This window comes from Pavona decussata, unplaced genomic scaffold, assembly GCF_977016875.1.
Source record: "Pavona decussata unplaced genomic scaffold, jaPavDecu1.1 SCAFFOLD_67, whole genome shotgun sequence".
In the NCBI taxonomy this organism is placed as follows: domain Eukaryota; kingdom Metazoa; phylum Cnidaria; class Anthozoa; order Scleractinia; family Agariciidae; genus Pavona; species Pavona decussata.
The window spans coordinates 3,022,161-3,141,349 of NW_028145486.1; the positions used below are offsets into that span (position 1 = coordinate 3,022,161).

Here is a 119,189-nt window from a genome sequence, read left to right on the forward strand (position 1 = left end):
TATTTGAAACGCACGTGCCGAGCGATTGTTTTTGCTCATTAAGCGGTTTGTTTTGTGGCGTTGTCGTCGCCGTCACCGTTGCGTAATAAATTAGTTGATTCAGTGAACACACTGATAAATCTACTAAAGTACAAGTTCTGTAGCCTGTGAATAGGCTCCCAAGTTAAGTGGTGACGATAGGGCGAAGACAAAAATCGAGCACAGTGAGGAGGGGGTGGTAGACTGTTCACAGTCCCCCTATTTTTCCGTGGGATTCTCGAGACGATGGAATCGCCGCCATCTTGGTTTGTAAAAGCGAGCGCGATCTGGGGAGAGTGTCTAAACTACCGAGGGGAGCGGGAGTGGGTGTTAGTATAGTCGGTGAGGGGAAGTGTAGTTTAGACACTCTCCCCAGATCGCGCTCGCTTTTACAAACCAAGATGGCGGCAGCTCCATCGAAGCGTACCGGTCTCGAGAATCCCACGGAAAAATAGGGGGACTGTGAACAGTCTAAGGGGGTGGGGGAGGGGGAAGTTTTGTTAGGCGATGTAACGGTTTGAAAGGTGAATACTCTTTTAAAGTAGGCCAGAAAATTCGAAACTCGAACTTTCGAGGGTAAAACGATTATGGAAATTTCTGAAATTACATCTAGTTGCATGATCGAATTTTGTGTTGTCTATCATATGATGGTATTATATTACTAGCGTTGCTCTATCCATCTATCAACGGTTTGAAAGTTACTAGTTTAAAGATGGCCGTAAATTGGAAAGCTGTAACAGGTCATTAGGCCTCCCTCTTCAAATAAAGCCATTGTATTGCATTTCATTGTAGGCCAGAATGTTCGAAATTCGAACTTTCGAAAGTAAAACGATCATGGAAGTTGTTAAATAAAGTTGTATGTTACATGCATGATCGAATTCTTGTGCAATTTGTCATATCATTGAGGTCTTTAACTTTGTAGGCCAATTAGTACCAGGGCCGTAGCCAGTATGAGGCGAACCGAGGCACTTGCCTCAGTCATTGTTGACAAATTCACAAACAGTTAAGTAAGTAAAAAAAAATGTTAACGTAACATGATATTATGTTGAATGATAACGCGAATCAGGCAGTGCCCTGAATTACAGGTGAGAAAAATTAAGCAAAAATTCATGCCAACCAGGCAGCGGCTTCCCAAAAAAAACTGTCTTGTTTTCATGTGTTTTTCCGCCATTTCTCGAGTCTCCTGTCTTCTCTGTTCTGAGTGAGAAAAATCTATCAAAATGCAGCGTTCTATCAACAGCTTTTTTCAAAAAAAGCGGAAAGTAGTTGCTCTCATAACATGCTTTCAGTTCTTCTCAATAATCGAACCAAAATTTAACCTTGTTTTGGCATTACTAGTATTCAGCGAAGCAACTTTGTCTTTCATTCCATCTAGTAGAGATGGTGGTGTCAGTGAAAAAGCCACGGAGATGGTCGGAAAGAAGTTGTAGAGGCAAAAACCGGACAGGCGGCAGCGCCACTAAGTACAGGAAGCTGTTCGTGCGAGCGCAGGTTAAGCGTTCTCGACAGGTTGAGGACCTGGAATAGTTTTTCAAGAAACATTTTTCCCATACGGTATAACTCAGAAGCACTTGAGATTAAGGTTGTGATTAGTGGAAATGGTCTTCTTTTCGAGAATATAAAAATTAGTCTGGGGCTTTTAACTTCTGCACGAAAAAAAGCACGCTCTATGTCGAGAAAATCAAACTCCACTTGCCAACACAAATAATCGAATTTTTTGCAAGTGAGAAAATTGTCACAAATTATATTAACTGTTTTTTAATAAGCCATTTCCGACTTTCAGTGAACCTCATTATGAAATGGAGGCTAAGTGCAAAGCTTTTTCATATGAAAATTAGTTTTGTTTGCATGTGAATGAAAACTAATTTTCATAATAAAAACTTTGCACTTAGCCTCGCTTTCATAATGAGGTTCAAAGCAACTCGGAAATGGCCTATTCTTATCTGTTTGATTTGCTACAGACATTACTTGTTTTCAATAAGCTTCTAATTAATATTGTGTTTTTGGTTCTCTTTTCAGCGGAAGAAGAAGATGAACGTGTTTAGACGCTGTTTTAGGTGTCTTTGGCCAAACGAATTTAATTGAAAGCTTACTTTTACTTATGTATTTTAAACTTTTGTTATTTTGCGTTTTTTTTTTCTTTTTGTTTATTTGTTGTTGTAATGTAGGTTTCCGTGTGTAATAATACTCTGTTGTTTCTATTCTTTCGCCTTCGAAAAAACAACCACAAAAAAAAAAACACAAAAACAAAAACAGATCATGTGCTGAAAATGACTAGATAATGACGGCAATCTCCTTCTTGATCAATATGAAAAATATGGTATGTTTTTTTTTTTCTTTTCGTAGTCGAATTTTACCCATGCTGATATCTTACAGGATGGACCCTAAATCAGTGGCATTGAAAACAGATCTTTTATTAATCATTCTTCTCTTCTTACTTTTTCAGCGTTTCTTTTTCATGATCATTTTATTTTTCGTTTTCCCATTTCTTGCTAGACCATGTGCACCACTTGTTCCATAGATTCTTTGCTAACAAACAGTTGATGGCGCTCCACGCACGTCCTCTGCAAAACACAGTGGCTATGGGAAAATAGTCTAGGAAGTGGAGCGGTTTGGAACACGGGCGGCTAACTTGTATCAAGGTTTCTTTGTTTACCAAAGTGTAAGCCACAACAGTTTATGGAACAGGTAATTATTATAATTTGTGCAAAAACCAGGAAACGAAAACAAACAAAACAAAACTGCTGAAAAATATAAAGGATTAAAACTACACAAGACAAACAAAACCCTCACAAAAGCCAACGGCGTGCCGCCAACTGATATAATGCAACTGTCAGGACACAAAAACGTTCAAAGTATCACTAGCTACTCTACCGTCTCACAGAAACAACTGTTGAACATGTCTCACACTCTCACTGGACTGATTTCGGGAGAAATAGTTCCCCAGTCTGTCTCTCCTATTCCGGAGAAAAGAAAGCACGAGTTTGACGAACTCACTTACCCATTTCGTCCAACTTTTTCTCAGAAAAGCAAGCAAGCAGTACAACATCCCCTGTCTCTTTTTTCGGGTGCTGTTATAGGCGGAAGACAAACTAGTGTGACAATAAACAATTTAAATCAATCGCCTACTCGATCTTTCAGTGCGAGAGGAAAACCCTAGCAAAACTTATAAAAGAATCAAACCTCTTCATTCGGATTCTGACTAGTACGTGTTTGTCAATTCAAGCAACAAGAAATGAAGTCTCGAGTATTCACTTCTGTATTTCAAATTTTGAACTTCCTCAGAACTATTTCGACATATTTTTAGGATGTCTTATTTTATTCTAACTAGCTCTGCCTTTTAACGGCATTTTTGCTTGATAATTTAGATGTAAAGTATTTTACAAGGAACCCACTTTAGTGCAACTCTCCAACTGTGAGGTGGCTTGACCTCGCGTTGTTTTCCTTTGAAAGAAAATAAAGATATGTTTATCTTTGAGTTCTGTTCGCTTATGAATCTCGGTATGTATATAATAAATAAGTTATTTTACGGTTAGGTTGCTTGAACGATTTTTATTCACTCGTTGTGTAAAACAAACTCACTCGCTGCGCTCGTTCGTCTTTTTTTTTTACACAACTTGTGAATAAAAATCGTTCGCGCTCACGAACCGTGAAATAAGCTATAAACACAAATTTATTAAACCTTGAATTTTTGGAATGGAACACTTGTGCAAAGTCCCGTCGACTCTAATGGTATTTCCTACGATCTTTCGTATATTTCGGGTCAGCTCTTGAATTTGTCTAGGCACGATTACCGGCCGCTGTTCAGAAAAATGCGCCCGCACTCACAGACCGAACCTGGGAGACGGCGGATTTCGAGCCTAGAATTTGTCTTGGGCTTCATAAGCGGCAGATTCGCCCTTGTGGGGCGTGTCCACCTGACTGGAGAAATTTAAAAGCACATAACCAATACTGCTTGAGCTAATGTCATTCATAGGTTAAAAAGGAACCCACCGTTGTCTCACCTGTGGGACATCCTTGTTAGAGACAATGTGGATGCGAAGTCTTTGATGGCCTATCTGGAATATAGTTACATAAGTTTGAAAAATGTTTCAACATAATTGTTTTGGGGATCTTTGTAAACTTCCTCAAGTTTACAAGTATACGTGAATTCTTTGGGAGAACTAGATGTCCATCGGACACCCATCTAAATAGTCATTCAAACTCTTAATGCGCATGCTTATATCTGTTGAGCATGTTACACACTGGGAGCATTAGCTTTAATATCCTCGAACTTGTTATTTTTAAAGATTTCTGTATTTCTGTATTTCGTAGACTCAAGACTTGTTATAATGTCTTATACGTCCCACATGTGAGAGAATGAGTCATTCGAAAAAAAAGACACCCTGATCCAATAAAGTCTGGTCACCTTTGCGGAGTGGCATTACCGTAGCCAGTGAGGTTCATCCGAGGCGCGGTTATTGCTCATTGAAATCTTTTCCCAATACCCCGCAAGACGACTTGAAATACAGTCGGCTTTGCAATTTTTGCCGGCCCGTCGATGGGGCCCTGAAGAAGTTATGAACAAAATCTTACCAGCAAAATAAAAAAAGCAAAGTTGTTTTATTTTTGTCCGTTATGTGAAGTTCCCTAGGCACGCTTTCATAATAAGGTTCGGAAATAGCTATTTTATGGAGGCAGTGCCGTCGGTATCTCGAAGAAGTTGGCGACCTGGCGCCCCTCGATCTGATTATGGTGAACCCAATAACCCAATATAACAGTGATCAAGGAGGCTCTCACACGGAAATCTTGTTAAAAGACCTAATGTTATTTTGTGTGACATAAATGCTAGCGTTATGCGAGCGTGACCGAAGGTCACATTGTTAGGGCTACTTGTTGTAGTAAAGAAATTGATACGTATAGTCAATATTAAAATATTCGGCAACAATGCTTGACAGTGCTTGTTTTTTCAACCCACTTGTCAGTGTTTGGAAAATCGGATGAAATACTCTTCCTCGTGTTTTTCCTATTACCCTAAGCAACTGTATAGCGAAGAAGCGTAATATTTTATACTCAATTAGAGCACGCGATTCACTACTGGTGCCACGTTTTAATACACGTTTTCTGATGAAGGACTCTGTCGTACACAGAGGCTCTGTTCGTTGGAACATGCTGACTTGCAAATATACTGATCTTGTTGATTCAAGCCATTATAATCTTGCCAAAAAGCTCAAAACTTCGGAACTTTTCAAGGCCGTTAAATTCAACGTATTATTACCCTTGACCACTGGCTTCGAACTTGACAGGATTTGACTGATACAGAAGCCGATTAAGATTTTACAACTGGGATGAAGTCGTACCAGTTTGGAAGTCGTAGTAATATCATGAAAACACCTCCTTACCATATCACCTACTTTTATCAAAATTTCAGTGTTTATTCTCAGAGTATGGCTTTGGGTTTATTGCAACAAAAAATACCTTCAGAAATTATTACAATTATAAACACTTTTGTTGTTGTTGTTGTAGTCCATCCAGGTTAGAGTTAAAAAGTGTTGACGGGCCAACGCGACTCCTGCATGCAGTTCGCAAATAGATCTGTGATAAAGCCTTCAACGGTACCTTAGCTCTGCTTAATTATTTTTATCTTGATCATAAAGGGAAAAACTCAAATATACTGAATGGAGGTTTTCTTAATGATCATTCTGAGCCGTTGGAAAAGTTTTTCATATGCCATTTGGTATGCTAGCTCTGTGGCATTTGTTGAGGTTTACCGGCTCGGATTAACTGCAAGATAAATGCTATGAAGCCGGCACGGGATCCGTGGATTTTGTAACTCGTGATTTCATGCTTATCTGCATTGAGATTGCAAGATGTTCGTTTATCACGTATATGAGAGTTCAATAGATCCGCGTCATTAGGAGAAAGCGCTAAATATATGTCATCTATGAAGACATAAGATCCGTGGAATTCGTAACTCGTGATTTCATGCTCATGCTATCTATCTGCATTGAGATTGCAGGGTGTTCGTTTATCACGTATATGAGAGTCTAATAGTTCCACGTCTTTACAAAGTTGATCATTGTTGTCTCTTGCTTTGGAGAGCTTTGGCCTCTTGCAGTTGTTCTTTTCAGCTCCGTTGCCTCATGACTGAAAGACAAGTAAGTGTGTTTTTGTGGGTAAGCCCGCATCCGGTAGATATTAAAAGCTAAGACAGTCGGTAACTGTCATGCGAGTCTCTAGAATGCTTCAGCGATTTCTTCTGACAAGTGTTTAGTGTTGTTTCTTGGGCAAGACGGCAGTTTCGATTCTTAATGAATCTCGTCAGTTGCCACTGAAAGTTCTTAGAGCAGTCAGAGCAGATCATGCTAGGCTCCAGTCCCGGGGGGGATACTCTCATATGAAAGGGGCAGGCATGTTCGTCGTCTCGCTTAGGGGTGTAAATTTCGCATTTTGGTCTCACTTAGGATGTTCTGGGCAAAACGCCATTATATTTAGCCGTGAAGGTCTCGTTTAGAGTTGCACGCGAAGTAATATAAATATATATATTGATTGGTCTGTGTTTTTATGTCTTTTTTGGGATCAAAAAGCCACGCCCAGATCATCCTCGTTCCCAGAGCCTACGATCTTTTGGTCAGCGGTTGGATCGTAGGCTCTGGTGACAGCCGTTTCCGGATGTCGTGAATTTCACGACATCCGGTAGCGCACGCTCAGTCGGTGATAAATTACAATTGTGCTTGCTCAGTATTACGAAACCGGAAACATTTTGTCGAAGGATTGTCAACACAACCGAAGAACGTTCCAGGTTGTGCACGTGAGGCGTTGTGAGAGTGTTTTCATGGCCAATTTAAAAGGGATTTTAACTACCCTTCTCGCCGCTACTCTGAAAAACCACAGCCTACGTCTTCGATTAACGGCTTCCAGGCGTTATTTTTAAGGTTACTTTTAGGGAAGAAAGGTTGAATTTTTCTCAAATAATTTTTTTTTAGATATGGTTGAAACAAGAAAGGGATGCAAAGTTTCGTGAAAACGGCCGTTAGAAATCTCAAAAAGAACGCGAGCTATCTGAAAAACAAAGTTTTGTAGGAAAAGCGGTGAGCGAGTGATGGTGTCATAATCCAATTTATGCGGGATTGTGTTGACATATTACGCGGCAAAATTTACCCGCGATCTCGAATAACCGTCAAATTTGCCTATTTTTGCCACCGTGTTCATCGCATGTCACGGCGTTGTATGTAAAATTTTACTGCGAAACAGCGTTCCATTTTGGATTCAAGCATTGCGTAAAAGGTTGTTATGAAGAAAGCGAAACTAGAAAAGTCGCCTTGGGTGAAAGTCTAGAAAAAAACGGGGCCAAAGAAGGTCAAAAAATCATTTGACGAAGCCTAAAAACTTCAGCTGGCGGAGAGCGACAAGGGTTCTTTGTACAACCAGTCAGATTTTCTTTCAAACCCATCCTCGTCGAAAGACATCAGGGCAAGCCGGATAAAAATAACTGCCTCGGCAGCAGAGAAATTCGAGGACAAGAAATCGGATAGTGGAGAGTCAAACATCAGTTCGGAGTCCGAAATCGAAGATGCCGGCAATAATTCAGCCACTTTCGCCGTTGTTGACCGGCTGAAAATAAGCAGCGAACTTTAGCGCACAGCCTCGTGTACTGATAGCGGTGAGAAGTGCGTGTCTCTTGTCAACTCCGCTGGGGCTGCCAGTTTCATGTTCTGCGTCTATCTGCCGTTTTCTTCTTTGTTTTGGTTTCGCCGGTGGCTTTCTCGCGCCAGACTTAACTTTTCCCATAAAGAAATCGCTTTACAAAATTACAGTAACACTAAATGCTTCCGCGGGGAATTTCGATTGTTTCTTTTTATCTACAGAACTCCCCAGGGAATGCTTCTTTGTGTTTGATTGGCCGGCGGCGTGAGCGCGTTGACAAGTATTTTAATGAGGTGCGAAAACTCTGTAAATGTTTCACGGCCGAAAACACGGCTTTTGTTTTTGCGCGAATTCCCCATCTTCAAATGAATTAATAGGGTATGTAGATTTGCCGGATTTCAACGAAATTTGGCCAAAATGGTCATCAGATATTAATGCATCAAAGAGTGTCAGGCTTTTACGAAATTCAAAATATTTTTCCCGTGACGTGTTAACATCTGACGCGACTACAAAAATTTTCCATTGTCCATCTTTAGGATGGGTTTTCTCACAAACCAATAGGAATAAAGAAAAAGCCTGACACACTTTGTTAGCCTATTATCTCCTGATTGATATTGTGCAGTCTGTTTAGTTGTGCGCCTTTACGTGAGAGTGGGTAATTCAGTTAGGTACACGTCGCTAGTATTGAGTTTGCAGGCCTCTAAGCGCTTATGTATCCAATTAAATAAAAAAAACATTGATATTTTCGCAAACTTCAATTTATGAGCTTTACAGTGATATATAGTTTTCCGTGGTTTTATCAAAAACAGCGCGCGTAAGCTAGATTTTCCTGAAGGCACTCGCGAAACATGGAAGTAACCTTAAATAATTCAACAACTTTTTCGTTGTGGATACAGTCGTGGTTGTATGTTTACACCCGTCCGGCCCGGTTAGTACTTCTTACTTCGGTCTTGATCTGTTACGCCTTGTAATGCGAATGACTTCGGAAAAAAGTCAACCAGATTTCCGAAGAATTAAGGAAAAATTACTCAGAAGTGGAACTCAAAAGCCGAATTAGTTTGTCTCATCTATCGGTTAAATTATTCACTGAATTATTGGAAACGAAACGTGTCAAGAAATGTTTTAGTGGTTTCTTGTAAATGTTGTATAAATTTTATACATTCTGCACCGCTGTTATCTGTAGTTGTTGTGGAATATTGTTATCGGACTTTCACCTTGTGTCATAACTGTAATGTTTAAAGTGCCCATATCGGAAAAATTTTTATTTTCTTATCTGAATCTAAACATCACCCTAAGAACTTCAGTGAAAAAATTTTTCGATTTGCATAAAACGCGAATTTTTTATGAATTTTATAAGACGTTCAAATTTGCCGCCATTTTGGCCCAGGATTCGCATTAGTCTCCTCTCGGTTTAGCAAGAGCTGTGACGTAGATTCAGGAACACGTGACTTCAGCCTTTCTCTGGATCTCACTGAAAACAAGTCGCGGTATTTCTGCACGTTTCTCGAAAATGCCGGAAAGATGTGTTGCAGCGAGATGTGGAAACATCAAAGACGAAGCAAATGGAATAAGCATGCACAGGATTCCTTTCTTTGGCACTACATGCCCGCAAAGACTGAGGAGGCGAAAGAAATGGATCGATTTTATGCTGGAGCGGAGGAAGATGTGGACGCGCGCCTGGAAAGACCTCGTCCTTGTGCTCGATGCACTTCAATGACGAAGATTTCACAAGGCTGATGAATTCAGGTTTAAACTTAAAACGTGAACTGAAGTAGGATGACATCGCGTTTGTGTTTATCCTTTAAAACAGCTAAGCGAAAGGAAGACGAAGACCGAGAGACACCTTCGAAGAGGAGCAGGGAAAAGCGAATGGTAAGCTTTCGATGCTGAATATTCACACCCGCTTGTGACATTCTAAGCGTTGTAACCTTCTGAGGTTTATAGTTTGACCTCACTGTTAACTCAGTCGCAAGTTTTATAAAATATAGCGTAATTGTTTTGGTATATATTCTCATAGATCGTGAGATCCGCGAAGTTTCGTTGAGACCAAGCTCTCAAAAAATACTAGCACAAATGCTACCACTGATGTAAATAGTTCGATGCGAGAACGGTCGCACTCGGCGGACACAGAAAACTGCAGCAAGAATTCAACGAGCTCAAACAAATATTGTACACACATGTGTTGCAGAATTCTGCAAACAATAAAAATGTTGAAAAGTATAACAGCTTTATCTCTGAAAACCTAACCACCACAACGGGGGTTCAAAATAAAAAAGGGCACAAAACAAATAACAAGCGCAAAGAGCGCAGAAAAAAATTGGCAAAAAAATGGATTGAGATACAAAGAGAAAAACACGAGAAATTCATGAAGAATTTTTCAAACAAACAACTTAGCGACAGCCTGTTAGCGTTATTTCTAAAGGGCTCAAATTTGTCCCGACACCGGTGACAGACACGAATTACTGTTCTTTTATCCAAATCGCTAATTCTTTGCGCTAAACAGAAAGTACTTTTCGTCTATCGACAAAATGTTTACATTATTTGTTCCCTTATATAGCACGATTGCAAGCGTCCCACCGGAATTAAAGACCAATGCGCAGAAGCGTAGCATTTTTCACCTTAAAGCGCATCAGGTTTTCGACAGCCAATGAAATAAAAGATATTTTTGGATGGACCCAGAGCCACTCGTTCAACAATTTAAAAGCAAAAACGTTGGGGCTCTGGGGACGAGAATGCGCCCAGATTGGTTTCTTTTAGGGGTTTAATTCCAAATTTCCGACGAGCATCCCCGCTCCTTTCATGAGAGTCAGGCTCCTCTCGGGGCTCCAGTGTTAAAAAGTCGCAGGGGGACTCTCATATGAAAGGAGCGGGGATGCTCGTCGTCTAGCTTAGGGGTGTAAATGTTTGATTTTGGTGTCACTTAGGGTTTTCTGGGCAAAACGCCAAGATATTTCGCCGTAAAGGTCTCGTTTGGGGTTGCCGCGAAAAATTACTGTATTTTTTTTTTTTGCCTGTGTTTTAAAATGGTCTCTGTTAGGGGGTCAGAAAAGTGTGGACCATGCCCGGATTGGTCTCCTTTAGGGGTTTAATTGAAAATTTCCGACGAGCATCCCCGCTCCTTTCATATGAGTTCCCCATTATCCCCCCCCCCCCCCCGGGTAAAAAGTATTGACGGGCCAACGCGACTCCTGCAGTTCGCAAATAGATTTGAAAAAGAACTTTCTGAAGTCAAATTCACAGACAGGAACTGTCTGCACTTAAGCAGAAAAACAAAGCCGCATGTAAGAGAATACACTCTGTTTTTTGTCTTTCTAAGAACGTCTAATTTTGGAGCTGAGGCTGAACGGTCTTATATTTTTTTGCGATTTGAGGCTGAAAACGTTCTTAAGATTTTCTTAAATTACATGGTATACACTACATGTATTGCAGTAAACCGCAATGCAGACGTGACCAGGAAACCTATCAAAGTCTGAGATATGTTATCAAGAACTGCTGATTATGACAAACCGAGATGTGTGTCACCATTGTTAATGTTATACAAAACATGCCCTGAAGTATTTTGGTTAATTTGCATTTGTTACCTTGATTTTATATACCGATTAGCAAAATAAAAACGTTCTTAATCGACTCTCAGCCTGAAGAATGTTCTTAACTGTTCTTAAAATTTTGGTTAATCTCAGCCTCGACGTTCTTATAAAAAAGGTTCTTATAAATAAAACAGAGTGTACTCCCTTTGTAACGCAATACCATCCAGCACTACCTAGTATACCGAGATTAAAAAATATCCTGATGGAGAAATGGCACCTTAAACAAAATCAACCTACTTTCTTAACTGCGTTTGATGAAGCCTATTTTGACCCTTGGTGGGTGGCATGAAGAGAATTGCGTATATCAAAATGTTTCAGTAAGTTTGAAGTGCTTACCGTGAACTGAATTGTTTCTAAATCTTTCCCCTTTACAAATGTTTGTATCCACAAATGTCGTTTTAGTTTCTGAAATTTCAGCCATAAATTTATTGTGGGGTGGTGTTTGTTTGCTTGCTCAACGAACTGCATTATCTCCTCTCTGTTTAAAGTCTATTGGGAAAATATGTCGTCTATATATCGTTTCCAAACGAGCGTTTTTAATGCGCTTCGGCTTAAAATCTCTGTTTCAACCTTAACCATGAAGATATTGTTTAAAGAGTAGAAAAAAAAGTAGATGAGTATGTGATAGTATCCTCCCCGTGCATTAGTTGGGCATTTTTCACAATGTCATCGTCTGTTCCGGGTGCCAGGCATTTGATAGAATCGTGAATTTCACCTCACAACAACGTCGAACGTTTCAATCCCTATTTTTATTCTAGAGGACACATTACCCGTCTAGACGAACTTGAGCAAACATTTGTAGTTCGTATGGTATTAAAAATGCGTCTTAGTATAGTATAAAGACGGGCACAAGACGCGTTATAGAAGTTCGGCCAAAACAATGAGGTAAAGTGCAAAATCTAGTGATACATAAATGCAGAAAATAACTGCAAGTGTCATATGACTGGACGATGATCAAAGAGACTTAAGAAAACCGCGGCGACATTTTCAACCGAATAAAAGTACTATTGATTATCTGTATTTTTTTACAAGATTGATTGGCGTGAACATTTTCCATGCACATACAGTGGAACCCGGCTCTACAATTTCGACGACAAGTTCTAGTTTTCATAGGCTTACACTGAAATTACCACATCTTAATCCGGCCTTGCGGATAGTGACTCTGACAAAGTGGATCAAAACATTATCCACTAGTTAAACAATCAGCCTCAGATCCGCTCGGGCATAAAAGAGCTAGCACAAGACTGCTGTGCTTTTGGGTCTACCATCTTGGACGCAAATGCACAGGATACAAAACAACAGCAAACGAAATCGTAACTTGAATCTTTTAATTTCATTCTTTCTTTCTTTTACAAGCTCCTGTGATTAAACACGCTAACGTGCTTTAAGACTGTTCGATTAAAACTGCGGCGGGAATTTCCATGAAAATTTGTGAAGAAATCATCAATTCTTTAAGGTAACGATAATGCATGTTATGCCATTCAAACTACTAATCCCAACGATAGGTCCCCCTATCTTCGTTAAACAGGGTGTACATGTAGCTGGATAGACACCCTGGTTTGTTCGGCACTTTTATCTTCTCCAGCATCAAAAACGCTGCAGGCAAATCTCCGGAGACTTTAGACACCCTTGATAACGGACCTAAGAAACCGAAAAGAATGAAATAAGACAATGGGTGTGCTAATTTTTGGTTCAACTTTAACGCGTCATTTTTGTTTTAAACGCAATGAAGAAACTCTAATGTTATTCACCTTGAATGGTGAGACAGACTCTCGACACTTTTATTTCTGTTACAGAAAGTTGCGTATGTAAGGACAAGTTCTACGACGATTGAGAGCTTAGGACCACTCAAGTTAAGGCTAATAAGAATGATATTACCATGTATACGTAAATTATGATCATACGGGTGAGTGAAGTCCTGGGAAGGACTGTTTGAGGGGACATTGACTGACATTTCGACAACCCGAGCGGAAGTCATCTTCAGAGTGTGGAACGTCAGTAGATGGTATAAATTTCTCTGGTCAGTTGTTGACTTGATCGGTCAGCGAAGCCGAGATGTTATTGGTCGTTTGTCAGTTAGCCGTGATTTTATTGGCTGTAGAGACTGTAAAAAAAGATTAGTACGTTTTGACCCGTCTTTTGTTAGTCAAAAGTCCGTTGGTCTATTGTTCAGTAAATTTGTCTATCAGGGCCGGTTGTTCGAAAGCCGAGTAACCTACGATTAAAAGTTAATCGAGGTTTTCATCTCGCTTTTTAAAAGTGCTTTTAAAGCCTAATTGCAAGCTAGAGGTAAAGAAAAGTCTAAGTCAAAACTGCGGGGCAGAAATCTCGAAAAATCTTTATTGACTAGTAATTAAACTTGAATCAATGTTCACGTTAACCCAGGATTAGTTTAATCAAGCTTTCAACAACTGGGCCCGGTTTGTCTGTTTTGTTGATGTTGTCAATAAGTCGTTTCTAAGTGCAGGTAGTTCAGAGGGGGGCATTGGGGTTTGCGGTATTGCGATATTGGGCAATTTTTCATGCGGTATTTCGGGAACTCTTATCTAAACTTGCGGTATTGCGGTATTCTCAAAACCTGCGGGATTCGGTTTTTTAACGTTTCGGTCGGTATTAAAAATTATTCTCCAGTGTTTTACGACCCTTTTCGATCCTTTTCCAGTTTCTTCTCGTTTCGGAAACGCTTCCAAACAGCTCTAAGATCCTCTCTAATCCGTCACGCGAGTTTGTAGTAGTCATATTACATGAAACGTGATAACAATTTGATCGTTTTAACAACCAATTAAAAGTCACGGCACTGACGCCATTCGATCCGGAGTCCAGTACCTATCGGTACACCTGGGTGAAGAGAGCCGCACTGTGAGAGTAAAGCGTCTTGCCCAAGAACACAATACAGTATTCGGCCAGTACTCCGGAACCGGGCAATTGTGCGCTAATCGTTAGGCCGCCGCGTCTCCTAATTATAAGTAGGAATTGTCTCTACAATTGTCTCTACAAGCAATTGTATACAATTCAGCTTGTAGTTTCGACAAGATCCTTGTAAAGTACAAAATCACCACATAACAATTGAAGGTTGCAGCTGGAACCACATCGAAATGATATTTTTATATAAGGTCTATAAGGAAATGAATGTGCTACTCACTAGACCTCTGGGCCTTCACAAAATACCCTGTACATGACTGTAAAAAAGAGAGGAAAGACGTAGACGTTGCGCGAGTAAGACCACTAATAGAGAAGACGTTTGTCAAGACTATTTACATCCGCCAGCACGCATTAACGTAAATGAGGCCAGTAACCAAGACACTCGGCTCTCCAGAATATAAATTCCTAATGAACATTTAGCATTGAGTTTAAAAGAGAAAAATTGCAGTCCCTTCTATCACAATCAGAAAGGTGAAACAATAAATAGTTGATTTTTGTTCGCTATTAGCCAACAAGTTACTGGACGTTACTTGTCTTTCTTTAGTGCTGTCGTTACTCTTTTTGCTCAAACGAATTTAACTTGCCTTAACAATCGAAAAACGAAGTCTAAGCGGATATTTGCGCGAAATATAACAAACAGAGTAGAGGTTTCGGTATTCTATCGCCTTTTTTGACAAGGTATTGGATGTATTGCGGTATTTGGTGGTTTGTTTGTTTTGCTTTTTTTTTTTTTTTTTTTTTTTTTTTTTTTTTTTTTTTTGCGGTATTTGTCAATTTTTTTGCGGTATTGCGGTGTTCAGAACCCCCCAATGTCCCCCTCTTGTATGCAAAGGTTGAGTGACGTTTGTTCTAAGTTAGTAAACCAGCTTTTTAGAAGGAGTCATTGATAGTAATTTCTACTGTAGGTAACGCACTTGGCAGAGCCCCAGAGGATTCTGTGGTTCGTTTGTAAATTAAATGTCGATGTGCGGCTACTAGGAATTTTCTTTCTTGACGTTTTCCTTAGCTTTTGAAAACCATTTGCAGTTTACCTTTGGACTTAGTTGTTGTTTTCGATTCCTCTTCCACCGTTTCGGGTGGGATTTCGTCTTGGAGCACAATCTGCACAAACAACAACAAAGAGGAACACGTTATGGAAAAAACCAACTAACATAACTGAAATAAAAGAAAGTCGCTTTGGTAGTTTTCGATTTACAGCCTGTACCTCGCCTTTTGCAGCAGCCATGCTTGCACAATGATATGGTGCGAACTTCTTGCCTGATTGTTTGAAAACTGGATACTGAGAAACGTATCGATGCACGCACTTTCAAGGTTAAAACGCTTCTGGCAACATTAATCCTGTGTTCGACATGGGACTTTTGATCGTTCCTTGTGATAACTGAAAGGTAAAGTTTTTAGTGTTATATTACAAGGGTTGCCCGCCTAGACCGGTTTGTGAGTGATGCAACGGTTTGAAAGGTGAATACCCGTAACGTTTAAAGCAGGCCAGAAAATTCAAAACTCGAATGAAGTAAAGTTATTTTCAAGTGACGTTTTCTTTGGTGTTATTGTCGTCGCTTAAGTTTCCTTATAATAAGGCGGGGAATCTCTTCTCGTTTTTCACGCATGCACAGTATCTAAGTTAATGTTCACACGGGACTGGTTCCAAATGGTTCCGATCTAAAATCGTGACAGATAGGCCTTTTGTTCACACTAAACAACAACAAGAACAAGTTCAGAGTTTCGAAATCCTTGATTCCGCCCCCACTAAATTTCAACTTAAATTTAAGGAGGCTATGTATATAAATTGGGAAAAGCCCAATTTAAATCAACAAGTTCATCATTCAACCTGGCACTTACGCTTTAGGCTTTATTTTCTTTACTTTGTTACTCACTGAAATATGTTCTCTATTTTTGTCACTTATTTATAATTAATTATGCATGTTTCGCGAGTTGTTATATAGTCCTAACCGTTTTTTTTTTTTAATATTCTGTAACTGACGATGACGTTTGTAACAAAGAAACATGACTCTTACAAATTAAAACATGTCGTAATCTTCTTAAAAATCCTAACAATGGGGTAACATTAATTTCTAAAATTGCATGTTTGTTGCATGATCGAATTTTGTGTTGTCTATCATATGATGGTATTATATTACTAGCGTTGCTCTATCCATCTATCAACGGTTTGAAAGTTACTAGTTTAAAGATGGCCGTAAATTGGAAGACTGTAACAGGTTAATAGGCCTCCCTGTTTAAATAAAACCATTGTATTGCATTTTATTGTAGGCCAGAATGTTCAACATTCGAACTTTCCAGAGTAAGACGATTATGGAAGTTCCTAATTAAAATTGTATGTTAATTGCATGATCGAATTTTTGTGCTGTTTGTCATGTCATTGAGGTCTGAAAAGAGTATCTTTATTACTTTAACTTTGTAGGCTGATTAGTACATTATAATTATTCACTTATTGTATTACTGAGGTCCCGAAGCAATTACGAAAAGTTTGATTGCAGAGAACTCCACGCAACGCACAAATAAATTGATCTCGTGCTTATTCTCGGTTTTCACTGTCACGCCATTGAAAAAAAATCGAAACCATTCCATGAATGAAGTCAAGAAATTGACATGGTATAAAGGATAAATAAATAAGGCATCTGTCCAAGTGTCAGGTCTGTGCGGCATTCCGTACTCGAGTTATTTGACAAAATGTTCCACATAAATTTATAGAGCTTAGTATGGAGACGCCATGTTTGTGTCCCTCTGAGGGGCACAAACATGGCGGCCGGAAATAGGAAAAAACATCTGGAGTTCACTTTTGCCAGAAAAGAGGTTTGTTTGCCCTTGTGAATTTTCGAATGTTTAGAGTAATATTTCTCCTCAAACTTAAATTGTTTAGAATGCTGAAAATCACCCGAAGAGTCATTTTTAAGATACGGAAAAGCTTTGTCACGGCCGTCCTCACGACGGAAACTCGGAAATTGAAACTGTTCTATTTTCAAAAGGAAGCACGACATCGAGCTAAGAAATTGTGACCAGACACATTTTTAGGTAATCTTTCCTTGAATGAAGGTAAAAAATTTTGTAGGCCTCCCAGTTTTGAATTCTAAAATCTGGTGACGTCACGCGAAAACCAGGAATTGGAGAGATGCACTTCCGGTCCGCACGTGTCAGACTTCACTGTACTTTACGTCCTTGAACCGGGTAAAGCAATGATTTTTATCAGGCCAATATTTAAACAAGTCTTCCGGAGGGCCCGGGGTTCTAGTTGCGCTAGTTGAATGTTTGTCCTTTGCCGTTCAGCCTTGCAATCAGTTTGGTTCAAGTCCGGCTGAAGGATATATGTACTTTTTAGCTGCGTATATTTTAAGGTTAGGGGTATTTTGGAGCTTCCGCTAGCTGCTTAAGAGGGAATGTCCCCGAAGACTGCGTGATATCAGTAAAAATATGGCACATGCTTCAAAATCTCAAAATCTTCTTATTTCTCTCAGAGGTACCCTATGATGAGCCAACAAACCTGATGTATACTTTTTAGTTCAAAGCTGTTTGTATTTTCCAGAAAATTCTCTAAAACTGTAACGGGCGCCGACCGTCATAAAATGGCGGAAATTAGTGCACCGAGTAACAACACAAGAACTTCGCTCGTGAAAAGCGCAAAAGGAACCACGGTTTTTTCAAATTAGTAGATTTGTGTAAGAGACATTGGCAAATGATTCAAGCCTAAAACCAGGATCGTTTACTTAATTGGGAATGCACGACACGAATTTGAAAATCACAAAAATTTCTTTCTTCCATACGGTATAACTCAGAAGCACTTGTGATTAAGGTTGTGATAAGTGGAAATGGTGTTCTTTTCAAGAATATAAAAATTATTCTGGGGCTTTTAACTTCTGCACGAAAAATGCACGCTCTATGTCGACAAAATCAAACTCCACTTGTGAACAAACACAAATAATCGAATAAGAGTCCCTGTTATCGAAGCCAATATTCCACGCAAATCTTAGTGCTTAGCACCGTATTTGATTAGAAAGTCAACATAACAAGTTTACTTTGCAAAACTTGCGGCTTTGGATTTCTTTTCATCGTCACTCTCTCTTCAAAATTGTTATCTTCCCTTCGACCATGTTTACCAAATCACGCAATCAACAACCACACGTATCAGTGACTCCTGCATGAAACATTACAGTTCCTGACAGATTCAACCATGTTTGAGTCTCCACACAGCTATAGAAAATAAGTTAACTCGATTATACTATTAAGAACAATGATTCAATTATCTATAGTCGCAGATGAAGAAATTTTGCAACCCGAAGACGCAAAAAAGTTGAGACGATCATGTTTGTCACGCAATGAGACCGAGCGCGCAGGACAACCAACAAACATATTTTTATTCCGCGGCAGTTTGTCTGCGTCTACCGACTTCAAGCTTCAAATCCAAATCTCTTACCGGATTTTTATCCTTTAGGATGGGATTTTTTAGTACAAATATTTTTACAAGCAGTCTCTAAGGGACCGGTCATTATTTATGTAGAGGGGGGAGGGGACAGAAAAATATTTTGATAGATAAAAATTTTTGCCAGGCCCTCCCTCCTAACGGCTAGATTTCATTTTTAACTCGTGAATGCGCGCATGCGCAATGAACGACTTGCAGCGATAGTGGACTTTTCCGCTTGGTTGGTTGGTTGGTCGGTTCTGTCGTTAACTTTCGGGCATGCGCAGTGAACGAGTTTTAAATTCAATTAAAGGAAGAAAACACGCGAAAATTTTCTGTTCACGGCGCGTCAGGATATTCTCATTCAATCTGTAGAGAATAATTTGACAATCATTTTCGTGAAAGAATGGAGATTTTTCTGAGCAAATCAAAGCAATCTGAGCAAAGTTATTGGTCTTTTCGTTTTTTCCACAAATTGTGGTGTCTTTTCAGAATGTAAAAATAATTGAATTTAACAATAATTGAATTAAAAAATAATTTAATTTAAAAATTCAATTAGTGGACTTTCGGCAAGCTCTTTGAATAAACAAGAGCATTTACGTGACATGAGAGTTTGCCGCCAAAAAATATTTCCCGCCAGAAAAGTCTGGCTGAAAGAAGCACTCTTAACTGATAAGTTCACTGCTAATCATAACTTTTTGCATACACGAACACCGGAGACCAGTCGACAAACAAACAAACAAACAGTTCCAAACCCACCACAGTTTCAGAACATTTTCTTTCTAACGACCATAAGGCTTCTGACATGCTACTAATTCCTCTCGAACTCATCAAATCTAATCGTGACAGTGTACGCAAAGCTAGAGAGGCATACCTCATCGACAGAGGTCAAACTATTGAACCCTTAGATCTTAATAGGAGAGATGAGACATAAACATTTTTCCCGTCTTTCATCTTTCTAAGTTATGTAATTAACTCATTGTTACGTATTTTGTTTTTCGTCTACCACGTTGTAACGTTAGCTTATACCTATTTGCCAGTTGTATTTTCAAATTTCAAATTGTAACGTTTTTGTTTATGTAACTTTAGCCTTTTTTCAGGTATCTATTGTAACTGTTTAAAATTGTAACGTATCTTGCCACAGGGTCAGTCTCAAACATAGCCTGAAGAAGAAAGGCCGTGCCTTTCGAAATATTGGAAAATATACTTCCCTGACCGTGAAATCAGCCTTGCTCTTTTTTTAGATTATTTGCTTTACAATTTTTTTGCTGATTAGATCCTTCATGCCCACTACAAGATCCGGTACTTTTATTTTGTCACAGTGGTCCTTGCAAACACAGTTTATCACTGGTTTTTTACTGAACACTCTTTTAGGGGGTCAGAAAAGTTTGGGCCATGCCCAGATTGGTCTCCTTTAGGGGTTTAATTGAAAATTTCCGACGAGCATCCCCGCTCCTTTCATATGAGTCTCCTCCCCCCCCCCCCCCCCCTCCCCTTGCCGGGTAAAAAGTATTGACGGGCCCACGCGACCCCTACAGTTCGCAAATAGATTTGAAAAAGAACTCTACGAAGTCAAATTCACAGATAGGAACTCAGTCTGCACTTAAGCAGAAAAACAAAGCCGCATACAAGAGAATACACTCTGCTTTTTTTTTTTTTATAAGAACGTATAATTTTGGAGCTGAGGCTGAACGTTCTTCTTTTGCGATTTGAGGCTGAAAACGTTCGTAAGATGTTCTTAAATTACATGGTATACACTACATGTATTGCAGTAAACGACAATGCAGAACCTATCAAAGTCTGAGATATTTTATCAAGAACTGCTGATTATGACAAACCGAGATGTGTGTCACCATTGTTAAATAAATGTTATACAAAACATGCCGTTCAGTATTTTGGTTAATTTACATTTGTTACCTTGATTTTATATACAGATTAGCAAAATAAAAACGTTCTTAATCGACTCTCAGCCTGAAGAATGTTCTTAATATGTTCTTAAAATTTTGGTTAATCTCAGCCTCGACGTTCCTTTATATCAAAAAGGTTCTTATAAAAAAAAAAGAGAGTGTACTTCCCTTTGTAACGCAATACCACCCAGCACTACCTAGTATGCCGAGATTAAAAAATATCCTGATGGAGAAATAACACCTTAAACAAAATCAACCTACTTTCTTAACTGCGTTTGATGAAGCTTATTTTGACCCTTGGTGGGTGGCATGAAGAGAAGTGCGTATATTGAAATGTTTCAGTAGTCAGTAGATTTGAAGTGCTTACGTACAAATGTTTGTATCCACAAATGTCGTTTCTGTTTCTGAAATTTCAGCCGTAAATTTACTGTGGGGTGGTGTTTGTTTGCTTGCTCAATGAACTGCATTATCTCCTCTCTGTTTAAAGTTTATAGGGAAAATATGTCGTCCATATATCGTTTCCAAACGAGCGGTTTTAATGCGCTTGGGTTTAAAATCTCCGTTTCAACCTTAGCCATGAAGATATTGCTCAAAAAGTAGAAAAAAAAGTAGATAAGTGTGTGATAGTATCCTCCCCGTGCATTAGTTGGGCATTTTTCACAATGTCATTCTTTTAAGGTAACGATAATGTTACGCCATTCAAACTACTAATCCCAACGACCGGTCACCCTATCTTCGTGAATCATGCTGTAGCTGGATAGACACCCTGGGTTGTCCGTTATTTTTATCATCTCCAGCATCAAAAACGCTGCTGGCAAATCTCTGGAGACTTTGGATACCCTTGATAGAGTACCTAAGAAAACGAAAAGAATGAAATAAGACAATGAGTGTGTTATTTTTTAGTTCGACTTTAACACGTCATTTTTATTTTAAACGCAATGAAGCTGACTCAACTGTTATTCACTCTTGACACTTTTATTCACGTTGCAAAAAGTTGCGTATGTAAGGACAAGTTCTACGACAATTGTGAGCTTAGAACCACTCAAGTTAAGGCTATAATAAGAATGATATTACCATGTATACGTAAATTATGATCATACGGGTGAGTGAAGTCCTGAAAAGGACTGTTTTCAAGAGGGGACATTGACATTTCGACAACCCGAGCGGAAGTCACATTCAGAGCCGGCGTGGAACGCCAGTAGATGGTATAAATTTCTCTGGTTGTTGACCTGATTGGTCAGCGAAGCCGAGATGTTACCGGTCGTTTGTCAGTTGGCCGTGATGTTATTGGCTGTAGAGACTGTAAAAAGTGATTAGTACGTTTCGATTCGTCTTTTGTTAGTCAAAAGTCTGTTGGTCTATTGTTCGGTAAATTTGTCTATCAGGGCCGGTTGTTCGAAAGCCGATTAACGCTAACCTACGATTAAAAGTTAATCGAGGTTTTCATCTCGCTTTTTAAAAGTGCTTTTAAAGCCTAATTGCAAGCTAAAGGGAAAGGAAAGTCTCAATCAAAACTGATGGGCAGAAATCTCGAAAAATCTTTATTGATTAGTAATTAAACTTGAATCAAAGTTCACGTTAACCCAGGATTAGTTTAATCGAGCTTTGAACAACTGGGCCCAGTTTGTCTGTTTTGTTGATGTTGTCAATAAGTCGTTTCTAAGTGCAGGTAGTTGGAGGGGGACATCGGGTTTGCGGTTTTGCGGATCAAGGGACAAATAACCGTTATAAGAAGCACAGCATCTTGCAACAAAGGCAAATAGCCGGGACCGGCAATCTGACAAAAGCTGCAAGATAATGTATACTTATTACACGGTTTAAATCCTATGAGTATCCTAATACAACGATAAAAAGAGAGGCTATACTGTCACCAGACGCACTGAAATGAGCCAGTCTAAACTAAATGCCACAAACGGCATAAGAACAACAGTCGCTAAACAGAAACGTAACAACACGAGGTCAAAATGACCTTTGAGATCAATTACAGCACATGCGACAGTTAAACACATGGCTTTGTTCACTGTCTATCGCGCAATCCTCCAAATCATACATGGCATTTAATAAGAAGAAAATCAAGCGCTAAAAGAAAATTTACAGGGAGCACCGCTCTTTTCATAGAGAAAAGGGTGTTCTCTGGAAGACATACCCGTGAGGGCAAAACTCTTATTTAGGCTAAACACGCAAATGAGAGTCGCGCACGGCCTGTCAACCCCATTATGCTATGTTGATTGTTAACAGACAGGCCCCGTTTCATGTCGTGAAAGACACACTGTACATGAACTCCGTAAAAACAAAGACAAAAAACGTACTTCTCGCGGTGTATACAGCTCTATACAGTCTCCATTGTGAGCTATATGCTGCAAATAATATGCACAGTTATACGGAAACACTTATCCGCGAAAAAAGTGGCAGTTCATGTACTTAACGTTTTAGCCATCATAGAAAACACAACGTCAAGCTTAGCCCTACCATGGATCGAACTCGCAGTCACCAGATTGGCTAAAACCAAGGAGCCAATTGAATTGCAGGGTTTTCGATCCGAACCATGGGTTTATAATTTGACAAGAGAGCGCGTTTGTTGAAATGATTCCGAGAACTCATCTTTATCATTTCTGAAGAATCGGCAACTGACTGGAGATCCACAAGATAAGGATCGAAACCGCGGTCTTGCCTGACCATTACCTTAAATGCTACAGAATTTACTAACGGCCGAAGGACTAGAAGCAGCCCCTGGCCAGAGCACGTAACCAAAACAAAGGAGGAAAATGCTAAGCTCCCGCAACACAAACCTCACAGTTACAGAGCTTAGCGGAGCGACAACAAAACACACAGCCGTAACTTAAGCGGCCTTTAGCCCTCAATTTAACGCATTGCATAGCTTTCAAAGAAGCTACAATGCTTAAGAACGGATCAAGGGACAATGTCAAATAACCGTGATAAGAAGCACAGCATCTTGCAACAAAAGCAAATAGCCAGGCCCGGTAATCTGACAAAAGCTGCAAGATAATGTATAGTTATTACACGGTTCAAATCCTATCCTACACATGGCTTTGTTCAGTGTCTATCGCGCAAATCCTCCAAATCATAGATGGCATATATGCATTTAATAAGAAGAAAATCAAGCCCTTAAAGAAAATTTACAGGGAGCACTCTATTATTGCAAATATCCTTTGAAAAGAAACAAAATAAAGGTGATTAAAAAAAAAAGAAGAAGAAAATCAAGCGCTAAAAGAAAATTTACAGGGAGCACCGCTCTTTTCATAGAGAAAAGGGTGTTCTCTGGAAGACATACCCGTGAGAGCAAAACTCTTATTTAGGCTAAACCGACGCACATGAGAGTCGCGCAGGCCTGTCGACCCCATTATGCTATGTATGCAAAGGTTGAGTGACGCTTCATGGTTCTAAGTTACTAAACCAGCTTTTCATTTTCAGAAGGAGTCGTTGATAATAATCAGTTTTACTTTAGGTAACGCACTTGGCAGAGCCCCAGAGGATTCTGTGGTTAGTTTGTAAATTAAATGTCGATGTCTGGCTACTAGGAATTTTCTTTCTTGACGTTTTCCTTAGCTTTTAAAAACTATTTACAGTTTACCTTTGGACTTAGTTGTTGTTTTCGATTCCTCTTCGACCATTTCGGGTGGGATTTCCTCTTGGAGCACAATCTGCACAAACAACAACAAAGAGGAACAAGTAATGGAAAAAACCAACTAAAATAACTGAAATAAAGGAAAGTCGCCTTAGTAGTTTTCGATTTACAGCCTGTACCTCGCCTTTTGCAGCGGACATTCTTGCACAACGATCTGGTGCGAACTTCTTGCCTGATTGTTTGAAAACTGGATACTGAGAAAAGTATCGATGCACGCACTTTCAAGGTTAAAACGCTTTTGGCAACATTAATTTAATCCTGTGTTCGAGTTTTGTGTTGTTTGTCTTGTGATTTGTGACAACATGGGACTTTTTATCGTACCTTGTGATAACTGAAAGGTAAAGTTTTTAGTGTTATATAAGTTATATAAGGGTTGCCCGCCTAGACCGGTTTGTGAGTGATACAACGGTTTGAAAGGTGAATGCCCGTAACGTTTAAAGCAGGCCAGAAAATACGAAACTCGAATGAAGTAAAGTTATTTTCAAGTGACGTTTTCTTTGGTGTTATTGTTAATATAATAAGCGGGGAATCTCTTCTCGTTTTTCACGCATGCACAGTATCTAAGGTAATGTTCACACGGGATCGGTTCCAAATGGTTTCGATCTAAAAATCGTGACAGATAGGCCTTTTGTTCACACTAAACAACTACAAGAACAAGTTCAGAGTTTCGAAATCCTTGATTCCGCCCCAACTAAATTTCAACTTAAACTTAAGGAGGCTATGTATATAAATTGGGAAAAGCCCAATTTAAATCGACAAGTTCATCATTCAACCTGGCACTTACGCTTTAGGCTTTATTTTCTTTACTTTGTTAGGGGCGGACCATTAGAAATCACGGGAGGTGAAGGGGGGGGGGGGGGGGTGACAATTCCCAAAAAAAATTCCTGCAAAGGAAAATTACCTAAACAAAAATTCCTGCCAGCAGTTGACCCTTGAAAAAAAATTCCTGCAGTAAACTGAACCAAAGAACGATATCACAACACAGCGTCAAGTAGTTTTAACGGTACATATCAAGGATACTGCAACCTGTATTAAAATACAGGTTGCACAGAAAACATCACTTACTTGGTTGAGAAAGTTCGGCAATAAAATGGTATGACAAAGGAGAGCATGGTATTGAAACAGACTAGTAAAACATTAACGCCACGATTGTGCAGCTCATTAAAAGATCAATTGCCTGGCACGCTATTTGTTACCATACCATTACACCGCTTACAGGTGTAATAGAGGTGACCGTTTAATACAGGTCAGGATTACAGTCTAGTAAATAAGGGAAGTAATTTTCGGGACTTTGACAACTGACCGCTTAATAGAGGGTAACCTCTTATTATAAATACGGTGCCGCTTAATACAAGTTCGACTGTATAACCTGCTCAACTATCATTTGAACAAATTTTGCATGTATTGATGTTTTTAGAAGTGACAATGCAACAGATTACACCGTCTGATCTCCTGCTCATTTACGGAGAACCATATTTCAAATGTAGAAGAAAAATAAAATAATTTTACTATAACGAACCTTCAACAATATTTCTTTTGAAACCATAACAATATTAAACAAGTTAGGAGCCAAAGTCACTCACAAACCATTTATATCTTGTTTGGATGTTGCAAAAAATTCATTACATCATCCCAACAACCATTTTAAATATTAAAATTCAAGTAATATGATTAATATATATTAAATAACAATTAATCAAATAAAATAATCTTACTATATGTATTCAGCTGTACTTTAAACTTTCAACAACTTGGGTAACAAAAATATTGAAGGACTGGAAAATATTGAAGGACTGGAAAATACTTGCTGTGGTTCAAATTCTAAAAATTTGACTTTTCAATAGCCATATTCGTTCAGATTTGGCTGTGTTTTTCTTTCTTTAATGGCACAATGCATCCCTTAAAAATGTGCTGGAACAGACAACCAAATCAGACAAAAAAGGAGCATTGCTTTAATAACAGCCAAATCCAAGGCTACATACCAGAAAAGGAAAAAAGCCTGTCCAGTCTAAGAACCTGTCCCACTGTGTATACATTGCTGTTTGATGTGGCCTTGCAAGGTGGGATTTATACTTAATGTTGCTTTGTCTGTGTAATAACAAGTACCAGTGGACAATGGCTCTTTCAAGCGCCCCCACCCTGCATTGCACACCGCAGGGAAAAATCCTGTAGGTCAAGCGTTCAACAGTTAAAACATCAAACGGCTCTTGTAGGCATTCCAAGAGAAACACAACCTGTGCTTTTTGGAAGTAAATCTGGCAGTGGACTCTTTGAAGCACGATTGGACAGGACGTTTTTATCTTCGACCGAAAAAACAACACCGAATATACGTACTATATCTAATTGCCTTCGAACTTCTCGCACTTTCGCCTTGCGTTCAACTGTAAACAATAGTATCAACCAACACGACGAAGCCGAGTTTCCTTGACAAGTGAAAAAACGCCCCTTGAGGCATGAGGTGCGACACCGTTTATAGTAGCTCATTTCTTTCCTAATCGCGATACTCGAATTTCGCGAAAATCAAGACTCCAAAGAGACTGTCACCTTGAGCGGTACTGTAATTAATCTATGCGGAGCTATGTATGCCTTTAATATTAAAAGAAGTTCTGTTGAAAAGTTCCACGTTGAAAAAAAAAACGTGCAGACAAATTGGACTAAAAAAAATTCATCCACTGAAAAATTTTGACCCCCCCCCCCCCCGTGATTTCTAATGTTCCGCCCCTTACTCACTGAAATATGTTCTCTATTTTTGTCACTTAATCATAATTAATTATGCATGTTTCGCGAGTTGTTATATAGTCCTAACCGTTTTTTTTTTTTTATTCTGTAACTGACGATGATGTTTGTAACAAAGAAACATGACTCTTACAAATTAAAACATGTCGTAATCTTCTTAAAAATCCTAACAATGTGGCAACATTAATTTCTATAATTGCATGTTAGTTGCATGATCGAATTTTGTGTTGTCTATCATATGATGGTATTATGTTACTAGCGTTGCTCTATCCATCTATCAACGGTGTAAAAGTTACTTAAAGATGGCGGTTACTAGGCCTCCCTGTTTACATAAAGCCATTGTATTGCTTTTAATTGTAGGCCAGAATGTTCGAAATTCGAACTTTCCAGAGTAAAACGATTATGGAAGTTCCTAATTATAATTGTATGTTACTTGCATTCCCGCGGGGGGGAGGGGGGTACTCCCTTATGTGGCCTTAACGGGGACGTGCGGCCCGATAGGGTATGGTTTTCAGGGTGTTTTGTCTTTGTCTTCTGTAATAAACAGGGTATCGCTACATGACCTAATGGCTTAAACAAAGGAACTGATGTTCAGTGCTCGATGCATACCGAGTAAATAGCGTAAACAGCTCAGTGATTCTGATGTCGTAAGTAGATTGTTATCAGCCGATGCATTAAAATACAGTAAGAAACTAGTGTATTCTTATTTCATTCTAGTCTTAAACAGGGTATGAATTTGGGTTAAATGTCTTAGAAAGCGTCTGAAAATTTTGAATTCTGCCTTAAACGGGATGGGGAAATCAGATAATCGTGTCTTAAACAGGGTGAGGGTTTGAACGCCCGGGCCGCACCTCCCTACTCAAGCATCTGTTGAGTACCCCTTGCATGATCGAATGTTTGTGCTGTTTGTCATATCATTGAGGTCTTAAAAGAGTATCTTTATTACTTTAACTTTATTACTTTAACTTTGTAGGCCAATTAGTACATTATAGTTATTCGCTTACTGTATTACTGAGGTCCCGAAACAATTACGAAACGTTTGAATGCAGAGAACTCCACGCAATGCACAAATAAATTGATCTCGTGCTTATTGGAGTGATGCACTTCCGGTCCACACGCGTCAGACGTACTTTACGTCCTTGAACCAGGTATAAAAAAGCATTGATTTTTTTCGGGCCAATATTGAAACAGTCTTCTGGAGGGCCCGGTTGAAGGGCCCTCCAGAAGACTGCTAGTTGAATGTTTGTCCTTTGCCGTTCAGCCTTGCAATCAGTTTGGTTCAAGTCCGGCTGAAGGATGTATGGACTTTTTACCAGGGAATATTTTAAGGTTAGGGGTATTTCGGAGCTTCGGCTACTCCCCGAAGACCGCGTGATATCAGTAAAATGTGGCACATGCTTCAAAAATTTAAAATCTTCTTATTTCTGTCAGAGATACCCTATGATGAGCCAACAAACCTGATGTATATTTTTAGTTAAAAGCTGTTTGTATTTTCCAGAAAATTCTCAAAAACTGTAACGGGCGCCGACCGTCACAAAATGGCGGAAATTAGTGCGCCGAGTAACAACACAAGAACTTCGCTCGTGAAAAGTGCAAAAGGAAGCACGGTTTTTTTTCAAATTGGCATATTTCTGTAAGAGACACTGGCAAATGATTCAAGCCTAAAACCAGGATCGTTTACTTAAATGGGAATGCACGGCACGAGTTTGAAAATCACCTCAAAATTTCTTACTTAAAAAATCTTATTTTCGAGCAGTTTTTCAAGAAACCTTTTTTTCCATACGGTATAACTCAGAAGCACTTGAGATCAAGGTTGTGATTAGTGGAAATGGTCTTCTTTTCGAGAATATAAAAATTAGTCTGGAGCTTTTAACTTCTGCACGAAAAAAGCACGCTCTATGTCGAGAAAATCAAACTCCACTTGTCAACAAACACAAATAATCGAATAAGAATCCCTGTTGTCGAAGCCAATATTCCACGCAAATCTGAGTGCTTAGCACCGTATTTAATTAGAAAGTCAACATAACAAGTTGACCGTGCAAAACTTGTGACTGTAGATTTCTTTTCATCGTCACTCTCTCTTCAAAATTGTTATCTTCCCTTCGACCATGTTTACCAAATCACACAATCAACAACCATACGTATGACTCCTGCATGAAACATTACAGTTCCTGACAGATTCAACCATGTTTGAGTCTCCACACAGCTATAGAAAATAAGGTAACTCGATTATACGATCTAGAACGATGATCCAATTATCTATAGTCGCAGATGAAGAAATTTTGCCGCCCGAAGACGCAAAAAAGTAGAGGCTTCTGCACAATGAGACGATCATGTTTGTCACGCAATGAGACCGAGCGCGCAGGACACCCAACAAAACATATTTTTATTCCGCAGTAATTTGTCTGCGTCTACCGACTTCAAGCTTCAAATCCAAATCTCTTACCAGATTTTTATCCTTTAGGAGAGGATTTTTTAGTACAAATATTTTTACAAGCAGTCTCTAAGGGACCGGTCATTATTTATGTAGATGGGGGAGGGGAGGGAAAAATATTTTGATAGCTAAAAAGTTTTGCCAGGCCCTCCCTCCTCAGGTCTAGACTTCTTTTCGCTTTCATCCGCAGTTCAAAATATATGTTTCATATGTTTACATTGAGGGAAAGTTTCCTTAGCCAAAAACAATTTTGTGACGTCAGGCGAATTCACAAAACATCAAACATATTCCGGACTTCAGTTCTAGACTACAAACAGTTAATTCAATCCACCTTCTATCATTTTAGTTGAATTCTTAGCTTCAAATGAACGAAGCCACTTTTAGTGCGTAAAGCTTGATTAGGGCGTGCCCTGCCGACCTCAGATGGCTGGGTCTGTTGTCGAAATAACGAGAGATGTACTCGGGAGGGAACGAGATAGAAATTATAGCTAATAGCTAGGAACTGAAGCGTGTACCCTCTTGCACATGTACGCCTTAAGTGCCAATTTTTCAGTCTGTCATTGATTTGAATATAGTCTTTTGTAAAATAGTAGAAGCCCATATTTTTGCAAGTGAGAAAATTGTCGCAAATTATATTAACTGTTTAATAAGCCTTTTCCGAGTTGCAGTGAACCTCATTATGAAAGGGAGGCTAAGTGCAAAACTTTTTCATATGAAAATTAGTTTTGTTTGCATGTGAATGAAAACTAATTTTCATAATAAAAACTTTGCACTTAGCCTCGCTTTCATAATGAGGTTCAAAGCAACTCAGAAATGGCCTATTCTTATCTGTTTGATTTGCTACAGACATTACTTGTTTTCAATGAGCTTCTAATTAATATTGTGCTTTTTGTTCTCTTTTCAGCGGAAGAAGAAGATGAACGTGTTTAGACGCTGTTCAGACGCTGAAAGCTTACCTTTACTTATGCATTTTTAACTTTTATTATTTTTCGTAGTCGAATTTTACCCATGCTGATATTTTACAGGATGGACACTAAATCAGTGGCTTTGAAAACAGGTCTTTTATTAATCATTTTTCTCTTCTTACTTTTTCAGCATTTCTTTTTATCATTTTATTTTTCCTTTTCCCATTTCTTGCTAGAGCATGCACACCACTTGTTCCATAGATTCTTCACTAACAAACAGTTGATGGCTTTCCACGCACGTCCTCTGCAAAACACAATGGCACTGGGAAAATAGTCTAAGAAGTGGGGCGGTTTGGACTTTGGAACACTAGCGGCTAGCTTGTATCAAGGTTTTTTTTACCAAAGTGTAAGCCACAACAGTTTATGGAACAGGTAATTATAAGTGGCGCAAAAACCGGGAAACGAAAACAGACAAAAAAAAATGTTGAAAAATATAAAGGATGAAAACTACACAAGGGAAATAAAACACACACAAAAGCCCCCCTACCACCCCCCCCCCCCCCCATAAAAAAACAACAACAACAACAACAAGAAAAAGAGAGAAAGCAAATGATATTTGCTGCGTTCGGTTTTTTTTTTTTTTTTTTCGAACAGCTTTTACCGGCCAAAGTGAAAAAATAGAAATTAAAATGAAATTTAAGTTTTAAAAAATTTAACAAAGGGAAAAATAGATATTGATTAAGGAAAGGATAACACAAGGAGATCGGGCCCGTTTACAAGGAGCACAGAATTAAACTGTGAGGAAAGGTGGTGTATGAACAACCTTCATCCTCGATGAAAACACTGTTTTGTTCTCAGCTGCAGGGATCACATGCAGCAGTAAGTAATAGCCTAAGCAAAGGAACGGCAAAACACTATTTACGCTGATCAAAATTGTTTTTGTTTTATCAAATCCATTGAGGAACAGTATTTGTTGCTGTCATCCTCAGAAGTTTCCTCTCTGATGCGGGATAAGGTCGTTTCGCGCGAGGTGACTTCGTTTTGGCATTTCGGGATGAAATCGCTTATGTAAGCTGTTATATTTAACAATTAAATTATGAGCTCTCGATTCCTATCGCGTGATAGCTGATGAGGGCGCAGCCCGAATCAGCTATCGTGCAAAAAAATCGAGAGCGAATAATCTAATTGTTTTAGTGTAAATCTACTAGTCGTTCAAAACTAAACAAGTAAATTATCTATATCCTCATCGCAGACACTTCGAAAACGCGAGGAAGCAGCCGCCATTTTGTTGAAGACCGCTACTCATAATCTATCACAGAATAGATAGCGAGTAGCGTAGTCAATCAGAGCACAGCATTCGTGATAGAGCACTAGTATATTTATACTAAATCATGTTATAGGGTTCTCTTGAATTTGTCTTGGGCTTCATAAGCGGCAGATTCGCCCTTGTGGGGCGTGTCCACCTGACTGGAGAAATTTAAAAGCACATAACCAATACTGCTTGAGCTAGTGTCATTCATAGGTTAAAAAGGAACCCAGCGTTCTCTCGCTTGTGGGACATCCTTGTTAGAGACAATGTAGATGTAGAAGATTTTGATGGCCTATCTGGAATATAGTTACATAAGTTTGAAAATTGTTGATCTTTGTACCCTTCCTCAAGTTAACAAGTATATGTGAATTCTTTGGGAAAACCTGGATGTTCATCGGGCACCCATCTAAATAGTCATTCAAACTCTCAATGCGCATGCTTATATCTGTTGAGCATGTTACACACTGGGAGCACTAACTTTAATATCCTCAAACTTGTTATTTTTAACGATTTCTGTATTTTTTAGAAAAAACCCAGTAAGTGTCGTCATCGGACTCAGGACTCGTTTTAAAGTCTTATACATCCCACATGTGAGAGAATGTGTCATTCGAAAAAAACCCTGATCCAATAAAGTCTAGTCAGCTTTGCGCAGTGGCATTATCGTAGCCAGTGAGGTTCATCCGAGGCGCGGTTATTGCTGATTGAAAACTTTTCCCAATACCCCGCAAGACGACTTGAAATACAGTCGGCTTTGCAATTTTTGCCGGTCCGTCGACGGGCCTTGTAGAAGTTATGAAAAAAATCTTCCCAGCAAAATAAAAAAGCAAAGTTGTTTATTTTTTGTCCGTTACTTGAGGCTCTCTGTGTTTCGTGATGTTTAGGCTGCCTTTCATAATAAGGTTCAAAGCAACTCGCAAATAGCTACTTTTTGGAGGCGGTGCCGTCGGTAGCCCGGTGAAGTTGGCGAACTGGTGCATGCCCCTCGATCTGATTATGGTGAAACCAATAACCCAATATAACAGTGATCAAGGAGGCTCTCACACGGAAATCTTGTTAAGAGGCCTTATGTTTTTTTGTGTGACATTAAAGCTAGCGTTACGCGAGCGTGACCGAAGGTCACGTTAATAGGGCTACTTGTTGTTGTAAAAGAAATTAATCGATATAGTTAATATTAAAATGTTCGGCAACAGAGTTTTCCAGTATCATCTTCCTTTGGAGATCTCGTAAAAAGCTTGACAGTGCTTATTTATTCAACCCACAAATCGGTGTTTGGAAAATTGGATGAAACACTCTTCCTCGTGTTTGTTATATTACCGGAATTCATTCCTCATTTCCACCCCGCCCCCTTCCTTCTTCGATCCACGCCGCCGCTATTCTAGTATCGATACAAACATCAACAACCATGACAACATATCATCATCATATCCTTTATTTAAATGCGATATCATATCATTAAAAACAAATGGCCTTCCTATAAGCCGTGTGAAAGAAAAAAGCTACTAAATTAATCACAATAATCGGAAACTATACTAATTACTTTAAATAGAAGAAAGATCCCAGCAGTTGTTTACGCAACTTAAGCAGTTGCGAGAAGAAAGCTTGAAATTTTTTTCAGGCTTTCTTTTCGCAACTGCTTAAACCTGACCAGACAACTGCAAGCATCTTTCTTCTATTAAATCTTCCACACGGAGTTCAAATCTATGGTTCATACATTCATAGCCATTTACACACTAAGTAGTTACTATAACAAACCTCTTGGGGCAACAACACTGGCGATGAGGACAATCAACTTGAACAACAATTTACTTACACCTTAATTTATGATATAAAATATTTCATTGAAGACTACAAAATAGTAAACATCCATACGAAATAATTTTGCGAGCTAAATTAGTTGGATGGCCAAACGTTACTTACTCATTAGTTTAAGCAGTTATCATATCTGATAATAGACACCAGTCGACTATTACTAAAAAACTGAACTACAAGAAACAAGAAGTTAATTAATCAATAAGTGTATAATCATATACAAACCAGAACTCGGAAAGTTACTCTAAACACAACTAAGACAGACTATGGTTGTCTTAAATACACATAACAGGATCATCTTTACTCGCGATCGGTTTTAGGTACAAGAGACCTGTTTGACAAACCGCGTCCCGATAACTCGGCTGGCCTGATAACTTTTTTTCAAATTCACTAAGGCTTTCCGATCAATTTGTGCATTTTTTTAAATCGCTCCTTAAATGTTCCATAAAATTATAAAACGTTGAAATTTACCGTTCAAAATCAACAGAAACTGAATTTCGTTTTGAGGCCCAGTAAGGGGGAGTTGCCGTTTCTCGAAAGTGTTTGAAATTCGCTTTTTCTTAACAAACCTCTCTTGGTTTTTACTCAAAGTCGCCAATATGTTGCAGAAAATTTTTATTATTTTAAAATTCAACTTTCAAATTTGAGAAAGAAATGAGAAACATAATATGCACACAAAGTAGTTTCAGGTCCAGGAAGTTATTGAGCCGGCTAAGGTCATTGCTTTCAGGGGCAACTGTTAAGGCTCGTTTATTTTGGGGGAAACTTTCAAGATTTTTCAGTCAGTAGCCATCGAATTCACAAAGCTTCTGTCGGTGAGCTTTTACATTAGGATCCTTGTGCTAATCTTATATAAAGGACGCTGTTTTCCTCTCTGCTAAGCCGCTGCGAATACAGCTGCCTTTCATTGCTCCCAGCCACCCAACGGCCGTGAGCAATAAAAGGCGGCTAAATTCGCACGCAGGCTATTCCTCTGCCCCATCCAGCCGGCGTGACCTTACCGTTCAAACTGTTTTAGTGCCAAGCTTAACTACAGTTTCTTCTTCGCTTGAATTCCGATCACATTCAGTTACCATGGTTTCGCAAGTGTCTTCCTCCTCATCGTCTGACTTAATGCAGTTGTAGCAGGCAAAGGTACACACAGAAAAAATTGTAAATCCCCCAAGAGAAATTCCTGCAATCTTCAAAATATCGCCTTTTGTTGCTGGGGAGAAATAATAATACATCAGGAGAAAATGTGATGTAAGTTGTGTAAGTAATTAGTGTCAGTTTTGCTTGTCATTTAAAATATTAATTATTATTATTAAAAAGAAAATACATCCGGGCCGTGTTGTTTGGAAGCGGATAAACGCTAAATCCAAGATTAAAAGTTAACCGAGGTTTCAACTCGCTCATTAATAATTATTTTAAAGGCTCATTTTAATCTAACTGGTAAAGAAAAGTCTAATTCAAAACTGAGGGACAAAAATCTTTTGGACAAATCCTTACGGATTACTAAAAAGACTCGAACCAAAGCTCTTGTTAATCCAGGATTAGCTTAGTAATCGGGCTTTGAAAAACTCGGCCCAGGAGAAAAATGCGATTACAGGGCAACTTGAGGTAAAGATTACAAAATGAAAAGTAGCCAAGCATGTCCGCATGCAAGGAAATGGTCAAAGTGGCTTGAAAATTCTGACCACCGCAAAAGTTGCGGTTGGCCATGTAGGATTCAACCCCACGACATTAGGTGGGTGACTAGTCACCGATCTACCATCTAACCTACAGAACCACGATGGGAAAAGTAATTCCCTTTGGCAAGTAATTGAATGTAAGTAATTGGCAAAGTAATTCCCTTTGTTTGCGAAGGGGTAATGTTGTTAAAAATGCGAAACGTTAGTTCGGCTAGCATTTTCGTATAGCCAACTACAGCTACTAAATTCGGGGAATAAGATTCCACTTACTAAACCTTTCCGAGACTTCAATTTTAACTAAAGCATCCGAACACATCATACTGCAACCCCCCCCCCCCCCCCCCGCCCGGGGGATGGGGGTTGTTAAAATGGTAGGCATCCACTTAATGAAAACTGCACCTGTATAATTAACAAATTAGGATTTCAGAATGAGTACTCACGTTTTGATGTAGAACTTCTCTTGAATCCAGGGTACCTTGTCTTCCCGTTGAACTTGAAACTAATGCTTATTTCAGAGCCTTCTGGTGCAACAGTTGAAGGTCTATTTGTTCCACAATACCTTGCGCGGTGTATCTTCACATAGTCATAAGCGCAATTCTTGGAATCCGACAGATTGAATGAATCAAACGACAGCTTACATTCAGAGCTTATCTTGAATCGCCAGACACACTTCGTGGGCTCGTCATCAGGCAAAGGAAACATGTAACTGGCCTGGTTTCCTGAGAGTTCGTACAGTATGGAGCGATGGCTATTGGCACTGCAGGAGAACGGAGCTGGTACTGGAAATCAATCATGTGATCAACATTTCAGTTCTCCTTATAATAATCAGAATTACTTAATTATCCTTTTGACGTCAGGGGCTTTTCACGGATAATAAAACAAACGGGCAAAAAAAATAGATCATTGAGAATACCAACTGGCATGAAGCAGACAAGCTGGTTATTCACAAGCGTGACTGATACGTGGAGTTGAACTCGTGGCTACCGAGAAACAACTCCAGATTGTGATTAATGCGGGACCCGAACCCGGGATCTCCAGACGCCCTAAACACTCTGCCATGCTGCCTCCGTATTAATATGCCCTCAAAGCTAGACAACTCATGAGGAAACAGGAATTCAAGATTAATTATGTTGATTGTGAAATACGGGAGGCCAGGAAATTTGCACGTTGATATCAGCCATTGAAACTCTGATGAGCGGTCGGTCTTGAGTTCAAATGAAAGTAAAATAAATCAATTTCTTTTAAAGTGTCAATTGTATTTAGTATTAAACAATAATTGCAGACGCTATCAAAAAACTCACTATCAAAACATTCTCCAATAAAATGGTATTTTAGAATGCTTTGTTATTGATTTCGACATACGACATACAACTTTTTATTACAGGCTTTTAAACTAAAACATGCACCAAACTGTCCCGATGGGCGCGGCGTGCGAGGGCGGCGGTGAATAGCATATTTTTATGTTTTTTTTTTTTTTCACATTAATTTCCCAAGCCAAGACAATAATGAAAGCTATGGTGAGCAGATCTGAATAAAGGATCTATCATTAAGAACTGATTCCAGTGGTTGAAATGAAAAACTGAAGCAAACTGATATTGGAAAACAAATTAAAACGCAAGATTTGTTAATAATTTTGTCGCTTACCTTTCTCCACAGCATCGAGTCCGGGCGCATCGCTCTTGAAAGAGACCTGAACATAAAGGTAGTGACCGCTGGAAAACATCGAGGACTCACCCTTCTGACCACAGAACTTCTTTAGCAAGGAAATAAATGGGTTCTTGCCATCACAGTCACCATCCAGTTCCAGTTCCTTCATTTTCAGTATCACGGAGTGTCGTTCAGGAGCTTTAATCGACCAAGTGCAGATCATGCCGCGAGGTGAATCATTGTGGCCCGGGGAGACACTTCTTTTTTTTCTGCCGTTCACTTCAACAATACCGCCATTTTGCCCTAAGCGAGATTCCACGATAGCCAAACATGAAAGAGCAAGAGAAATTAAAAATGAAAGCAGGAAATAATGAAGCACCAGCTGTTAGAATCTAATTTCTCATCAAAATATATGACCACCTCGAATTAAATATACGCGGTTCATGAGCGTTAAAGAAGTGTTCAACTAAATTCTCCCAACTGATACAACAAGTGACTTGTGAAACACAGTGAGGAGAATTTGTGTATTATAAATATTGGGCTGAAAAAGAAGTGTTTAACTTAATTCTCCCAACTGGTACAACAAGTGACTTGTGAAACACAGTGAGGAGAATTTGTGTGTTATAAATATTGGGCTGAAAAAGAGGTGTTTAACTAAATTCTCCCAACTGATACAACAAGTGACTTGTGAAACACAGTGAGGAGAATTTGTGTTTTGATATTGGGCTGGAAAAGGCTAAAAACAGCAATTGAAAACTTACTGGAAGGCAGGACAGCATCTGAAGCTAAGAGAAGCATATTTTTGCTCGAGAAAGGGAAAGGCTAGAGAAAAATATGCAGCCTTAGACGGACCGATATTCACTGTTTCCCAGTTCATCTCTGACTTCTCTTACTCATATAAATATCTTTTAAACTTCTTTTATACTTTCCTGAATTGAAAGCCCGATGTATTTCTTCATGGTCGAGAAAATTTAACTATCGAGTGACGGTTGTCAATTTACCTTAACTAAGTCGATAGTTTCACCCCATTTCTCCACCAGCACAGCATCACATCTATTGTTGTTGTTGTTGTTGTTATTGTTGTTGTTTATTTAAGCCCTCCCCCCCCCCCCCCACTTCCTCCTCTCCCGTCCACTCCGCTACCAAAATGATTAAGAGTGAAGTCCATTTGGGACTCAATTTTAGCCACTGCTGACATCAAAATTTTCTCGAAAGTTGTCCTTGTTTTTGAGATGTGATTACAGTGGGATAAAAGCGAGTTGGAGGAGGAATTTCACCTCGGTATTGTATCATGATAGTTGTATAAAAGGTACTGTTAAGTTAGCTTTTTGTCTTACTTTCCGCCTCATACCGAGCAAAGAACTCGGCTTGCTCATTCTGGATGGACTGGTACCAAGCCCAAAGATAGCGCCCACTGGAAAGCACCGTTATGTCAGTATCTTCTCTACTGAAAGGTTCCAAAACCTCGCTTGACGAATTCTGTCCATCTCGAATTTGGAGAGTAGAATTCTTTAACTCGTAGGACGATATCATCAACTTCACGACATTTCCCTCTGGAACTGTTATTATCCAAGTACAAGACCTGTTGTTTGAGGGCTTAGACAAGGTGATCGAGCCAGTACTTCCGGTCAGACGAATGATGTTGTCTTTTCCTGGTGTATCGCAGGATCCCTCGGCTGTTAAAATCAAAAGAAAATCTTTTGTTACTTTTTTTGAGTAGAGAAAACGCCGCAAAGAAGGAAACAGATAAGCAAACTGAGCCAGAGAAAAAAATCATTTCCATTTACAATGCCGGTAACATTTTAAAAATTAACGTCTATCTTTCTACAGAGAGCCTTCAAAATTATTGACTTTTCAGGCATGCCCAGCCCCATCTAGCTTGCCTACACATTTTTTCCATTCAGGGCCCCATTTTACTTGAGCCCAGGCCGCTGTCCGGAGAAAAGGGACGTCAGTTGCTCAAGCTCCCCCGAAACGAACTCCTCTTCGCTGGTTCAAGAAAACGGCGGAAATCGAACCTCGTCTGACCGTTGCCGGGTTATTTTGTCAAGGAACACAACAGTGTTTTTGTGTCATTGCATTTTAGTAATGTAAGACAAAACAACGTATGCAAAAACAAAAACAAAACTGAACAAAAAATCTTAATCCGAGCTCTATTGTACTATAAGGAGTGGTGGTCGTATTTAAGCGAATTTTAACAAAGACCATGGTCTGCTAAACGTTTTTTTAACAGAATGCAGCTCGTAACAACGTGGTGGTTGAATTAATGGTCAGGTTCGTCTTAAGATAGGGTTCCAGGATGATTTGGTCGAAAAATGATTACTCAATGCAATTTTTGACAGTCTAGATGGTGTTACAATGTTTTGTCTATTGAACTGGCAACTTCTAACCTACCTTGAATGTTCAATGCTTGAAGCAGCACGGATAGCCCTGGAATAATAAATAAATGTAATTATAAACAATTTTGTGCTATTATAGAGTACGAGATGTCTTTTAGTAGTATAGTAAAGATAAACATTGTTGAATTAGGGGTATACAAATCATCGACTGTTAGCAGGTCTTTATTGATAGCCGAGGGAACGAGCAGGGGGCCCCAACAAGACTAAACTTAAAGCAAAACTGTCAAAATACTGTTTCCTGCATTCCCGCGTCATTTTATCGCCTTTTGAAAGGCAAATTTTTGTAAATGAACCCAGTTAAATCTGTTCGGATTATTTAGCTGAAAATTCAGTTAAGTTGCCGAAAATTTTTAGGGCAAGCAGTGTTGTTCCCCAATTTATGAGATATTGTTGTCTTTCTAAAAATGCTACCTGGCCGTTTTTTGCACTTTTAACAAAGTATCTGTCCCCCCGAAAACAAAAGGGAGGAGTTTTTCAGCGTTGTTAATTAAAAGTTTAAGGTGTCCTTTTTCTAAAGAAAACTCTAGTTTTTCTTCACATTTTAATCCGAATTTCTGTGGCGGGAAAGTCTTTCCGAAATAAAATTACAGCGAAACGAAGCATTGGGGGCTCCTGGAAAAGAAAAGATAAAACAAGCTGAAGTGAACGAATCATCCAAGGTGGAGATTGTTTTGAATGTTTCGCTTGCTCAGGTGATTAACTCGCCCCTCGACTAGACAACCGTCGTTCTCACGGTCTCTTCTCTTTCCGACTCAAGAGACTGCGACAATCAGAGCGGTTTTCAAATGAGTGTCGCAAAACCAAAACTAAAGTAATTACTCTGGCCAATCATGATCATAACAGACGTAAACAACCCTATGGAGCAACCAGAGCTCGAACCAAATACATGTAACCTGCTTCAATAGCGGGAAAACGCATGCGAGCAAGCTACGATTGGTTTTCTTCCTGATTGGTTGAGAAAGTGGTACGAGGTTTGCCAACCAGTCACGAAGCTTGGTAAAGCAAAACCAAAGCAAACGTAAAATTACATCGACACTCAATTGACACACAATTCGAGTGATTGACCGCCATCTTGACGATTGCAATAATTCAAAGAGACTGGGTAACAGAAAACCACCCTCTCTTTGTCCAAACCTGCGGGTTTCCAGCGCTTTTTATATTCCATTCGCCGTTCCTATTACGTGGGAGCTTGTAATTGTTGTCGAGAACATTACGATCTCCACGTCTTACTCACCATCTGGAGATCACACGACTCCAGATTTTTGGATCCCACGAGTCGCTATCTTGAAGAAAAATAACCACTTTTGGCGTCTTATTTTATCTTAAAGAAAAATAACCACTTTTCGCGTCTTCTTTTAGAAACGCAAATGGTCTCTGCTTTGCAATTTTAAACCACATTCTAATTGTCTCATAACAGGAGATTATCATGTCGTTTTGCAAATAAGTTAACTGTCTTTTTTTTCTGTTGCACATGGCAGATGAAGCTGACAGATCGCACGAACACTCCAGATTTTTACACCTGCATCAGCCCGCTTATCAATCGGCACGTTTTAGAAAGCTTTTCAAATGGTTCTTTTATGGTCGAAAAATAATTAAAGCCTTATTAACCAATCTGTTCTGTCGCGAGGAAGCAATATTGTCTCTAGTTTGGCGCCAAAGGAATTATAAATTAAAAGCAAAATGAAAGGTGTCAAAACGCTGTCCATCAAAGGAATACGTGCTAAAGGAAAGTGGGTGGTTTGAGTGCATGTAAAAAAAACCGAGTTCCAGGAGTTTCATAAAAAAACGTCAACTTTTTCTAAATAGTGAGATAATTGTAAATTTGAGCTAGTAATGTATTTTGTATAGAGGCAAACTAGTGACTCAGTAAATTTCTACTGTTTCACTGACAGGCATTCATATTAATGATCATTAAAGAACAGGAAATCGTGCAAAAACCTTTCTTTCTCTTGCTATATCAATTGTGCCACCTGTATAGTTTTACATGCTATGGGTGATACAAGGCTCATATTTACAAAAACAACTCTCTCTCTCTCTCTCTCTCTCTCTCTCTCTCTCTCTCTCTCTCTCTCTCTCTCTCTCTCTCTCTCTCTCTCTCTCTCTCTCTCTCTCTCTCTCTCTCTCTCTCTCTCTCTCTCTCTCTCTCTCTCTGTCTCTCTGTCTCTCTGGTTTGACCAATGCAACACCTTATTGTGTGATCCCTTCAACTCTCTTCTCTCTCGGTAAAAGCCCCGTCCGTACGTACCTTTTTTGACCTTTTTATTGTTTTTTTTTTCTTTGTCTTTTAGCCTTCCGTCTTTGCAGATATGAACAAAAACGACAAAAGCTCTCCATAAAATTATGGAAGTTTTTAAGAACGAAAGAGAGTGGAGTTTTTGAAAATTGACTCAATTTATCGTTTTCCGGCCGTGTGTAACATGGGTAGAATCCGGCGAGTGAATCCGTATGTGCGTGGAAAACATCTTACGTTTTTAAAATCGGCAAAGATCTCCCTTTTCGAGCATTCAGGATTTTACAGCCACCGCGATACGAATGAAATTGGTCAAATAGTTTGATTCTGGTCGACAGAATCCGAATCCTTGGACTTGATGGGAATCGAATTTATTCCAGCAAACTCTACCAGATGCACTCTTGTCAACTCCTATGGCTTCTCAAGAACGTTAGTGGTCCTGTTATCAACTCTCAGCGACTCCTTTTCTCTCTAGATCCGGTATTAAGGATATCAGCCAAGTTTTTGCGTCGTGATTATGAACCTAGCTATGTTTGTCTGAATTAAGAGCCCGCGAGCCACGCAAGAAGACTAGGTCAATACACTAACTTGGTAAATAATCTTGAAAACGATTTAAAACACAACTACTAAGCGTCTACTAAATCGCGTTTCCATATCTAAAACGGAACGGGTAGTATTAAATTCACTATCGAGTGTCCTATATTAACGCTCCATAATTTTTGGTATTATTTTACTCATAGTAGGATTTTAGATCGAATACATGGCTCGATGGAAGAGCATACTTTATTTGTATATATGAATTGATACCGTGTTCAAATGAAGCTATGACTGACTAACTTTCATCGCGAGGTTTCGCTGAAAATTTGTGTCGATGGTGAGGCTTTCGAAGGCTGACGACTAACAACTGCCCGATTAGCTTTTGGAAGACCCTCACTGAAAAACATGTACTATGTTGAACTCTAACGTAAACCTTGAAGGCAGAATTGGTTAAAATTATAAAAACTTTAAAAGAAGGAAATGTTTGCCTTTTTGGCATTTAACAGCAAATTTAATACTCGGGTAGCGTAGAATATTAACCTCTTCTTTCTGAAGATAAATTTCCGCATGCTTACTGTCGATGGAAACGCGACAAAGAAATAAAAAATACTTAAATCTTCGCGAGTGAAAAGGCATCACGGTTTATATACAAGTAAGTGTTCATTTTTATAATTATATCTGTTTCATATTTCAATGACGCTGGACTTACCCAAAAGAAAACTCCGTTGAATCATGACTGGTTAAACGTCTGTAATCAGGTTAGGTACACTGATGCCACTTTCTTTCTGGGCCCAAAATTTATTTTAAGGAAAAACTCGACAATATGTTTCCAGCTTCTTTGCCTCGTTGACGCATTTTGCATAAATTTGATATATGAACTGATTAAATAGAAGAAAGACCCTCGTAGCTATTTACGCAACTTAAGCAGTTGCAAAAGGAAAGCCCTTAAAAAAATTCATTCTTGGACGTGATCCGAACCCAAGACCTCTGTGATGCCGGTGCCGCGCTCTCCAGGAGCGGAGCTATCAAGCCAACTGGGAGCTGGTCATATTGTGAATTCATAACCTGATATACCCGTGAAGGATGTCAATGAATAAATGAATCTTTCTTCGCTTATTTTTGCGAAGAAGGCGAGCTTATCTCACAAAAACGTTTGGTGACAGAAAAGCAAAATACTTGTTCAGTTTTAAACCGTGGGAGGAGGGACAGGGGATAAGAGCCTCCCGTTTTCCGTATAGTTTTCCCCCGACTTCCGCCCTTTCCGTATTCCCTCCTTCGCCGTCTAAATTAGGAGGATTTTTTACTCATACTAGGAAAATAACTTTGACAATTTGCCGAAGATTAACACCATCGCATGCCACATTTTAATGAAGTTTTGAATTGCCTGTTTGTCCAATACTTGTTTGACTGCTTCACCATCATCAGCAAGCCATGGTAAAGTCAGACGTCTTTTTGCTTGCACACGTACAGCTTTGCATCGATAACGCGGTACCTTATCAAAAGTGTCTGCCAGTATTGTATTGATTTGTTCCCCAAAAGATTAGTTATCAAAACACGAATGTTTGATGAGAATGATGTATTATTCTAGAAAGTGACACAGGCATACTCGGAAAAAAGAAATCCGAGTGCTCTCATCCGGAGTCGAACCTAAGACCTTCAGATTACTAGCCGGATGCTCTACCACTGAGCTACAGGAGACTCGTGGGAGCTAAGGCCGTTAAACTAGGTTCATGTGACAAACATGATCCGCCCCTGAATTGGATATGACTTACTTCCATTTAAAAGAACCAGGCAGATTTCTAATATTTTTAATTGTTTTGTAAAAGATGGAGTCAGGTGTTAAAATACATCAGCCATTTATCGGGTTGGCAAATGACTTCTAAAAATAAAACGTTCATGCATATGCGCGAGTAGGCCGCCCTGACCTCCTTCTACTCCAAATGTTTGTTACATGAATGCAATGCAAGTCAAATAACTTTGTTAGGTTTTTAATATTTGACAGTATTCTAGAGCATTTTAAAATAAATGGATGAAGTTAGCATCCCGCATCTTGCCCCATATTGTTCCAGGCCCCCGCCCCCTCCTTCCACCCCCACAAAATTCCTTCACGATAGAGAAAATGAAGAGTCGGTCCTCCCTATAAAACTTCCCTTATCTATTTTGTGAGTGGAATAGACTTTTATCACACGGCGGCCATGTTGAGTCTCAGGAGAATAAAAACCTTGTTTTGGCACGGCAAGCCTCGCACTGAATTCGCGTCTGGCCGAGGCTTGCCGTGCGAAAACAAAGCTTTTTATTCCTCCGAGACTCAACACGGCCACCGAGTGATAAGGGTCTATTCAGGCGATTTGCAGCCCCCGCTCTTGGCGTGATATTGTAGCCCTTTCATCGTTCAGCGGATGCATGAAGTATTGCGCATGAGCATGCGTTTTTTTTTCCTTTCCTTGGAGGGGAAGGATCCAAGAAAGACATCGCTCCAACAACTAGACCACCTCACCTTCGTAATGGCGGAATACAGGATAGGGAATAAAGTCGAGGTGGAACACGAGATCTTAAATTATGAATTGAAACTTTTTTGCCCGATCACATTGGTAGTATAGGCGCTATTTGCGAGCACGCTAATTTTATGGTGGCTTGCTTCACCTGTTAGCTTGCAGATAGTTGTTCTGTTTGCAAGGCATTCATGCGAATGCATTTTGAGGGAAGAGTACTAGGTAGAATGCCATAATGAAGTAAACAGGGTGCATTTTCTGTTGTAGTCGTGAGTAATTGTGATGTAAAAAAGTATCAATCTTCGGGGCGAGCGGGAGAGGGGGTTAAACTACCCACACAGTTCTCTCTTTTGAAGGTGTTTCTCGGGGAAGTATTCAAATCAACCTATAGATCGACCCAGAAGTCCATAACATGGGCTCCTGACAGCACATATGTCATCTTGACCCATGTCAAAGCCGATCTGACCGTTGCGGGATGATGGGACGGGACAGAAAAAAAGCAACGGGACGTACGGGAATCAGAAAAAGTCTGCTTTAAACGTTTATAATAAATCCCTGTAGTGGCCCTTGGATTAAACAAAAATTTTCCACGAAGTTGACGTTATCATCATCCCAGGACTCAATGAACCTCTTATTGGTTTAATGAAGAATTCACTCAGTTCAGGTTTGAAAGTTATTCGTGAAAGAAGCAAGAAATATCCAGCTTGAGATTTTTAAAAGAAACCGTTTTAATTTTTTCTCTTCGTTTCATTTCTGATTTACTTTTTTTCTCCATTTTGCTTTACATGAGATTTTACGCTTCGCTTTAACCGTCGTCTTGTCAAACTCTAGACCTGATGATCCGTGACCGTTCATTTTAAGTGCGTACTCATGCGCGCTAGAGCCAACCCACAACCCTTGAGAAGTTTCAAGATCACTGATCACAGAGATGGATCAACGTAAACTCCACTTTTGTATTCTAGGCTTACCGTTTAATAGAAATTTACTAAATGCAACGATTGTAACTTTTCAACATGACGTGGAAGTTAAATTTTGTTGAGGGCTTTCCACGAGATTTTCTTTCGTTTAGTACGAGGTTGTAGGGTATTATAGGGTGAAGGCACTAATGATTATGTCAGCACACTCTTCAAAGCCAGCGACAGGTCATTATTGGCGATGTTATTCAAGTGCCTTAGGGGCAGTTAAAAAATATTGCCTGTCTTAGTTAGGAGTACAAGAGCTATGTTCTCTTCATCAAGGGTGGTATTTCCTGGTATTGCACAGCTTGCAGCCAATCACAAACTCCTTCGAGGTGTATTTACCAAAATAAAGATGTTAAAAGATCAATCACAACGAACGCGGGCCTTTGTTTATGAAATAAGTTGACAGGTTAAACTATAAGCTTGAACAGATAAATGGAAAATAAAAATTAACCCCGTCGATTTACGGATCCCCTGAGGATAAAATCTTGGAGAAGTATTGAGAAATCTTTTTCTTCGATTTGATCGTTCTTTTGCCTTTTTTCGTGCACAACTACTTAAGATGAAACTGAAAAGCAAACAATGATGAGAAACAATCAAGTGTGAACTTCTTGGTGCAAAAACAAGTGTAAACAGCGGGTGCGATCAGAGATCAAGCCAAGCCTCTTAACTCCTGACTAATTAACAGCACCACCTGTTCTTTTTGTTGATAAAACTAATGGAGCAGAAAATTGAACAGAGCGGTAGCTGTTTAATGCCATGAAGGGTGTACGTTGATTCGCCGTTTTTAATGGGCAAGCTCTTAACAAACAAACAGCCCCGCTTATGTTCTTAGCTCCCGTTAATGTTAAAGACTGAGCAGATTCCTCGGAAACGAAACCGTGAGGTGCGGAGTTTCATCAAATTCAGGTCTGGGGCGAAAAGGTAGTTGAAGAAAATGCCCTGTATAAAATAAAAGATCTTCCAACTTGATGTCTCCTTATTACTGTGAAAGATAAGACATTGCACTGGCTTTGCTCATTCCAACATCACTTCACCAAAACCTCTAGCTCTTTCCAACTACATTAAGACATTAATGATTAAAACCCAGAGTACTGATTAATAATGAATGCTGCCACCGCTATATACAACGAGTGCCGCCAATTTTTTGTCTAATAGAGATACAACAGAGAGACGTCCAAGCGCCGTTGGGTAGGTGAGGGCGGGCTATCCTTCTTAGTAGTGTAGTAAAAACAGGATAGCTGGCCTTGGCGTCTCTGTGAAGCTATTCTCTTCAGACGAATTATAACCGTTTCTGGGTGGTGAAAAACCATTGAGAAATTTTAACGACAACCAAACCAACTTGCTTTCATGCGCCGGACTTTGACAAGATAATCTTTCTCGAGCAGACGACGAAAAAAAAGGCCGTTACGGAAAGCTGTCTTTTTCACGGTGTCGAAGTTATGTCGGGCGAAGCGGAAGGGTTATGGACGGGGGAAATAGAAACGAGTTTTCAAGAGGCGCTCGCAATCTACCCGCCGTGCGGAAGACAAAAGATCATGTTGTCAACAAAAGACAAGATGTACGGTCGTAACGAACTCATAGCACGTTACATCCTTATGAAAACTGGCAAAGTTAGAACTCGAAAGCAAGTGGCCAGTCACATTCAGGTCTTGGCTCGGAAAAAAATCCGTCAGTTCCAGTCAAGAATAAAGGAGAAGACCTATATCAATGACGGCTTACAGGAGATGATGACTATGTCCTCGGCCGAGATTTTGTCCCCCGTTGTTCATCATGGAGGCGATGGCTATGATGCGCCTCCTTGCGCTGATATTCCCCCGGGTCCACCGCCAGCGCTTTTACACTGCTACTCATCCGCTGGGCCCAGCCAACACGGGCAGCTTATGGTTGAAATGCCGCGTCCTCGAACCCCGCCGAAGCTGCAGTTCCCCGTAACAACAGAGCAGCAAGGTATGTCTGAGTTTACCCCTCCGCGTACGCCGCCAAAAATGGAGGTGAATTTCACAGAGAGCGCCCTACAAAGCAGCCTTACCTGGGAAGTACCGGATATTACTCAAGAGCTTAACTACAAGGAACAAACGGAACATTTCTCTCCGCAGTACGACATTAGTGTTAGTAACGCAAGCGCGTGGCGCGCAATCCCTGAAGTTATCCACAACGCCAGATGTAAAGACGAACCCGTGATTTCAACGTGCGCGCTTAGCGTTTCTGCGCCTTCTTTGCCCGAGACGCCAAGCTTTGATGATTATTTGGTTTACGATGCTGACCAAACGTGTCCTTCAATCGATTTCTCAGACATGTGAATTCTACAGCGGTAATTATAAACCATATACTTTTTCTTTATATATCTATTCATGGAGGGCTCAACTGCTTCATGATACACAGTTTGCTTTCGATTAGATTATTAAACAACTTATCTAGAGCTGGAATACTTATAGGGCAGATAAACGTGACTCTAGCGGTTTAACCATCATTCAATTTCTTTGTTTATTTCATTACCTGTCAAATTTATAAGGTTGTTGCCTTAAGTTGGTTATTTCCTAGACTGTTAGACCACATCAGTGAAACAGTTTGCGTATGGGAAGCCCCTCTTTCTTGAGTGGAAAGTATTTTCTACAGTCAACTTGTTTAATTTCACGAACATGTCTTGCTATCAATAACTGTCGAATTTACGACTAGTATCATAGCCTCTTACTCAATTCAAAAATTAGGGGAAAGAACGAAAGAAAGAGACCAGCCGCGTCACCTGCTTATTCTATACATGGCTATGTTCCAAAAATAATTTAATTTCATTTATTTCCGCGAGAGATTTACCTTTAAAGTTACATGTCTATTTCTTATTATTTTCCGTTTGCGTTTTCCACTGTTGATTGCCACCTGTCATTCTGCTACACGCTTGACATGTCACGTGCGTGCGCTTAACGGGCTTCCCTTTCATTCAACTTGCTTATCTATTCTTCCAAACAAACTCGGCTTTCATTGTCCTTCACACCAAGCCCTTTGTCCTCCACGCTTTGATGTTTTCATTTGTCTTAGTTCACACTTTTGTCAGGGTAGCTTCTATCCACCCGTTCTATTCAAGATTCTAGTTTTTTTTCTATAATTTCTCTAGTGGATTACAGAAACAAAAATGTCATTCAGAAATGGACAGAGTCGTTTAGAGTTCAAATGCGTTACTTGAATGGTTTCCCATATTTATAACAAACTTTTAACTCGGCAACTACATTTCCTCAACTGAAAAGTAGAAGAGGGCAATATCTACGCTTTGAAGCCATTTGACCAGAGTTATATATATATTTTTCATTGCGTATGTATTATATTTTTTTTTTTAAAGTTTTTTCCGCTAAGGACTGTTAACACCATAAACAGGATCAAAGTCTTGGAAACACGTATTGGCTTTTAACAAGCAACCTATTCCATTTTTTTTTTCGTAAATTTCATTTACGCAAGTAGTTATCCGCCTAAATTTGTGTCGATACTCACAGACACAAAGTCACTGTTTCTATTCCCGTTAGAGGTGCCACCTTTTGTCTAGAAGCCATGGCGTAGCAAACAGTGAAGACCGCTTGAATGCGTTTCGTTAAGGCTGGTTATTGAACGCTTGCTTGATTAATTTGAAATAGCCTTTTCGACCTTTTCGTGCTGTTGTCACGGTAAAACCCTCTTGTAATCAGGCATGTCAGTTACAGAGCGAACTCATGCATCTTCAAGTCATATAAAACTTAAAAAAATATTATCTAAAATTGAGTCATATAAAACTTCAAAGATCTTATCTAAAATTGAGATTACTACTACTAAACCCTAAACTTGCCTGAAACTGAATTTTCGAAAATGGGCTCGCTTCGGTGAGTGAAATATGATGCTATTTTGGGACAAAGTTTTGTTCTCCTGAATAAGGGCCCAAGGGGCTTAAATGAACCCATGGAGCTAAAAGGAGTCCCAGAGCGGACTGAAACACGTTTACAGTTATAGGGCCGTTTTGCCCCAGATTGTGACGAAAATAGTGCAACAAAGGATTGCATTATATCCCTTGGGACATGGGGGTGAATCGACCCTCCAGGGTTGAAACAGGCAGACCTTTTGAATTCACAGCCTTATGTATTCTGTGTAAAGGGAAAAAGTGAAATTATGAAACTACAAGAAATTTTTTGGTCAGTTGTTATCTAGATTTTCAGGAAACCAGTTTCAAGTGTACGTTCTAGTCATGTCAGGAAATTGTTGCATCATAATTTGCACAAAATACAGCCTATAAATGTTTTATTATCACGATCGTTTAGCATTGGGGGGGGGGGGGGAGTGGGAGTGGGGCTGGGGGGCCAGGAAGCACTTTAAACCCTGTGTGGGTGGAGTAAGTTTAACAAAGCTTTATTAGAACAAAATATTTTGTTTAAGGCATATTTATAACAAGTTAGACAGTTATATTTGTTTTTTCATTTCTTCATTTAAGTCCGTATTTCAATAATCAGATGGTTTATTTAGCGTGTGTTCTTATTCGACAAAACCCTACAATCGAATTCGAAAATAGAGGAGAATAAAAAGGCAATGGAGCGTGAATTGAAAACAAACCTCGACTTTGCTGACATTCAGACAAACATTAGCTCATTTTAAAGTAGACCCGTTCATACCAAAAGGAAGCAAACTTTAACAGAAGTTATCATTAATAACAGTGAATTCTTTTCTCGAAGCTGACACAAATCCTGGAAACTTAATCGCGATTTTGAACAAATGGAATTGAGTTTCTCTTCGGTCCGTTTATAGCCAAACAAGAGAACATGAATTAGATTACCCAAACTTAGGGCCTACACCAGGTGCTCCCCATATAAAGCGGCACAAAGATTCACATAATTATCTCGACTAGCAAAATTTTTCCAACATCATTCATTACCTAAAAGAATCAGTTGGATTACCAAATATTAAAGAAGGAATTATAACCTATGAAACTTTTGCACTTGCCTGCCATTGGACAAAACGCGTCATGCGAAACGACATGCCCTAAAGAAAGATTGCGAAATATCAGACAATATTCGCTGAGTGATTTTCCCTAGTTTTCAAAACTGTAGTGGCTTGCTCTTGTCAAAACTAGCCGGGGGCGAACAATACTAAAAAATGAAAACGTCTTAAGCGTACCGGCTTTCTGGCAATAGACTATACGCGCTCTTTCAGGAAAAATATTTAAAAGCAATAAACAGCTATAACTTCAGTTTATTTGGCTTTAAAAATTTGCACGTAAATTTTCCTGGGACACGATCTTTTCCTCAAACATGACTTACAAGTTCCTCTCGAGCTCCACAATCAGAACACTGTTAGCTTCCGCTCGGAACAGATAATGTCCGTGAACAAACATTTTTGCGCATTTTTGCGCCAAATTAAAGTTGTTGTCCATATAAAGTGGCTGAAGAAACTTCATCAGGCTACGTACATAAATGACATAAAGAAGAAACTCATTCATCTAACAGCACGTTAACTAAGGTTTCCGCTCTCTCGAAGAGAAATCCTTTTCTTCTTGGTAAAGTTACAAAGCAATTTGTTACTGGCCTTTCCATACCATGGTCTATTTGAAATAATTTTCCCTAACGGTAGTGTTTTAATTCTTAAGAACTTCTGCTCTTTCTCAGTTTATTGATGGGATCATGGTTATAATTTCACTGAACTGAATTCATTCATTAAAATGGTACTTTATCTTACGCTGTATAAAAAAATAGTAACAATTTTTAGCTTCAACCTTGTCACTTACTACAAAGACCACTCGAAGAACAACAACTTTGAACTCTAGTGTTAGGAAATGAAGCCTTTTTATTGCGTTTTATATATTTATTTTAATATTATTGTTAGATTGTCATTGTAAGAGTAAAGTAGTCCAAGTAGATGCATTATGCTGGTTTTAGATTAAATGCTGAGTTAACGTCAACGAAATTTCGATACCTTTAAGAACCATAAATGTACTAGAGACAGTATGTCGGCTTCAACCCTAAAATGTTTAGGAGTTTCTCTTAAGTTCGGGATACGAATTGCATCGAAAGCCGCCGTCCGTAGTCGTCGTCGTCGGGTTGGTCACATGACACCCGCAAATGTCTTCCCTCGAACTTGTTATCTGGGAGAAGTGTTTAATGTTTTCCCGCGCTTGACACCAGTGTCAAGCTTTCCCGCGCTTTTCATGTTAGGTCTTTGTTTTGTTTGTGTCTGTTTGTTAGTTTCCTGTACTTCGAGGGTGCTACGATGGTTGAAACAGTAAACTCTCAATGCTTCAGCGTGTAATTGCATTGTGGTTCTTGAAAGTATTGGGTAAACTAGAGGAGTGTTCAGCTTAATCAGTAAACTCAGTAATATCAAAAAAGTAGCATTGATAGCCGTGTTAAGTGTAAAAACTGTACATTATTTATTTTTAAATACAGAGGACTATTTTTGCACAGAAACTTTGCACGTACTCAAGATGGAATTTCGCTATTCCATAGTCAAGTTAATCGTTAAAAATAACATAATGAGTTAGTTCTAGATAATTCTGTAGTTTAACACCATAGCCCGCTTTTCAAGATTCAAACGCAAGGCGCGACAGTCTTGTGTTGATTGAAAAGCTGACATGAACTTCATAACAAAAAAAGGGATCTTGTCTCTGGCATTGAATTAGCACAGTTGTTGATAATCAATTCTGAATTACCGCCCTCGGAAGATTCATGTACATAAACGACCAGTTTTTTGGTCACCTCCCCTAAACGTGTTTTTCCTTAGAGTGGTTTTCAAGTGAGTGTCGAAAGTAATTTCGCGTTTGCTTTGGTTTAGCTTTACTACGCTCAGTGATTGGCCAGAAAAACTCGCGCCAATTTCTCAACCAATGAGAAGCAAAGCTAAAACCAATAGTGTCTCGCTCACACGCGTTTTCCCGCGCTTGGCACTGGTTACCCGTATTTGCTTCGAGTTCTGATTGGTCCATTTTGCTGTTTACGTCTGTTGTGATTGGTCAGAACAATTACATTGGTTTTGGTTTTACGATACTCAATTGAAAACCTCTTTATCACAACAGAAGAAACACTTCTTAAGATTAACTCCTGAGAAGCTGAGAAGGGCGAGCGCAGTGAGCGAAACGCAGCAAACGCGAAATTTCTTTCAATATTCAATTTAAAACAGCTCAAAATGCATTTAATGGCGGCAGTAAGAAAAGGAAAATGAAGAGGTTGTAATTGTATATGTCACTAATGGAATATTCTGTGGAATCGCCTTCTTGGTTTCAAGCAGTGTAAGACCCATTTCTTCAATGCATAGAATCTCGAGTTATAGTTTGAAGTCTTACCGAGAAGGCATGACTTGTTACATAAGCCATGAGTTATCTTTGAATTTAGAGAATATAAAAGGAAGGAAGTTGGATATAGTTTGGTTTTAATGCAATATAGCGCCCTTTTTTCTTTACATTACTTTGCATATGCTTTGCTGGCGATATTTTGTTAATAAAAATAGTAAATGAAAAATTGCTTCTTGTTTTTAGTATTGGTTGATTTTATCCATCTAAAAGGACCGAAGACCTAATATTAACAGAAGCATTTTGGAACCAATGACTTTGTCTCTCTGTATCAAAACGCGGGCACTGAGCAACCAGAAGTGGTTTTATTCTTTGGCTGAGTTTGTTGTTGGTTCTCGTCCTCGCTCCGAGAGCTTTTACTCTGAGTTATCTGTTTGTCCCCTCTCCTCAAAAATCAACGTTTTCTAAATTCTAAAAAAATGAGCAAGGCTGATTTCACGGTCAGGGAAGTATATTTTCCAATATTTCGAAAGGCTCGGCCTTTTTTCTTCAGGGTATGTTAGAGACTGACCCTAAGGCAAGAGATGTTACAATTTAAAACAGTTACAATAGATTATTTGTTAGATTATCTGTTTTACAAATTTTTGGCTGATTAGATCCTTCACTACAGGATCCGGTACTTTTATTTTGTAGCGGTGGCCCTTGCAAACACAGTTAATTACTGGTTTTTACTGAATTTTCAAATTCCAGTTCGATCTGTTAGGCGTCCCGCGCAATTACTGCTCTGCGCTAAACTAGTGACAGTAAAATAGAGTGCAGAAGCAAGATATTGTTTTTTGCTTTTTACCTAGGTTCGCAATGTAGGACAACTACGGACAAAATAGCGCAAGGCGACTAATTAGAAAAAACGTTTTAAACATGTTAAAAAACGAAGAGCTCTCAACCAATGTCACATCATTCTTTATTTTTTGGTCCAGTATTACTTAACTAAAATTTAACTCACAGTTTCGATTCCTTTTGTTGCTATTTACAACGATTTTTTTCCATCGGAGCACCCGTGTAGGTTCACCCCATACGCATAAAATAAGCTTGAGCTCCGCTGGATGAATGTAACCTATCTATATACCAATCTCGTTTCCGCATGCGCAGTAAAACCGGACACCCAAATTCTTTGATGGCGGAACGCTTCATCTTCGTTTCCCGTTCCGTTGGATAAGGGTAACGTGGGCTCTGGAAACGAAATTGGCATGCTTCCTAAAATATAGCCTCCATGCTTGCTACGCATGCGCACAAGGACAGACATATGCGCAATAAAACCGGATACCAAAATTTTTTCATATCGGAACGCTTTATCCCAGAGGTCCTCGTTTCCCTTTCCGCTGGATAAGGGTAACGCGGGCTCTGGGAACGAGCTTGATCTATAACCACGGGTAAAGACTGTGCGCATGCGCGCATGTTCAATCAATCCAGGGAAAATGTGACTTTTTGCATTTACTAATTATATTTACACATGTGCATATATCTTATCTGACTCTTTTTAAATTGATTTCCTTAATACCAAGAGATTGACTGTTCTGATCCCAGACGAAACATTTGCGCGTACTCAGTCTATTTACAAAGATGACTCCACTCCAGTTGCCCTCATTAATTGTTCAGGATGTGGCTGTTCAAAGCAGGATTAAACTCATTTTTAGAAATAACAGATTCGAATTTAATTCTACTGAGTTATTTTTGACCTATGCTTTGGCTTGTACAAGTTTAAACAAATTTAAATAACTGTCCTTTACACAGTTTTACTTGAAATTTACATTTCATGTTATCTAAAAAAAGGCGAAGCTAATTTCACAGTCAGGGAAGTATATTTTCCAATATTTCGAAAGGCACGGCCTTTCTTCTTCAGGGTCAGTCTCAAACATACCCTGAAGAAAAAAGGTCGTGCCTTTCGAAATATTGGAAAATATACTTCCCTGACTGAGAAATCAGCCTTGTTCTGTTTTTAGATTATTTGTTTTACAATTTTTTTGCTGATTAGATCCTTCACTACAGGATCCGGTACTTTTATTTTTGTCGCGGTGGCCCTTGCAAACACAGCTAATTACTGGTTTTTACTGAACATTTCATGTTGCCCAAAATTACGTTATTTTACTGATTATGCCTTGGTTTATTTTTATTTTACTTTACGTTACTTTAGTCTACTTATTCTACTTAAAATTTGCTTTCCTTTATTTTACTTTACTTCACTTTTCTTAACTTGATGTACTTTTCGTTGCTCTATTTTTTTAATTTACTACACTACACTTCTTCATTTCACTTTATTTCATTTTCACTCTACTCTACTCTACTCTACTCTACTCTTCTCTCAGCTCTACTTTATTTTAGTTTTCCTTGCTTTACGGAAAGAGCTTAGGTTCTGAGATATGTCTGATCGGTATATTACAAATTTACATGCACGTACGTATTTCCATTTCTAACTAACCGACGGTGCTCAGCCATGGTCCACCATCACCTTAAAGCTCGAGGTTTCACTGAGAATGTGTTTCATCAGGAGCAGGGGCCACTATTCCGCTTCTCCAGCAAAGCACAGGGCGAAGCAAATGACGGAAAGCTTCCTTGAACGCGGGGAGCCTCAGAGCGTACACGAATGGGTTTACCATAGAGTTCAATGTGATCAAAACAAAGTGCAGATCTCGTAACCAATGGATGACCTCACAGCTACAGACACTGCAAAGATTCATTAGAAAGATCAAGATGCATGCCGGGCCATAACACGCCAGAAATGCCAGAAGCATTATCAGATGTGTCTTGGTCAGCTTCTTCTCCCACAGCATATTCCTCTCCTGAGCTCTATTCCGTTCACTGTCACCCTGGTGCAAACTGTTCAGCTCCTTCACGTTCTTCTTGACGGCCAAAAACACGCGTACGTACGAGAAAACTAAAATGAAAATTGTGCAGAACAGCGTCAAGTTGGCGAAGACGAAGGCGTATGTAACAAAGCCGATTGCGAATAGCAACCCACTGGAAGCAATCGACACCACCCAGATGGCGATTGACCCCAAGAGCACATGCGTGTTAGTCATGTTAACATGGTACCACATTGGTGAGGTAATGGCCAGGTAGCGGTCGATTGTTAATATGACCAGGCTAAGCAATGAGGCGGTGCAGCACATGAAGTACACAAATTGCGACAGCCACGAGTTGTTAATTGACAAGGCATGCGCCTCCCTCCAATGGGTGTTCATAGAGAACGGTTCCACCATGACACCCACAATCAAATCAGTGATGGCCAAATTTAGAATGAGGAGAATGTAAGGAGTGCGGCGAAGATTCTTGTTCGGGTCTAACAGGACTGACAGGATAATCAGCAGGTTACCAGGGACGGTAAAAAGACAAAACAGTGCAGCTGTAGACAAAGTAGTAATGGGCACCTCGATTGGTGGACTGACTCCTTTGCAGTGACTCGCTCCCAGTCCCATCTTAAACTTGTCACGGTCAGGCAGTTGGCGTTCGGCTCTTTAGCACGAGACTTGTTTCGTAAGGTCTAAAGAGGAAGATAGAAGAGTAAATTATGAATAGTAAATTATGTTAGATCATCTCCTTTTTATTTATTTGTTAAGCCCTTTAATTAGTTATAATTTAGCACGATTGAAATTTTGCATTTCTAAACCTTATCGCAATTCAGCTCTTGGCTGCAAGTTTTTAAGGTGAATAAACTATCTATCTATTAATCCATTCTAAAAAGAAAGACGACATTCAATTTAGAGTTAAAATTATGTAAAGAAAATGCCCTCGAAAAGCCCCAGCAATGTTGAATTAAAGGCTAAATTAAAAATACAGCAGGCAGTTGAAAAATGCTCCCCGACCTGACATACAATGAATTTCAATGAATTTCAACATCAAAGTAACGCTCATCACGACAAATGTAAGGCCAACAACGTGAATAACAGAGAATAGGATTTCGTTACGTTCCCTCATTTAAATTCCCACGACTTAAAACTACAGCTAAAGCATCCGAAAAGATCATACTGTATTAGCTTATACAGCTATGCCGTACAGAAGGGCACAAAACGGTTTGGCAACACAGAAGACGATATTTTAAGTGAGAATGAAGTATTATTCAGTAATAACACTGTAAAACTCGGAAAAATAAATTCCGAGTGCTCCTATCAGGAGTCGAACCTAAGACCTTCCGATTACTAGTTCGGATGCTCTACCACTGGGCTACAGAAGACTCGTGGGAGCTAAGGCCGTTAAACTAGGTTCAGGGGACAAACATCCTGCATACTGCTAGGATTTGAATGTCGATGAGTGGCTGAGTGAGTGAGCGAGCGAGCGAGCGAGCGAGTGAGTGAGTGAGTGAGTGAGTGAGTGAGTGAGTGAGTGAGTGAGTGAGTGAGTGAGTGAGTGAGTGAGTGAGTGAGTGAGTGAGTGAGTGAGTGAGTGATTGAGTGAGTGAGTGAGTGAGTGAATACTTTAAGTGTTTTGCTTAAATGTTCTCTTTGGGTGCCCCTTATGGATCTAAAATTAACTCTTAATTTTACCAACTGCAGCTACATAACATTCGCGGTATGGCTTTTCTTGCGATCTCGATTTCCGTTCAAACGTTTCCTTTTGAAAGCAGTCATATGGATAAATTTATAAGGAAGAAGTTCAAGCTGAGATCTATCGGGTGCTTTTAAGCAAGCAGGTGAGACATTTTAAAGATAACATTTTTTATTACTTCGGTAGTTTTCTTTCTTGTTTTGTTTGTTAACGAAATCCTATTTTATTACCTCAGTTTATTATACCATAAAACATGGTTTCTCTACGTAATTAAAGAAGCGTAACCTTTCCTTCTAAGCATTTAAATCAAACTGTTATCTAACGTGCATAAAAAAATTTTTGCCAGGAACGCATGACTGTCTTAAATGGACTACTCATGAAATTTTAAAGCAGTCAGGTCCTTCAGTAAGGGAAAAGATTAATTCATATGCATCCACTTCTTGCCTGAAGGAAACATTAGGCGCAAAAACAAAAGCAAGAACCAAAGATCAAAGAGAAACGAAAAAGAACAGCAGCTTGATTACCAGTTGCCATTTGAATTTGAACAAACTTGAAGACAGAAAAAGCCAGGAACAATTATTCTGTAAACCTTATTTCCTGGTGTTAAAAGATTAAATAACTTGATGCCTACAAACCTTACGTTTTATGGAAACTATCAGTTATAAAGCAAAGTTTTTCACAGCCAAGAAAAGATTTAAAAATGTTGAACGGAGAAAGCAAACGTTCTCTCCCATTTTAATTAGTTTTAAGAAAAAAGCCGCCTTTTAGAAGCAGCTTTTGTTTCCTTATACTCTCTGCTAGACAATTAACTGAGGAAGTTTAGTCTATAAATAGTCAACCTTTTCTTAAAGGGGTACTATCACGTTGGGTTTGCTATGTTTTGGTCAACCTGCTCAAACTGATCACCATAAATCTGTTTTGTAACATGAAATCGCTTTTAAAACAACGGGAAGGAAGTAAAAACTAACAGTTCATTTCGCTGAACCTCTAAATCACCTCAGAAATTTGGATTGCGTTAGGAAGCGTTTTCCGCCATGTTTTGTCACCAAAAGGCTCAGCAACATGGGAAGATTAATTCCATATTTAAGTTCATAGGATGGAAAATGTCGTTACAGTACAGTCGAACCAGATAAAGCATACCCCCTACATTGAAAATTAAACCCGTTAGTACATGATTCAAGAATGCATCCCTCATTCATTCATTCATTCATTCATTCATTCATTCATTCATTCATTCATTCATTCATTCATTTATTCATCTTGAAATTGCGTGGATCAATGTTCAAAAATGTTCAAAATTCGATTTCTGATTCTGAAAAATTCTGACTATATTTGAAACAGGTCAGATTTATCATGAAAATATTATTAATTTTCAGACCGTTCTTGCATGTTGTCGACACATTCATGTAATTTATTTTGCAAATTTGGTCATTTCATTTCAGGTTCAATTAGCCCTTGCAACTGAGTCGGGCTGAAAATTTCACGTTATCTTTCATGCCTAACATTACCCTCCTTATGGCACGAAAAAGCTTTGCGTATTTCAACAGACTGTCATATTATACAGCGAAGAGTACCGTGACACATGAGCCGACCAACGTCTGACGGCAGCGAATACGTAACTAATAAATGAATTCGCGTTTTCTTCAAACGTTGCCGCGATTATTCCAACTCGCTTTTAATGTCAAATGTAGGTGAAATTTCTTGGAACTGAACACTTGGAGACCGCATCCAAGATAAAAAAAGAGAAAGTCGAAAAAATTCCTCCTAGTTTGTATACGTCCTCCATACAACGTCCCATCCGGTAATTTCGCGTCCTAGTCGTGCAGCGGACGGCAAAGAAATGTACCAAAAAGTGTAACTATGCATGTACGTTTTTGGTTCAGTTATGCTATATGCTTTTCTGACGTTCTCGTTGCCTTTCCCGTCGTATTTGCCGAAGATCAACTGAAATGAACAATTTTCAGCCTGAGCTGTCATGGGGAGAAACGCCACATTTGCTGTCTATTAAAAGTAAAAAAAGTGAAATGTGATGTAAAAATATCAGAAACGCACCTTTCCGGAGCAAGACTTCAATCCAGCAGTGCTCTCTAGTTTAGCATGACGAAGCAATAAGTAATCCCTGTGTGGTAGTTTGAAAAGACTTATGTTCCTGTCATTGAATCACTTCTCTAATTAAATAATATTTATAAGACAAATTTAATTACAAACATGCAAGGATGCTTCCTGTTGAAGTTCAGTCAACATCCTCGTTACGGCAGCTTGCGATAAGGATTCTTTACGTGGGAAGCGTAAGGTAACCCAATGTTCGAAATAGTAGGGGTTTTATTAATTTGAGATAACCGGGTTCATTGTCAATTAGGACTGTATTCTGCAGAATCAAACTTTAGATTTTTATCCGGTTTGAGCTCTCGACTGGAACCCTGCTAGTAAAAGATTAAACAATGCCTTCAAGCTTTACGTTCAATGAAAACTATCAATGTTACAAAGCAAAGTTCTAAGCACAGCCAAGAAAGGATTAAACATGTCGAACAGTGAGGAAACAAACGTTTTAAGAAAAGCCGCTTATAGAAGCATCTTTTGTTTCATTATATTCTGTGCTAGACGATCAAAAGGAAGTTTAGTCTATAAATTAAAATATTGCTTACATTTGATAATGGAAATAGAGATATTGCCAAAAGTTGCTATTATATAGAGTGCCCTTGGGTATGAACAGGTAAGCACTCTGATTTGTTCTTTATAAGTACCGTTATAAGCTTATATCATACGTCTGCAGGAAGTCACGCGAAATATATGGCGAAAAGCAAAGTGTTCTTTTTAACAAAAAAAAAGTTCATTTTGGTAAGATAAAATTGTTTCTCAAAATAGCCCTGAGTTGCACATATAATTAAACAATTTATTATTCTTAATCTTTGATGAACTCAACCAACACAGTGCTTGGTGCCTCGCCAGCTATCAGCTTATGCACGACTGGATCGATTTTGTAAATTAACTTCATTAAAATATTTTAATTGGAAACACCGACAAAACAAAAAACTTTTTCTACCGTTAATTATGAAAAGTTCACGACCTCATAGTAAGAATGATGCAAATTGATCACTAGTAAGTAGAATACATGTACAACCACAATGGAACCATGGGCGGAGATTCAAAATGACGGACATGCAAAGAGTTCAAGACTCGATTCCGTAAAGGAGTGTCATTTTGGTGTTGACATCGATGGATACCTTTCTGTCGTTCCACACTCTCTTGGTAAGTCTGGACAGAGTTCTGGCAGCTTTCCTATAATCCTCTGTTGAGCTCTGACCCCGTGGACATGTAGTTAGGTATGGTCAAACCACCCAAGACTTCCTTTCGGTGGACATTGTAAATTACCTAATTAACGCCCATTCTCTAATAAACACCACATATTCAATTAACGCCCCTTGAAATTTAAATTTTGTGAAACGCCCTGTGTCTAATAACCTTCACCCCCTCCCCCCTCCCCCCCCCCCCCCCCCAAAAAAAAAAAAACAAGGCTACCAGCTGCAGTTAACCTCATCTGAGCCAAATATATTCCCGGAAAGGAATGAAAAGAGCACAATTACGAGTGAAATCAGTCGTCAGCTTATTTCTCGGGTTCCCGCTTAATTAAAAAAATCACATCCTGTTCCACTTCAAGTTCAAAGTAAGGATAGCGCTCCTTTATGTCTTTCATCTCTGTACTAAGAATATTTGTAAATTTTCGGCTTTTTATCCTGGCGTTAACCACCTGGTCGAGGCGTGTTTCAAGATCTAACTGTTAAGAGGATTCGTCATTTCAATACTGCTGTCACACGTAATATATATATACATATTGTGCTTTTGTAATTATTGTAATGCGCAGTTGATCATCTTGTCATGGAAAATGCGCAATATTAGTGAATAAATTATTATTATTATTATTATTATTATTATTATTATTAATTATTGTTAAGTCATTCAAGGCTTGTGGGTTGAATGTAGCTGTAAATAGTTCTAAAGATTCAGTGATTCTTAAGAAAGGCGAAACTTGTGAGGCAATATCAGTGCAATTGAAATCGTAGCTTTCTGTGTTAGAAGAGATTAATCGCCCAAACCCAATTTTTGGAAATCACAGATTCAGACATTGATGAGGCTAATGAAGGCAACGTACTTCTGATTGACGACGATTTGGACATTGACATTGAAAACTAATGGAGTAAACTCCTGTTTTCCTCTTTTGATTTTCTTACACGTTATATACGGTTGTTAGCTATTGTCTATAAGAATTACAGTTAAAGTTCAATGTTATATTACAAACTCCTCTCTCCAACAAACCCTCTTATTCCAAAAATGCCTCCCAAAATCGTAAAACATTTAATAGGCGCCCCGGGCATTGATTGGGTCTTTTATAGTATTTGTTGCATTTTGTTACAAAGTGTTCGCGGTATAAGCTGGCGCCCGGCGTCCATGAATTTTTGAGATATTTCAAGAGCTAAGCTTTACATTAAAATTGATTCAAACCGAGGGGCGTCTATAGCTATCAAGCGGCACGTTAAACTTTCAAATCGATTCAGAAGTTTAATCAGAAATTTACTGGCATCGTGTCACAGATGTACTGCTCTTGGTATGACAAGTCTGAACAATTTAATCTCTCAGCTTTCATTTGGTGCATTCAACTTTGAAATCGGTTTTGAGATCTCGGAAGAATAAATAAATTTACGTGATTGTACTAAATACCATCTCTTGAAAAAAATTAATATGAAGGTTTATTTATTTACAAATGTTAAAAAGAGCGATTGACTTTCCTCATTTTGCTGGAAAGAAATTTCACTAGCAAATATTTTCAGTGGGCTATTAACATGCAAGAACATCCTTAATGGTATTTTTTCTAACAAACAGAGGAGGAAGGACAGTGGTGACTGAATCAAACGTTCGGGCACATTACCTCCTAGACTGGCCACAAGTCGAAAGTTATCAATATCGCTCTAGGAAAACCAACTGATCTTAAATTAAGAAAGGGTCAGAAAGTGTAGCACTCCGAAAACCTTGGCCAGGACTATCTGTTCATGTGGACTCGGCCCGCTTAAATTTTTTGGGCATTCGCACCAATAAATCTCCATTTGCACGACAAAAATCGGGAGTGCAGTATCGCACAAATCATCAGCCGCGGGGCAATATTTAGGGCTGCCGTACCCAATTCAGGACAATAAATTTATGCATAACCTCGATCATTTCGCAGTTACCTTCGGCAACACCTCTCGAAAGTACTTGCTATCTTCTCCTCAGGATGCAACAACTTGTTTTGCCGTGATGTAAAGATGGTGATGTTGCTGACTACCTATGCGTATATTACAGGTATTATCGCCTGATGAAGGAGCATTTGAAATGCCGCCATTTCATTTTACGATTTGGAGAGGAAAAGATGACAGAAACATTTACTTACCTTGAGGAACCTCAATAAACAACAACTCTTTTCGTCTCGACCAATGTTAAGCAAACCTGAATCTTCGGCTACATTTAAATAGTTTTTAGCTATGTCATGACGCGAGATCCCCATGTTTTATAGATCTAAGGCAGATCAAAAGAAAGCTTTCCATTTACTGCCATTAAAGTAAGTTAAATGGATTTTCTTTTAAATTTAACGACCTTAATACATTAGCAGATATTTTTCTCCTGGAAAAAGCTGAAAGAAAACAAAATAAGTGAGAAAGCTACCGATTTCCAAATCCATTATTTTCTTTTTAAATGAAAATTTAATTTTTTTCTCTTTTATCTCTTACGAACTTTTGTTCAAGTTGTATGACAAGATTGCATTTTAAGTCGACTGTTCAAGATTATCAGCAAATAGTTTCCTCTGCTGAAATATTAATACTTGAATTTAATTATGCAAAGAAATCCGAACATGAAACCATGATTCCTTTATTTAAAGGACTTTGTCGGGCAGAGCTTTTACTATAAAGATTTTGTGTTTTGAAATTGGTCGGGGTTGACCGACGAAAAAGGTTGAAACACTAAGCTAAAAGCTTTTAAAAAAATAGTTAAATAACTCCTACCGGTCCGTGAGCTTATATTTGGAAGAGCTTATCATCGGAACGATTTTATGTCAGCTAACGAGAAACTAATTTATTGGGCCGGGAATTCCTCATCGGGACGCGCTAGTTGTCTCAAAAGCTTACCGCATCAAACCTGGCTCCAAATTTGGTTGAAAAATATTTGTCCACCAAAGTGACACGTTTAGATCGCATTCAACAGATAATCAATAACCAACAAAGCCCTCGGCTAAGGTTGACGAAAACTATCGCCAAAGATTTGACTTCAGCCTGGCCAGAAGATGTGTGCACAGTGCAATGATGAACGATCGGAATGGAGGGCATTCGACAAGAACATTTAAGAAAAACATGCATAACTGTGTAAGCTAATGCAGTATGACCTGTTGGGATGCTTTAGCCAGTAAAAATTTAAGTCGCGGTAAGTTTTAAGAAAATTAACAAATTGTACTTCTGGAATTTAGCTTTGCTAAAATACTGGCTGAAGTAATTTCTCATTTTAAAAAGGTGTTTGTTCCTCCGAAAGCTAAAGGAATTGGTTTTCCAGTGTTAAGAAATCTGGGGTGACATTTTGCCGAGGAAAGCTTTAGATTTTCATTACAACTAAATCCAACTAGGCCTAAATATCCAACGAAATGAACCGCTTAGCCCACTTCTCTGATACTGAAGCCGTGCGCTTGATTAGATGCGAAAAGGTAACAAGTTTTACTGGATCTTGTGGGCTTTGGTCTAAAGACATGAAGTTGAGATAAAATGATATTACGCCTTCTTCGAGTAACGTTCGGTGTTTAGAGGCTTGAATTTTAGAAGGGGATTATGTTATAGTCCGCTTTGGCTTATTATCTGCTCCTTTACGGTATATTTTCACAAGCTTTACTAGTTTTTTCATTTAAATTTTATCTCTTTTCCCTTTAAGTAGAGTTAAGCCCAGTTTTTATTCTGCCCCGTTGCGTGAACTTTTAAATGCATGGAAGTAATTCAAAGTATAGTATTTTCCGGTGGCAATGTCCATTATATCCTGTGTTTTACGTTGGTCGGTAAATCCTTAAGTGTGCACATTAAAATAAAAGCTAAAAGCTATTTTAAAAGCATTGCCCCCCTGTTTTGGCTTTTGGAGATTTTTCGACAATTTCTTGCAAACAGAAATTCTAATTGGTCGTTGTTTGAACAGGGGAGCTTCCATGCTTACAAACTTGGAGTTACTACTTGTAAATTGGACCACAGGCAGCCCAATCGTAGCACGTTGAGACAAGGTTGTTTACATATTTGAAGCTGTTGACTGTAATGTATATATCCAGAATAATTTAGTCAAAATAAAGTGTATTTAGCCTTACCTTATGGTTTCCTTAGTTGTTCTGCGTACTGAACAGGAAAATTTCGGGGCATTCGCGTCAGTTGGACCTCAACTGATTCTTTTTTAGGATTACAGTGATATCTATATATTTTTCTACGTGAATCGATTAACGTTAAATGACACGTCTCACTTTTTAAAATCATCAATAATTCTTGAAGGGAAAACAAAGGAAATCACTGGTTTGGAAATGTGATCTTAATTATCATAGTGAGCATTTGATTTGAATTTCTCCAAGAATTACTAATAGTTTGAGAAGCTGCATCAAAGACTCGAAAGAGTGTTTCATCCGATTTTTAAACACCTCAAAGTTGGTTAAAAAAGAACTGAAAACCCTCGGCAGTGCCAGTCTTTTAAGTCCACTCCTAGGTGTAAGGAAATTAGATGAAACACTCTTCGTCGTGTTTAATGTATTACTTCCAATTATCAATTTACTTTAATGTGAACTTGCGCGTTTGATCTTTGAGTATTTTCAATTACAATAAAGGCAACCACTGACAATATTTCTACTCGGGACTTTCCGAGGTTAATTGAAACCTTGAATAATTTAGCAAAATGAAGAAAAAGAAAGAATAAGGCATTATAAGTAAAGCTGTTGTTCGGAAAATTTTTCCTATGTTTTCATGATTACTTAGAGAACATAAAGGTAAAAGCCTAAACATAATACAATTTAAATGGGAAAATTAATATTTTTGCTTTTAGCCTCACTGAGTTATTTTTTTCCTTTTCGCTCTTACTCTACTGAACTTCCTTTTCAACACTCCAGTCATCAACACAATGGCATGACCAACGCGTCTTTTCTTATTGTGCACCAACTGTTTATCGAACCAACTACCAAATAAAAGATAACACTCCAAAAAATGCCGCTTCTTCACTGCATGCTTTTAAAGCTACCCTAAAAATATTTTTCTTAAAAAAGCTTTTTAACAACGACTTCATTTTTTTAAATGTACAGTATTTTTGCGATTTTCTTATAATTTTAAGCGCATTGAGTTTTTAAAGGCGCAAATAATGAAATTTCGTAATGAACTGAATTTGATCAAGAAAACAATTTCTCATCTTTCGGCTTTTTTTATCAGTAACCTACAGAGGAAAAACAACCATGTATATGTGGGAAGAGTTAAATAGACAAAAACAAACAAACAAACCATCAGTTTATTCGTTTTTTCACTCACAAATTTTACGATAACTTGAATCATCAGCTTTCCCTTCAAAACGAATTTCTCAGTTATCATTTGTAACAAAAACAACATCACTTTTCATTTTTTTTTTCGCTTTTCACCGAATCAATCGAGGCCTGATATAAGCACGAGTCTCATATGAGTCTTACAGTGCCATACTAAAGCGCTACAACGGCCCTCGCTTTGAAAAAGAGGCTAAATGAAAATTAAATAGTATATTGTCACGTCATGTAAAGTAACTTCACGCTCCTTATTCCAAATTACACCCTGTTCGCATCTATCCTTTTTCGTTTGAAAACGCAACTATTTCTTTATGAATTGACCTCACGTCCACTCGGTGAAAAGGATCACCAAAGACACAACTTTTCGAAAACGCTATGTAGGTTGGAAATTTTTCTAAAACGCTGTTTTCGTGTTTTTACGTTGACACCTGAAAACACAGGCCCGTAGCAGGGGGAGGGGCAGGGGGGACTTGAGCCCCCCCAGAATTTTTGGAAGTTACAAAACAATTTGCCAAAAAATAAATAATTAAACCAAATTAATGTGCAGCAATCAGTCTTAAACTCTGACGCTGCAAATGCCGTTTCACAGCCCTTTAAAAATGTCTTTACTACCTTTCAGTTTCCTTCGCTAACAGTTTGTTTTTATATACAACAACAACAACAACAAAAAAGGCACTCCTACCTTGTGAATTGGAAATAAGAACCAAAATGGATCGAAATCAACCAATTTTAAGCCCTAAAAGCTGTTAAAATAAACTACTTGTTTTCTAGGGCATCCGCTCATTTATAGCAATACAAAATTAATGTCCTTAGACCTCCGTAGCGTATGACAATTTAGTGTTCGCACGTTGTCGAAAGACACACAAATATGTCCTCTCAAGAGGCAGAGAAAAAATTCTCCCACAGTCGGATTCTTACTGCCCGGTTAAAACCAAATTTTAAAAGAGTAAAGGAAAATTTGTCGTCGTTTGTTTACGTCCTCCTTCAAACGTGAAATTAGGAAACTTCACATGGTGGTCCACGTAAAAGAAACAGCAAAAAAAATGTACCAAAAAGTGTGATGCAGGTGCAAAGTTATTGTTTTACTTACTAAATCTACTTTTTTTCTGTTTTTTTTTTATGTTCTCGTTGCATCTAAAACTCCCTAATCAGTCTATTTTTTTTTTTTTTTTGGGGGGGGGGGGGGGGGTGACGGGGGGGGAATTAGTTATCTTTTTTAACCATTTTGCTGAGCCCCCTCAGTTGTTTTAGTCTTGCTGCGCGCCTGAAACAGAACTTTCCGGAATGATCATTGTCCACGTGGCTTTCTCAGAAACAATACAATGTACGTACAATCTACTTTTGTTGACTCCACAGCTCAGCCGTGACGAAACCACACTCCAGTTGTTACTGATTTGCATTAAAAAATGTTGGATTGCTCATTTCCTCCAAAAAATCAGTTAGACAAAGTTTCGAATTCAGGATAAAAATGATAAAAGAGAGTATTAACCTAAAAGCCTGATGTTCACGACTGTTTTAGAAAAAAGTCTTAAGAGTGTTGCATGTCGACCAGCGGTACTTCATTCATGTCGGCTAGGTTTGTAAAGATGCATTTCTGATCGATCATTTTAACTTCTCAAACTCATTTATAATTGATGACGAGGAAACAAAGGAAACCACTTACGTGAATTCGAAGGAGGTTTGGAAACGTGGACTTCATTATCATAAAATTTGGAGAAATTTTGTTTTGATTTTTAGGAGCTATATCAAGCACTCGAAAGAGTGTTTCATCTCATCTTTAAACGCCGGGATGTGGGCTAAAAAAAAAGAAGCGAAGCTTTGATGAACTTAGTAAGATTAAACACTCTTACTCTTGTTTGATATAAGATTTCAAACGCTTTCAGACGCGTATATACACTAACTAACTCTCCGGCCATTACATGCAATCGGCTCAACCCTTGGCATAAAAGTAGAATGATTTCTCTCTTAACCCTTGGTTTTTTTTAACTATTTGCATACAAAATACACAATTTTTTAGAAAACTAACAAAATCATTGTGATTTCAATGAAAACCTTTAATCTTAATTGTATTTTTCCACTATGTAATTTCAATTGCACCGGGGCTGAAATTGATTGTGTAATCGCAACGAAATCTCAGCTTCCTCCCCAACCGGGCTGGAAGTTCGCTATGTCTGTTCTATCGAGTCCTTCTGTACTTATTAGCTGTCCGTCAGACTCATATCCCTGGCAATTGGTTACACTTATTGTTCGTAAACATGCCATGTTTAACAGTCGTAAGTACAGCATCAGTGAAATAGACCTGGACAAACAAAATAAAACTCTTGTTCGGAGAAAGCGAATAACAGCTGAAACTTGACCAAGATTCAGCCTTCTTATCTAACAACGATTTCGGTTCTTGAACCTAAAACTTGCGCGAATATCGAAAATAATTCTTACTCTAACCGCTTGTAATTTAACAGAAAAAATCTGTGGGGGCATTTTTAAGATACAGTAAACGCCCGCATATAAGAACCTATGATTTCACAATACATGATTTATCTTCCTGTAAAAACGTGAAAAAGCTCGAGAAATAATATTGAGGATAATGGAAATCGTAAAGAGACGGAAAATCGGTTAGACCTTGGTAAGTTTAAAAGGACATAGTATGCCTATGGAGATTGTTTTTTTTCCCGAAAAGTGATGACGTTTTTGGTGTTTTGTGTTAAATAGTGGGGGGGTTTGCATGAAAAATATTTTTTGGGAGGATAGTCGGAAAAGTTGACTGGCCCGGCAATTTAATTTTAAAAAAGTGACCGGTCGAAGGGTTAGGTGTGAACTCGATCGCTAAAACCAAGTTCTCACTTGGCGCTCCAGTTGTGAAGCTCTTGTGTTCTTGACTTCAAATGCAAATACAAATGAGTCGAATTAATCGTTCCCCGGGGGAGTTTCAGGATTAATTGGTATTTATAAACATACTAAAAATAAGGATGCAATAATTAAGATAATGGAAATTGTAATAATATGATGATAAGAGCAAGGAGGAAAAGGGAATAATTAAAATTTCAATTTAGCATGCGCTAGAAATACAATATTGCAAAGAAATTCAGTGGATATCTCTTAAGTTCATTTTTCTTGACACAAGTCAAAGCCGGGTGCTTACGTTTAAGTACGTAATCGTCAGTTTACTTTCCTCAGTGAAATTAGAAAATTCATCGCTGGATATTTATACATTTGCGGAATAAAAGTCTCGCTGAAAAATTTTTTGCAGGAAAATGTTTTTGCAATTTGAAGAAACAATGGCAAAAATCACATTTTTTTTTACGTCGCAAACACTTCCGCGTCATACTAAGCGAAGTACTTGATTTGAAAAAGGTATAGTAACGATAATGGCTTGAGAATGGCGTCCTGTCGTATTTCCATTTACCGTGTACGTCATAATTTTTTTACAGATTCGATACGTAACTGATATCTTAAAACTCTAAATAATATATAGAGGATACTACACGGCGGCGTGAAGACATGAATTTTATTTTCGACTGGTAAAGACAATAATTTACGAACGGGGTAAGGGGTGATTAAAATAATAGTTTCTTTTTATTATATAGAAAAATGGATCGATCGCCATTTTTCACTGACTGTTTACACAAACAACCTGAAAAAGCGGGAAATAACGCCATCAATATCCTCTTCAGTGAGGATATGGAAAATAAGCCACTCAGGCTTCGGATGTAATTTTGTGTGAATTTTACGAGTGGTGTACTTTCCAGAAAAAAAAAACTTCGTATCTATCTGTATGAATAATTAATAATAATTCCACGAGCGCGCGTTGAAAATGAGATGATAGATAACCAACGATGGCTATAATCATCTTATGTCCTTCTCATATCCAACAAGCGCGAGGAGAATAATTGTTGTGATAGATCTTGCCGATTTCGCTTTGCAAGAACAACCAGAAGACAATTTAGTGGGGTCTCTATTTCTCGGGCATGGTATCATGGCTCATATACCACGACCGCTAAGGCAATCAAATCCCTGGAACTGCATGATACAGTAATCCAGTTTTGAACAAAAAGCGATATATTTTGAAGCAGGAGTTTCTAATATGGACTGCCAGTCAAGGATCGGCTTAGAAAACCACTGACGTGTTCCATCACTGGCTGAAAGTCAACAGAACGCTCATACTTAATAAAACCCGGGGTTTTCCTTCTAGTATTGGCAAGCTTGTTCGGTGTAAAAATTAAATAACAAAACCTTAGAACGGTAAAGAAAGAATCAGTGCCACGCCACGCTTCTTTTCTGGTAGAAAATGTGTTCGCCCCAGTTGTTATTTTCATTCAAAAATCCAACCAAGAAAAACAACGAAGTAGACTGGAAATATACTCTTCCAGTCTACTTCCAGTCTACTGGAAGTGACTCAGAAATTCGGAAAAAATTGAGATGGAAAACTGAAGTTTTCTTTAACGAAATGTAACCTTAAACTTTCAAAACGCTGGAAAACTAATCACGTTTTGTTTTCGGAGAGGCAAATGTGTCTTACGAGAACGCTTAAAAGTGCGAAGTACGGCTAGTTAGCATTTTCGGAAAACGAATCAGGCAGCTCGGAACTGATCCGATCCGACGTTGGCTCACTGATTTTCCGCGACATCAATTTTCAGCTAAAGAATATGAACAAACCAGACTGTAATACGCTTTCAAAATGGCCATAAAGCAATAATAGTTTGGAAACAGCACAGGGAACAGGATTTTACTTATGGTTTTGGTTAAATATTCTCAGTGAGTGTCCTTGGAGAATTTATACAACATCACATCGCATTTTATAAAAATAAACTTACACTGATGAAAAATATAGAAAATTTGGAAAACAAGCCATATAAAATTCAATCTTATGCTATATTAATTTTTGGCTTAGCCCTAATGAATTGTTCTTACTTCGCCCGGAGGCTGATTAAATGATTAACGTAAACCACGCTGAGATCAGATTTTTTGCTTTGAAATTGTTGGTGAGATAAGATTTGCGAGATAATTCAGTTCAGTTTGTATCTAAAATGTTCAATATCCAACTGAAACTAATACGGTAACGGCTACGACGGAAATCAAGAAATGTAAGCAGCACTTTAGAATAGACATACCTTTAGCAACTGCTTTTGCGATAATTTTCTTGGATTCTAGGAAAGAAAGGTATATTAAAAGGCGACAGTAGGCTTCCAAATATACTTGTCTCAAATCTTCTTCTTATGCACCGAAAGATTGATCGACGAGTCGCCAGGAGACTGACTGGACTCCCCACAAAAGGGACTTTGAGAAAGTCGAGCTTCCAAAACAAGTTCGGCCTGCAATGCTAATTACTAGGTCGAACTGTAACATCCGCGCGGGCAAACTTACATCTGACTGACGTAGGCGCAAAGGTTAAGGCTATACAGCTTGTTCTGGTCTATCATTGTGATCAAAAGTGATCAATCAAATTTGGAAAACTTCCGTGCTAGTTCCCACAAGTGAACAAACGGAGTTAAGATTCTGATCACGTCCAACTTTGGTAACTCGAGAGTGGTAAACTCAAATGTATACAAGCTTAACGCTAAGAGAGCTACCGGTCTATACTTATGATTAATAGTGATCAAACAAATCGGAAAGCCTTATGTGCTGCACACAGACGGAAAGCTAACTTGATGTTTTAATATTGCCGGAAATAGAAATTGAATAGATCCGTACACCTCCCTTTTGCATTTTCTGTCAAACTTGGCGAATGTCGTAGTTTTAGATCTCTCTAAATTTTAATGTTAATTCTAAGAATGGCAAAAGAAGATCATCTAAGACTAAACTGCTACATCTTTTCCCAAAGCTTTGCTATAACATTTTAAAATGTTTCACATTTAATGCTGGATTAACTTTTTGATTTGGATTAATTAAAATTTCGTGAATTTTTCTCTTTGTTAAAGTACTTCAATATTGACAGATCGGGAAAGGATGAATTTAATCAAGGTGGAAGTCCTGCAGCCAACGTCTACAAATAGTACTATATATGTAGTTTTTTTTTTTAATTATGGCAGGAAATTACCTTCGAGTGATACATTAATTGCCGTTTACCTGTAGTATTGTGATAACCTGCCTTTTACCGATACTGTCATTTCCCGAATAAGGCATGAAATTTTGGGGATTTTTAATGGTTTTTATTATTGTTAGTTCAACGGTGAATGTTTTTACAATCCGCGAAGACAAACAAACAAAACAAAACACGAAAAAAATCAAGGAAAATGTATTGCACGGGGAACATTCAGCCCTGAAAATTTAATCTATTGTTGAAATTCGATAATTTCAAACTTCGGCGATAAACCAACTCCAGATTTGTTTAGTTGAAACAAATCAAACCACAATGACTACAGACCAGCGAACAAAAATCAGACGAATCGAAGGTTTAAATATCATTTTCATTCACTAAGCCCTAAAATTCACCGTACGGTAAACGAGGGCGGCGGTACATATTACCACAATACCTTACGAGCCTTACACAGCCAATAAGGATTCAGTAATTTGCTTGAAGTATTTTATACCCGATGATTTTGAATTGGCAGCTCGCCAGTCGCGGTCGGAACGTAAAGAACGAGTAAGGTTTATAATTTAGTGGCTCGGCGGCTCGGAACGAGTAAGGTTTATAATTTAGTGGCTCGGCGGCTCGGAACGAGTAAGGTTTATAATTTAGTGGCTCGGCGGCTAGGCACGAGAGAGGTTTAAAATTAAGTGCATCGCCATTGGCGGTCAGGGTTTAAAGAACGAGTATTAATAGGCCTTATCACGGTTTTTGACGCCATTTTGATGAGTAGGCAAACACGTCTGAAATAACATTTTGTATGGAAATGCGATGTCAAATAATTTTCATAAAACATCGCTTCTGAAAAATTCATGAATTGGAAAATTTTGATACTAGGAAAAAGATTTTAAGAAAAAAATTGGAGGGATGTAGCTGTGCCACAAAGCGTCCAGTCGTGTTTTGAAATTTCCGTACATTTGTCTGTAATTTTTCCCGCGAACTATTTTTAGTAGCAGTTCACGGCTGGTTCGCTATACAGACAAACTGTGATAAGGCCTATTATTAAAGGTATATATTTTAGTGGATCGGCGGCCCGATGGCTCGCCAGTCGCGGTCAGAGTTTAGAGAACGAGGACGGTTTATAATTATTGGATTAGAACGAATTAGAGCGATAAAGCTTTCCCCACAGTCTTCGGAGTATTTTGCCATTAACCAACTCCTGAAAGTATAAAATTTTTATTTCTAGTTGCAGGTTTATAGATGTAAAAAAATATATTTTTTATTCGTCCAAAGGGGGTTTAACGTAAGGCTCTGTCCACACGGATCCGTTTTCGTTTGCTAGCCGTCCACACGCATCCAGTGAAATGGCCACCGAATTAAAACTGAACTTTTTGAGTACGATGGCCATTAAGTTCGACCTCGTGGCGCCAATGTTTTCGAAAAGTTACTTTTTAAGGTGTCGTATACACGAGAACTTTTCAAACATTTCCACTCTGAAGAGCGTTTTTGGAAAGTTGTTTTCGCCGACCTTTGTCAGACCGAATGCGTGTGGACTAAAAGGCCCATCAGGAAAGGAAATGTTGTACGTGTGGATGCCGTGTGGACTGGGACTAAGCTAAAAGAAAAGAAAAGTTATCGTTTACCAAATTGAAAAACTCATTAATAATTCATAAGCCCATCAAATGGTCGATAATACATCACGTGCGGTGACTTTATATTGATAAACCTCCTTCTTATCAGTATGCGGTGTTTTATCAGCTGTTAAAACACTCCTCATTAGTATGCGGTGTTTTTCTCGTATGTTAATTTCCAACGTTCACAAAAGCATAATTGTTTTGAACGCTATTGACACAGGCTTTTCCAGGAATGTTTTCGAAGCCGTTCAAAAAACTCGCAGCACGTGTCTTATCACGGGTTTAAAACCACGAGGCGTTTAAACATTACCTAAAATAATAATTTACGAACTAAGCCTGAAACGGTAAAGACTTGCATGAAGTGGCGATAATATTAGTTCCGAATACTTGTGCTAATTTATTAAAAGCGCTTGACAAGAAATATAAACTATGCTGAATGATTTAAAACTAATAAAAAAAACTTTGCTAGAAATTGATATTCTTGTCATGACAACAGTTAAAAAGCTATAATCAGAAAATAAAAACGATTGTAAAAGTGCATGCAATTTCGAAGTCTACAGAAAGTTTAAAATACAATACGAACCAATGAGCTTTTAGCTTAGATTTAAATTAGTTTAGAAATGATTTCTTTTTTATTTCTGTAACTAGCTAAGAATGAAGTTGTGAGGTAAGGTCTTGCCTTCTTTCAACGGCTAAAACTATCATTTTTTTTTGGCTCTATAACCTCGAAAGTCTGTCAGTATTCAAAATAATTCAACGGATTTTCATAGGGAGTGTGAAAACCGGAAGAACGACATATTCCGGGGAGTTCCAGTGTTTCATCCTTAAACGACGGAGATTTTATGTTTGTTCGCATATTATTACTATTCTGTACACTGAAAGAAGGCTTTGAAAAAGAAGAAACTATTTTCTGTATGTTGTCAATAATGCAATATTTCTCGTTATAAAGTTATAAGAGAACTACTTACCTCTGAATTTTTCAAGAATTCGTCTTTCCCTTTCAGTTTTACTAAAACAGGCAAGATTTTTCCTTTTGTGGATTTCCGTGCGTTAGTCTACGAAGTAATTCAACACTAGCTGTAGTTTTAATTAAAGTGTACGAATTAATTAAACACTTATTTCAAAGATAAGATGCACTGCTGAATTTTTAGCACCTGAAAAGCCTTGCAAACAAATAGATTATTAAGACAAAAGTAATGAAATTATCTCACATCTGTTAATTTGGCGCCTGGATTTTGAGAAATTGATATATTGCACGGATGTGCATATCATTTCATGTCTTCACTTTTACATGTAAATCAATGCTTTGTTCAAAACTGACCACAGGAAATACTTATTTCTTCCCTGACCATATGATCCGGCACATCATGCAATTTACTATTTTGCTGTGTGTTGTTACCTAGTCAGTATGTATTTCAACTCGCATGTCTCCCTATAACGAAGATCTGAAGGTCTCTGAAGAGTGTTTTGACCGAGACGAAACGCCGCGTCAGACTAGCCACGAACATTTTACAAGTATCATTGACAATTCGTCCTGTAACGATCGTGATGAATAGTAAGAAAAACAAAAGCTCAAATACTATCGTCTTAGCTTGCGCATACTCAGAGTTAATTCCGAATTAATACTGATTTCCTCTAAAACATAAACCAAAACCCCGAGTAGTTTCGACCATCTCATTAAAATTTCGTCATTTGTCAACTCTTGTATGTAAGCCAGATTTACTCTATTGATCAGTTGACTCGGTTTGAGAGAGAACTACAAGAAGGACGGCTGGGAAAGCAAAATCGACGAAATTAATTCTATTAAATGATAATTTTTTTAAAAACTTTTTCGCAAAATCATTTCTTACATAATTATGACAATGTGAATACCGTAAACTGCCGCTTATAAGCCCTGGGTTTATAAACTTCGTAAGGGGTTTTAGATGGGCTTATAAACCGGAGGGGCTTATATCCGAGGGGACTTATAACCGGAATAAAAAAAAACGTTTCATAACAAGCTATAGCAATGTTGATCGAAATACGTTTTTTATTTACAGGTTTTTACTGAATTAAGCTTTAAAACGTCATAATAAATCAAATTGACTTCAATATTTGGAGGAAAATTGAAAAGTGTTGTGCAGTGATACTAGAGTAAAGCATTGAAAAGTTACTTTAGTGATATTTTACAATAAATTTATGCAGTAGTTATATGAAGAATAGATAATAAAAAGGGAGTAATAAACCAGTTCCGCAATATTTTTTTTTCCAATTTTCTATTTGAAATACCGCAAAGTTCCGATAGTAGCGACCCTCGTTACTTTCGGAATTGACAGCCTTTGGGGCTCGCTACTTTCGAGGGATCGTTATTTTCGGGGAACAAAAACCATGAACAAAGCTACTGCTAGTTCTTTTTTCCAAAATGAAAAATAATATGATGGGCATGAAGAGCTCAAGCAGCAGACAGAATAAAGACCATTAGTATGTACCGCACAAGTGAATAGTACTTTTCGCGCGCGCTGATTGGCTAGCTCGGAGGTGATTAGCCAATTAAGTACTATGAAATTAAATGATAAAGGATCGGAGACTGCATGGACCCTGCTTTTGTTCATAAAGAATAGACGGATTTTGTCCTTGAAAAGGTTTGTAAGGTTGTGAGTAAGGGAATAAAGAAAACAGAATTCTATTATGACCATTCAATAATTATTGTGTTGAAACAATCTCAGTGTTCACAACACAGGCTCGTTATTATCAGCGGTGTACACAAACAGTGACAAACCCTCGTGGCTCTCGCACGTGTGGAAAGTTGGATTCACCTGGTCACTCAGCTGTTCAATTCATCCAAATGATAGACCTTGGACAACGAAGAGAATCAAGATGCTAATTAAAAAGCGGCAAACTGCATTCACCCGTGCGGGAGAGACTCCACTTCCTATAGGCTTTTGAGGAACAAAGTCCAGTGGGAAATAAGGTCGGCAAAATACGATTATTACCATCATATAGTAAGTGACCTTGAGCAGACGGGGCCGAGAAAATGGTGGAAACAAATAAAGTCATTGGCAGGCCAGGATATACAACAGGAATGGTTCCATCAATTCCTAGGCGAAAACTGTCCAGACACTAAGTCTCTAGCTAATATGGTAAATGATCACTTTATCAGTCTGACATCGGGCTTTGTTCCCTTGATCCCCTCCGGAGTAACCAATCAACAGGTTCCCCCGGCCCCCTAGTGAGTGTAAGGGAGGTGCAGGACTCTTTATCAAGCCTAAATGTCGGGAAAGCAATTGGCGCTGATATGAATTGGGTCTTAAAGGAATTTGCACCCGAACACGCCCCGGTAATTATGGACATTTATAACTGCTCACTCAGGGAGGGCTATATACCTGATCTGCTGAAGCGATCCATAATCATCCCCCTGCCCAAGGTTTCCCCGCCTCAAGAAATTCAAACTGACTTGAGACCTATCTCTCTGACCTGCACCCTTGCCAAAGTCATGGAAGAGTTTTGCGCGCAGCAGGCTTGTCGTGCAAATTTCGGAAGAACCCACGCCAGTACGCAAGGGAGGGGCACTCCGGCCACGGATGTCTTGATTTATAACCTACAGGCGATTCACGAGGCAACTGATAGTGGGAACTTTGGGGCTAGAATGTTCTTTGTTGATTACTCAAAGGGTTTTGACCTGATCGATCATTCAATTTTTGTCAGGGAGTTGGCGTTTTTCGATATAGACACTGTGTTAATTAACTGGGTTAGGGCCTTCTTGACTGAGAGATCGCAAGCTGTAAGGATTGGAAACTCTCTGTCCGATTGGAAATCATCCAGGGGAGGTATTCCGCAAGGGACGAAACTGGGTGTGATTTTGTTCGCAGTGATGACCAACAATCTTTTGCGTGACTGGCATTTGAGGATTAAATTCGTTGATGATACCACGGCATTGGAAATCTTGCCAAGGAACGATATTAGCTTACTAAATGTAGCTGTCAATGATATTCACAAGTTTTCTATCGAACACAATATGAAATTAAATCCAAAAATTGCAAAGAAATGTTAATTAACTTCATGCTTATTGATAATTTTACTACAAGACCAATTGTCCTAGGTAACAACACAGTTGAATGTGTAACGACTTATAAATTACTCGGTATTATTATCAGTAATAATTTAAGTGGAACGAGCATATTGATTACATATCGAAAAAAGTATTCCCTGAGGATTCTTAAAAAAGTGAGTGTTAATAGAGAGGGAATTTTCAAAGATTACTTGACAACAATAAGACCTATACCGGGTGGACCGCGGCGAGAACGCCACCAAGTTCACACCACGAGAAATAAATTAAAAGTGTTGATCTCAAAAGACCTGTCAATAAGTCAATGAGAAGTAAGAAGTTTGACGGGAGAACCTAATGACACAATTAAAGAAAAATTGACTGCCCGTAGATATCAAATCATAACATTTGCTTTTCTTTGTCGACGTCTCGGAAGGAATGTCTAAATTTCGCGGGTTGCAGTTCATGTTGTGAAAAACTATTGTGGAAAGCGACTGCTCGAGCTAACTGTAAACTCATTAACTGTTTTTTTTCCTGGTTCCCTTTCTCCGTTAGAACAATAGCATGAACCAGTCATAAGTTTATCGATGAGTAGCAAAATTTGTAAGTGGGCGAGGGAACATCAAACTCAGTATGGTTAGCAAAACACTTGTTAAACTTTCGGCACATCAAGGACGCCTGTGATTTATTTCTTCAGACTCTCTGTCTGCTTTTGACTTGGGATTTTGAAGTAATTATAAAGTTTTCTTTCAATGCTGGGGGAAGGTGTATCATATATTGTACCAAGTTTGGGATGGGACAAATACCCTCCTCTTCCAGTTTGGCAGATAAAGTTAATGGGTTCTTTTATGCAAACCTCTGTTCATTGGATTCCATGTTCCTCAATTTTAAATGCATGTATTCTAATGTTGTATCAGCTGTTTGTTAAATGATTTGAATCGGCGGTGAAAACATTCTGAGTCGACATAAATGATCCATCTTTATAACACACTTCAAAACAAGTGTAAACGCCGCCGATAGAATTTAAAGATGTAAGCAATTTACACGGTTTAAGGACTGAGAAGTAGGATTGAATGACAAACACGGTAAATAAAATACCAAAACCTTTTATTAATGTCTCCTTGTAACTGTTACATTTGTTCAGGAAAACAATTAACATCCCACATCACCTAAGAAAGGAAAGTTACGTTTACAAAACTGGATTGATTTTAGATTTCAGCCCATTTAGTAATAACCCTTCCATGTATATATGAAAACAAAAGAAAAAAACTACAGATACTGACAAGCCAAATAATACTGTGTTTAACTGAGTACGAACAAAACTAACACCGTACAAAACCTGCAAGGTTGCTGAGTTTTAAGCATTTACTGGCTTGATTTTCATCTCAGCTCGTTTGACGGAGTAGTGATAACCTTTCCAGTGATACCAGTTCACACCGTCAGCATAAGAAGTGTGTTTGCCCTTAAGATAGCGGCCGTTCAGGTTGGAGTGGTGACAGTTAATGTACCACCAGGCTCCCTTGTGTGCCCTGGCACAATTCCCTTTATCTTTGTCGTTGTCTCGATCTTTGGTGCTAAACGCCATGCCACGTTGCCAAGAAACCGAGTTACCAGCAGTTCCTAAGTAAACACAAAAGAGAAGAAGCGTATGGGGTAACAAATTGTCGTAACATATAAGTGGTCTTGAGACAGGGGCACCCAACGGATCGTTTCGGTAAATTATCTGTTCGGAAGGCCCTTAATCCCCTACAATTTTCTAAAAATAATTTTTGCCTCGAACTTTCGTGATATGGGAAATTTAAGGCCTGGTGTTTTCGGATTGATAAAAATGTCGTTTCGGGTGCCGAAAAAAGGTCAGCTAAGATTTTCGGAAAGGAAATAAGACCTAAGTTTTTTGGGAAATGGACAAAAATTCCCTAGTAATTTCGAAAAGACTCAATGCAAGTTCCTCTAGAATGACCGAACATATAAAAATATTATATCGCAGCTTTAAATGAATCTACAGAGCTTTAAAGGCACTCCAGATAGCCTAAAATCACGCGTCTCAAAGGATCTGAGAGAAAACCCCCATTGGGTGCTCCTGTTTAAATCTTTCATCAACAATTCAATATACCAGATTGTTTATATATTTTACATTCGTTTATTTCTTCCCCCCACTGATTTTTCACAAACGTTACGTCACAAAAAGACCAGCTCCTCATTCTTGCCTAGGTAGCTTAGTTGCACTTGCATCGCAGGGCTCATGGGTTCGAATTCCCTTCAAGCCCGAATTTTTTCAGATTTCCTTCTTGAAACTGCTAACGTCTTTCATCCTCAGTTCAAAAGATGATATTTCATGTGCTAATTCTTATTTCGAATTAACGAAAATAGGTAATAATCAGTCTATCAAATAAGCAGCCTTTTGTTACTTAATCTGCAAAATAAAGTGAATAACAGACAGTTAACCAGGTTAACGTTAATTTAAAAAAAAAAACATTCAGGGAGGCACCAAGAATACTAACTTTAATCACATTTTTCATGTACGGAACTTTGCTATCTTTAGTTCTTGTATCTGTTGAGAGTTTGAATTTTTCCTTGTAACAAAGTGAATATTTTGAATTAATGAACGTTTCATTAATATACATATTTTAAAACAAAACTTCCAAATAACACCAAATGAATATAGCCTTCTATCTGGTTATCTAATTGTCATTGTGTACCTACCAGAGTATGAACCAAGACTCAACTTGTATTCGCTTCCTTCATCGCCAACACCAAAGGAACTGTACTCAGCATATGCTGTATTGCCACTGAAGTCTACAAGATCCACTCGAAGCTTGCTTCTCTCTTTTGTTAGGCGATGAATCTTGTCCAATCCGAGCCAAAATTCCCCATTGAGATTTCCAAAGCCTCGTTTGTAGTTGTCCCAACCGCGGTAGAAATAAACCGAGCCGTCCAATCTCTTTTGAAACACAGTCCACCCCCCACCGGCTGTTGTTTGGTCACAGTACACATCGAAGGCACCGCCATTGTCGGGGTTGATCGTGAAAACAGCGCTGGTTCGTTTACCAGCTTTGTAGAGTTCAGAACAGCTCTTGTAAACTGAAAAACAAAGAAAACTGATAGGGAGAAAGTTATCCGCACTGTACCGAGATTGTGTTACAAAGAGTAGTCAGGTTAATTTACAAACCTTTTGAAGGTTTAGTCCCATGCCCCAGTTTACTCAGCTCAAGCTTGATTTCCCGAAGCAGACCTTTTACTGTGGTGTTTGATTCTACCGGGAAAAAAGGGAAAAAAGGAAGAAAAATATTAAAAGCGATCAAGTCTTCAACTGTTCCTCAGTTTACTGCAATCTGGCAGTGGAAAGTCTTTACTAATCGTTTTCTTTTCTTTCGAAGATTGGATTCCCTGGTTCTCTAATCAGTCTATAAAGCGGTGAATTCGACGGTGTCATTTGGCCTTGTGTAAGAGCTTTCAAGAACTCTAACTTTTTAACGATATTTCAACGTTAACTGATAAAGTAAGTATGGACAACTAGAGAGAGAGTTGTTATGAATTAATGTGATCTTCAGCATTTTGGGAAAAATCTTGTGCTGTTTCGAACTCAGCGCTTCGGGTGGGATTTTACTCAGCCAAACATCTTCACCTACCCTTCAAGGAATTGATTTCGTTCCTCATCTCGCGCAGCTCATTCATTACTCCATCAAGCAGTGTTTTGACCTTGTTGTTTACTAAGAAAGCAGGCGTAAAAGAAAACGTGGTTTTGGGTGGCTGCAATAAATCTCAAGTCAAATAAAACGAGAATTTCTCATGGCTTTTATGTCAGCAATAACGTCCTTTGTCATTTCTTGAATAAAATGAAATAATGTGTGAATTCAAATCGATCAGCTTTTTCATTCATTAAATGCTCTATACCTTTGTCCGTGGTTATGTTTTCCTTTAATGATTTGATTTCCTTCTTGATCTCGCCCAGTTCGTTCTTTATTTCAGGAAACTGGCCTTCGATCGTTTTGTTGGAGCCTGTATAAAAAAGGGAAAGATATCCGGCTAATAGTTCCAAGAACAAAAACTGAACTAGCGGCGAAAAAAGAGCTATTAGTAGAAGGCAAATAATAGACAGCGATTCTGATTAAACGCCGCTACAACAGGTCGTTTTGTGCACCTTTGCAAAGTTTTGAGTTTCCTTTCATTTCCTTAAGCTCGTGTTTTACTTCACGAAGCAGGTTTTCGACCTTCTTGTTGAGCCCTGCGTAAAAGTTACTGTTGTAAGTGTAGGTGTTGTGACATTTGGACACCGTCGGACGGCCCACACCAGAGTTGTTAGAGTTGCCAGCACGCACAACTATCACAAGAAACACGAATATCAGAATCAAGAGAGAACGTGGGATCGCCATATTTATCTTCACCAAATATTCCAAGCAATATAGCGTCAATAAGAGAAGAGTCTCACTGAAATGACGATGATAAAACTAATTTGTTTCTTTTAACATTTTTGTCGGCTTCAGGCAAGAGTTTTCACGTTTTCGAATTGAGTATTTTCAGAATGTGTTTTGCATAATATAACGTAGGAGAAATCACGAATTCAATCTATTCCGAAAAATACTTTCTATTTCTGTTTTATCTCAGCTCATTTCCTGTCTAGCTCCTAAGTAGTGGCCATTTTGGGGATTTTGACTCATTCAGTATTTCAGATCAGCAATTCATCAATTCAGTATACGAAACATAGGAGACAAACAAGTCACGCGCATAAATTTTTATGCTTTAATTGCTTCTTGTGCCACTGTTTCAGTAATTCAGTCGTGGCAAAATTGAAGAAGAGATTTAAAAATAAACAAATGGACAAAATTGAAAACATGGTAGAAGTGTTGACGACGAATCTCCACAGGATCACTTTTATTGAAATGAAGAATCTTGCGATCGAGGATAAACGGATTCAAAGACAGTCCCTGTGCAAGGCTGAACAAATCAAGCCTTGTCAAATTTTTGCAACAAAAGTCATCACGGCGCAAGCATTGAGACAAAATCACAGTAACATATAAACCCTAGCGCGATAAATTTTGATATTCTTTATACAAGATCACAAGCAGTTGATCACTCTTGCAAGAAAAGAAGGAAGGAAACATTGCGAATACAAACAAGGGACGTGTAATTCGCGGTTTTGAGAATTAAATTCAACTAAGGGTGACTGTCGTGGGAGACTGTCGAGAGAAACTCGTTTTATAACGTTCAGCATTGCGCGGAGATTCTTTCGAACTTACGCGTTTAGGTTAACAGATTTACATACCTTGAAAAACATGGGAAAATCGATCTTGATGGCGTTGTTTACATCTTGAAGGAGGCAACGCAGGAAATTCCGAAACTTTTGCCAATCTGATTGTTCTCAGCTATCGCGCTTGTCACGCGGAGAGAGAAGCAGCGGCGAAGTCTGACCAGGAATGAAGATGTGATGAGTTTAACCATCGCCACAAGGTGAAAAATCCTCCAAATGGTCTAAGGCCCGGTTCATACGTCGAACTTAACATGAGCCGAACCTAATACCTATTAAGGTCGACCCAAATAATTAAGTTCGGCAGTTGATTCAGACGTCGAACCTAACTGAAGTCGAACTTAATTAAAGCTCAAGTAAGAAAGTAGATTTTCGTGGTCAGCGGCTGTTGTTTTTTCTCAACAAGATTCAAAATGGCGGGAAAGATGAGTTCTGACATGGAAAAGCTTGTTTGGTAAAATTGAATTGGGGGTGGTCAATAGTTTATTTTAGTATTAGTTTTTATTGATATTTCTTATAATTCTTTATAGTTATTTTATTTTTATAAAAAAATTTTAAATTCATGTAAAGCGCTTTTGAGTTAATGTTAAAATTATTATTATTATTATTATTATTATTATTATTACTATTATTATTATTATTATTATTATTATTATTATTATTATTATTAAAATAATGAAGACAGGCCAAACACGGAAGAGATAGGAAGAATATGACCTTCAATACTAATTTGCTCTTACGAGTACGTCTCCCTTTTCTGTACGAAAGTAGGGAAGGGTCTTTATAGATCTCTCGTAGTAGAGGCTGATTTTCTATCAAGTGCCGTTTACTCATCGGAATGGTTTTAGGTAAGGCACAGAAGGGCGATATTCCGTAACAAACGGCAAAATGTTTTTGCGCGTTTTTTGTTTGTTTTGCAGTGCTGACATTCTCTCGCTGAAATTGACTTCTGAGGTTATAAGGTTATCGAGTTAACCTCTGTAGCGTAATCTCTGTTTGAATAGAATAATGTTTTCTTCAAATGTTGTTTTTGAAGATTTCGTTCTGAGAAGTCTTGACGCTTCGCCTTTGATAGAGCCTGTATTGGAAAGTTTCTGTCGGTTTGAAGTGCGTGTGCACATCAAGAATATATTCTTTTTTTTAAATCTTTCGCATCTCAGACAAGTATATTTAGTTGTTTCTAAACAAAAAGAACAAGCACGTTCCTCTTTTCCCGCCATCTTGTTCAGAATGAAGTCCTTTGCGCATGCCAAGTCGATGGAACGCGCAGACCTCTGGGATAGATATAATTTATATAATTTATACGTAATGTATGCATTTGGTTCGGCACATGTAAAGTTCGACGTATGAATCGAAGTCGATCTTTTGCCGTTCTATTCGACTGGCGCAGTCGAATAGAACGGCGGGTCGACCCAAATACAAATCTGTCGATCCTAACTGATTCATACGTCGATCTTTACATGCGCCGAACCAAATGATTAGGTTCGGCTCATGTAAAGTTCGACGTATGAACCGGGCCTAAAATCGAGATTTCATATTCCATTTGAAATTAAATCAATCCTTGAAGTCGAAATTTTTGATGTGAATTAACATCACATTTGGTTTGTCAAAACGTGTCCGGAATCGGCCTTGCAATCGTTTTTTAGGACGTTTATGTCGGCTGTGTGAAACATGTGAGCACGTTTCAACCGACATCAAGCGAACCATATCAAACTTATCTCCCACGAACGTGAACATTTGCTTAAATTTGCGTCCAGTCTGGCGCGGCCAAAATTTTTCGGTATTGCGCAAGCGCAAGAGGTTAGATGAAAACAAATAACATGGCAGCGATGGCGGCAGGGAGAGTTAAGAGGGAGATCATAGCACCAAAACTATACGCGGAATAAGTCTTTTCATCAGAGCTTTACCGAAAAAAGATAAGAGTGAAAACAACCGACCGTAAACTAATACTATATCCTGTGGACAAGGCCGGGAAGCGAAATTGCGTTGGCTACAGTGAACGCTACGACGAGTGGCAGGCATGTGAATCTGATCGAAGACAACAATCTTTTCCAGCGGATGGAACTTCGTGTTCGTTTCTTCCCTCGTAAATCCTAATTTTCCTTTTCAATAACGTATTTGTCAAGTTCGTAGTAAAATATCTTCACCTCATATTAAAGTTTGGTCACGCCATTTGTTTATGATCCTTTTGACACCGAAACCTACACTTTTCTTCTTGACTCTTTTGAGCTCGGCACACAGAGACCTAACCTTTTTTCGAAAGGCATTTATGACTCGGTTGTTCACAACAACACTGCGAATGCCGGTTTCTTGAAAGATTTTCTCCACGATTACAGCGAGGGCAGACTTTGGCAATTGTGTAGAGAAGATAGCTGAAAGTTGGATAAAAACGACCGGGATAAGAAATATGCGAGATTATTAGCAATGAAAATTTAATTCATTATTTCGTGTCCGAAAAAAATCGAGACAGTTGATTTATTTAAGTTCTTATGAATAGCTTACTTGATGATACTGCATGTATAGAAAGGTGGCGGATGGCCCGCAAATCCATTATTTTGATCGTCCGATCCATCTCCCACAGCATTCACAGATCCGCAGAAGGAAAATAATAGGAACAGCAGAAGTCCTCCAACTTTAACGGCGATTTGACCCACCCAAAATAGTCGAAAACAAGCCGAATTATATACCAAAATAAAGGAAATTTTTCGATCTATCCGAATTTGTCGGTACAATCGAGATCTGAGCATGCGTAGAAGAGTACGGACCCATTGTTTTCACACTGGCGTGAAATGACCTTTGATCGTCTTTAAATATTGCGCAAACTTGATTTGTAAACTTGGATTTTGACCCCTTAAATTTTAAGATTTTGGCATTTCAAAACCTGTTATACAATAGCTTTAATATTAATTTTCTTTAATTCGTTGGTACAACTGATCGCCGTTTAAATGTTTTTGAGTAATCTTGAGAAATGTTTCAAATCATAGGTGTTCTTGAGTCAGACATTGGTGGGGGCGTGATCACCGGAACTTGATATAAGCTTTTGTTAACACTGAGTTTGATATGTAACCGAAATCAGGCGAATTTGAGCGAATTAAAGCCAGATTCGAAGCAAAATATATTTTTTGTGGATTGTATTATTCAATGAAGCGTGGCACATCTCATTTGAACAATATTGTTGAAAAACAATGTGTTTGTATGCATGAAGCGTGTATTATTTATTTATTTATTTATTTATTTATTTATTTATTTATTTATTTTAATATGGTTTACCACATATGCGAGAAAAGCACAGTTGAGTGAAATATAATACTGTATGTGATTAAAGCTCTTGGGTGTGAGGTTGGCCATCCTCTGATCCCGTTCTTTTCCAGTATAAGGTCCTATATTTATTCGGGTAGGTGCTGATTATAGGTGTAAATTTAGTTATTGAGTTGTATACTATTGTGATGCGCTTTTGAATATTGTATAGAAAAGGCGCAATATAAGTAATAAATTATTATTATTATTATTATTATTATTATTATTATTATTATTATTATTATTATTATTATTATTATTATTATTATTATTATTGTTAGTGGATAAACACGAATCAGTTTTCCAAAACAAACTTTCCTGACGCACAAATCAATTTTGGACGACACAAATCTATACATTCTCGTCCCCAGAGCCTCCTGTCCCTCTTAGCCGGCGGGGCCTTCGCACGAGGGAAAGGAAGCTCTGGGGACATAGGATTGGCTAGTCTCCTAACAAAAGAAATCTAAAACGGAAGTGAAAATGTTAGCAGCAGAGCGTGGCATGAGCGACTGGCGGCCTGGCGCGAAAAATAAAAGTAGCGTCAAAAAGAAATGCAGCACGATGGCGGACGCTGAAACATCGCTAAAGATTCTCCGAAAAAGCCGTTGGCAATTTTTTTAACATCTTTGGGTGTTATAATCAAACGGTTTTAATTAGAAACCACTCTGTCAATAGTTTCGTGAAGGAAACACGTTGTGGAGTTGGCAAAAGTCTTTAGAGTTTTTATCAGGAAGGGAAGTTTCGCTTGATGATAATTTCCCTAAAAAAAACTCTGTCAACCTTGTTTTCACAAGTTAAAAACATTTACGAATTGCAGTCTTTAATGAAAAAGAGTCTTTCTTCGCAGGAGCGTTCGTTGGCTGAGACAAAAGTGAAAGAGCTCGCACTCTAGACGTCTCATGACATCGAGGCTAGGGTTCAAATTTCCCACCCCTTTTGCATGGGGATCAAATTCCCCATCCCCCGGGAAGGCAAAGGGATCAAATGCTCAGGGTATGCCCTGGGGGGGGGGGGGGGGGATGTTGAAGCTTCCTTTGACTGGTACATAAGGCAGCAAGAGGGCCTGTATTTCATGTATGTTGGTATCTAGCAGCAGTGTAAAATATGTTCTTTCTGTTTGGGTTCACTGCAATGATATGATGACAGGATCCACCATCCCTAAGGAATTTGAAATTATATCTCTTGTTTTCTCTGTTGCTGTTACTGTCAGTGCAACTATAGGTACATTTGGAAACATGGCACTTAGCATACCTAGCAACATGCAGGTCTAAAAAATAACTATTTCCCTATGAATATTATTAATTATTAACAATGTTTAATATGCAGTTGTTTTGTAACATCCATTTTCTAATTTTTTTTTCAGGGCGGGGGGAAGGGGTGGTGGTAGAATTTGGGAAATTACCTACTTGAAAGTGGAAGAGGGCAACACAAATAATTTACATGTGCACTGTCATCCCTTCAAATCTAATATCTGCTAGAATTATCTTTGAGACATAATAAAAGTGTCACTGAAGATATGAAAATTCCTTAAAATTGTATTGTATGTCACAATAGAAATTGCATTCAGCGTTTTGGTCTTTTTTAGAACAACTACTTTTTAATTTACTTAATATTTAGAACACTCATTGAACCCAATGAACTCAAATAAGTCTCTTGAAGGCTACAGACACATAACATGATTAAATACACAAATGTCAATGCGTAATATAATAAGTGAATGAGTTCTATCCTAAAAATGAGAACGTTTGTAGTCATTTTCCCATTAATGACATTAATGATTTGCATAATATAAATTATGACAGATTAACCCTCACAGGTTTGTATAGTGTGATTTAGGCTGATCACAAAGTATATACAGTCGGACCTCTGTTAAGCGGCCACCTATTAAGCGGCCACCCTCCATAAAGCGGCCACTTTCCAAAGTCCCAAATTATTTGTCAGTAAAATGCTGTATTCGATACCTCTGTTCAACGGCCACCTCTATTAAGCGGCCGCGGCCACCTTTTTGCTGTTGCAAGTTTAGTATTTATTGTTTTCTACCTCTATTAAGGACGGTGCCTACTATTGTTACTGCGCATACGTTCTGCGCATCGCGAGATACTCGGGTTTCCTATGGGTGGTGCCTTCTAATACAGGAATATTTTTGCGCGGTTTAAAACTATACGGAGAAAGCAGAGCTTACCAAATGCTTTTGGTATCTCAAAAGAAAATTGGGGGTAACCATGCATTTTTCAGAGATAATTAAGCTTCAATTTAGGAAAAAATCCCATACATTGCTTTATATTTTGGCGTGTTTTAGAGATATTACCGCTTAATTATCTCTGAAAAATGCGTGGTTACCCCCAATTTTCTTTTTGGATTCCAATAGGCCTTGCTGAGATCTGCTTTTCCCGCATAGTCATAAACCGCACAAAAATACTTCGGTATTAGTAGGCACCGTCCTTAAGCGGCCAGCAAATTATCTTTTCAAGCGAAATGGTGACAGATAATATGAAAGTGAAATATTTTGAGCGAAAATTTTTACAGACTGTTGTGACATAGATTTGCATATTTTTATGTACATACTCAGCACTAAAAAATATTGTACTTATCGACTACATGCTCTCTGTGTTAGAGCTAGAACTTTGCCCGGACTTGAAATGCGCAAATACAGGGCACTTAATGTTTTGTTTCAATGATTTTTGCATTTATCTTCACATCTGTTCACTTTTCAACAAACGTTTTGTTATATAGAGGCAATAAAATTACGTTGACTGCCATTTCTACCCAATTTATGTTGTACCTCTATTAAACGGCCAACCTCTATTAAGCGGCCAGTTTTCAAAGTCCCCAGGGTGGCCGCTTAATAGAGGTCCGACTGTAGTTCTAGAAAAGAAGTAGAATAAAACTTGATACCATTCTCCAATGAGATGTGCGTCATCAACTGCAGCTGCTTTGATCATTTCCCTAATGTCAACGCTGTCCAAAACGTTCCTATTTTTTTTAAAAATAAACTTAAAAACACTAAATATTCCTTCCATTTGGGATACAGAGAAGTCTAACCATTCGCCTTAAAGATTCATTTGCAGATGGTAGTTTCATGCTGTCTGGTTTATATATATGAAAACTAGTAAGAATGAAAACTGGATCAGGGAGTGCATTCGATGACTTGGATCCAAGGTTCTCTCTCCTTTGCCAAGTTGGTTTGACATAAAATCAAATAGCACTGGGGTATAAATCCTCAACTGTCCCTATCTCAACTGTCTCCACTGTTACCGGAAAAAATTCATCAGGCAGTTATCCCAGCAGTTTGTTTACACTTTGCTACATGGGAGAGTAAACTTGGAATAAAGTTGGAAATAACACAACAATTAAAGGAGAATGAAAATTTGGGCTGTGCAATACTGATTATACAGTTAAGAAATCAGAGAATTATCTCTGCATGGAGTGTAAAAAATAGTTTTAGTTCAAATAGTTTTCCTTACCTTGCATCGAACACATTTCCTAACTGAGGTAATACTGAGAAGAAAATTAAGTGTTTCCTTACGCCACAAAAATTTACATTACAGATTTTATTCTCTGATTTCTCAATTAAGGTAGTTGGCTTGCTTCAACCCGTTAACCTTTTGTCGTTACAAGCAAAAACCCAATTGAAGAAGTCAGTAGACTGCTAAACACTACACTGCTGCAGCCTCATCACTTCAGCTTATGGATACCACCTCATCTGAGAAGTCCCATTCATTTTTACACGGCAAAATACCTACCATGTATCATTAAATAAGCATTCTGTAAAATATTCCTTACATTACATTTCATTATCCTGTTTTTCTGTGAAAAAATAGAAGGTACAAGCGCGCTTAAAGAGAGTTGAGTGTGCATATCATAGTCCTCTTCTGAATATTTCACAAAATGATGTACAATTTATACTTTGCTTGAAATATTGCAAATAAAAAGCATTTTATCACATTATCCTTCAAACAATCAGTGGTTTGAACTATTCTTATATAAATAAAGAATATTTTACATAAACCCTGTACAAAATGGAAAAAGAAATAATAGTGTTTTTCCTTATATTACTGAAAAAGGTTATACCAGACTATGTGATAAGGTGTATAAAACTGTAGCACTGGTCACTGACGTCACAAACCCCATAAAAAATAAAAAGTTATTGTTGGATTATCAAAAGTAAGTAAAAGGAAACAATTCACTTGGTGTATAGCATTTGTATAATAATGTTGTATAAATCGCTAAAGTGGAATACCAATTTTTTTTAACCTTCTAGGGAAACTGAATTTTGTTCAACAGAAGCCAGGGTCTGGTTGTATTGAACATGGCCTGAATATCAGCCACATCCACGAGTTAACGATAGTGTCACTTTGATTAAATTATGAGCTCACATTCTATTCTATGGTTAGTCGGGTATGTTTTACTGACATACTGTGGAAATTGTTGTTCCATATTGCACATAAATGCATTAAATTTGCCATGAGTAGCCCAAGTGGAGAGCCCATAGCAACTCCGTCCACTTGAGACCATTAAAAGCAACTTCAAAATCATGAAAAAGTGTCAGAACAAACTCGACTGCTTGATCTTCGAGATGTTGTTTATTTGCGACCTAAAGCCGAAACTGAACAAACAATGCGACTCGATTCGCGCGAAGTTATTTGTTTAATTATTTCACTTTTAAATACCTTTTAAATACCTTTTATCGTTTTTAGTGTTCCTTTAAAAAAAGAGAGTATTTCGAAGCACAACAGAGCCATTTTCAAGTACAATGTTTTCAAAAAGTAATAATAATAAATTTTAAAAAAGAATTTAGAAAAATAAAAATAATAATAATAATATAAAGTTACACATTAAAATTCTAAGAAATTTTAACCTTAAGGAAAATTTGGAGCTTTTGTCTGCAAAATGGCAGCTCAGACTTTCATAACTGACTCACACTGGAAACCTAATTCCTTTTATTTTCTGAAGGGCAAAGATGTCGATAAAAATGCTGAAATAGTTCAACTAGCATTTTCATTAAACCTTGAAAATTATTTCGTAAATTCAGGGGAAAAAATCATTTTCCTTACATTTTCTGTCACTTAACTTTATATCTAAAGCATCCGAACAGATCAATCTGTATTATTTTACCCTATTATGTCTTTGAAACGATCTGAGAACACAGGAGACAACATTTTACGGATTGTAAGTATTTTGCTTTAATGATCTCGTTGGGTTCCCCGACAAATGACATCTCTATTTTTATCGCATCTACCAAGGTCCAAAGAAATGAAATAATTATATATTATATATTATTATAAATTTATGGACATAATTGAAAGGGAAAACATTGTTGAGATAGGTTTGGCAGTGTGCTGTTCTGACTGTTTTTTTCAGTCATCACTTGGCTCTCAGCCTTTAGAGCGCAATAAACTCGCAAAACTCTTCCTTTTTTATTGTTGAACATGTTGTTGATGAGCCACCAAATTCACACCACGAGAAATAAATTAAAAGTGTTGATAAGAAAAAGCCTGTCAATAAGTCAATGAGAAGTAAGAAGTTTGACGGGAGAACCTAATGACACAATTAAAGAAAAAGTGACTGCCCGTAGATATCAAATCATAACATTTGCTTTTCATTGTCAACGTCTCGGAGAATTACCGCTAATTTTCGCGAGTTGCAGTTCATGTCGTGAAAAAATATTGCGTAAGGAAACTGCTCGAGTTAACTGTAATCTCATTAACTGTTTTTTTCCTGGTTCTTCTTCGCTGTTTATAGAACCGATAGTCATAAGTTTATCGATGAGTAGCAAAATTTGTAAGCGGGCGAGGGAACATCAAGCTATTGTGCAAAACACTATTTAAGTAATCCTTTGGCACATTAAGGACGCCTGTAATTTATTTCTTCAGACTCTCTTTCTGCTTTTGTCTTGGGATTTTGAAGTAATTGTAAAGTTTCCTTCTAATGGTGGAGGAAGGTTTATCACATATTGTACCAAGTTTGGGATGGGACAAATACCCTCCTCTTCCAGTTTGGCAGATAAAATTTATGGGTTCTTTTATGCAAAACCGTCTGTTAATTAGATTCCATGTTCCTCAGTTAAATCATGTATTCTAACGTTGAATAAGCTGTTTGTCAAATAATTTGAATCGGCGGTAAAAACATTCTGAGTCGACATAAATGATCCATCTTTAAAACACACCTCAAAACAAGTGCATACGCCGCCGATAGTTTAAAGATCATAAGCAATTTACACGGTTTAAGGACTGAGAAGCAGCACTGAATGACAAACACGGTAAATAAAATACCAAAACCTTTTATTAACGTCTTCTTGTGACTCAGTTACATTTGATCCGGAAAACCATTAACATCCCACATCAACTAAACAAGGAACGTTACGTTTATAGAAACTGGTTTGATTTTAGATTTTAGTCGATTTAGTTATAACCCCGTTCCATGTATACAGCTATTTCAATTAACGTTGTCGGTTCAAAGCATAAAGCTAAAAGACAAGACCGAAAGTTTACGTGGGATTTTCATGAATAAATTTATCAAAATCAGTCATGCCTGGAGAAAACAATAGGTTGTAATTAGCAGTACAATGACCTGCACGTGCAGGGATGATTTTGATGAAATTATTCATAAAAAATAATCCCACAAAACATTGCGGTCTTGTCTTTTAGCTTTATTTTGATCCGACAACGTTAATTGAAATAGCTGTATATGAGAAAAAGAAAGAAGAAAAAACCGCAGATACTGAAAAGCCACAAAACCTGCAAGGTTGCAAGGTTGCTCAATTTTAAGCATTGACTGGCTTGATTTTCATCTCGGCTCGTTTAACAGAGTATTAGTAATAACCCTTCCAGTGATACCAGTTCACACCGTCAGCAAAAGAAGAGTGTTTGAATGAACTGATGTCAAGGACGAATGATGAATAATGATATCGTGATCAATTTGTCAATGCACGAAGATATAAGCCGTACTATGGATTGGAAACTCTTTGGGGGACTCGCTACTTTCGTCGGGGGGGGGGGGGGGCTACTTCCGGGGGCTCGCTGTTTTCGGGATTTATTAGAAGCCACAAAGTTTTGACGTTACTTTCGGAGGGTCGTTACTATCGGAACTTTACGGTAGTACAGAGTTCTGTGAAAGTGCTTAATATCACTCAAACCGAAGAAAGCTGGAGGTGGGGTTATATCCGGGGGGGCTTATAATCGGATGTATTTTTACACAGAATGCCCGCAGGGGCAGGCCGTGTCTAGGTTTGGGGTCGGGTATCTTTTTTTTTTATTTTCTTTGTGGTAGTCACAAATCGACACATTAATTTATGCATTAAAATATGTCCTCCCCTAGTAGGGATGTATTTTTCTGATTGTCTTAAACAAAAACGGCCCAATCAAATCCATTATCGGCGCGTATATCACGAGGGAGGGGACCCACTTACACACTTATCTCTACCTGTGTGACGTCAACGCAAATCATCATTTGGAAAAGTTGTTTTCGTTCAATGTCGGCCACATGTCTGAATTTAAGGCTCTGATCTGCCGTTTTCAGAAAGAAAACAAATCTTTTTCAAGCGGTAAATCGAAATAATAACTTCTAGGTAGTACTCGACAGTTAAAACGGTGGAAATTGGGAGAGTTCACAGCGAAGAAACTACCCTTTCACAAACAGATCGAATAATTCAAAGCGAAGGAAGCCAGACCAGTTCAGCGGCGTCATGACGTTATTGCAGAGTTATTCCCGGTATGATTCCCAGTAACACAACGATAAAATATCACGCAGTCTCTCTGAATAAAACCATTCAATTATTTCAATTGCGAAGGGAGGGTAGTTTTTAAATATCTGCGAAACATACAATGGGAAATAATTGGGGCTACATTAAGCATTCCGTGTTAATGCCATTAGCCGGGCATCTTGTTTGGTTTACAGGTAGATGGGCCTATAATCGGGAGGGTTTATGAGCGGCAGTTATGATTTCTCTCGCGTTTGCTGTTATAATCGATATGCAAATTTACCTTACCGCGGGTTAAATGCATTTCCATTCATTCTTGTTAATATTACAAAAGCTTTCAGGCGCATTTTAAATGTGTCACATATACTACTTACAACTTTTGTTCGTTTACTAATCCCTGGCCATTGATATTCAGTAGCAGCATTGACTCAGATTACCAGCTAAAGCCATCATTTGCGTACCAACTACACCTGTTTTGATGTGAAAGAAACTGGACATGTCAACGGGTCAGTTATTGAAACACAGTTTAGACGGTGTTTAACAAAACCACGTTCTAAGCCATTTTCAATTTTGCCAACAGTCATATCTAAACATTGTCTGCTGCTGATGGTAACAAGAAGGCTTGCATCCCAGACCAGAAAACTATTTATCTACGTAAAATAAACCCACTTATAAACAGATTTAGAGGCTCACTGATTGTCTTAAGCCGCGGCCTAAGTTAGACTCTGTTTAAATAACTGGCCCGTTATGTTTTTAGCCTGGTGAATAAATAATAGATCAATTTTTCAGTTGATGACACAGGCATACGTCTCTGTGCAAAGAGGAAATCCGAATTCGGGGCCCCGGTGACAGGCGTCCAACCTATGACCTTCCCATTACACTTGAGGTGTTTGCTTCACTTAATTTCGTACCCAGAATCCTCCGGCACCTTGGTGAGCGGTTAGTCGAGCCGAGGGACTCTGGGAGCGACTCGCTCGGTAAGCCTGCGCATTAGGTGCAAGGAAAGCTGTTAAAATTGTATTCTTCTTTTAACTGGTGTGAAACAGAGCGTTTGAACAGTCGGCGCGTTCACTACAAGGTTGAACACGGCGCTTGTGATGATTAAAACAGAAACCGATTACTTTTTTGTTTGAAGATTGTTTTGAACGAGGTCACCAAAGTTTGGGGCTTTTTTTCCTAAACAGAAAATTGTCATAACCATTTTAGGTTTCTCAACAGAGACATTAACGTACACAAACAGAATGATTCCAGGCACTTTTTATTTATCAAGCACAACAAAGAACTTACCACCAGATATTCGCACCGGCAAAATATCACAAGAAACAGAAAAGTGATTGCAAAACCAAAGGAGAAAATTATCCTCGCATGAAACATGAAAGTCGCTATCTGGACAGTTTTTCTTGACGATGAAAATACTCAAGTGGGTTTTGTGCAAATGTCGAGTTTGATTTTGAAACTGAAAATGACGCGAAAGCCCGAGTACATGTTCTTTTCAAAGTTAGTTGAAGATCCAAAACTTATTCCATTTATTGAGTTAGCAGAAGCGGGCACAAAGTATAATAAACCAGCTAGCCAAATTCTTCGATAGTACTACACTCAATGGCCTGAAATGTTAGCACTCAAAGATATGAGAACACCCTGAGGGCCGCAAACTGCTTCGATTCCCGAATCGAAAAAAAAGACCATGCAACAGTAACAGTAAAATGAAGAAACAATTTAGAAGCGGACAAATCCAGTAATCTTCCCGTTGATTCCCAACGTCGTCTAAAGCTGAAACGCTAGAGTGTGAGGCAGTTTTATCGATCAAACGTCGGCCTTGTCCTCTCAGACTTCTATCCCTTGTCGAATAAATCAAGAGATAAAACCATATAATTCCCAGATTGGCAAAATGACCCAACAACAGTCAACACAAACGAGTGCTTTATCTATTTGGCAAATAGGCCTTATTTCCCACGGAGCCCGGCAGGATTTAACGGATTATCCCCGACTCGACGGCCTTGGAGGAGAACTTGAAAAACAGAGGCTCGACTTTCTTTGCGCATGTACGTGACGTGACCTAGCTCCTAGTCTGCGTGACAGGCGCAAGAAAAATATATAGGGCGCGAAAAAAGAGCGTGGAGCGCGAGGGAGGGAGACTTCTTCCCTCGTGCGCCCTATATTTTTTTGTCTTCCTCCTTCGCGCATCGCATAGTTTTCAAGCGCCTGCCCGACGAGGCTAACTACATGTACTTCCTAGTCCAACATCGCGTTAGTAACACAAAACGCTCGGTGGCTAAACGAGCAAACAATGTTCGGCCAAACATCGAACAAAATGAGGTCATACAATGCTTTTGCGCAATGCTGCTGAAATTATGACGTGAAGAGTTGGGAAGTCACAAAAATTCTGTTTCTGATTGGCTGGGGAGGGTTTTCTCGATCACGCAAGCTTTGTTGGTAAAGGTGGCTAAATGATCAAACTTAAATAAAAAAAAAAGTTGAGAGAAGCGGCGAAACAGTAATTAAAAACAGCCATGTTCTTCCAACACGATGTTGGACGAAAAGGTTTGATGGTTCAGCCAGGGTTTTAAAAAAATACGCTAAAACTGTGGCATACTGGAAACTATTTTAAGGCTGTCCGTTCAATTTCATTTTAGTTTTCGAACTTTTTACTGTGTAGTCATAACGAATAAAACTACAGAATCTCTGTTTCCAAAACTGCCTGGGCTTCAAGGAAAGAAACTGTGGTGCTACGTTGGTGGGGCGAGGAAAGAGATTCGAAAGCTGTCGTTTCGAGCGTTAGCCCTTTGTCGCTCTGATCGTCAACATTAAATTCCAGTAAACAAACCTCCCCGAAAAGAAGCTCTTCCCACCCACCCCAACCCCGGAGAATACAACCCTTCTCATGGGCCCCTTCCTCGAAAGTCCCGATAGCTTACTGGGCCCGCCGAAGACCACTTTACAGTCGACTCCCGATAACTCGAACCCTCGCTAACTCGAACCAATGTTCCTTTTCTTTCAGGTCATTTTCTAAATAATTTTACCCACGATAACTCGAACTCCCGATAACTCGGACTTTTTTCAATTTCTCTTGAAGGTTCGACTTATTGGGAGTGGACTGTATGTGCAAAACGTTCTTTGAACGCTGCATATTTGAACTGCTGATAGTATTACGAAACACTTTGAGCAAGTTATATAAATACAGTAGACCTCCGATAACTCGAACCTTCAAGGGAAATTGAAAAAAGTTCGAGTCATCGGGAGTTCGAGTCATCGAGAGTAAAATTATATTTATTTAATAGAAAATGACTTGAAAGGAAAGGAAAATTGGTTCGAGTTAGCGGGAGGTTCGAGTTAGCGAGGGTTCAAGTTATGGGGAGTCGACTGCATTATCTAAGAAACTACTTCGTGGGACAGCTGCGTTTACGGACCTTGAGAAGAACGGGCTCCGGGGCCTATGACTGAGATGTTTACAGTATGATGGAAATGGATATTTTGTCGCTAATTTAGGAAACATGCGTCAGTCTACGCCAGGTGAAATGACACTTGTTTTTGTACAAAACAATTTCCAATTTTATTGGCTTCCTGTACAACAACAGCAAATGGCACGTTATATAAAAAAGTATAAAAATAAAGCCGAATGGCTGTAACAATTTTTGAAAATGTTAAATTCACATCTAAAGTATAAATCAATCAGTCGAACTGTACATATCACCTATTCAAAAAGCCGAGGCTAACTACATGAATCCAATGCTAACAAGTTGTATGTTTCGATTGAAATACAATACAATACAAATACTTCGATTCAACATTCTACTGTAAATCTCGTATGTTGTTACATGTGAAATTCGATAAAATGCTTTATTTAATACACATTATCTGTTACATAATACTTATCTATCTTCATACAAGGGTGAGTAACTAACCATATAAAAAGTATAAAATATTAAGAATGCCTTAAACAATTTTAATTATAAAAATACCTCGATTCCTTACAACATTATATGGCAGCTCTCGTATCTCGCTACATATAAAATACTGTACTCATCTAATACCTATTTTCTATTACATAATACTTATCTTTTGGCTTCATACAAGAGTAAGTAACAAGCCATATAAAAAGTACAAAACCTTACGAATGCCTAAAACAATTTTAATAGACCTTTATCACACGGCGGCCATGTTGAGTCTCAGGAGAATAAAAAGCTTTGTTTTTGCACGGCCAGCCTCGCACTGGATTCGCGTCTGGCCGAGGCTTGCCGTGCGAAAACAAAACATTTTTTTTCTCCCGAGACTCAACATGGCCACCGAGTGATAAGGGTCTATTGTTGTAACTAAATTTCAAAGTATATCATATCTATTTATACATATTAGGGATTCAAAAAGCAAAGGTTCACATGAATCCCAGACTAACAGCAGGTTACACATGATTTGTATTGTATTGATGACCTTGAAACAAAACAAGGCGAAAAATTCTTCGATTTTTCCTGTCAAGATTTTAATTGAAATCTTTTATATCTTGTTACATGTAACATACTTATCTAGTTAAAGTTTTCCTACTCCTCAGAACTTACTAAATTTTAGAATCTAGCCCTGATAACAATTTTTACTAGAAAAGCTCCCAAAATTCTTTTAAACGGACACCAAGGAAAGTACTGCTCACTTACTTTCCTTTGAATGGCCAGACTCTACTACTAAATCTAGAATAAAAAACAAGACTAATGGTTTGGCTTTGGGAGTAACAGAGCTAACAAATGTCAGCAACGGTTTATATTCTACTTGCGTTGATATTGAAGGCTACAATTTTATCAAAACGCCTTTATCTAAATACATTAATTAAAAAATACAAACAATCAAAATCATTGCTTTTTACAATGAAACAATTTTTTTCGCCATTCAGTTCACAAAACTATTTAAGCGAGTTAACTAAAACTATGTTAGACAAGATACTCTACATCATCCACAACACTTTCATTCCCTAGTGTGAATGCGTTTTCTTCAGTCTCATTACAATATTAACAGATTATAGACATACTAGTCAAGAGAATAAAGATAGCTGTAACTAAGGTATGTTCCCTTTACCTAATCAACACAAAAAAGTATCAACTGTAATGCAACCATTTAAGACAGAGTTTAATCCAGGGAAGATTTTCGCTGGTGATCTTTGCCAAGGTTACTAAGCCACTGGCCTGCGCATTTGTTCTCTTTGCAGCATGTATTTAGCCCTTTTGAGGGCTTGTTCCCAGATTGACGTTTGCAACAAATCAAACAACAATTTATCATGAACCATCTCGGATTTGTTTATGTTTTCCTTGCTGAGCGAGACTGCGCCCCAATCGTGGCTACTGGGTAATAAATAGCAGTAACTAGGAGCTTGACATAACGAGCTTGTGAACCATAAGCGCTTGCAATTCACGCGTTTGACCATTGACCAATAACATCTGGACTTCGTTGACCAATCAGGTTAACAACCAGAGACGTATATACCACCTACTGACGTTCCACAATTCACTTGACTCAGAAGATGACTTCCGCTCAGGTTGTCGAAACGTCAGTCAAAGTCACCACAAACAGTCCTTCTCAGGACTACACTCACCCGGATGATCATAATTTACGTACTTATGACATGACCCCTGGGTTCAAACCATTTACAATGTTTCCTTTAAATTGCTCGAGTGCATGCGTTACTGACTCATTCGCGGCTTTTTCTGGTGTATATCCAACTGCACTCGGCAAACTGCTAAACATAACTTTAATCAGGTGAACCATTTAGTGATAAAAAAAAATCTGCAGCACAACAAGTCTTTTTTTTCCAGTTTTCATGGTTTGTCTCAAGGATTTCTATCACAGGTTTGCTATAAAACAATATCAAATTAAAAAAGTCGTCTATTGTGTTCCCCATTTAAGACTCACTCAGAATCACCATCAAAGTTTTCCTGGTGATAATCATTCTCCTAGTAACTACAACAACAACAACTTTATTGCCTTTGTACAAAGATTTACAAACTTCATGATCAATCAATCAATAACCAGTCATAAGGGTTATGAAAGCCAACATGAATTATATCGATATTTTAACAGCTTCTCTCCACTGCTGCTATTGAAAGACAGGAGAATTGAGACAATAAAAGGTAAACTATATACATCGTTTCTTCGTAACTATAGACAAAGGGGATGAAAGGAAAGGAATAAATCTCGTTTTTAGCAATATGCAATGTCAACAGCGTTTCGGTTTACAACGAACAAAGAAATTACACGAATTAATTGACTCACATTTCAAAACAAAACGAGCTGTTGGAAGCCATATCAGGTGCGATCACAAAAGACCCTCGATATGTTGCCACTGTGTTATGGACCTCATGTCCGATCAGACGAATGATGTCACTACTGCTAATTCCAACGTTATTCTTTTCGGGGGCCCTACAGCTGGTTCTGGTCGATCTGGCCCCGGCCGGTGGAGGAGGATGAGCTTGTTCTCTTGTTTGAGGGCAGAATGAGAAAAAAGCAGGAGTTTTGTGGAATTTAAATTTGCCTGCACTTGATGGCATAAACGGTAAATTAGTCAGATTAGCAGGAATCGCCTTCAGAATTCGAGGATTCATTATCCCAGCCTGAACTGCTGCAAAAATTTTCGATGTTCATCAAAGTCCAAACAGCATAAGTTACAGCAATGACACGACCAGAATACCATTCATCTGAGTCGTTGACTTCGGGCAACTGACCTTCAACATCCCGAGAAAATGCCTCCTCGAGCACAGCTCTCCCTGTCTCTACATTCCAAACCTGATCTTCGAATATTTGAAGGTAAAGTTCAACGATGACCTGACGAATAGCCACCAAAGGTGCTTCTTTCTCCGAATCTATTAGTTCTTTTAGTCTGCTACAATACTTGCAAGAAGGATCGAGCGGAGCGGAGTTCTCAGGAGCCTGGTATAACTCTGGTTCAATTCCAAAACTCTGAAGCAGGTGTTTGGCTCGTTCCAGCTGGAAAGTCTCGCTGGAAACTGGTAACCTACTGACAAAGAAAGTACATACATCATCTCGCCAGCGATTAATTTCCCGTACAGCCCACAGAACAAGTAATCTAAGAACACAATACCGATATTGACAAGTAGAACACAAATAAGAGAAGTTATTCACCTGTACCCATATGTACGGTTCACCATTAAGAATTACTCCGTGGTCATAAGTAAACGAATTACAGCGGGAGAATTGATCAAAGTCCTCAACACATTTTCGTTCAACAGAAAACCACTTGTCTAGTCGTCCAAAAAACAAAAATTTGTCATCGACCCTAAAATCTAAAGTAAGAATTTCTTCTATGATATCCTGGCCTATTTCGAAGGGGCCGCTCACTGTTTCTAGTGTTGCTGCATTTGAGAAGAGAAGGGAACGACCTTTTGCCCAGGCCACTGTTTTCTTATCCGAAGTTACAGCAACAGTCGTGGCAGAACGAATGCCAGTGTTAGGAGGGCAACTATCATTCCTATCCTGCCACGGAGTTGACAATACGCTTTCTAGGTCAGTGTTAAGCGTTTGAAAAATTTGCGGGCATGATGAGAGGATGAAATCGTCGTCACCAGTAAGTCTTGACATCTCTTCATTGATTATTTCTCTGTTTTCTTCATTGTCAAGAGACTCTGCCACTAGTTCCATGTCCTCGCGGAAATCACGGATACACATCACATCTGCTGCAGTCATACGACTCACGATCAACAGGATCCTTGCCAAAAAGTAACGATAACTTGTTACGAGCCTGAACACATGTCTGAACGAATCTTCGTCATCAAGCTCCAAAAAAAAACGAACGGCAAAAAGGATAACATACTTTTGAAAATCAACATCGGCTGACGACAATGCTGATGGTTGTTTCCCAACAACAACTGACAGAATCTCAACAAAAACATCTCTGAGGTACTCACCTGCGGTCTCCTTATCAATGAAAAACTTTCCAGCTCTCGTCTTGTCTATAAGCCACTCAGGGATAAGATCGTGACAAAACGTAATGGTCTGATCAGAAGTTTGAAGCAGCGCAAACAGTGTCATGGCGTCAATTGCTCCTTGCATGTCAACCTCTGATTTCTCTCTGTCATGAACGAACGAAATAAATGAGACAGGAAGTGGAGAGGGTGCAGCTAAGACACAGCCAAACAACTTCTTGTAGAGATCTTCTCCCAATTTACTAAACACTCGCTGAAAATTCGTCCGAAAGAAATCGCTAATATTTCCCGGAAAAACGGATTGATCGGTCTTACCTGAATGCGATGGATGGTTACCGAATTCTTCAACAATGCAGTATGCAAGCAAGAAAAGGCCACTGCACTCCTCAACAATTTCCTCCACCGGGTTTGGGGCATGGGCAAAATCGATTTTCCTCTCTAAAAATCGCTGTATGTCCTGCTTATGCTGCTGGTAGAAACTGCCCTGCTCACTCTTTCCGGCACAAATCCAAACGCATGGAGTATATCTCTCAAATCTGCTCTGCACCATTTCTTCAGGGCGACTGGTGATGAAAAACACCAGCCATTCTGGAAGACTGGGGAAACGCTCCTTTATAAGATCGAGAAAATCTTCCCTGGATTTATACTCTGTCTCATCAAGAGCATCAATAATGACTACTTTTCGTTGTTGACAAGGAGTGCACCTACCTAAGGGTTCTTCTAGCAGTTTTGTACAAAGTTCCTGAAGTCCTAACTTATAATTGGCCAGAATCTTTTTTATGCCACTGCCCCCTCCCACTATATCATGGTACTGACTATTACAATTACAGAGTTGAACAGCGATAGTTCCAAGAAGATTTCTGGGGTCATTTCTTGTACCATCCTTATGGCGGCAAAAGTAGGCAGCGCCTAAATGACCAGCTTGTCTTGTTCGCTCTGCCAGGGCTCCCGCCATCACGCTTTTGCCGACACCTGCGTCACCCAGGAGAACAAATGTTCTAGAATCACCAGGATCACTGAACCATTTGTCAAACTCATCAAACAGCCACTGTCTTGTGCATGGATCATGTTTCTTGGCAAAAAATGCAATGTCTGCATCACATCTGGCAATCTCTGCACAAACAAATAAAGGCAAATTTGAAAAAGAAAAACTTGATGGTTTCAAGGCAATTTAGTCCCAATCCCGAGGAGGGGGGGGGGGGGGGTTACTGCCCTACATAAGCTATATAGGATGTGTCGCCCCAAAGGGTATGGTTTTTGAGCCGTTTTGGCCTGAAAACGGGTATAGATTTTGACTATTATGGTCTTAAATCGGGTAAATTTTCCAGGGGAATCACAATAGTGTATAAACGTATTTGTCTTTTCAACTCCAAATGAATAGTAGAGAAAGAGAAGTATCCAAAGTATATCATTCGAGCTGAATTTTCGGGTGAATTTTACCAATTCTTGACTTCGGCACTGAAGCTTAATTACGCTACAACAACAGGTATGGAGTTAGAGGCCTGGGGCCCGTTTCTCGAAAGACCCGATAACTTACCGGGCCCGATAAGTGTCTTTGGCGATAAATGTTTCTTAACATAAGTCAGTTTTTGTTAGCTTTGAATACTCAATTTTAAAATCTTATAATTCAATGAAAACATTGGCCAGGTACCATGTCTGTAATAACTGTGTAATCGGCGAAAAAACATTTAAAAATATACTTATCGGGCCCGTTAACTTACCGGGTCTTTCGAGAAACGGGCCCCTGGGCCCGGTTGTTCAAAAGAGGGTTAAATCTTAACCTGGGGTTACATCGGCCTAGCCTTGGGGTAAATTTTAATCGCAGGTTAGTTGCGTTGTTGGTCAGAAAGTAAAGTTACCACTAACCACAGGTTAAAGAGCGGGTTAATTTAACACACCGAGCGAGCAGGGTTAAATAGCTAACCTCGGGTTAAATAAAGAATAAAAATGGCAAACTTAGTGTTTTCAGATTTAGGCTGGAGGCGACGAGAAAGGAGATTTAGAGCCGGAAGTCAGTGCGAAATCGACGACTTCACAGATAGAGCTACGTGTTCGTTACCGCTTTCGACGAGAGTCTATTTCATTTATTACCAATCTTATTGCTAGTGATATAAGTCGCACCACTTCACGAAATCAAGCCTTCCCGCCGCTCCACCAAGTTTTAATTGCCCCCAGGCCGGTAAAAGAATAAGTCGATGAGTTTTGCTGTTTAAGTCGACGGCGTCTTTGGAGCTGGCCCACCACCAGCTTTTTTTTTTCTTCTCCTCCTTCTTGACCTGGCCTATGGGAATGCAAACTTTTCCACTTTCCGCGGACTTCGTCGGTCATCCTCATCGCAACTCCCACCGGCAGCGTTCAAGGCATCCGCATTTTTGCGGAGTAATAGGTGGACACGTTTTTGTTTTGTTTTGTTTGTTTTTTTTTTGTTTTCGTTTCGGGGGCATACCAAAACGAAAAACAGCTCTAATTTACGGTGAAAAAGCTTCTGTGGTCGGTAAGTAATGTTCTAACTGACAAAACACACTTTTTCCAACATGAAAACTTGTCTGGACGCAGTAAAATGTACTAACCAGTGTAGCTTTTTATAGCCCTTGAGTACATTCTTCATTATACAATGAACAGCGTAAAACTCGCGTTTTGATTGGTGTAACGGAGTTTGTGATTAGAGTATAGATGCACGATTGACGTCATTGAGTGGTGTGACCGGTGCACGTGATCGGTGACCGGTGCACGTGAGTCTAGAGTCCAACCAGAGTGACTGGTCAACAAAGTTTTGCAAACTGTTGGCGAGAAGCGGACAAACATAGGCAAATTTTCGCTGGAAAGGAAAACTGCCCGATAAAAAAATGGACAAAGACCGTTGAGAGTGACCTCAACCAGGATAAAAAAGCGACAACTTTGTTGTGACGTGAAAAGGAAGCAAATATTTGTCGAAATATGTCGCGGATACAAATCCGGTAATGGCAAGTAATCGATTAACAAATCGTAGTGAAGCAACTTACATGTTGTAATATTTTGGGGTCAGGATTTCCTTCTGGGATAAAGGTTAGTTTTGATAATATTGTTAGTGAAGTTCTTTCGGATTATACTCTTATTTAGAGGATCATAATTGTATGTGTACGGTAGTCTAAAACTGAGTTTGCTGGAAAGCTTTTGACTCAGCTCAGGCAACGCGATGCTCGCTCACGAAATGTGTTAAAATGTCGTGGTTGTTGTATAAAACAAATAAATTCCATTTTGCCGTGGGTCTGTACTCTGATAACGCACAGAGGACGTCAAAACGTGGTAAGAACATCAGTCACGCTACTGTGCGTTATCAGAGTACAGGCGCACGGCAAAATGGAATCTATTTGTTAAATAACAGATTGGAAGAAAGGATCCCACCGAGAGGCATCAGTTCACATCCGCACATTTATTCCATTGCGCATATACCACACATGACATTCCAATCCTAGCAGTATGCAGGATGTTTGTCCCATGAACCTAGTTTAATGGCCTTAGCTCCCACGAGTCTCCTGTAGCTCAGTGGTAGAGCATCCGAACTAGCAATCGGAAGGTCTTAGGTTCGACTCCTCAGTCATAGGAGCACTCAGATTTTTCCCGAGTATGCCTGTGTCACTCACTGAATAATACATCATTCTCATGAAAAACATTGTTTTACCTGGACTAATTTGGCTGCTAGTATCCTGATTCTCGTCCACCTTCTTGTCTGTCTTAAGGCGTTTAACTCTTCCTTCCAAGCCATTCTGCTCATCTTAAAAACAATGTACACTACATTTCAACCTCATTTAGCAATGGCAATAAAATATAATTTTATATGTTTCACAATCAAAACCGGATGAACTCTGACATGAATCTGTACGTTTTAATGGGTTTATGTAAGACTAGAGCACTGATTTGGTGTTGAACTCAACTCCAGTTAAGTTAACTTTCAAAAGAGACTTATGGCAAGCTCAAAACCAAGGGTTATTGTTGAAGGCCTGAATTACAATTTTCTTGCCCTCATAGAAAAACCAACATAATACCAACATTTCCAAATTGCAATTCAACCTGGAAACAGTGGAGAAAAGAGCCACTCCGTGGATTCCACTGAAATTCCTATTTATTTATTTATTTATTTATTTTTATTTTTATTTTTATTTCACCACACGTGATAAATTCAGTAAGAGGTCCCGATTACCAGTGGACATGCACAGAGCGTGTAACACCAGGGTCTGAAATTATAGTCGGGGAAATGCAATCAACCATGGTGAGGACATTTCCCTTGAAAAATTACTAAAAAGCAGGGTTTAGGGAGCTTACATGATACCGGTAAGATTTTCACACAGAAGTACAAGTTTGGGTTCGTGGTACCATTCCCGATAAATAATTGAATTTGAAAGAGGCAGAGTCATAATGAAATAGTCCTGTCAAACAGCACAAATTGGAGGTGAGGAGATCTTTTTTTTTTTTTTTTTTCAATCAAAAAGAAACTTCTTTGGCATGCCTCACGTTTTGGCATCAAACAGGTCATATTTTTGTAATGGGCAATTCCAGAAAATATCCATACCATACCACGGACGGCTTTTAGGATTTCCGAAGGGGAGGGGGGGGTTCACGATTTTGGAATTCTGAGGGCATGGGGGGGTATTTACGATTGGATATCCGAAGGCACTGGTTAATTCCACAGGTGGGATTTCTGGAGTAGAAAGTGTAGAGTGAGTTCCTTGAAAACGCTATTGTAGTGGACTTTTGTAGTTCGTAAATAAAATTATCCTCGAACGTATGACCGCGGAAGCAGAAGACAAGCATCGATAGATCATCATACATTTCATGTACACTACATGAGGCATATGGGTTGAGAACACTTTTCGTGCACACTACATGACCTATAAAAGGACGCAACAAGACTCGACGGTATATTTGACCGCTGAAAGATTTTAACTGTCTGAATTTGAGCTATTCTGCTTTGTAAACATCAAAACAGCACAAGAAAACAAAGAGGAGTAAAACTGCCGTAAATGGTGTTTATTATTATAGCCAAATTCGGACTTAAAGAGAAGTTTTCACAGCCTGGCTACTAGCGGTAGGTTTTTCTTGTCGCTGAAGAGTAAAGCTTGTTTCCTAGTGCCGCTAGATCACAGCCCTGAGGAGGCATAAATTCATGTTCGTTTGTTCATATAGGGTATTGTTGGGTATTGTTATTTTCTGGAATTGCCCAATGTCCTTTTATCACCTAAATACTGCAAGCACCCTAAAACAGGATACCCTAGCACAGGTCAAACTGAAAATGAATACAAAATTGTGACAACATCATTACCTCTGTAGTTGGGCCACGAACGGAAAACATAGGGATCACTTAAAATGTGTGCAGCAACAGAAGCGGCCATTACACTCGCAAAATTACACCAACTCTCTGCGGTCCCTTCAGCACCATCTGCATAATCAGAGATCCCTTTCACAATAAGCCATTCAATCTGATTGTCAAAAGCTGCTGTAAAAATCCCTGCAAAAAAGACATCAGCGTGATACAGTGAAACATCAGCGTACATTCAGGATGCACAATATCTTTTCTGAAACTAGACACAATTCAACCGGTTTTGGACGCTGATCATGGCGAACTGCCAAAATAGTCAGCCGTACCGCTACTGTGACGAGGTTGTCCACCGATTGCCACAATCGGCGTTTAAAATCGTTGATACATGTATCTGGCAAGACTGCTTAGGGAGCCTGTGACTGAGATTTTATACGCTCGTCCCTAAATAATTTACATTACACTGTATATTATATCACATGAGTTTTCAAAATATGGCGGACACCAATAAGTGGAGTGTAAAATCGGTACGACCAACATAAGAAAACGCCTCGCGTGCCCCTATTAAGCGGAAATGTGCTAAGCTTGCAAATTTGAAAATTTTGCTAAACATGAACAATGTGTAAGCTTCTTACGTACAGAGAGAGTAAAGTATTCCTAGATAACGTGTAGAATTATAATTACAGTGTACATGTATCCATGTCCTTATGGATGACCACATTTTTGATAACAGGTGAACTTACCTACCTACCTCCCTATATACCTAGCTATCTACCTACCTACCAACCCACCTACCTACAGTACCTTCCTATCTACATACTTACCTACCTACTGTACCTACCTGCCTACCTCCCTACATACCTAGCTCCCTACCTATCTAGCTACCTACCTACCAACCTACCAACATACCTGTACTTACCTACCTGCCTACCTACCTACAATCTAACTAGCTAACTAGCTACATATTTGTGCACAGGTGTATAACAGGTGAACTTACCTACATGTACCTACCTACCTCCCTATATACCTTGCTACCTATCTACCTACCTATCAACCTACCTACTCTACCTACTCTACCTACCTACCTACCTACTGTACCAATAACCTAACTAGCTACATATGTGTACACATACTTAAACTCTCAGATACAGGCACACACACCTTTACGCCACGTCTCATGTTCAATTAAGGCTGGTTCTCACTAGCGCATAAGCATAGGCACAAGCATAAGCATAAGCAAGTGAGAACACCCGCGACATAAGCATAAGCATAAGCATAAAAAAACGAACATGTTTGTTTTTCTTGTGTCGGCTTGTGCTTATGCTTATGTCGCAGTTTTCACAAGTGAGAACGGGCCGACATAAGCATAAGCATAAGCTCAAGCACTTCAACCAATCACAGGTCACTTTGACCCAGACTTCTGCAGAAAGTATCACAAACAAAATGGCTGACGCTATGACATCATCATCGTCAGCCATCTTGTTTTAAAACATCGAGGAGACCTGGTATTGAGGATAGTGTCAAAAAATGTATTCTGCGCGTGCGTATGTCCTTATGCTTATGTCGCTGATGTTCTCGCTTGCTTATACTTATGCTTATGCTTATGCGCTAGTGAGAACAGGCCTTAAAAAAGCCACATTTAATTGGAAGAAGGCAAAACACACCAACGTACCTGCACCTCCCGTTTCCATGGCTGTTGCTTGAGGACAGGATTTAGCCAGTTCTTCACGCCGCCCTTCATTGCTGACCTGCTCTTGGAGACTCAAGAAATCACCATCACAATGAACTTTGATTTCATAAGCTTTCAGATTCTTCAAAGGAGCATTATAGCCATCAGCAGCATTCTTGATGATGTTTAGGAAACGTCTGCTTACACATGTTGTTGCATGTACTTTGGCAGAAATGACAACATCCCCCAGTTTGGTTTTGGTAGGGTTAAGAGCACTGCATGTTCCCACACACATAACTGCCTTGGGCCTTAACAGGGTCGCTGCATTCTTGACAGTTACGAGAGTACCACCAGGACCACCAGGACCTTGATAACTCCGTACCAAAGCAACTGATACTTTTTCCTGTCGACGTTCGTCTTCGCCATCAAAGTAAACGTAGCCAACATCCTCAGAGTAACATCTGAACGGATTGATCATCTGCGTGTAACAAGCCAAGAACTCGCAATCCCTGGCCGTTATTAACAGAATGTCCACAGGCAGAGGTGCATCTTTGATTTCCTTTGTTGTTGTTGTAACATCACCAAGTGACAGTAACTCAGCTGTTAGCTGTGGCGGATCTCCAATGGGCTCCTTTGAACTTCTAGCAGTGTTCATTTCAGCTGCTATTATCAGGTTACTGTAACAGAATGTTCAATGGTAGATGTGCATTACTTGCATCCTTTGTTGCTGTTTGAGTCCTACTCAACCACATATGATTCTTGATCTCCTGAGCTGCTATAGGTATATCAAGCAAGCTGAAACCAAACATTCCTAGACAGAAAAAAAAAATGCAGTCTCAAAAGGCCGTCCAGAGTGTTACATGTAGTTTGTAAATTTGATTCAGTTGTGGCAAGCATATCATTATCATTCTTGCAGGAAGAAGAGTCTAGCCTGCAGAACACGCATTAATTTTTTTTTTTATTTAATTTATTTATTTTTTTTTTTTGCATTTTTTAGGTGAGTGAAGGCAAGCGCGAGTCACGCAAGACGGGAGGAGGGCAAATGCGCCTGTCACGCATCACGCCTGAAAAATGCAAAAAATAATGCCTGTTCTGCAGGAAAAGAAGAGTCAGGAGGGAAAAATGGGTGTTTTCAAAACGTCCTTACATTTCTAAGGAACATTCACATGTTACCAATTTATTTAAAAAAAACAATAATTTTTTAATTCCTTATTTCAATATATTAAATTGATCTTTAAATAATTTTAATGTGTAACTGTAATACATTGTGGCAGACATTAGCCCTGGAAAAGCTTCAATTAATGTATGTATACGCATGTATGCATGTATTGTGCCTTTGAAAGGCCTTTCAAATAGGTATAAATTATTTTTCACTTCATATGCACTTTAACACATCACAAGAACTGTAATGTACTATAACACCTGTACATTAGATCACTGGATACTAAGATTTGCATGACAATACCTGAGTTGACAGAAACTTCATGATTGTATCAAAATGGGCTCTTCAAAGCACACAGCACAAGATGAGCCCAGGAAACCTCATGCACAGTGGTCTGTTTGGCCCTCATTTAGAACAACTACAACATGGCTTTTTGTTTAAAAAGGCCCCTTTTTTCCACTGAATATTAAGGTCAGAGAGACCAATGTATTTCATATAATAATAATAAAAGTATTTGTAGAGCACATTCTCTTACTCTTAGGAATTGCGTAAAACACTTTTAAATTATATTATTGGGCATTATTAACTGGGTCTGGTTTCTTTCTTCTTCGTTGCTCCTTTTTTATCAAAATGAACTGTAAATAGTTCCTAGAGGTTAACTCGAAAACCTTACGGTTCCTTTAGCCTCTAGGCTCCAATTACCTAAATTACTTTTCTTATTGTTCTCTTTAATTAACCTGTGATGACTATATAACGATCCTCTGTAACTAGTTAAAGCATGAGTTAATAGATATTGTTGTTGTTGTTGCTGCATAAATATTTAAATGAGCTTTACATAAATGAAAGCAAACTAGGTAAAAAGTATCTACAGGTGTATTTAACAATTATTTCACGAGCGCGCGTTGGATATGAGATGATAGATAGCCAACGAGGCGCGCAGCGCCGAGTTGGCTATAATCATCTCATATCCAACAAGCGCGAGTGGAATAATTGTTTTATTAAAAAACAATCAAGAAACATTGCTAGATCTTGTTGATTTCGCTTTGCAAGAACAATTAGAAGACAATTTAATGATCTCTATTTCTCGGGCATGGTATAATGGCTCATATACCATGGCCGCTAAGCCAATCAAATCGCTCAAATGGCATTATACAATGATCCAGTTTTTAATAATATGTATTACGCTTTTAAACCAAGACTAAGTAAATTCAAATAGAAGAAAGATCCTTGCAGTTACTACGTGACTTAAGCAGTTGCAACTGCTTAAGTCGCATACTGACTGCGAGGATCTTTCTTCTATTTAATCTTTCATCTGCAGATCAAAAAATTCGATATGTTTCATATATTTACTTTCACTAAGTAAATTAGAATTAAAAGAACTAAAGTTAGAGAACTGCTTCAATGACACTTAAAAAAGGACTAATTTCTATATTTTAAACATTTTCATTTTCAATTTTAAAAAATTGTCAGCATAACTTTAGTTGCACAGTCCTTGAGCATTCCAGAGCTTTAAAGCAGCTTGTGATAATGCTCTCTCGCCAAGTGAATTTTTAAATGAACCACTATGTTGACAGAGCAGGATGCTATTGTTGTTTTGATGAAGGTATTTACTTGGTGGCACAACAGAAATCAGATCAACAATGTAATGAGGTGCTTTTGCCTGGAGAGCTTTAAAACACAGTACACTGTACTGTTATTCATTTAGAATCAGTGCAATCAATGGACTAGTCATTGGCTTTAGATAGCATAGGCTTTGCAGCATTAAATTTTAGTTATTTAGCTTTATGTTCAATGTACATGTACATGTATATGTGTGATTATTATAATAGTCTATGGGATAATGCACCAGTCAATTGAAATCCCGGAAACCAACCCCTGGGACATACACGTAGCAGGGATTTAATGTAGCCATAGCCGGGATTGAATGCTCATTTAACAACACGTTGGCCCCGAAGGGCGGGGAAATTAACAAACGTTGGTTTGACTGGGGCCATTGACTGGAAGTGGGGAGAACAGTGGGGATTAAAGTACATGAAGGAACATTAAGCCAAGCCCTTGCCCTTCTAATTTTTATGTGATTTTAAGTAAAACAGTCACAAACATTTCCAAAACTGGGTATGTGATTTCATTTAATTTAATTGCACAGATAATTAAATAGAGCCTATTTTACAAGCATTTGGGTTATGGCATGTACACGTGTACACTAGGAGTGGATTGATATTTAGTCACTCAAGATGGTCTATTCCGCATCCTAAGTGGCTCATTAGCAACGGTTTTGTGTCGTTATCCACTAAGAAGACTGGATACACAGGTTGAGCAACACCAAGACAAGACTTCAACTTGAATCACAGAGGTAAGAAGTGAGCTCGTTATATATGCTGAACCAATTGTGCCGGTTTGATACTAAATCAAAATCTACAGTATGCTGAAAATTTAACATAATTAATGAAAAATCTTATGATGCCACGCTAAACCTTACATCCGTCACAATGTCAATTTTTACCAACAAACTCTAACTGATTTGTATTTTATTTGGTTCTGAAGTGCGGTACAGGTACCCTCCTAAGCGGGGCTTTTAACAGTCTACTTGACCCAGGGGGCGGGGAAATTAGTGGTGTTTTGACACCAGGCCAATAGTAAATTCCTGCTGTGTCCTGGGGGTCATTATGTACCTGTCAATTATTGACTGGTACATATGTAATGTACACAGTCATATGGCCCTTCCAACATAAAATTGTAGCACCTTCATTATCAGTTCCTGGATTAAATAAAGGTACTGTAATGCAGAAGAAAACTAACCTCACTCATTTACACCGCCTTGCTACATAAAATTATCATCAATCAAATCTTGCTACTGTCTTGATGATGGGCCGTACTATGTTTGTCTACTTCTAACGCATGATCTAGAGATGAACAAAATTCAACTCTGCAGCGTGACCCCCCGGGCACTGTACCACTGAGCCAATGTATGTGATTAGTACACCTTGTTGTCTATGGTCATTTTTTTTGCACATAAATGACTGCCTAGAGGTTAGAAAGTGAGATTCCCTTTGGCCATGGAGTTACTGTATAGCTGTACTGATTCAAAACAAGCATTTCTACTGTTACATTGTAATAGTCTGTGAAGCAATACATAAGACTTTGAAGGCTTAATATTTTGCTGCTTTTAAATCAAGTCCTTGTTGGTCGCGACTGGTAAATTATCGCTATTCAGCAAACTCTCTTCATTGTCATGCATGTGAATCAGAAAAAAGTCACCATGGAAAGCCATTAAGCTTGAGCTTACATGTATATTTAAGCTTACTCTTTCTGAGATACATGTATTAAAATCAAAGTCTAATTGCATTTGACATACACTGTAAGAAAAATGCATTTCATAACACAGATTGGAGTCGAGCTACAGTAATGTATGGCACAACATTGATTGTTTGAATGAATGGATGGATCTTGGGACGGGCATCAGGCAGGGTCAGACCACAAAGGAGAGAGAGCCTGGGATCAAGATCATCGGACGTACAGTACTTCCTACTATTTGATTATTACTAGTTTATAGCATTCTGCTGCCCTGAAACCATGGCAATGCCAAACAAAAAGTTTTGCTGAAGATGACAGCCTATCAAAAGCATTAAGCTTTTTGTAGCCACAAGCTAATTAAAACATTAAAAGGACAGTGTCACTTTGAATGGCCAAAAATTAATGTTTGAATTGGTGGATCTGTTAAAATAATGGTTTAGTTTTGTTAACAATAACTGTACTTGTCTAGTACTGTACACAGAAATTAGTATTAGTTATGTTTGGCCGTGGATGGCTAGGATGGAAATGGATGGCTGGGATGGAAATGGATTGCAACTTGAAAAAGTTGGCTAATTTTTTTCAAGCTCTTCCAGTGCATCATAGAGAAGTTGCTAAAAACTGATTATGGTTAGTTCTTCATTGGAGAAATTCCTTTAGTTAATATTTTCTGCCTCGTGTTCTAAGAGCAATTTCATGTTAGCAAAAAGATAATTATGTCATCTAATAATTGAGCCGTTTCCGGCAAAATTCAGCAAAATCGCCATGACAGTGACCCTTTAAGCTTAATTAAACTTTGATCATAAGTTTATAAAAAAGGAAGTTAAAGCTTATTAATCTGGTCATGGAAATTGTTTTAACGGGGTTACTGTACTTTACAAAACGAAATGGAATGAAACGAAATGAAAATCTGTACTTTGTGAAATGCGAAACGAAATGGAACGAAATGAAATGAAAATCTGTGACGTTATTTGACTTCCTCGCTGTATATGAACAGAAAATTGCCAGCCATAAAAAGACCACAAGGTCATGTGGGTAGCTGTAAATCCTTAAAATTTGGTCACAATTTTGCGGTTGTCATTGCCAAAATGTTCCAACAACATTAATTCAAATAGCTGTATTCTGAATGCTGGGTCATCAAATTGGCTTTAAATAGGCAAATTATTCCTTAAAGGTTCTACAATGCTAATACATTTTGTTGTGAAAGTGCTTTTATTCTGCAAGAGATTGATCATTAAATGATTATAATGATTGAAGCAGAAGTAGTTTTGCTTCATAGAACACATATATATATACATAATTATATCCACTGTTAGATGTAATGTCACAAACAGTTCCAGTTTTAATCTCGTTATCCGTTGGCCATGTAGAGCCCATCAAAAATACTTTAATTGTTTACACAATCTGTTTTGGACGTGCGTGTGATTTGTAATGACCTTACAACAATAATATGCTTTATGTCACAAATGATCTGCATCGTTAGATATGAAATATTGTTCAGATAGTTCTAGTTATAATCCCATTACCACTGATCAGTTAGATTGAAACACTGACGTTCAGGCTTAGGATAGACCTAAGCTTTTCGGAAGGAGGGGAAGGGGTGTAGGGAAGGCTGCTGGCAATTATTTTTAGAGCGCGTTTTTATTATGATCATTATTATTTACTTAATTTATTTTCTCTTGGTGACGGAATTTTCAACATGATTTCTTTTCACCGCTAGTTTTCCAAGATATTTTTAAGTGACTTTAGTTCGAGCCATATTTTTCTTTTACAAGTTCCATGCTAAAATTGTTTTTGCAATTGCTTCCCCCCTCCTCAAAAAGGAACATGGACTATCCCTTAACCTTAGCTGATTGTGGCGATAAAGGGGTTAAAGTATATTGCAATACTCCTCTTCTATTCTACGACTGTTTACGTTAAAGAAGTGTTGTTTTACACAAATTATTTATAATTTACTATTATTGTTTAATTTCATTATCGCTACTGATTATTTTTAGATGTTAGAGACTGTTTTACCTATTTTGTTGACATTAACCTCCTGTTCTTTCTTCATCACTGAATCATTTATTTCTTTTATAAGAGGCAATGAAAAATTTCCATGTTTTTGGAAGATTTGAAGACTGCTACATTTTCCGCCAAAGGGAGCTCCTGGCGCCAAATGACATCATGCACCCCTTTGACTTCGACAACAACGACTTGATTCAAGAAATGCTTTTTTCGTACATTTGTTTATCTTATAATTTGTTTAAAATTAAGCCGTCATTTTCGAGTGTGCAAAACACTGAAACAGTAAAATAAAATTTATTTTATCGGCTCATTTTAAACTGAATATCCCTCGCGTGACATTTCCGGTGAGAGTATTTGCATATTTGTGGCAACAAAAATTAAACGCCAGGCTTTTGCGAGCAATCCGAATGTTCCGAATATTTTGGCATTTCGTACACGGATTACAGCGAGTCTTTTTATGGCTGGCAGTTTCCTGTTCAGTTGCAGCGAGGACGTCAAATAACGTCACAGATTTTCATTTCATTTCGCAAAGTACAGTAAGCCGTCTTAACGTGCGTCAAAACTTTGAAGCAACACTTCTACTGCTTTCAGCTTGTACTCTGACTTACCAGCTCCTTTGAAACACAATCAATACAAATTTCGGTGCTGTAAGGGTTCACTAATGCGTCAAAGAGAAAAGAAATCCACAGAATTTGCGTCGAGAATCGACCATGCATGTACTTGAAACGGGAAATCATTCCGCCAAAAACACTATAGAAAGTGATAGAAAGTCATGCGTTGAATCGCGAAAGTATAGCGTGCAAGTTCTTGACGTACGTCAAACTTTGAAGCAACACTTGGACTATTTTGACTTACCAGCCCTTTCAAACACAATCAGTCCAGATTTTGGCGTAAATGTGTACGAAAATCCAAAGGATTTGAGTCGACAACACGTACTTGAAACGAACTTAAAATCCTCCCGCCAAAAGACCGCCAAAACACTATGACATCGCTCTTTCGCGCCCACAGTGATATCGCTGCTGACCAAAACAACCAATTTGTTTCCAGTCTCCCTTGTAGCCAAAAGCTGTCTCATCCCGCCTGGCCGGGCAGGAGGACCAAGTGGCCTGTAGCCTGCGTAGCAGTCGTTTCCGTTTCCTTCAAGCCAAGCGGGGTAAGCGCGCGAGGGCATTGAGGAAAAAGGAGCAAAAGAGTAGGAGCGGGAGGGGGGGAGGGGCGGGGAAGGAAAGGAAACCCCACCCCTCCCCCCCGCTCCTACTTTTTTTGCTCCTTTTTGCCCAATGCCCTCGCGCGCTTACCCCGCTTGGCTTGAAGGAAACGGAAACGACTGCTACGCAGGCTAAGTGGCCTGTAGCGTTGCAGTTTGGTCTTCCGTGGCAGATATGTACGGAAGCCTGTAAGGGACATGCCAGATGCGAGTTAGTTGTAGACGAAAAAAAATTTTTTTAGGGTAAATGCGAGATAGAAAAATGCGAGAGGCGAGATAAAAAATGCGAGATCCGAGATATCTCGCATCTCGTATTTTTTTTATCTCAAATCTCGCATTTTTATCTCGCATCTCGCATTTTTTATCTCGCATCTCGCATTTTCTACCTCGCATTTACCCTAATTTTTTTTTCATCTACAACTAACTCGCATGAACGTTCTTCTTTCTACCACTGAAACTGCGTTATGATCGTGTCCTCTGTGATTATTTTGACAAGGAAGGGGATCAACGTGGTCGGCTTTCGCCGGCGATAGCTGATTTAGAAGTCGCCATTTTGAACCAAACACGAACTGAACCATCGCGAGATAACTCGTGAATTGCAGGTAAGCAGCCTTTGTTTTCTTTTCGTGCAGTGTTTTGCAGGACTTTTCTTTGTACTGCGGTAAATTACATTCTGATGCCAGCTAAAACCCGAATGGCTGACGCAAAGCTGTTGTCCTTTTGCTAGGTGCCTAGTTTTAATTTTGAGATCTGTGCAATGTTTCTGAACACTTTATTACCTAATGCACGTTTTCCTGGTTTTACAAGTATCATAAGTTCGACTTCAGCTCGAGAACAATGAAAAACTTGCTGATTTACCCTGTACAGTGTAGCACTGAACTTATCCATGGGTACACATCATTACCTTGAGAGACATCAGTTCCTAGAAGGCTTGTCATTTTCATATGTTTGATATTAGACCAAGCCGTCCTTTTAATTTCAAAAACAATATATATCATATATGCAGTTTTCACGAACGTTGAGATGAGTTTCATCCTAGGATGCAAAAATTTATGTAAATGGTTTTATCCCAGGATGATTGTCATCTCAACCATGATAAACTTTATCTGACCCAAAATTATTTCCATCTTGTCCTTGCTGGAAACCACGTATGCTGCTGGCAGAGCTTTTCGTATCTCCACAGGAAGAAAGGAAGGCTCTACAGAAATTGTGTTTTATGGGATTATGCTCGTTTACCATATTTCAAGCATTCCCTCTCTACAAGGCTTATATGCTCCTCTCCCCTCCGAGGGTTGCACGTCCAATAGAGAAAAACTGATACGGTCTGAAAAAACGGCCTTACGATCCGTACGGCTTGTACAAACCGTAAAGACACTTTTCGGTCCGTAAATTGCATCCCATTAAGGACACTTAGAATATTTCCACGTCCGCTTATCTGAGAGAGGGGCTTATACAGTTTGACGATCCGTACGGTCTGTACAGATCGTAAAGGCTCTTTTCGGTCCGTATACGGTCCGTAAATTGCATCTCATTAAGGACACTTAGAATATTTCCACGTCTTATCTGAGAGAGGGGCTTGTACGGTTTGACGATCCGTAGGGTCTGTACAGATCGTAAAGACTCTTTTCGGTCCGTATACGGTCCGTAAATTGCATCTCATTAAGGACACTTAGAAGGTCTTAGAATATTTCCACGTCTTATCTCAGAGAGGGGCTTATACGGTTTGACGATCTGTACGCTCTGTACAGATCGTAAAAGCACTTTTCGGTCCATATACGGTCCGTAAATTGCATCTCATTAAGGACACTTAGAATATTTCCACGTCTTATCTGAGAGAGGGGCTTGTACGGTTTGACGATCCGTGCGGTCTGTACAGATCGTAAAGACTCTTTTCGGTCCGTGTACGGACCGAAAAGTGCCTTTAAGCAATTTACGGACCGTACACGGTCCGTAAATTGCATCTCATTAAGGACACTTAGAATATTTCCACGTCTTATCTGAGAGAGGGGCTTGTACAGTTTGACGATCCGTACGGTCTGTACAGATCGTAAAGGCACTTTTCGGTCTGTATACGGTCCCTAAATTGCATCTCATTAAGGACACTTAGAATATTTCCACGTCTTATCTGAGAGAAAGGCTTATACAGTTTGACGATCCGTACGGTCTGTACAGATCGTAAAGACTCTTTTCGGTCCGTATACGGTCCGTAAATTGCATCTCATTAAGGACACTTAGAATATTTAAACGTCTTATCTGAGAGAGGGCAGATCGTAAAGGCACTTTTCGGTCCGTATACAGTCCTCGGATGTTCGTATGATACTTGGCGATAGGCTTATACAGTTTAGCATGATAGGTTGGAATTTTAAAATAATTAAAGGAAAGTTGTGCCCTTTATTTTCGCAGTTGTAAGTGCGTAAGCTAAGGGTATAAATACTGTTATTTTAAGACATTGGAGGTGTTTGATGTCAACTGTAACAACTTATTATTGACAACCGGGCAACGCGAGTCCTTTGTTTATTAAATAAAAGGAAAGAACAATAAAGAAAAGGAAGTGAAATTCAGAGGTTTCTTTTCTTAAAGGCTGGTTTCCATATGATCGCAGATCGCAATAAGGTCTGCGATCGTGATCGCAGACGATCGCAGAAGATAGAACCATGTTCTATCTAAAGGCTGGTTTCCATATGATCGCGGATCGCAGATCGCAATAAGGTCTGCGATCGTCTGCGATCATATGGAAACCAGCCTTAATAAGGCATCTTATATCAAACTTGTTTGGAAATGGGAATGTAAAATAAATCGGCCAGTGCGCTGATAAAGCGCTTTAAAAAAACTCCGTCTTATGCCAACCTAACAGCAAACCGAACGGCATGTAGACTTCGGATATGACAGTGTTGATGGGAACCCCTTTGAATAGACTCGAGCCAATTGTTTGCGCCAAATTTACTAACAATAGCTAGTGCGATCACATTGAATAATTGTTGATCCAAACAATCAACCTTTCTGTCGAGGGAAGGTGTCAAAATTGTAATTGAGAGTATTTAAACCATGATGCAGGATTGCAGCTTTCATAGCGCACTTTTCAAAAGGACGCATGATGGCAACGTTAACTCTGTCTCGAGAAGAAACTCGTTTACTGTCACGAGCAGAAATATTAGGGAACTTAAGCA

General features: G+C 38.8%; 5 protein-coding genes, 1 long non-coding RNA gene and 2 other non-coding genes across 17 annotated transcripts in view; 3 read left to right on the forward strand and 5 right to left on the reverse strand.

Annotated features, from left to right (window-relative positions):
* Nucleotides 1-24,401, reverse strand: part of LOC146478098 (uncharacterized) — a 46,854-nt gene extending 22,453 nt beyond the window's left edge. Inside the window, exons 1-3 of one of the 5 annotated variants that reach the window (XR_014865247.1) lie at nucleotides 24,237-24,379; nucleotides 15,185-15,254; nucleotides 12,545-12,872 (exon numbers count right to left, since the gene is read on the reverse strand). This is a non-coding gene — a long non-coding RNA (uncharacterized LOC146478098). Of the gene's footprint in view, nucleotides 1-12,544; nucleotides 12,873-15,184; nucleotides 15,255-15,348; nucleotides 15,521-20,984; nucleotides 21,325-24,063; nucleotides 24,134-24,236 lie in introns of those variants that run through there. The other 4 variants (XR_014865246.1, XR_014865250.1, XR_014865249.1 and 1 more) reach the window with 4 other exon arrangements.
* LOC146478101 (U4 spliceosomal RNA) lies at nucleotides 4,425-4,563 on the forward strand. The gene has a single exon (XR_014865273.1). It is a non-coding gene; the product is annotated as a U4 spliceosomal RNA (small nuclear RNA).
* Nucleotides 10,910-42,629, reverse strand: LOC146478102 (exoskeleton protein RP43-like). Of its 2 annotated transcripts, XR_014865243.1 has the most exons (7): nucleotides 42,503-42,629; nucleotides 39,022-39,057; nucleotides 37,965-38,303; nucleotides 36,625-36,930; nucleotides 35,421-35,759; nucleotides 33,472-34,514; nucleotides 10,910-11,375 (listed from the first exon to the last, which is right to left on the reverse strand). XR_014865243.1 is itself a non-coding variant. In XM_085112863.1 (6 exons), the coding sequence occupies exons 1-6, from the start codon at nucleotides 42,525-42,527 to the stop codon at nucleotides 34,315-34,317; spliced, it is 1,245 nt and encodes a 414-aa protein (XP_084968989.1). In that variant the 5' UTR covers nucleotides 42,528-42,629; the 3' UTR covers nucleotides 32,913-34,314. The 2 variants fall into 2 exon arrangements, 1 of the variants encoding a protein (XP_084968989.1); XM_085112863.1 differs by lacking the exon at nucleotides 10,910-11,375 and having other exon boundaries at nucleotides 32,913-34,514.
* LOC146478103 (U4 spliceosomal RNA) lies at nucleotides 32,142-32,280 on the forward strand. The gene has a single exon (XR_014865271.1). It is a non-coding gene; the product is annotated as a U4 spliceosomal RNA (small nuclear RNA).
* Nucleotides 42,630-46,413: 3,784 nt separating the features above from the next.
* LOC146478104 (transcriptional enhancer factor TEF-3-like) lies at nucleotides 46,414-48,930 on the forward strand. The gene has a single exon (XM_085112559.1). The coding sequence runs from the start codon at nucleotides 46,687-46,689 to the stop codon at nucleotides 47,545-47,547; it is 861 nt and encodes a 286-aa protein (XP_084968685.1). The 5' UTR covers nucleotides 46,414-46,686; the 3' UTR covers nucleotides 47,548-48,930.
* A 4,489-nt stretch (nucleotides 48,931-53,419) lies between these two features.
* LOC146478105 (histamine H2 receptor-like) lies at nucleotides 53,420-70,814 on the reverse strand. 2 transcript variants are annotated; one of them, XM_085112867.1, is made up of 2 exons: nucleotides 70,683-70,814; nucleotides 53,420-56,013 (listed from the first exon to the last, which is right to left on the reverse strand). In XM_085112867.1, exon 2 carries the CDS (start codon nucleotides 55,946-55,948, stop codon nucleotides 54,998-55,000), a length of 951 nt encoding a protein of 316 aa, XP_084968993.1. In that variant the 5' UTR covers nucleotides 55,949-56,013; nucleotides 70,683-70,814; the 3' UTR covers nucleotides 53,420-54,997. The 2 variants fall into 2 exon arrangements, with proteins under 2 accessions (XP_084968993.1, XP_084968994.1); XM_085112868.1 differs by lacking the exon at nucleotides 70,683-70,814 and adding an exon at nucleotides 59,067-59,496.
* Nucleotides 70,815-78,341: 7,527 nt separating this feature from the next.
* LOC146478106 (microfibril-associated glycoprotein 4-like) lies at nucleotides 78,342-81,847 on the reverse strand. Of its 2 annotated transcripts, none has more exons than XM_085112562.1 (6): nucleotides 81,378-81,847; nucleotides 81,131-81,235; nucleotides 80,866-80,946; nucleotides 80,406-80,474; nucleotides 79,940-80,317; nucleotides 78,342-78,856 (listed from the first exon to the last, which is right to left on the reverse strand). In XM_085112562.1, the coding sequence occupies exons 1-6, from the start codon at nucleotides 81,607-81,609 to the stop codon at nucleotides 78,594-78,596; spliced, it is 1,128 nt and encodes a 375-aa protein (XP_084968688.1). In that variant the 5' UTR covers nucleotides 81,610-81,847; the 3' UTR covers nucleotides 78,342-78,593. The 2 variants fall into 2 exon arrangements, with proteins under 2 accessions (XP_084968688.1, XP_084968686.1); XM_085112560.1 differs by having other exon boundaries at nucleotides 80,406-80,489.
* A 17,289-nt stretch (nucleotides 81,848-99,136) lies between these two features.
* On the reverse strand, nucleotides 99,137-115,795 carry LOC146478107 (uncharacterized). 3 transcript variants are annotated; one of them, XM_085112834.1, is made up of 6 exons: nucleotides 115,671-115,795; nucleotides 108,359-109,166; nucleotides 106,693-106,878; nucleotides 105,055-105,147; nucleotides 101,376-102,506; nucleotides 101,225-101,244 (listed from the first exon to the last, which is right to left on the reverse strand). In XM_085112834.1, exons 2-6 carry the CDS (start codon nucleotides 109,008-109,010, stop codon nucleotides 101,240-101,242), a joined length of 2,067 nt encoding a protein of 688 aa, XP_084968960.1. In that variant the 5' UTR covers nucleotides 109,011-109,166; nucleotides 115,671-115,795; the 3' UTR covers nucleotides 101,225-101,239. The 3 variants fall into 3 exon arrangements, with proteins under 3 accessions (XP_084968959.1, XP_084968958.1, XP_084968960.1); XM_085112833.1 differs by having other exon boundaries at nucleotides 99,137-102,506; nucleotides 108,359-109,150; XM_085112832.1 differs by having other exon boundaries at nucleotides 99,137-102,506.
* Between the last annotated feature and the right edge of the window lie 3,394 nt (nucleotides 115,796-119,189).

Excerpts from the sequence above, each read along its gene's own strand:
- LOC146478107 (XM_085112833.1), bottom strand. The coding sequence starts at position 109,010 with ATGAACACTGCTAGAAGTTCAAAGGAGCCCATTGGAGATCCGCCACAG. Across the intron at positions 106,879-108,358 it reads CATGGAAACGGGAGGTGCAG|GGATTTTTACAGCAGCTTTT; the intron begins GTACGTTGGTGT and ends TCTTTTTTGCAG. Across the intron at positions 105,148-106,692 it reads TTCGTGGCCCAACTACAGAG|ATGAGCAGAATGGCTTGGAA; the intron begins GTAATGATGTTG and ends ATTGTTTTTAAG.
- LOC146478106 (XM_085112560.1), bottom strand. The coding sequence starts at position 81,609 with ATGGCGATCCCACGTTCTCTCTTGATTCTGATATTCGTGTTTCTTGTG. Across the intron at positions 81,236-81,377 it reads AAACTCAAAACTTTGCAAAG|GCTCCAACAAAACGATCGAA; the intron begins GTGCACAAAACG and ends TTTTTTATACAG. Across the intron at positions 80,318-80,405 it reads TGGGACTAAACCTTCAAAAG|TTTACAAGAGCTGTTCTGAA; the intron begins GTTTGTAAATTA and ends TTTGTTTTTCAG.
- LOC146478105 (XM_085112867.1), bottom strand. The coding sequence starts at position 55,948 with ATGGGACTGGGAGCGAGTCACTGCAAAGGAGTCAGTCCACCAATCGAG.
- LOC146478104 (XM_085112559.1), top strand. The coding sequence starts at position 46,687 with ATGTCGGGCGAAGCGGAAGGGTTATGGACGGGGGAAATAGAAACGAGT.
- LOC146478102 (XM_085112863.1), bottom strand. The coding sequence starts at position 42,527 with ATGATTCAACGGAGTTTTCTTTTGG. Across the intron at positions 39,058-42,502 it reads TCAACGGAGTTTTCTTTTGG|GGCTATCCGTGCTGCTTCAA; the intron begins GTAAGTCCAGCG and ends TTATTATTCCAG. Across the intron at positions 34,515-35,420 it reads GAGAAGTTCTACATCAAAAC|CAACAAAAGGCGATATTTTG; the intron begins GTGAGTACTCAT and ends ATTTCTCCCCAG.